We start from the raw sequence: 142810 nt of genomic DNA, 5'->3' as shown, positions 1-142810 counted from the left end.
GTTTTCATAAAAATTAAATTAGTTAATATAGGGAAAGGGCTTAGAAGAGTGCCTGGCACAGCACCAGCACTATGTAAATGGTCGGGAGACAGTGCAGGTTGCAGGGGGGAGGGGCAGTCTTGTGGGTCCTTAGTATCTAAATTTAGCCTGGTGTGGCCCGTGGTCATTTCTGGGAAAATGTCTACTGCGGTCACATGGATGCTGAACCTAGTCAGGCTGCAGAACGTGTGGGGTGGTGGCTCCCATCCTCTGTCTAGACTCCTGGATTGATCACCTTCTGGAACAGCCCTATTTGCAGGGACTTCTGGACCTTGGCAAGGCTCAACTGCAAGAAGGTTCCCTCTACCTGTGGTCCACACCTGGCAATGTTGAGGACTTTCCTCCAGAAGACTCACTTGAAATTGTGCGCTTCCTTCTGCCCATGCTGCTTCAGTTTTACTGGGCCAAGGATGAGCCGCGGGTTGTGTACATTTGAAATCAGAATCTCAGGTGGACAGAAAAATCTGGTAAAATTATGTGGTTTAAAGTCAGACAGATTGAAGGCCAGCTCTGCCACTTACAAGTCTTGAGACTTTGGACATGCCATTAAATCTTCCTGAACCTTAGTTTTTCATCTGTGAAATGGGTATGATGATAAGGCCTACCTCATAGGGTTTTGCGAGCATTATATAACACATGTAAGTTTTTAGCACATGTTTGGAGTAGATGGCAGTAAACTCCCAACATATAAGGACCATATCTTCTGGCCTGCCTAAGTGGGCACACCGCATGCTTTTCCCATACCAGCCCCCAGTGACATGGACTGACAAGCCTTCAGAGTCATCTGTTCCAGCTCTTCAGGGGACAGCCCTGTGGGAGGCTAGTGGTGACTGTTCCATAACAGGCCTGGTCCGAGGAGGCCAGGAGTAGGGCAGGATTGAAAAAATATCTCAGCCCCTAGATCTGGGAGGTTCAAAAGGCAGCAAGAGAGCAAGAAGAGGAAACAAAGGCCCAGTGGACCCTTGAATGTATCTGATGGTCCAAGGGTTTGGCCCTTGGGGATGGTGGAAACCTCTGGCATGGTGAAAGCGAAAGTGAGAAGCTTCCTGCCACCTGGGGATGTTTCTCAGGCTCTGCAGGAGGTGGCGTTGCTGGGGAGGGGGGTAGAGATCAGACACTCTAAAGGTTCTCTCTTCCACCAAATTGGGTCCAACAGAGTATGATAGCCACCATAGCTGAAACTGAAAAAGTCAGCGTTTGTGCTGCCTGTCGCCTACCAGAACCAATAAATAAAGAAAAGGATTGAATCTTTATGGGCGCTTTTTTCAGGTGGCAGAGATCTGAGAAGACGGCAGGTTATGTACCCTCAAAAACCATCTTAACATCTCATCTCAAGCAGACCTTTTTATAAGGAGAAGAAAGGGTAGATAAGGGGTTTAGGGGAAATGTTAATTGGATGAGAGTTGCAGTCCAGGGGCAGATTTTCCTAGTACTTCTTTATCTGTTGATCAACAATTCTTTATCTGTATCACAGGCATTCCCTCCCTGGAACAATGGCTCAGCTGCTCTCTCCAGGGCTTGCAGGTGCCCTGGGGCACAAATGTTGAATTGCTTGTTGACCTCCTGGAGTCTTGCATCCCAGTTTCTGGAATAATAGCTTTCCACATTCATTAATCACTTAAGCTTATCAGCTAAGGTTAAAATCTTTAACTCTTGAGTTCCCCTATGTAGCCACCATGAGGAAGTGTTCTCTGTGTGCGAGAAGATTGGTTACAGCGCTCAACAAAAATGATTTTAAATTGCTTTATCCGGCTGTTTGGGCAACAACAGGGTGCACAAGATGCCGGCCCGACCAGTCATCAAAGCTCAATCCCCTGGCCACACTGATTGGTCTAAGAGATGAGCACATGACTCATCAGTCCAATCAGAGTCTCCTCTTGGGTCTTTTGTACATTGGAGGGGGCTGTGGAGAAGTCCTCTCAGGTTTTTCAGTACAAAGTTGGAGTGATGCAAGCTTGCTGCAATCTGAGTGTAGTAAGCCTGTCTGTAGTAGGAGATGATATGAATATGTCTGGGACTGAATGCAACCTCAGGAGAGTGTGCTAGCAGCCCCCAGAGAGACACATGGGAGTGGGAGGTTGGGAACAAAGCTCTGGATCCTGTGAACATGTTGCATGGCCTGTGGAGGTTGGCTTAAGGATGCTGGATACCTTACCTGCCACCACTCCAATTCACTGAACACTACAGCGCCAAGTATGTGTGTCATGAACTGCATCCCCTAGAGATGAGCACATTCCAAGCAACCGCCTGTGGTAGCCCCCGATCACAGACGAGGAACTGAGGCTCAGAGGTGAAATGTCTTGATCGCATTATCACTGGAAAGGGACCGGGCCGGGAGTGAGTTGACACCTCTGTCCCACTGGTAGTGTGCGGTAGTGTGGGTTCTTGACTCCAGACAAGAAAGATTTCACAACATGAGTCCAGGGGATTTGGGGAATATGTTTATAAAAGCTCAGGACAGTGAAGCAAAGGAAGGACTTCGGGTAGAAGAAGCAACAGGTGAGCCTAGGTGGGGCTGCTTTGGCTCTTTAGAAGTGTTATATGAAAGAACTGAGCTCAGACGGGGCTACTGTCAGCTCACAAAATGTCAGAAAAAAGGGGGCCTTGGAGACAGGTTCAGGCCGTTAGCCCAGGATGAGCTGCTGCTGCTGTCCATTGCTTTCTAGTTGCAAGTCTCATGGGGACCCTTAGAGTTTAAGAGAGAAAAGTAAATGCAAGCCTGAGAGAGAAGAAATGTAGTTGTGCTCCAGAGGGAACCTGCTTTATTGGGTCTTTGTCTTGAGGGTTCTTACCTGTTTTCTAAAGACGGGAATTTTGGGGACGGTCTTAGGGGTGGCTCTCAATAAAATATTCATCAGCTTTATGCTGATGTGCCAAAATGAAATTTATTCCCCTTATGTCATTTGTTCTTGGGTGTAGTTGGCACAAATGGCACTAATTGGATTTCTGCCACCTATCTCCCTGAGTAGGGTGATTTAAGTTATTTACCCCCTGGTTGGGGAGGAAAAGTGTAAACCATTAAATCTTAAGTGTCCTTGGTTAGGGAAAATAGAATTTTGCGATTTACTAGGTGGCTGTAAACGGCTTGGCCATTTAACTCTCTGTCTCAGTTTCCTTAGTCTACTTGTCCCTGTTTACTAACGTGTCTCACAAGGTCCCACAGGCAAGGTCTCTAGGATCTGATGGCACCACACTGACCCCTAAGGCACTGCCCAGGCATGGGGGACGGGCGGCATTCTGCACGCCAACCGACTCGCCTGAGCCTGGGTCCTGCTACTCTGAGCAGCACTCCCATATCCAGGCAACTTCATGGGTCCCTGATTGGTCCAGCCTAGGAAGCCCTGGGCTTCTGTGAGTGAATTCATCCTACATTGAGGGATTGATGGGGGGCGCTCAAATGTTGAAAAAATTTTAGTTTCAGGTAATAGCTAATAAGCTTAGTAATCAATGTATATAAAAAGCTATTGTTTCAGGAACTGAAGGTGTGACCCACCTTGACCCCCGGAGACCACAGGCAGTTCCGCTTTTGTGTCTCAGGAAGGCAAGCAAGCTGGTATCCGAGCCATTGTGCCCCAGGGGGAGATGCCCACCTCCCTGGGGCACAGCAAAGACCACTGCCCAGGGCAAGGGTGCTGCTGTTTTTTAATCCAATTAACTTTTCCCTGAATTCCAAACCCTTTACCTACACTTTGTTCTTCTTATAAAAAGGGCCATTTTAAAATGGAATTTAAGATGGTCTGTTAGGGTACAAACCTGCCATCTTCTCAGATCGCCGGTCATCTGAATAAAGTGCCCAGGAAGATTCAGTCCCTGTCTCTGCTTATTGGGTCGGGTAGGTGACAGGCAAGCCGAACACCAGCTTTTCCAGTTTCAGGATTAGTATATGGGGAAGATTTTGTGACATCTGTGGCTTTTGTATGAACAGCAACATAGCCACTTCTTTTGGTAACAGGATCCCATGTGTGCTTTGGAGACCTACTTTCACCCATGGCATACAATCTTTGTGGGACAGTCCATCAAAACGTATTCCCTTCCCTGCTCAGGAAGTAGACGCATGGCTCTTGCTGTGCTTTTGGGGCCCAATTCTTTCTTGGGCCTAGTTCTTCAAATTTTCATTTAATTGTTTGTGCAGCTCTGGTAGCAGGCCCTGTTAGTGCCCCACCCATATCTCCTTGACACTCACCATTCCTGTGCATAACTGCACTTCCATCCACAACCCCTGAAGTCCTTTGGCTCAGAGCTTTCTCTGGATACCCAGGGACACCAGAGAGGCAAGCCAGCTGTGCAGGGAGTTAAGGACCTCCCTCCAGCAGTTCTATGAGTGACTGATGGGAGTTAGTGTGTGTATGTATGTATGTATGTGTGTATATATATATATACCCCAGCTCCCTCACCCCTCAGTGGGGATAACTGAGATGTGTTCCACAGTGTCCCAGCCATCCCTGGTAGGACTGGGGCCAGGCTTCCCACAATGGTAAAGTCAGTAGTACACACTATTGGTTCCCTTCCTTTCCCTGCTTTACTTATCTTCACTTCCCTACTGGTGCTTCCTGGGATCACCTCCCAGAAAATTACTTGGAATCTAATACATCAGGATCTCCTCCTGAGGGAGTTCGACCTAAAACAACCACATACTGGTCTGGAAAATCCGTATTCTACTTAAATGGGCAAGACTCTGTTTCTGTTGCTTGCAACCCACGGACTCCATCAGAATTAATAGTACTCGGGGATGGCGTCACATTGTACCTGGCCATAATATCCTATTGTCATTTTTCTAGACCATCAGAGCTCTGGAAGGGGGGAAAGAGTGTCTCATGAGCCTTTGTTCTAAGTTCTTTCATATATAAGTTCAGAGGACTTGAGCTCTGAGTTATGCCTCTGAATTGAACTGCTTGGATGACATGTGGCCCCAGAATACCAGATCTCTTGTGATCCCAGGTCACTCCTAGGGTGAGGAATGGCCAAAATATTCCTCCTAGTTTATGATGATCAAGCCAGGATTCCATGCACTGAGAGAGAAGTTAGGTACTAAAGCTGATATCTTTGAGCCCTACAGATAGGCTTGGGATGGATTTTGGACTGAAGCCTCACATCTAAGTCTTGGAGAAGGTGCTGAATTCTTGGGGGCCCAACCAGATGGGCCAAAAACTAGGAAAATGTGGTCTTTGAGATAAAGTACCACCTCTGTTCTTATATGGATACAGCATACATAGACTTATCAGTGACTGGACCTACTGGGCCAGCTGAAGCCCAGCCTGGCCCTCAAGTCCAGCTGACTGAGAATCTAAAGTTGGGTTTCTTTCTGTCTTAAATTTGTATTCAGTCCCAGATGTATTCCTATAGTCAACATATACAGGCCAAGTCCTTTGCAGAGCATTGGGGATATGAGGTGTATCAGATGTTCTCTCTCTCTCTCTCTCTCTAAGGAAGTGTGGGAGATATTCACATAAGCAAGAAAAAGTCACAGAGTATTACAGGTGCAGATAGGATAGATGTTTGTACAGATGAAAGGCTCAAAATGGGGAGAGTTCAGGTCCTGGGACAAGAACCCAAAGGAGGTGATAGAGGGGCATGCCAGGCTGAGGGTGCAGCATGAGCAAAGGCTGGGAGGCATAAAGGCCTGGTGGGTAGTTCTGTTTAATAGAGTGAAGAGTGAAGTGGCCAGAGGTGAAGTTAGAGAGGCCAGCAAAGGCAGTCACAGGAGAATGTGTCTGCCATGCCAAGGAGTTGGTTTTCATCCTTGAGTCAACAGAGACAGAATAATTTTAATTGAATTGACTAATACTATTAATAATTGAATAGTATTAAGCAGAGAGATCATGCAGTTATTTTTGCATTTCAGAAAGGTTGTTCTGGAAGTGGAATAGAGGATGAATTTGAGGTGGTGGGACCTTAGACAGGGAGACAATATGAATAAGGAAGAAGAGAGCTCATGGAGGTCCAACTAGAGCAATGTAGGAGGTGATGGGTATGAGAGATGGAGAGGAGGTGAAATCAGTAAGACCTGACTCCCTGAGTGTAGAAGTAAAGGAGAAGTTCAGGGTGAAGCCCAGGGCACCTGGATGATAGTGGTGCTGTCCACCCAGGTGGGGGAACAGGAGGTAGGGCATCATTGAGTGGGTAAGTTGAATTTTGGACATATTGAGTGAATATCCGTGAATGTTCATATATATCTCTATCACAATTTCTATCACTGCTCTAATGAGAGCATTTTATAAATACTTTTTCAAGTGTCCGTGTGTCCATTCCTCTTCCCCACCCACTATGAATTGCAAGCTCCTTGAGCCTAGGGATCTGTTTCTCACTCATCTCTATGGCCCCTGGACCTGGTACAATGACTGGTACCCAAAAGTAGGAGCTCAATAAGCATCCATTGAATAAGAGAATGGGTGTCTCCATGGAGGAATGACTTCAGTCATTCCCATCACTGAGTCCTCCTTGTAGTCAGATCTCAAATAAACAGATGATGCCTCCCTTTGAAAGAGTTGAGGGCGCCCCTTCTTCCCACTGCCATTGTGGGGCCCTGCAGTCTTGGACCAGGCAGAATGGGAACTGTCCAGAACTGGGACATGGATTGGGGTGGCTGAGGAGCCCAGGACAGGACAGGCTGTGGGACTAGTTATGCCCAGACCGGGTCTCCCTGGGGCAGGTACCCACACCTGGGCTGCTCATAGAAGGTAGCTGGGCAGGTGGAGGTATGTGTGGCTGGAGGAAGGGTGGCGCAGAAGGTGAGCTGAGGGGCCAGGGGATAGTCCAGGGGCAAGCTGACCACACCATCTGTGCCATCTGGCAGACCCAGGCCTGCTTGAGCCAAACAAGGCTACTGTTCCCTCCACCTAGGAGCAGGGCTTGTGACTCAGACCTAATGGATCCTGCATTGTCCTTATCAAGGAGGGGCTATATTTCTTGGAAGGGCTGGGCACCAGTCCAAGTCTTAGCAGGTAACATGAAAGCTACTGGGTGAGGCTGGGGAGCGTTGGCTCTGCCAGCTCACATGTCTCCTTCACTCTGACGTGGGGCCAGAGATAGAGGAATCACCTGCTCCCCTGCTCAAGCCCAGTTTTATGGCATCTCTGTTCTTACTGTATTGATCCTAGCACTTGTGTAGGGGCCCAGGGCTTTCTCGGTCTCTGCCCACTTCTAGGAATCCCCAGTCAAGACACTTCCTTGGCATCACAGTAGCTGCACACGTCTCACCTCACACCCTCCGCCCCCAGGCCCTCAGAGCTGCCCTGGGACTCAGGCTGGTGTGGGTATGTATCAGTGTGCTCACTTCTCAGATGGGAGCTTGTGTGCAGGCCCAAAGAAGGAAAGGATGCACCCAAGTTCACCCAAGCTGGCTGCTGGGCTGGGACCTGAGTGTGAGCTGGCCCTCACCTCCTGTTACTCAATTTCTTGTTCACTCTGCTCTAGCCGTAATGGACTCTTTGATATTTGCTTTCTGAGCATGTTAGGCTTGTTTCTATCCCAGGGCCTTTGCACTTGTAGTTTTTTGGTTAAGCAGGCTCTCCCTTCAGGTCCCTGCAGGACTTGCTCCTTCCTGGTCATGTGTCACTATCTAAAAGAGCTGCCTTCTTCCCTTTTGTCACTTTCTCCCCTTATACCACTTAATTTCCCTTCTATGTAACATATCATGTGTTTATTTTTCTAAACATGTTTAAAAGATATTATTTATTCTTTTTTATAGAGGGAAAGGGAGGGAGAAACAGAGAGAAACATTGATGTGTGAGAGATACACACCCCCAACTGGGGACTTGGCCTCCAACCCTGGGAATTGAACAGGTGACCTTTTGGTTCACAGGCCAGCACTCAATCCACTGAGCCACACCAGCCAAGGCTCGTGTATTTATTTTATGTATTTGTTGTCTGTCACTAGAATATAAGCTCCTTTAAAAAAAATTTTTTTTTAATTTATTTTTAGAGAAGGGAAAGGAGGGAGAAAGAGAGGGAAAGAAACATCAATGTGTGTTGCCTCTCATGTGCCCCCTACTAGAGACCTGGCCTGCACTGGTGACCCTTTGGTTTGCAGGCCGGTGCTCAATCCACTGAGCTACACCAGCTAGGTCTAGAATATAAGCTCCTTAAAGGCAGGTACTTACTCACAGCTGAATCTCTGGTGACTAGAACAGTGCAGAGAATAAAGTAGACACAGTGATATCTATTAAAGCAATGAACAACCCCAGATTGCCTCACTTCTGGTCAAGAACTCTCTCCCTGTATTTCTCTGTCCCCAGAGAAGCCAGAGCGGGGGAGAGTAAGGGAGGACTTGGCTCAGGCTAGAAAGAGGCAGCCTTGCTCCTTCGCCAGAGACACAGCAGGCACTCTGACCCAGGCCTGCCACCTGCGGTCTGGTGTGTGTCAGGGGCCTCTCTAGGGCTCTCACAGGATCCCGGAAGCATGGAATCTCAGGGAAGCCAATCTCTTGTGTGATGGAGGACTCTGCAAAACTATCTAACAATGAAACTGGTAGGAAGTGAGCTCCTCATCGCTGGAGGATGAATGACTTCCTGGTGGGGCTGCTACAGGAAGGCCTGAGTAAAAGACAGGAGACGGGCCTTGATAACCTTTAAAGTTCCCCTCCCTTTATCAGATAATGTTCTTGCTCTAGGACAGGGAATTATCATTAAATATTTGCTCTGCCTGCCTGAATAATGGAAGGATAGCTGCCACCTGCCTCAGAGGCATCTGATGGCCATGTAGGTTCCTGAGGGTCAGGAGGATCTCGAAGCTGAGTCATGGACCTCCGGCTGGGCTGGGCTGGGCTGGGCTGGGCTGCAGACCTGAGGCTTCTACTGGTCTGTAGGGGTGACTGTCTGCCTGCCTGGGACCCCCACAAATGGGTTATTCTTGAATGAGAATCCTTCCCACTGACTCATTTAACTATTCTCACAACTTATCTGCAAGCTTGAAATCTTTCTAAATAAAAAAGTTTTATTTTAACTTTTTATTGATTTTAGAGAGAGAGGAAGGGGAAAGAGAGAGAGGAAAAAAGAGAGAGAGACATAGATTTGTTGTTCCACTTATTCATACATTCACTGGTTGAATCTTGTATGTGTCCTGACGAGGGATTTAACTCACAATTTATATCAGGACGATGCTCTAACCAATAAAGCTCTAACCAATAAAAAGTTTAAAAAAAAAACACTGAAATTTTTATTCAAATATTTTTTAGGGAGGCCCTGATTCTGTAGTTTTAAATTTTTCCCTGGGAAGTCTAATCTGCAAATGGAGCCAATAACTACTGATCTAAATGAATTACAGAAATACATATGTAAAATCAAATTTTGTTACTCTTTTAATAAAATCAGAAATTCTTTGAAAGTAGACCACCAAATAGCTCATTCATATATATTGTACAAATATGGTGTAGTTTTAGATACTGATTTTTCTTGAAAAGAATCGCGTCAGCATTTAACCCATTAAAACGCAAATAGACAAAAAATATGAGCAAATTATGAGGGCATCTTATATTTTATTTTGCCCTTCCCCCACCCCCCGCCCCCATCAGTTGTGCCTTCATCAAGATGAAAGAGAGAAGAAAAAAGAAAAAGAAATAACAGGAAACGTTTCCGTTTCCCTTTATACTGGATTTCATGCTCTGCAAAATATTTTCCCATCTGCTATCACCACTCTCATCCTCCCAGCAGCCCTACGAGGCAGACAGAGCCAGAATCATCACCCCCATTTTGTGCATGGACACCCTGAGGCCCAGTTTAAAAAGGAGCTTTTCTGAGGTCACGACAGTGGTTGGTAGAGGCACATGGAAAGGAATAGATGACTCCAGCCCCTTTTCTCTGCCTACTGCCACCTTCCAGTTGCTTTTTTTTCCCTTTCTTCCTGATCTGCCTTCTCTCTCACCCGCAGCCCTGTCTTCTGACTGGGTTTCTCTGTTTTTCTTTTTCTACTTCAATTTCGGTCTCCCTCTTGTTCCAGGCCCCAGACTGGCATCAGCTTTGCAAATTGTTCAAACACTTCCTCACTTTGAAAATCTGCCAGCCCCACAGCCACGGTCCCAACCCACCACAACTCAGCCTCTCTGACCAGAGAAAGCTCTCACCAGATGTCATGGTGCAGAGATTAACTCTGGGTGACACTCCTCCCCATCTGGCCCCAGATAAGATAAGGGTAGGGATCAACTCTATAAATAGCCCCCCATTCTTGCCCCGGCCCAGGCTGCAGCTAGCTGAGCCCACGTCAGCCCCGGAACAACATGGCTCTCCGTCTGTGGGTGGTTGCCCTGGCCTTGGGTGCCCTTCTTGTTGTGGACAGGGGTGAGTTGGCAGAGCTTGGATTCTCTGTGGCTTGGTGAGCTGAGGGTAGGGGCAGAGGCTGGGCTTAGGGCACCCTGAGTTTTCAGTTTTCTGCATGTGAGTTTTTTTCTGCACCCCTCCACCATGGATGGGGAAAGCTGTGGACTAGGAGAAAGGAAATCTGGGTTTGATTCCTGACTTGGGCTAGAATTGCAAAAATCCTTTCTCCTCTTGGGCCTACATTTCTCCAGCTGTAAAGTAGGAGGTTGTTGTTTCAAAGCTGCACTGAGCAACTACTGGGCTAGAGATCAGGGAGGCAGAAGGGAGCAGGCCTATCACCAAGATGATATGAAAGTCTGCTGGCGGCAGCGGGGTGGATCCTGAAGGAAGCCTGGCCTGGGTCCTCAGAGCTTTCAACTACTCTGGCAGGCCAGTGCTGAGGGACTGAGGGCAGCCATGTGAGCACATGGGAGCCCTCTTCCTGGGAGCATTTGGCCTGGATTGAACACATGCAGCTGGAGTGGGGCCTCCTCAAGGCCTGGGGCGCCTCAGCAGTCCCACACCTGCTGTGCATCAGTCATGGTCCTGGGCCCTTCAGACATGTCAGTGAGCAAAACAAAGAAAGAACTTCCATGATGGAGCTTAAATCCAATGGGGTGGGGGGGGGGGGAATGGACAATAAACAAGATATATTAAACAGTATGTTAGAAGGAGATATAGGCTAAGGGAAAAACAAAAGTGGAGCAGGGTGATGGAGACTGGGAGGAGTTTGTAATGATAAATTAGCCGAGTTTTCCCTCAGAGGCTAATGTTTGAACAAACCTTGAAGGAAGTGAGGGAGCCTTGTCAATATCTGGAAGAAGGTTCCAGGCAGAGGGAACAGGCAGTGCAAAGGTCCTGGGATAGGAGCATTCCTGGAGGTCTGGCAAGGAGGCCAGTTGGAGGGGAGTGAGAGGCAGGGTTCAGTGTGATGGAAGGGGAGATAACAGAGGCAACCAGAAATTATAGTGGGTAAGGCCTTGAAGGCCAGTGTGAACTTGGCTTTTCCTCCGAGTAAAATGGGAGACACTGAAGGGTGTTAAGCAAAGTTATATGGTAGAAGGATCACTCTGGTTACTCTTGAGAACCGACTAAAGGGGGAAGCAGGGAGGCTGCTTAAGACCCTCCTGGACAAAGTGATGATGTTGCACGGCAAGTCCTGGCAGGACATCAAGGCCACTCACCTCATGGCCAGCCCCACACCCATTTCCCCAGCTGGGGGCATAGACTCACAGGCTGGGGCCTCAGAGAATGGGACTGGGACCTCTGGCTCCACACAGCCTGCTTACTCCCAGCCTGGCTCCTTTCCTGAGGACTTCTCCTGTTGGGAACACTGAGGAGGCCTGCCCTGGGGACCATTTCAGATTCCTGCCTTGGCTGAGTGAGGAGGAGATACCTTGGGCCAAGGTCAAGGGCAGCCTGGGGGTAAATACAACTTCTTCCCACATCTTTGAGGAAGAAATTCGACACCAGAGTTCTGAACTCTTCCCCACAATGTACTCCAGTGGTCAATTCCTGAACACTCACTGTGTGGGGGCATTGCCACATGGAGACAAAGACAAGGGAAGCCCCAAGAAGCTGAGGCCCATAGGATGGCAGGAGTGACCCAGTGGGACAGCATGCGGTGGCATGAAAGCAGCTGATATGGTCTGAATGTTTGTGCCCCCCACCACAAATTCATACACTGAAATCCTAACCCCCAAGGTGATGGTATTAGAAGTTAGGTCCTGAGGTCAGAGCCCTCATGAATGGGATTAGTACCCTTGTAAAATAAGAGACCCCAGGGAGCTCCCTAGACCATTCTACCACTGAGAACACAGTAAAAAGGCACAGGCTATGAACCAGGAACAGGGCCCTTGCCAGGCACCAAATCTGCTGATGTCATGATCTTGAACTTCTCGCCTCCAACACTGTGAGCAATTTTTTTTAATTGTTTACTTCTTTAAAGATTTTATTTTTTTTAGAGAGGGGAGGGGAGGGAGAAACAGAGGGAGAGAAACATTAATGTGGTTGCCTCTCGAGCACCCCCCATCCCCCGCCCCCAGGGAACATGGCCTGCAACCCAGGCTTGTGCCCTGACTAGAAATTGAACCAGCGACCCTTTGGATCACAGTCTGGCACTCAATCCACTGAGCCACACCGGCCAGGGTTAATTGTTTATTATTTTTTAAAATTATTAATAAGAGTTTATTTGAGCCAAACTGACAACATATGCTGGGGAGTAAGAGCTAAACGCCCCCCAAATGTTTGTTTTTTATAAGCCATGTAGTTTATGGTATTTTTGTTATAGCAGCCCAAACTAAAACAGAAGCTTAAATGCAGGCCTGCTCAGGAAACCCTGGGGGACATCAGGAATCTGAACCTTGAAAAAAGGGTACGAGTCAATAGAAGAAGGGGAATAAGGACATTTTGGAGAGAGGGCGCAGTACGAGCCAAAGCAGAGCCTTTCCTAGGAAGAGGAGACTGAGAATAGCTGGGGTGCGGGGCCAGGGAGAGGAGCACTACGAAGCGAGTCCAGGAAGAAGCCTGGCAGCAGCCCGCGCAGTGCCCCACAGTGCCCTAAACATAAAATGATGGAGCTTAGTGATAATGACAGGCAGCCATGGAAGTTTCATATTTTTTAATGCTTTTTTTTGCTCCTCTAACAGTTACCATGAAATACACAAATCTTATCACTCAATGAATTTTATTCAATGATTTTTGACACTGCATATAACTATGTAACACAGACCCCTGTTAATATATAGAACATTTCCATCTTTCCATGTCAAAAAAAAAAGTTTCCGTATCAATCCATCCCCACCCCCAGACAACCACTGCTCTTTATTCTACCATAGATTGGTTTGGCCTATTCTAGAATGTAACATAAAAAGTTTCCTTTACCCCCAGGCTGCTCTTGACCTTGGCACTAGGTGCCCCATCCACACAGTATGTACTTTTGTATCTGGCTTCTTTGGCTCAGCATGTTTTTTGGATTCAGCCATATTGTTGCATTATCAGTTGTTAGCTCATTTTTATTGCTAAATTGTACCCCACTGTATGTGTTTATCCATTCTCCTGCTGAAAGACATTTGGTAATTTCCAGTTTTGGGAATTATGATCTGGAAGGGTTTGGGGCCAGTGGGGAGACAAGGCTAGATTTGCATTTTGATGCCCCAACACCAGGCCAAAAGGGCATACCACAGGCCACTTAGTCTCAGTTCCCTTTCCCCTCTCTACCTTGAAATCTCTTGAAAAGCATTCACAAGAGAAGCTAAAACCACAGTGCCTTGTACATCTCTAGTCATGGAGAACTCTTCCCTTCTAGAGGCAGCCCCCTTCATTGAGGCATAGCTGTCATTGAGAGAACGTTCTGGAGCTCAAACCTACCTCCCTGAAGCCTCCTTGTACAGATCAACTCTCCCTTGGCCTCAAGAGGCCTTAGAGATTTTAGGAAGCATGCTGCTCTTCTCCAATTTACATAAACACCTTTCCTTCCACCTGTGATGTTAGACGTCTTGTTCCCTCATCCGCATCACAATTTACTCAGGTGAAAGCAATTCATCCAGACGTTGAGGGGCCATGAGGCACACCTGTGTGCATGGAAAGAGCCAGGTTGGGGAGGGACAGACCCATGTGCAAATCCCAGCTCTGCCCTTAACAAAATTGCATTGCTTTACCTCTGAACGTCCTTCACAGGTTAGTTGAGCTCCCCAAGAAACAAACTCAGATCTGCATGCAGTTTGTGAGGGAGTGCTCATGGGGTAACACCCATGAGGGAAGAGGGAAGTTGACTGCAATACAGTGCAACAGAGGCGTCACGCGGTCCTGCGGGGAGCTTTGGGGCTGGGGAGGCCCTTCAGCATTGTTCCGAACAGAGATGAGCGGTTCGGGCCATTGCACCTGGGTAGGGGATGTGACGTTGGGCGAGGTAACTCCATTGTCTGAGGGTAATTCCTAGGAAGGGACTCACTGTGAGTGGCCAATACTCTTGGCAGCTGAGGAAGTGATTGCCTCAGTCCTGTGGGTGGGATCTAGGAAGCAGACCACAGCATCCACTGCTGGCTCCTTTCCTCCATCACATAGGAGTGAGAGAGGTGGGAAGAGCAGTAAGATCATGTATTCTCCATGCTTGACACATACTAATGAAATGTTATTTTTATTATTACATGGGACATAATTCCAGTGGAATTTGACTAATAAGGAACAGACTGGACTGTTCCTAATTCTGGACTTTCTATCAGTTCACCTAACCCAAGGTCACATCAGCTTTCTGGGAACCCCACTGTCTGGTGACTTACTACCTTTCCTTGAAGAATTTGAGATTGGATAGTGGCTGGAACAGGTCCTCTGAAGAAGTGGTCCTCGGATGCTTAGATCTGGGGCCTAGAGTCAATGTCACCTAATTCTTGCTATTTTGCCTTTCAGAAGTGCCAGTGTCAGCAGAAGAGCTTGTTTTCTCAAGAATGGTAAGACAGCTGCTTGCAGTTCTGGCCCCGGGGCTGCTGTTCTGGCCTTCCCTCTGCAGAGGGAAGCCCCCCAACTAGCGTGTTTTTCCTTTACACCCCTGCTCAGATAACTCCCATGGCTCCACAGCGGCCACGGTGGCCTCCTTAGCCTGTATGTTCCCCAGGTCAGCCCTTCTAGGCTGAGCAGGCCCAGCCCTTTTGCCAAAGTCTCAAATTTGGCATCAAGGCACTCGAGATCTGCCCCAACCTGATCTCCAAGGCCCCTGCCAGCAGTGAGGTCCCCCTGCCCAGGCTCGGCAGGGTCAAGGGCGCTCTGCTTTGTATGGTGCAGACGGACAGGCCGTTAGGTTCAGGCCAGAGAGGTGACCCTGGCACACTGACTGGCCCTGTGGAGATGCCAGCCTTCCCCAAACCCGCCCCCCCATCATCCATCCCTTCGCTCTGATGCGTAGACACCAAGGTGTCCTTGAACTCTGACTCCACCTTGGCCATGAGCCTGATGTCCCAGTGATCCTGAGGCAGTGGGGCTGGCCTCCTTGAGACCCTCAACCCTCCCTTCACATAGATAATGAGAGGCTCAAAGTCACCTTCCCATCCAGCAGCTTCGGCATCTTCACTGTCAGCCCATCAGAATCTAGCCCCACTTGCTCTGTGCCAGATAAGGAGCCAAATACTCTACAAACATTATTTTAATTAACCCTATGTGAGAAGACAATAGTATTATTTAGAGTATTAGCAGATGAGGAAACTGAAGCTCAGAGAGTAGACAAAGCTCATCCAATTTCACACAGCTAATCGTGCATAACTCAGGTCTCCAGGGCCCGGGGCTCTCCCTGCTGCACCGCAGTGCTTCCCCAGCCCTATCCCGATCCCAGGCCTCGATCCCATCTGGACCAGCTCTGAGCCGACCTCAGGCCTAGCCTGGAACTCTTTCAGACTGAGCCTCAGTTAAGTCCTAAGCCCTGTCTTTTTCTCCAGCCTTCCCACATAAGGGACCAGATATGGCATGCAGGCCGAGGTGAGTTCAGGAGCCCCAGGGGAGGAGGGGCCTCCTGGGAGTGACCGGTGGTTCTCTCTCCTGGGGTCCTCAATGGGGCCAGCAGCAGAGGTTCCAGTTAGATCCTCTGAGGAGTAACGAACACATCCCTAGGAGCTTGGGAGCATGTACTCACTCCACACACTAAACACAGGCACGCACTTGGATGTCTGCATATTTGGGCTCAGCAGACACAGGTACACACTAATGTACACATAGCCACAGCCACACACAATTAAGCACACACATGCAAGCAAAGATGCCAAGGGATCCCGAGTGGTTGGTTTCCCGCTCACCGGACCCACTCTGGGGCCTTCTTGAATCTGGCTCCACCTACTGGCCCCTCTGGCTCCAAACAGAGCCCCTGGGTTCCTGCTCACTGCCTCTGAATCCCTATGCACCCCCTCCCGTCTTCTCTTTCACAGCCCGTCTGTGATCATATGAGGGAGTCTCCAAAATGTTCCCAGACATTCAACCTGGTCTGCGGCACTGATGGGGTCACATATGACAATGAATGCCAGCTTTGCTTAGCCCGGATGTAAGTCTACACCTCACTTCCTGTGTGTTTGCTTGCATGAGCCTCATCTCTTGTACATATAGGTCTGCAAAGAACAAGACTTGACCTGCCTCTTCCTTCACATACACTTGACCTGGGTAAAATCCTCCAACATCGCTGAGAGAATGAGCACAAGTGTAATTCATGCGCATGGTTTCAAGCAGAAAGCCATAGTTTGTGGGGGGTTGGGAGTGAGGGCAGAAACCCTGGGTTCTTTTCCTTGTTCTGGCCCAACTGACTAGGTGACCTCATTTGTTCATTTATTCATCAGCCAACAATTATTTATTGAGCACCTACTATGTGCTAAGCACTGGGGATACATAGTAAGCTAGACAGCATGACTGGCCTCCTGTGGCATGTGGTCAGTCTAAGAGGGGAGCCAAGCTGATGGTTAGCCAATTGCAGCATAGAACTCCAACATCTCAGAGGGGCGTGCACAGGGTTTTGTGGGTACATGACAAGGGCAGGGAAGACTTCCCAGCCCTGATGGATAAGTAGAAATCAGCTAGGAAAATGAAGAAACAAGGGAAGGGAATTCCAAGTGGAGAAATGAGTTTGAAAAGTTCTACAAGAGAAAGTTTGTATTTGAGGAAATACAAGTTGGATATGCTGGAGTGTAAAGTGTAAACGAGAACAGGGGAGAAGCAAGAAATGAGTCTAAGAGAGGTAGGCAGGGCCAAAACATGACCTTGGTATGTCTGATCACCCATTTGGTCTCATGTCTTCAGTAAAAAAGACCCTTGAGTCGGCCAGAGCCAACTGAAGTCATGTAAGAGAAGAAAGCCTTTGGAAGCTACAATGCTCTGGACAGATGTGCGGGAGAGCAGGGGGACAGTCCTAACTTAGAAAATGCTGGTTTCTAACTTGTGGGCTTGGGCAGTTCCACGTGCCAAGATGAGGAACCGGGGCGGGTGGGGTGCAGTGGGTTTGTGGGGTGGTGATGTCTGTGGACAGAAAAGCCTCTGGGACATCCCAGTGGAGATATGGCTACAGTTTAGGGGAAGTCTGGGCCAAAAATAGATCTGCAGCCATCAGCAGGCAAGGGTGGATGAAACCCCAGTAAGCTGAAGTCTCTAGGGGAGGGTTTGCATGAGAGAAATGCTGTAAAAAGATGTTCCCAGGCACCCCTGAGACCTGCCTTGCACCATACACTGAGTGGGTGGGTGGGACTCAGCAGGGTGTTTGGATGGACTGCACCGAGGTCCTTGAAGGGTATGTTACGGTTCCTGAGGAGGTGGCCTCATTCCTGTCTCCTATGATCCTAGAGAAACCAAAAAGGACATCCAGATCGTGAAGGACGGCAAATGCTGATCCCACAGGAACCTCATAAGCCAGGAAGCTTCAGGCTGGTGAACAGTGGTGGGAGTGGAATGGATGTGACATGAAATAAAAGATCAGCCCAACCCAGCCAAGTGGGCCAGTATCTGTGGGGGCCCTGGGGAGGTGGCTGTAGAGGTGGTATGGTGGGGTTGGCCCCATCCCCCTTACTCTGAATTAACATCCTCTCCATCACTTCAGTGCTCAACTGTCACATGTGCCCCTAGAGATCCCAGGTAGTTTTTTCCTTTCTGAGGGCTCTAACAGGCCAGCCCCTGGCTTAGAACTCTCTGCCCAGTGCTCTTGTGTGACTGCGGTCAACAACGTAAGCGAGATCCGTACCTTCTGCCACTGCCAGGGTACATGGCCCAGCTTCAGTGTCCTTTGAGAGGGTCCCACAACCCCTCATGGCTTTCTCTCTGGCTACCTCAGCACCCCAAGTTCTGTCTCTCTCACACACATACAACCACGGCTGATATCCAGGTAATGTACATGGTACAACTGCTCGTTAAAACCCTGAACTAGGTCTGTAACAGTTGACACAGGTACTGTCCGAAGCCCTTGCTGTCCCCCTCCTGCACCCTGGCCACCCACAGCAGGATGACTCCAGATCCTGCTTTCTTTTGGTCAACACCCACTCTGACTGGTTGTTAAATATGCTGACATTAGACACAACCCCAGGCACACACAGCACACATGCACTCACACAAGGGCCCACAGGAACACACGGCATTCAGAAATCTGACCACACAGGCCCCGGCCTATGGTACATGTCAAGTACTCACTTTAGGCCAAAGCCTATAGGAGCCTCTTGATAATGGTGGTGGGGGAAAGAGCGTGGGGAGGCCTGGCCAGGTGGGGGCACGTTCACCTGGACTCTGATTCCTGCTCTAGGGTGGGCAGATAAGGCAGAAAATTCTCTGTGGGAAAACACATGCCAAGGTTTGAAAGGAAAAGTGGGGTCAGGGAAGGCAGGAACCAACATTCCCTGAACCACAGAAATGGGAACCTAAGCAGGAATTGTAGATGGATTCGCCACCATTATAGGGACTGGGAGGTCATCTATAGGCCCCTCCACTACTATTCAGAATGGAATCTCCTGCTCTCCACCTGCATATGAATAAAGTAAGATTAATTTTGGCTCTGAGCGACTGAAAAGCTGAAATAACTGCGGCTTAAACAGAAGTTCATTTCTCTCATGTAGATGGACCTCATAAGCCAACTCCATGCTCCTTCTATATTGTTACTCTGCCTTCCTCATCAGTTTCTACCCAAGGCCCAAGACAGCTGCTCCAAATCCAGCCACCATGTCTACACTCCAGCACTCAGAAAGAAAGGGCAAGCTACTGCCTTTGAAAATGCTTCCCATAAGATGTACATATTAGTCCTGGTGGGATGGCTCAGTTGGTTGGAACATCATCTCATTCACCAAAGGCTGCAGGTTGGATCCCCAGTATGGCACATGTGGGAGGCAACCAATCCATGTTTCTCTCTTACATTGATATTTCTCTTTCTCTCTAAAATCAATAAACTGGGAAATACAGTTTTCAGCTGGTTGGTCACATGCTAAGCTGAAAATTAGGGGTTCACTTATTGTAGAAAGAGAGTGGATATTTGTGACATCTAAAAGTCTCCGCTCTAAGTGGAATGCCTGTCCTAAACTCAAGCGGCATAGCTTGGCCAAGCCTCTCAGTGACCACTCTCTCCCAGGCCTCCACTCACAAATGAGGAATCATAGATTCTGCTTGAGCAACATCCCACAGTGGAAAAAATGCCTAATTTCCTGCTTTACAGATGTGGAAACTGTGGCCTTGCCTCTGGAAACCACCCTGAAATATAGGTGTGGACCCCTACAGGCCCTATCTACAGCATGTAACTTTGCTGCTCCGGCCCTGGCTGATTTGGCCAAAAAATTCTTCAGGATTTTTCAAATTGTAAACAAGAAAACAGTTCCTCTCTGGCAGTGAAGCTGAAAGCTGTGCAAAGTAGGGACTGCTGGCAGCTATGTTTCCTACTTTGCAGGAGAAGCAGGATGGAGAATGATTCTGACATACCAAGACAGAGAGAGATTCCAGGCAGTGTTTGAGTTGCTGAAGCCCAGTTGTTCTTGAACTTCCCAAAGTTACATGGGATAACATGACATCCTGACAATAAATCTTCCATTTCAACAATGTCCTTGAAATTAAGTTTCTGGTTCTTTCAACTAAAAGAGGCCTAACTACTAGATGAAGAAGGGTTTCTCAGAGGAGGTAATCTTTAAGTTATGCCTTGAAGATAACTGGAAATCTAGGACTGAACAGTCTATGTGTGGAAGAAATCTTCCAGTTCTGTGAGGCTGAAGAAAATTTTGGGGGATCACAGAGCTCCATGTACTCCCCTGCGGTAGGGCTTATCATGTCCCAGGAAAGTGGGCACCTGAGAAGGGATGTTCTTTCCCTGTTCACAGGCTAAGATACCTTGTGGATGGGTGAGCTGTGTGGCCAAGCCCCAGTCACCACTCTGCACATCTGCCAGGGAGCCCATGCCTTAGGGCCTATTTTCTCAATCCTTAAATAAAACAATGGCTGCTGATGCTGTAAATTCCTGTGCTGACAGAGCTTCGGTGGCTGAGTGCAGCTGTGAGAATTTCACTGTTGGTATGTGTGTTCAACGATCATTCATTCATTCTCCAAATATTTATTAAGCATCTACTATGAACCAGACAATGTGTTTGAAATACACTGTTAACAATACAAAGAAGCTCCTTAACCCCAGGAACTTAGTCAAGTATAAAAGGCAAATATTAAATGAAACAATCCTATAAATAAATCATCACAGACTATGATACATGCTGTAGAAGAAAAGTTATGGCAAGCTATGAGAGGAGCCTTGATTTGTTCTCAGTCCATGGAAAAGGCATTGAGTTAAGTTTTGAAAGGTAAACAGAAGTTACCTAGGAAAGGGGCGGCAGTGGTGGAAGGGTGGCGTGGCGCTGTCCCAAGAGAGGAACAGCGTGTGCAAAGGCCCCTGGGGAAGGGGAGGGTACAGAGCATGTGAGGACCTGAGTGCTGACCACACAGAGCAAATAGGAGAGTGGCCCGAGATGAAATGGGAGAGGGCAGAGAGTAAGGACTTTGGCCTTTATTCTCAGAGAAATGGGAAGCCACTGGAGGTTTTTAAGCAGGGGACTGACATAAGATTTATACTTTATAATCATTCACAATGCTCTGTGGAGAATGAATGGGAGAGGACCAGAGAGGAAGTGGAAAGACCATCATGGGAGGTAAGGAGGGAGAGGAAGAGAAAATGAGAGAACATGCAACCGCGTCGGTGGGGAGGCGGTACAGTGGAGACTAAGAGCATGGGCTCAGGACCAACCTGCCCAGCTTGGTGTCCTGGCTTTGCCACTTACTCCATGACTTTAGCAAATTACCTCAGCCCTCTCAGTTTCCTCTTCTCTAACATGGGTTAGTATCTGGCTACCTCCTAGGTTGTTTGAGGATTAAACAACTAATACATCTAAAGTACTTAAAATAGTATCCGGCACACGGTAACTTTTCATTAATATTGTGACCCAAGGCGACACAGCTACTACATAAAAGTAGGTAAGTACTGAATTGCTCTGATTACAGCTGGCCGTGCACTGGGCCGGGCCCTGAGCCTCATCCACTTGTCCGCACCACCACCACCTTATCCTAGTCCGACCCACACAGTCCTAATTCCTGGGACTTCAATGATGCCCTCTCTGCCAAATAAGGTTAGCCTCAGAGTTGTCCATCAAGACCCTGTCACTGGGGCACTGTGCGAAAAAATGGGGTGGCTGCAGCTGCCCCGTTTACGAGTTCTAGCATGCAGGGCCACTTTCGATTTTATAAAATTACAGCTGGAACCACAGAGGCTTTTGCTTCTCATACCTCATTAAAAAAAAGTTTAAACACTCTTCTGCTTGCTGATGTGTATACAAACTGCTTAAAAATAAAATGGGCGGGGGGATGGGGAAGGCCACAAAACGAACAGGAAAGCCTTGAAGGAAATACAGACCTCAGGACAGTACAGTTGGCAGAAGTGCCTCTGAAGGAGCTCCTGAGAAGTTTACAGTTGTCCTCACCATCTGCCTGCTTCTTACTCATTCTGCTCCCCTCTCTGCCCTTCCTGAGCCACGATTCTCACCTGGTTTCAGGCAAAGGCTCAGTAATACTGGGTTTTAACCTTCTACAGGTTTGCTTGGGGACATTAACTACAGGCCCTGCCCCAGGAAGAGCCACCTGAGACCTCTTGGCTGTGGCTTTGCAGGGTCACTGGGAGGTGAGCACAGGGTCTGTGAACCAACGACCAAGCCAGCTGTTCCAGAATTAGGTCACAACGAGATACTTGGACTATTTAGTGCCCAGCACCTGTTTCAAGCCATTCCCAGCATTCCTGACTAGACTCAACCCCCGCTCCCCCGCCGCCCCAGTGCTTCTGATTTACATCTATGGCACTATGGGATCACAAGGGCAAAAAGGCCTCATGTATCTGAAGACAAAGGTGGACTATAAAAGCCCAAACTATCCAAGGACAAATGATAGCACCCAAGACCAAAAGGCTTGGAAAGACTGGCGCCCTCCCCAAGGTGGGCTGCTGGCCAGCACATCCACACAGAGACAGAAGGGGAAAACAGACAAGAGCTCTACTTAATATTGTAAAGACAATACTTGTTCTTTGAGAACAGGTATAGGAGAAGGAAAACTGGCAATTGGCCAGTTGTCCCCAGAAACCCTGGAGAAATCAGGTAACTTCTGTTCCAGATGGGGCAGAGCTGGTAGAACAGTTCTTCAGGGTGGCACAGCCTCTCCACCTCACCTCATTTGGCCAGGGCCAAGTTTGTGGACTGCAGCCGCTCCGTCTCCTGGCAGATGTTCTGCTCCACTGTGTCGCACTCGGCTAGGAACGCCTGAAAAGATCCATGCATGACAGTGAGGGTCCACTGAGAGCCAGCTAACCCCAAGGCTCTGTGCCCAGCCACTCTGGGGAGCCCACGGGTGACTGATTCATGCTGGGACGGGCTGTGCAGCGATGGCCGAGGCTTCGAAGGAAGGATAGGGAGGCAGAAGAAAGCACAGGACCAGGGTCTGACCATGCTCTAGGCCCATAATCCCCAAAAGGGTGGTGATGACAGAAAGCCTTGACACTACAACTGTACAGTTTCAGGGGACACTGTATATACGAATGTGTCCACCCCATCGACTCTCTAGTGACCTTCCTTCCCAATTAGTTTAAATTCAAATATAATTACAGGGACATGAAAAAAGAAATTCTCCTATGTTCTGGGTTCATGCTGAGTAACAACCAAAAAAAAAAAAAAGGCCACATATACTTCTATATCCTTCTTTGAAAAGATAAACACAGATACCAACATTTTACCCTTTGTAATGCTCCACCACACAGCTCACCTGAACCCTTTTCACCAAACCCTTCCTTTTCAGTCTACTGTCTTTGAAATTTTCTGGCAGAATCTATGGAAGAATAAGTTGACACACAAATAATTTTCAGTGAAAATTATGTAAGAACACAGCAGAATTACCCACAGTACACCAAATACAATAGGTCATGGGTCACCAATGTCAATGAGACATGAATTTTCAAGAATCATTCCTCTGAGTCTATATCCTCCAAGACCCCTCCATGGCTCTTAGCCTTATAAAAGCTCCCTTTGTTCTCCGTATCTGGACCATAGAAACTGATCTTTAACACAGACTTTGGTCTTTCACTGTTTCCTATGTATGGATACTACGTTGTAGCCATACCATGATCTCACTGTGGCAGGAAAAGCACCTTCTGCTTCTTTTTTATTCCCCCACCCCCAAATCCCAAACAGAGTAGTTCACCCTCAAGAATGAGGTATCAGGCTAGAAACATCATTATCATCATCTGTAAAAGGGAACATGGCATCAATGATTCCCAATAGCCTCACAAGGACTGGGTGTGATTGAATTCTACAGGTAATGAGCTCAATACCAGTAACATGAGTATCAGAAAGTGAAGCTTTGTTTCTCTGACCAAAAGACCATGGACCATTTGGATCCCAGCTTCTTAAGGAGTAGATGCTACTAGCATACATTAACAAAAATGACAGAAGCCCTGTGTTAGTGGGATGTGCCTAGAAATGAGGAATTCTCTTATCTTTCTGTGCTTCTACCCAGGACCTAGCCATGTCTGGCACATAGCAGGTGCTTAATATCCTCAAACAATAAGGCTGCATTAACTGAAAGAGTGAGACTGACTAAAATATAGTCAAAGGAAACTAGTTTTTCTCAGGTGAATATTTACTTACTAGTGTGTCAATCTCCTCCAAGATCTTCATAAACTGCTCGATTGTGGCTTTTACTCTTCTATCGAGTTTGCAGAGAGCTTCAGCTTGCAAATCCGTGGCCAGAAAGCCCTGTGGGGAAATAATGCATTCTTGCAAGGGTTCCTAGAGGCTAATGGAAAACTCCAAGCTGAGACACTGATGAAGCAGCCACACCAACTGAATCCACAACCCCCCCAGTAGGCTGGGCCAGACCTCAGACCTACAACTTCATCTCTTGGAAAAACTAGAAATGCTGGTCCTGGGCCAGGCCAAGCACTGTAATAGGCCACTCTATAATAACCCACTGGAGCTGCAGATGCCTCCTGAGCCCACGCTCTGGTGAAGCCAGAGTAAACCTACACAGAAGAGGCAGATGTCAAGAGCACGGGATTTAGAGTATGAAAGGCCTGGACTTGAATTCTGTTGCCATTTACGGGCTTGTGATCTTGAACAAGTTACTTAACCTATCTGTGCCTCAGTGTCTTCATTTTTAAAATGAATATTATGATACCCACACCCCATAGGGTTACTGTGAGGACAAAGGGGGAATACATGCAGACCATTAATATAATTCCTGACAGAGATATGTGCTAAGAAATAGCAGCACTTACATTAATTTTATTAAATTGTCTTGCTGTTTATTCACAATGCTTGGCCAAATGACCAGTAAGCTGATGACAACAGGGATCTCTGGGGATGTTTATCAAAGCCGGCAGTTACAGATGCAGATTTGACAACATGTAGTAAACATTAGCCAGCAATTCCACCTCAAACAATTTATTCTACCAAAAAATTAGAAATAATCAGAAAAGATTTATGTGTAAGCCTTTCAAAGAAGCATTACCAAAAATGGTAAAATAACATGTGATGAACAATACAGGATTGGTTAGATAATAAACCATGCTACCTTTACGGGTGATGAAATGTTATGCAGGTTTTGAAAAGTATGGTCATTTTTTTTAAAGATTTTATTTATTTTTAGAGAGACGGGAAGGGAAGGAGAAAGAGAGGGAGAGAAACAGATGTGCCAGAGATACAGCGATAGGTTGCCTCTTTCACGCCCCCAACTCAGGCATGTGTCCTGACTGGGAATCAAACTGGCAACCTTTTGGTTCGCAGCCCACAGCCAGGGTAAAAGTATGATCATTTTTAATGACCACAGAAAAATATTCAATTTTTTTATCCAATAAAAGAACAATTTACTGGGCTAAATGATGTTATACACACTTTGTAAATTGTTCTTTTACTGGACGATTTATTGGATGCCAGTTTGATTCCTAGTCAGGGTACATGCCTGAGTTGTGGGCCGGGTCCCCAGTTGGGGGCGTGCGAGAGGCAACCTATCGCTGTATCTCTCACACATCTATGTCTCTCTTCCTCTCTCTCTTTTTCCCTTCCCCTCTCTCTAAAAATAAATAAAATCTTTTAAAAAATCATACCAATTTTTTTAAAGACAGAAAAATAGATTCCTGGCTTCAGTAATGGCTGTCTTTGAGTTGGGGCCTTACAGATAATTTTTAGTTTCCACATTAATGCTCATACATTTACTTAAATGTTATATACAATCAGCATGTATTACTTTTGTAATTAAAACATAAGCATCATAAAATTAGGTCAAAAACAAATGATGTGGGGCTGTTTCTAATCCTTACTTGATTTCTGTACCCCCATCTCTAATACAAGAAATTGAATATGATGACCACCCCACTAAGATCTGGTCAAGTTAGACCTTCCCTGAATCAACAAAATGTTCTTTGCTTTGCTAAACACATTATATCAACCTAGTCCAGTGATTTTCAACCTTTTCCATTTCAGCACACATAATCTAATCACTAAAATCCTGGCCCTGATCAGTGTGGATCAGTTGGTTGGGCATTGCCGTGCAAGCAAAGGGTCGCCGGTTCAATTACCATTCAGGAAACATGCCTAGGTTGCAGGTTCAGTCCCTGGTTGGGGTGTGTGTGAGAGGCAACTGATCGATATTTCTTTCCCTCCCTTCCCCTCTGTCCAATGAGTGAATGAATGAATGAATAAGTATTAAAAATAAAATGAAATTCTGTGGCAAACCAAGAAATTTATTTTTTGCTGATCTGGCCAAAAAAAAAAAAGGTATAATTTTGATTCATTCACACCTAACAGCTATTGTTGTGTTGGCTGTTGCCATTTTTTAAAATTTGACAAGCTAAGGGAAAAGAGGTCAGTGCCCCCGATTAAACAGTCAAGTATTGCATGCTTTAAAAATTCTTGTGGCACACTGATTGAAAGTCACTGGACTAGACTGAGAGACGTTCCCTATCCTATTTCAGATAATACATGATCCTAAGATAGCAGGCGCTCTCCTAGAAGCACAAATTGATGCTGGCTGGGGTTTGAAAATAACAACTATAACACTTATAAAGCACTTAGCATGTCTCAGGCTTAAGCTACATTATTTAATCATCACAACAACCCTAAGAGGGAGATCTTACCATTTTCTTCCTTTTATAGATGAGGAACTTGAAACAAAGGTAGAAACAAACAGTAATAGAAAGGGTAGAGAGCCAGGATCTGAACCCAAGGAGACTGACTACAGAGCCTACCCTTGTAACATACATTTGTATCTCCACAAAGTTTTTAGAGAAGATACACAAAGTTCATGAACAGTTACCTGCTGGATTCCACTAAGTTCTTTATTCAACTCTTCCAGTTGGTTAGCTATCTTTTCCACAGACTTCTCCAAATCTTTCAACTTCTTCAGTTCAACTTCTTCCTCTGGGCTGTTCTAAAATGTTTAAGAATAAAACAAATGAACAAACACAAAAAACAGAGCCCTAATCAGTGTGGTTCAGTTTGTTGGGTATTGTCCCACAGGGCGAAAGGTTGCTGGTTGGATTCTGGTCAGGGCACATGCCTGGGCTGTGGGTTCAGTCCGCAGTTAGGGGGATGCAAAAGGCAACTGTTTCATGTTTCTCTCACACACTGATGTTTCCTTTTCCTCTTTAAAAATAAATAAATAAAATCTTAAAACAAATAGAATGTTTAAGAATAAAATGAAGCAAATCGTCACCAAGAACAGTATCCCCCATCTGGAAAAAAGAAAGTCTGACCACAACTGGTCTATACCACTCACCGAAAAAATAGTCTTAACTCTGTTGCTTCTTGGAAAGCAAGCCGCAGGATAGACATTAGGTTTTCCATCTACAAAAACTCCAGACTAGAGAAAGGGTATTAGGTAACCATTCTGGCAAGGCCCTGACAACTTGGATTCAGAGAATGGAGCCAGACTCAATCTCAGCTTGGGTCTGATCATCAACAGCCAGTCTGATCTCTGGAGAGTGAACAAATTACAGTGAACACCTATGAAGAGTCCAGAATGGCTAGATAGGTGAAATTGTACTATTCTTTTCAATAGATTTCCAAAATGTCACCCACCAGCATGACAATGATGAATACTTTTACTGAGCATTCATTTCCTCTATGCCAGGCACTATCCTAAGCACTTTACCAGTATTACTGTTTTAAGCCTTACCAAAACCTAATGAGATAAGTAGGTACTATTTTAGATGGTAAAATTATGTTATTATAACCTAAGGTCGCACAGCCAAAAAGAAGTAGAGCTGAGACTTGAATCAGATTTGGCACCACACACCCCAGGACAGCTCCAATCAGGGGTCTACAGTTTCTTCAACCTCAACCTTTGGGTTCTGCCATTACCCATCACTATTCCCCTTTACCCTTGAGCAAGAAATCTAGAATACTTTCCCTTTTCTCACCTAAACAATTGATAGCCGGAGCCAGCATCTTCCTGCTTTTATACTATCCCAAATTATTCACATTCTTCTTTTTGGCTGAATTCACAGTGCCAGTCCCCTAGCAGATCTAAGTCTGGACTAGATTTTCTTTACCTCTACTTTGCTAACTTCACCCTCTTTCCACACTGAGTCAGCCACCTCACTCAAAGTGAGGGAACTTCATGTGACCAACAATTCCACTGTGTCACAATACAGGATTGGCCAGGGCCCTCTCATCATCCAAGAGCCTACTGCCCTCACCTGTCACCAACTGGCTCTTTTTCTCCACAACTTTTTTTTAAAAGATTTACTTACTTATTTTTAGATCAGGGGAAGGGAGGGAGAGAGGGAGAGAAACATTTATCAGTTGCCTCTCACATGCCCTTACTGGGGACCTGGCCTGCAACCCAGGCACATGCCCTTACTGGGAATCGAACCACTGACCTTTTGGTTGTCAGGATGGCACTCAATCCACTGAGTCACACCAGCCAGGGCTCTCCCTCAATTCTTTAGTCTGAACCTTTCTTTCCAGCCAAAGAGGTTTTTCCCTTGTGGGAGACTTTAGGAAAAAAGAGAGTTAAAGGAAGAGAGCCTAAAACTTGTATTTACTTTTTAAATCTACAGGTTTATTTTAATGAAATGTTCTCTTGCAAATCCCCCTCCAACTGAGTAAAGTCTTAGGCACCTTTTAACCAGACTAAGACTCTACCACCAACACAAAAGCTATGTTATTGAGGCAGTACAGCAGCTCCTAACTTCAGAGCAAGAGCCCAAGCCAACAGAAGCCAGAGGGCATAAGAACAACAAAACTGGTGATCCCATCAAACAAATGGAGACTACATTTGTTGAGGCAGTGCTTCACCAATATAGAATCTGGGTTCCCAATTTTGCCTTCTACACAGAAATATGCATAGAAGACTTCAGTCATTTGATTTTATTGTATTCTGGTGGAAAAAGCAATTTACCTTTTTCCCAATTAACATGACACGGCAACCATTTTGTATTCCAAGAGCAGACAATGGCTTCTCCATTTCCTTCAAAGATTTTCCTGAAGAGAAGGAAGTTATGCCAAGCTGTAACAATTGTACAAAACTGAAAACAGATTTCAAGGAGATAGATGAGTGTTTTCACTAAGGAGAAGAGAATAAGTTAGTATAACCTTTTCAGAAGTGTCTTGACTCAGTAATTTCACTTTAGTTATTATCTTAAATAACTGGACATGTGCCTGCAAAATAACTGTTACACACTAACTGTCAGTGCAACCTTATTCTTAATAGTAAGAAACTGGAAAGAGCCAAAAATTCAGGACTAAGGGGTGGATAAATTATACATCAGTACAATAGAAGACTCTGTAGGCATTAAAGCTCATTTTTTCAGCAAACTTCAAGACCACAATAAACTTTGATAACCAAGTGTTTCCTGGAAAAAAAGTTGTAAAAACTGTATAATCAATATGATTCTAACTGTTTCAACTAAACACACACACACACACACACACATCCACATTGCCCTGACAGGTGTTGGTTAGAGCATCATCCCATAACCAAAAGGTCGCCAGTTCAATTCCCAGTAAGGGCACATGCCTCAGTTGCAGGCCAGGTCCCCAGCTGGGGGCGTGCCAGGAGCAACCGATTGATTGTCTCTCTCACACATTGATGTTTCTCTCCCTCTCTTTCTCCCTCTCTTCCCCTCTCTCTAAAAACAAATAAAATTTTAAAAAAGGCTGAAAACCTTCTCCCTAAGATTAAGAACAAGACAAGGATGTCTGCTTTAGGGAAAAAAAAAAAAAAGGGTGAAATTTCTGCCACCCTCATGTAACTTCAATTTTAATAACTGTCCAAGTGTTTGGAAGTGTCCAGTACATAGTAGATCCTCAATAAATATTTGCTGAAGAAATAAATAAATAAACAGCAAAGTGTCCAATTTTGAAAACTGAAAAGTTACCATTCTTTTAGCCATTAGGGCTCAAAGTTGGAAGAGAAATGCCTACCCTTAAATATGAGTTTCTGAAAAGGTAGTGGGACCCCTGTGGCCTCTTCAACAACCTGGGCCAGGTCTTGGACAGTTGGTTCACTACAGCCTTGCTGCGGGGTGACATGTAGGTCATGCTTCTCATTGCCTGGGGAGAGAGAAAAGTGTTCAATTAAAAAAAAAAACAAACTCTTCCACATAAACCAATGTAGGCTGATACTTTATTATATTTAAGTATAGAGCCTTCTTCAGCTTTCAAGGTCCATTTCCTATGCAACCTACTCCAAACAGCAACCCCCCCCTCCCCACCATCTGCCCAGCTTTCTTCTGGTGACCTGGTCAAGGATTTTTGTTTCCTTTATTATAACTAACAGCATTAGTGATATCAGCTAATATTTAAGCATTTAACAAGCACAAGGGGCTAACTAGGCTCATTTTATGCATTCTCTTATTCAATCCTCAGACCAACCCTATGAAGTAGGTACTACCTATTATTCCCCATTTCTCAGATAAGCAAATTAAGTTCAGTCAAGACCTGCCTATGGAGGCCTGACTGTGGAGTCAGAACTTGACCTCAAATCTGATTCCAAAGTCCATGCTCTTTATCACAAGCCATCTGCCTCCTGTGGCCTGGCTGCCCTCTATTCTGTACTGTACTGGCCTTTATCTTCTTTGCTGTAATGGGCAAGGGTTTGTTTTTTTCCTCCAGGTATCTCCCATTGGGCACATCTGGGCACATACATGGTTGGTACTTGATAAATAGACAAATGAGTGAATACAGTCAAAACAGTAGAAAATTTCTTTTTGGAGCAGAGGTGCCACTTCTTTTCCAGGTATGTAAGCAGTAAGGAGGTAGCCTGTTTATCATGCATTAGGCCAAGCCTTGAGCCTGCTCAACAGACATGAAGTCAATATGACAGGTGTTAACAACTCTAATTCACAGAGAACAAACCAGATGCCTAGAAAGGAGACATCCCAAGGTCACTTAAAACTGTAGGATCTAAAATCCTGGCCTCCAGATTCTGAGGCCCTGAGATCTCCCATGATTGGTCCTGAGGAAACCTAATGGACTCAGTCCTCCATTGAACTGTTTAGTTCTGTGTCAACTCCAACAGAAGGAAGACCCAAAGGGTACCCAGAGTGTATGCCTGGACTCACGGTTCACTCAAACGGTGTACTGAGTTCAGACTCAACATACACATAGGTGTCCAGACACAGAGCAGCCATACACATGGCCGGATACAAGCCTGACACAAAGACCCAGAGTAACCGTGCAGGCACAGGCTTATACGCACAACCAGGACTACGACGTGAAGCACGACATCGAAGAGCAAACAAACGACCTGAAATAAAATACTGCGGCCACAGAGAAAGGAGACCCGCATGAAAAACCAGTCCCACATACAAATAGAAACCTTCAATTCCGGACGCCAGGTCAAACATCTGGACACGCGCTTCCGGAGAACACGTGGCCAAATCCCCAGACCCTGCCCGACTTTGTAGTGCGGCACGGAACCCACCCGGCCACCCGTGCTCACTGTGGGTGACGGTCACGCTGATTCCAGCTGCCGCCATTTCCTCACTTTGGGCCACCTCTTCGCTTAAGGCCACCTCTTCGCTCTCGGTCACCTCTTCGCTCCGGGCCACTTCTTCGCTCGAGGCCGAGTGAAGCCGCAGTTTCTTCTTCACCCGCGGCCTGCGAGCGCCGGCGGCGGCGCCCCCGGTGGATCTGACATGCCCGCTGGCCGTACTCCGGACTGATGGCCGCTGATAGGGAGGCGGACCGCGCTCGGCCGGGGGCACCGACTGACGCGACTCCCGGCCCGGCCGAGGGGCGCGCCGCCGGGGGCCCAGCCGACCCCGGTCGCCTCTCGGTCTCCGCGCGCCACTGCGCTCCGCCAGACCCGCACTCGTTGCTCACCCGGCGGTGGGAGCCAAACACCGTCCCTCGCAACCCTGCCGGGAACTTCCCGGCCGCTCCAGGCGCCGGCCTACCCGCCACGCCCCTCGGAGAATACCCTGCCTCTAGCCCGCCCTATACCGGTGGAACCGCCCCTGGGTCCCACCCACTCAGATGAGGCCCCGCCTTGCTGATTTGAAGCCACGCCCCCACAGCGCCAAACGTAGCCACGCCCCATGTCGACTCTCTATCCAGCACCTCCAAGCTCATGGAGCTCTCCTTCCCCGGAAGGCCGAGCTGAAGATCCGGAGAAAGGATCAGGAAACTCCAATAGACACATTGCATTTGCGCACTGGGAGCCGGAAGTCGAGGCAGAGGCGGAGGCTCTCTACTTCCGTTTCTGGTCTTTGCTCCAGTGTTTGGGTTTTCTTCGCGGCCGGTCAAGATGAACCGAATCTTCGGGAAAGCGAAACCCAAGGCTCCGCCGCCCAGCCTGACTGACTGCATTGGCACGGTGGGCGCTTTGACCACATATGACTAGGCTCAGAGCCTCTGAAACTCACCCCACCTACCCCTCCGGCTCCCGACTCCTACTCCTCCACCCCACTCCTGGTCCTGGGCCCATTACACCTCGGCCCTTTTCACTCCACCTTCGTTTCTGCCATTCAGGTCACTCCTGACGCCACAAACCAGGGACCCCTGACCCATCACTGTCTTTCCTAATTGGCACCCGACCTAATTGGCCACTGCCGCGCCCACTCGCTCTTTTATTTATTCCTTCAAACTAACTATCCGTAGGCCCGTACACCCTTCCCACCTCGTCCAGCCCGACCCCTTGCCTCTCTTTCGTCCTTCATCCCTGTCCCACTTTAGGACCCATAGCTTGATATTCTAGGTCAACAAACCTGTGTCCGGATCCTGAATCTCAAAATTTAGAACCCTGGTCCTGCACATAAAGCCACCAGCATTTAATCTACAGCCCTAGCCAGGGTCCACTGGACACCCCCTCATTTCACATACCTACTGGTTGAGTCCCCAGCCTGACTAGATTCTGATTCTAGAGAAATTGCAGCTTAGCCTAGTGAGGCTCAAATTATTTTTCTGCCCCAAACGCACTTGAAGGAGACCCTGGAATATGAGAATCTGGGAGGTGGAGTATAGGTTATGAAAGTCCCCCATTGTTTCTGTGGGAACCCCACCCCGCTTTGGAAACCACGGTTTTCCACCCTTCACCTTATGATTGTCTTTTTTTTTTTCTTCCTCCATAGTTTTTCCTTTCCTGCCCCTTATGTAAGTATATAGCTACAGCTTCCTTTTATTTTTTTTCTCTTCAAGGTGGACAGCAGAGCAGAATCCATTGACAAGAAGATTTCTCGACTGGATGCTGAACTAGTGAAGTATAAGGATCAGATCAAGAAGATGAGAGAGGGTCCTGCAAAGGTAAGTAGTCAGCAGCTGCTGTGACAGCCTAACTTCAGCACCTGTGGGAGGAGGGGTTGGTGAGAGATACAGAAGGCACGCTGACTGTCTGGTAAGGAGAAAACCTATGTGAGGGTGTATTTTTCAGGGAAGAGAGTTTGCAACCAGATATGAGAGGGAGACTGCAGTTTGACCTTTTGGAGGGAATACACTGCTCACACGTCCAAAATTGGGAATTAGCATATTCTACTGAGAAAGTGGCGATCTGGAGAGAAGGAGTGGGCCATGTTGAGGAATAATGAGTTGCCAGGCTGGTCATGTTAGGTAGGTACAATAGACTGATTAAGGAGATGCATCCTGGGAAAAAGTGCTGAATTAGGCATCTGGAGACCAGTGTTGTGTTATATTTATTTATAATTAATTTTTGTTAGAAACATCGATTTGTTGTTCTATTTATTTATGCATTCATTAGTTGATCCTTGTATGTACTCTGACCAGGGATTGAACTCAAAACCTTGGCATTTCGAGATGACACTCTAACCAACTGAACTACCTAGCTAGGGCCTAGAGACCAGTGTTCTACTAACACCTCTACTAACTACCTACTAGCTATAGCCTTGATAAAGTCATTTAATTTCTTATTTTCCTCATCTGTTGAGTAGGAACATAGAGTATGTATTAAAGTTCATGGACTGTGGATATGAAACTATCTTCTTTGCTTCCGTCTTTATAACTTACTAACCATTTGAGCCAGGGAAGTAACTTAGCATCACTGAACCTCAGTTTTCCTGTCTGTAAAATGGGGATGATACCTGCTTTCCCTTCTTCAGTGGAGGAGACAAATACAATGATTTATGAAACAGTATAGAAAGGGAAGTGACAAAGGGCTTTTCTCAGCCATCTTAGTTGATGACATGGAATGAAGAGTGACCAGAGGCAGGAACGCTCATCTAGACTTGAGGAGATGAAAGCCTTAAACCATGATGGTAGTCGTGAGAGTGACATGAATCAATTTGAAAGTGAGTTCTGAAAATCAGTAACAAGATGATTGGTCATGAAGAGACAACAGCGAGAGGAAAGGTAAGGATGATGTAAAGGTGTTCAACTTAGAGAAGTGAGAGACTGGTGAGACTGTTGCTAGTAATTTCTAAGGAGAGGGCAGGTTGAGGAGTTTGTGCATGTTGAGTTTAAATGGATAACAGGATGGCCAAGTTGGGAATCTCCTAAGGCAAATGGATATTAAAAAATCAGCACTGTTAGAGCTGGGGGTGGAACTAATATGCACTAGGAAGGAGGCATGCAGTCTACACGTGGAGATGTGGGATGCAAAGGCAGAGACGAGCTGAGGCTTAAAGACTGTGCTTGGGAGGTGAAGAACAATCCAGGAGCTACTATATCTGCTACGTTGAAGAAGAGAGCACATAAATATGTCCATTTTGGGATATGAGAGATTTCTTTTACCGTATGTATGTTTTCTAATTCTTTTCATTAAAATTTGTTTTTCTCCTCAGAATATGGTCAAGCAGAAAGCCTTGCGGGTATTAAAGCAAAAGCGGATGTAAGTTATGGGCACAATTTTTCTTTCGCAGGTTTGACCAAAAGAGAAATGATCTTCCATTTCTTCAGGTTTTTATGCCATTTTATAAGTATTTTTCATTTAATTACAAATTTTATTTACATATATAGTTAACTGAGTTTTCCCCCCCGTGTATTCCGCAACATCTGTTGTAGCACCATCTGTTTAAACAGCTGTCCAGTTCAGTAGCTCTTATCCATGGATTGCTGCTGAGCACTTGAACTGTGGCTGGTATGACTAGGAATTAAAGCTTTAATTCTATTTAGTTTTAACAATTTAAGTTTAATCATATGTGGCTGGTGGCTTCTGTATTGGACTGCCTCAATCTATATGGTTTGGTTTTCCCATTATTTATTTACTTAGAGTGCCTTTTTAATTTTTGTTTGTCTGTAAAATTAGGAATCTTATATATGTGTCCCTCCCACCAGAAGATTTAAGGGTCCTTAATTTGTTTTAGGTGACTATACCCCAGTGTTTGAACAGAAGCCAGATATTACCTTTGTTGCTTACCCTTGTGGGCTTCCAGCTGAAGAGACTTTCTGCAGGACTGTAGAGGTCAGATGTAATCAGCTACTAAGGAACCAGAAAGATTGTTGATGTCTCTTTCCTTATTTATAAAATTACTTTTGTAAGATATCAGATACCATCTTACTTCTCCTAGATTAGACAAAATTGTAAAAAGAAATGGTAATGCCTCACATGGTGATACTGTTGTCTCATTAATCCGTAGCATTAGAGGTTTTAATATAGCCCTGACCAGGATGGCCCAGTTGGTTGAGCAAAGTGAAAGATCACCGATTTTTTTTCCTGTCAGGGCACATGCCTGGGTTGCAGGCCAGTCCCCAGTTGCATGTGCGAGAGGCACCCAATTGATGTTTCTCTCACACGTCAACGTTTATCTCCATCTCTCTCTCCCTTTCCCCTCTCTAAAAATAAATAAAATCTTAAAAATAAAGATATATGTTCATTGTAGAAACTTGAAAAATACATAAACATGAGTTTGAAGAATATTTACCTAGATTCTTACTATCAGAAGTAACCACCTTTAAAATGCTGATTTCTTACCGTTTCTTTTCTATGCTTGAGCATACATGATATATAGGCACATAATTTTTTAGAAGAAAACAAATGGTGTATGATAGGTATCCATTTCCATTAATGTTACGTCATGAACATTTCTTTGTCCTTTTAAATATTCTTTGGGGACATTATACTTTTCAGTATTCTACTACCATTTGCCTGCATCATGAATTGACCATTTTCCTCCTGGTTGGATTGTCAGATGGTTTCCAAATATTGTATAAAGAATATAATGACAGCCCTGGCCTGGATGGCTGAGTTGCCCGGAGTGTCATCCCCGTTAACCAAAAGGTTGCCATCAGGGCACATACCTAGGTTGTGGATTCAGTCCTGGGTCTGGGCATATATGGGAGGCAACCAATTGATGTTGCTCTCTCTCCCTTCCTCTGTCTCTCTAAAAAGCAATGAAAAATTGTATTTGGGTGAGAATTAAAAAAAAAAAAAAAGAATATTAATGACTTAAGTCTTTGAAGTAGTGTTACACTTCAATATAAATCTTCATTTTGTTTAAAAACATTTTGAGTGTCAGGCATTATATTAGATCAGATTGGTTATCTAATTATGGATACAAGATTAATAAAATACCTGTCTTCAAGGAGTTCAGTCTACTGGAAAAATAGTTTCACTTTATATAGGAAGAGCCATAGAAATAGTCTTACCCTTTGCCCCAGAATTAATATAGTAAATAATGTAAAACATCATAAAGACATGCATATTAAGACTTTGTAGCAATAAATGTTATAATCTTAAATGGAAAATAGTGTTGTAACTGAACTACATACAAAAAAAAAAAAAACCCTGAAATACATCAAATGGTATTTGGTTGGAGCAGTGATTTTCTACCAGTGTGCCACAAGAATTTTTTTTTATCCTCATGGAGGGACATGCTTCCTGATTTTGGAGGAAGGGAAAGAGGGAGAGAAACACTGACGTGAGAGGGAAACATCTATCAGTTGCCTCTCTCACTCGTCTTGACCAGGGATTGAACCCACAGCCCAGGCATGTGCCCTGACCAGGAATGGAACCTGCGACCTTGTGGTTTATAGGACAACACTCCAACCAACAGAGCCACACTAGCCAGGGCAAGAATTTTTTAAAACATGGAATACCTGACTGTTTAGTCAGGGGCACTGACCTCTTTTCCCTTAGGTTGTCAAATTTAAAAAAATGATAACAGCCAACAGAACAATAGCTGTTTGATGTGAATGAATCAAATTGTACCTATTTTTTTGTCAGATCAGCAAAAATTGTATTTTTTTGGTATGCCATAAGATTTTACTAATTAGCCTATGTGTGCCATGAGGTGAAAAAGGTTGGAAATCAGTGGGTTAGTGATTGTTTTGGCCAATTTTCCTCTATACTTTAAAAACTTTTTTTTTTTAAAGAAAATTCTCGTTTAGTATTAGAGATACTTTCTTCTTGAAGATCCCAATCTGGCTCACGTTTGCCATTCTTAATTCACTCTAAAAAGGTACGAACAGCAGCGGGACAATCTTGCCCAACAGTCATTTAACATGGAACAAGCCAATTACACCATCCAGTCATTGAAGGACACCAAGACCACGGTATTTGCATAGCACCTTTTCCCAAGATTTTATTTTATTTTTGTACTCTTGTGCTCTTTTTCCATGGTTTTTAAACAGAGAGTTTAACCATCATGGCTTCTTCAGACATCGTGTTTTCTCTTAACCTTTTTTTAGGTTGATGCTATGAAACTGGGAGTAAAGGAAATGAAGAAAGCATACAAGCAAGTGAAAATTGACCAGATTGAGGTGAGACATATAATGGTTTCTGCAAGAATACACTGGTTTCAGAAAGAATCCAAATGAATGTGTATGTGATGGGAAGGGCACAGAAGAGGAATTGAATCTTGGGCCTGCTATTTACTAATAAGCAACTTTGGGACACGGTGCCAGAGGTATTGCTTTCCATGTTGCAGGGCTCCTAATACCATACATATATATTTATTATGAAGATGAAATAAATGAGCTGGTGTATCTACATACATAATGCCTGGCACATAATTAGCACTGATAAATAATCTCCCAGTTTCTTGTTACTTCTAACTCAATGATTTTGAGTCTGTTTCCTCAATTGTAAGTAATGATGTTGCTGCCCATCTCCTAGGATTGTCATGAGTGTTGAGTGAGCCTATATATGTAGCACACTTAAAGCAGTTCCTTTCTAGTGATGAGCAAACTGAGCCTCTAAGAAGTTGACTGAAGGGAAAAAAACGCAGTTCCTGGTGTGAGGTTGGCTTCCTTTTCTAGTAATTCTCTAAATTTTTAATAATGTCATTAGGTCCTTAAAATTAGCATTTCTCTTGAGATTGTGTTTTGGTTGGGAGATAAGCCCTAAGAGCTTGGCTCCTCTCATCTCTCATGTGAACAGCCCAGATGGCAAGCAGAGAGAGCAGAGGTAGGGAGTGGTATCTGGCCAGAGTTGAAGAGATTTTTCTGAAAATACAATGGTGCTCTTTATGTGTACTACCTGAGTAGGATGTCTCTTTATATGAGTGCAGGGACTTGATTTTGTTCACTGTTATATCCCCAATACCTTGAACGATGCCTGGCCATAGTAGTTAACACTCAGAAAGGATTTGATGGTTCATGAACAAATGAATGAGGGGCTATTAAAGGACATAGAGTAGTTCTGCCCCATTCAAGAAGTGTTGGTTGAGTATTTACTATGTATTCAGCATTTTACTGTCTTCTGCAGAGCTATTCTCTGGGAGTGCAGGTCTTTTAGTCTTTTGTAAGAGTAAGGGACAGCGTTCTTCCTTCTTGCTTCTTTTGAGCATTCCTCCTTAGGCTGACTGTAGCCATCTGTCTAATTCTTAACCAGTCTCTGCTTACAAGGAATTAAGCTTAGTGATATCTTCCAGGAGATTTATTGAGAAAAATGTTATTTGTATGCTTATCGTATTTGTATAATGCTATTTGATAATTAAATGTAATGAAATTGAATTTTATTTTCTGCTTTTAGGGTCTCTTGTATTTTAATTAGAACTATGTAATAAAATAGAAACTTTGGTCTTCCTGGGGTTTTTTTGTGTGTCTCTCCATCTTTTACCTGTGGTTGTCTATTTCCCTGCCTACTTATCCTTTACTTGTCCCGTAATAGATATGCCCATGTGACAGGTGGAGAGCTTCTTTCTCTCTCACTCTTTTGGGTGGGGGAGAGTGTATCTTTGGTTGGGTTATATACAGGGTCCGGCAGAAGTAACGCCTGCTTGAGTGTGGTTGGTCGGGTAATATGGGTGTAATAATTTATAGTTTTAATTTGAACAGTTCACCTAAAATGTCATATGGTGTACTTGAATGTGATATTGTTATGTTACAGAATTATATGCTTATGATTTTGTAATAAGAGACTTTGTAATAAAATGGGGACATTATTTGTGCTGGACCCTGTATTTTGAATTTCATTTGTTTTCCTAAAAATACTGTAAAGTATTTTTATTGTATAACTCTCATTTTTAAAAAAACTTATGGGTTGATTTTTCTTAGGGCGGGGGAGAGAAACATTGATTTGTTGTTTCACTTCTTTCTTCATTCATTGGTTGATTCTTATACGTGCCCTGACCAGGGATCAAATTTGCAACCTCGGTGTATCAGGACAACAACCTTGACGAACTGAGCTACCCAGCCGGGCCTGTAGCTCTCATTTTTAAATCTTGCCTCTCTGTGTGTGTTATGTGTATAGCTCTGTTTCCATCTTTTTTAATTTTTCAGTTTCTGTACATCAAGTCTAATGCTTGCACTTGTTTATATTTCTTTTGTTTATCCAGTACTGAATCTGTCAGTTCTTTGTGTGATGATTTTTTTTCTGTGTCTATCCTAGAGTGTTGCTAGGAAGCCTATTCATAGATGATTTGGGGGAGAATGTCTTATCTTGGTGTGTAATAGCATAGTATTAGCTTGACTTGATTAGTTTACATTATTTTTGCTCTTAATTATTGTTCCAGCCAGTGTTTCTCTTCATAGCAAAATGTTACATGTACAGTGTGGTAGTTCAACACTTGGAAATGCAAGAAAGCGAGGTCTTTTCTTTTAATATTTTTAATGTTTTTTTCTATTTTACTTTCTACCCTTTATTTGGAATAACAAACCTCTGATTTGGGGGCCAGAAAGGAGTTTTCAGATGTTTTTTGTTGCTCTAGTAATTCTGAAGGATAAGTGATGTGATTTGGGCCTTCTGCAATATCAACATTACCCCGTTATGTAGAATTTTCAGTATGTGGAGCGTATATTGTTGTTCTGTACATCCTTAACATAGTAGAAGATATATAGTAGTAAGAGCTTAGTGTTTGACATTATTTATTGCAATGAATCTTTATATAAGCCTATGAGAAATGGCTACTAATAAACCCATTTTACAGATGAAATGAAGGCTTAGAGACATTATTTTTCATGGAGTAATGACAAAATTTTAGCTTGGATATGTTTGATTACTAACTGTCCTTTATTATGCTATCCCACTTCTCAGATTCATCTCAAATATCAAGTCTGTCCTGAAACCATTTTGTGTTTCCCCAACCATTACAGGCCCAGTATAACTTTTCATACAACCCAGTTGTTCCTGCTACTGCCTCCTTTCCTACGAAGTGTTGGCAGTCTTTGGCTAACTCAAGAAGAGTGATTTACTTGTCTCAATTACCTTTTTCTCCATTAGTTAGAAAAATGTTGATAGTGTAACCATTGCTTGATGTAATGTTTCAGGTAAACTTTCTGTAATGATAGAGGAATAATGAACATCTATTCTTGCAATAAGACTTTGGGTTTCCATGAGGCACCTTAAATTCAAATACAAGAACACCAGTTTTGTTCCTCTTTATTGTTAAGTTTATATTTTTATAACGAAAAAACAGGAGGAGAATTATATGGGTCAGTGACATTTATAGTTATTGTTAGAGAAATTCTTCAAACTTGTGATTTTTAAATAATTCTTTAACCTCACTTTATTATATTTTTAATTAGAAGGGACATTTAGGAATTACTTGAACCTGTCCATTAGAGGAGCCCCTGCTTAGCTATTGACTGAAAATAGTCGCTAGCCAAGAACTGGGGTAAAAGAGGGGAACTAACAGTTGTTAAGAACTTGTTATGTATTCTGCATTTTTAAAAAAGATTTTATTTATTTATTTTCAGAGAGAGGGGAAGAGAGGGAGAGAAACATAGATGTGAGAGAGAAACATCAGTTGGCTGCCTCTTGCACACCCCCAACCAGGGACCTGGCCTGTAACCCAGGCATGTGCCCTGACTGGGAATCAAACCAGCGACTTTTTGGTTCACAGGCCAGCACTCAATCCACTGAGCCACACCAGCCAGGGCTGCATTTTTTTTTCCATTATCTTTTTAAGAATTACTCCTTTCTAAGATTGAAAGGAGAGTATGGGCAAAAGTTAGAGAACAGTAGAAATTTTAAAAAATCTGTCTTATGTTCCTATAGGATTTGCAAGACCAGCTAGAAGATATGATGGAAGATGCAAATGAAATCCAAGAAGCACTGAGTCGTAGTTATGGCACCCCAGAGATAGATGAAGATGACCTAGAAGCAGGTAAGTTATGGGTAAAGCAGTGCATATGTAGCGTTAGAGTCTGAAAGGAGCAGCTGCGTAGGACCTTTTCCCAAATACTGGAGAAAATTCCTGTGAGGCTTCCTTGAGAGGTAGTTAATGGTACAGTCTTTGGGAAGAGATCTTGTGTTGCAGCCATATTCAACTTGCATACTCCACCTGCAGCTCTGGGAGGGGCAAGTTCTGAAGGAAGGTCCACTCAAAGGCCTCTGCTGACCCAGTGCTTGGTATCTAAACACTGCCCTCCCTTGCTGTTTTCCTTTTGATTTTTTCCCCTATTTTGTCACTTGGAGTCCTTTCCTTCAGAACAGCAGTGCAGATCAAGAAACAGTAGTTGGCAAATACTTATTGTGCATCTGCTATATACCAGACACTGTTAGGTGCTGGGGATTCAGCATTGGAGAAAACAAATATAACCCCTGCATTCATGAAGCTTCTTGAGCAGGGTAACAAACTGTTTTTTGAAATAGTTAATTACGAGAGCACAAAATGGTTGGAGAAGTATGGGGTACTAATGAGGCACATAGCTGGGGAATCTAACATACGAGGTCTGTCTGGAAAAAGTCCAGCCATTGTTACTGTAATGAGAATGGTTTGCGAGACATTAATGTAACCTGGCAGCCAAGGAGAGTGGACCGAAATGTGCATGCATGAACAATGATGACTTCACTGTACTAGTCAATGAGGGCTGTAGATGCCATTGAGTGAGCATGTGTACTGTGTGACTGTCACATTCAAAATGACTGAGCAAGTAGAGCGACGAATCTGCATCAGATTTTGCGTTAAGCTTGAACATTCCTCTGTAGAACCTATTCAAATGATTCAGAAGGCCTCAGCTATGGGCAGCTGGTGATTGGCAGCTTCGTCACGACAATGCACCCACTCATGCATCATGTCTTGAACAGAGTTTTTTGGTGAATCATCTAATCACCCAAATGACTCAGCCCTCTTACAGCCCAGATTTGGCGCCCAGAGACTTCTGGCTTTTCCCAAATCTAAAATCACCTTTGAAAGGGAAGAGATTTCAGGCCATCGATGAGATTCAGGAAAATAAGAAGGGGCAGCTGATGGCAGTTAGGAGAATTGTGTGAGGTCCCAAGGTGCTTACTTTGAAGGGGACTGAGGCATCATTGTCCTATGTGCATTGTTTTTGTATCTTGTATCTTCTTTAGTAAATGCCTCTATTTTTCATATTACATGGCTGGATGCCTTGTATTTGGGAGTGAGGAACAGGCATGGGACTTGAGGGATGAGTAGGATTTAGTAGGAAAAAATGAGAAGGGTTGTTGGGTGGCCTCAGGGAGAGTTATTTAGAAAATATTCCTGCAATCTGTTAAAGAGATGATAATGTCTGAGACTAAGGTTGTGGTAGCAGAAACAGAGATAAGTGAACAGAAAGAAGACATTTTGCCCTGGTTTATGTGGCTCAGCTGATTGGATTGTCATCTTGTAAACTGAAAGGTTGCAGGTTCAGTTCCCGGTCAGGGGACAGGCCTGGGTTGTGGGTTTGTTCCCCACTTGGTGCATGAATGAGAGGCAACCAATTGATGTTTCTCTCTCTGTCTTCCTCCCTCCCTCCCCCTCTCCCTAAAATCAATAAGTATATCCTTGGGTAAGGTTTTTTAAAAAAGGATAAAGACATTTTAGGAAGCTGAATGGACAGACTTATAATTGATTGGATATAATCAGACTTAATAATTGAATAGAGGGAGAGGGAGGTATCAAGGATGTCTTGTCAATTTCTAGCATGACTAACCCAGTAGATGGCGGAGCCACTACACTAGATTTTCTGTTACATGATACTTCTGTAACATTACTATTGCTTCTCTCCCTCCTTCTCCTTCTTCATTTTCTGTTTTTGCCTAGAACATCCCTCCCACTCGTGTCTTTATTTTTTTTATTTCCCATCTAGAATTTCTCCTAATGAGTCTCTGCCTGCTCTTGTCTTTCATCCTGATCACTTTCTGCTCATTTTACCATAGACTTTTTTTAAAAGGCCCGACTTTAGCCCTGGCTGATGTGGCTCAGTGGATTGAGTGCCGGCCTGCGAACCGAAGGGTCGCTGGTTCAATTCCCAGTTAGGGCATGTGCACATTGATGATTCTCTCCTTGTCTTTCTCCCTCCCTTCTGCTCTCCATAAAAATAAATAAAATTTTTTAAAAAAGCCTGACTTCATGTAGTGATCATTCTGTGTACAACAATTTCTGCATAGTCCATTGTCTTTCAAGTTTATCAATAAATGAGAAAGAATTTTTACATTTGTTGTCAGGATTTTCTAATTTGAATTGGCCATCTGATAACTCCAGAGTCTTCTCGTGAAGACCGGGGCCTTATAAACCCATAGGGAATGATTGTTTTGTTCGTTTGTTTTATTTTGATTTTGGTTTTTCATATATTCCACCACATTAGTTCCCTTGAAAATTTCTTACAATGCTAAGCTTTTATTTTGAAAATAGAAATTAATAATTCGTTACCCTTTGTTTTTAAATGTTCATCTTATAAATAATTGGGCTTTCTTAACATGAGTTCCTAGTCTTTTTGTCTACATATTTTTGAAATGTTGACTATTTCAATTTCAGAGTTGGATGCACTGGGTGATGAGCTTCTAGCTGATGAAGACAGTTCTTATTTGGATGAAGCAGCATCTGCACCTGCAATTCCAGAAGGTGTTCCCACTGACACAAAGAATAAGGTGAAAGCTTTTTCTGTTTATATTTTCTGTGCACGTTATAAAGGTTTATGCTTGATCACCAGTCTGGGAGTCTAAAGGTACTCTTAAGTTAGAACAACGAAAGACTGTCTTTATCATTATTTTGAGTACCCTTGAAAGCCCAGTTTTTCTGCATTGGATTATGGACAGGCTATGTAAATAGTGTCATGGACATCCAGGAATGTTTTTATACAATGACAATTTGTATAATACTACAGATTTTCCCTGTTGTGAATTTGCACTGAGTGCCACCTACAGGTTTTAGACATTTCCTGGAAAACCATCAGCAACACGTATGGGAACCATGCTAGGCAGCAGTGTAAAATGAAGTTCTACTATCCAAGCACACTGGTTAATTATAGGGTGCATGTTTTTAAACTAAGGATTACTATTTTAAATATAAAACTTAATGTAGAGCCCTGGCTGATGTGGCTCAGTGGATTGAGTGCAGGCCTGCAAACCAAAGAGTTGCCAGTTCAACTCCCAGTCAGAGCATATGCCTGGATTGCAGGCCATGTCCCCAGTAGGGGGCATGCAAGAGGCAGCCACACAAGAAATAGATGTTTCTTTCCCTCTCTTTCCCCCTCCCTTACCCTCTCTAAGAATAAATAAAATCTTTATTTTAAAAAAAGAACAAACAACTTGATGTAGAAAGATTCTAATTAAATATAGGGAAAAAAGGCAAGATAGTGAAAGAAGCTGAATACCTGGGTTTAAGTTTCTGCCACTGACTGAGACCTTGGCAAACCACTTAGCTGTTTTGAACTTTTCTGTTCCTTGCATCTGTAAAATAACAGGTGTGATCTCACATAATTGTTAAGTAGATCAAATTAGATCTTGTATGTAAAAGGGCTTTGCGAACTTAAAACCCTGTCCAAAACAACATGGTTATCATTATTATGAATAGATAAAATTTTGCTGCATATGAAATTTTGTTCACTCCATCTTATTTCCTGGTGTAGTGTGTCATTTTTTTGTTGCCAACTGGACATTTACGGTCTTGGTGTTTGCCTTCTCCCCCAACATGCTCATTGAGTATGCATAATGTAGTTGACAGAATCCTTGAGTGGGAGCCAGTCTCAACTCTGCCTTTATTCAATGTGTGACTTTGAGCAAATTAGCAATTCGTGTCTTCTCTCTGAATCTCATCAGTGCTTTTTAACCTTTAAAATGTGGGCAGCAAAAAGTGGTGAGTAGGTAATTTGTCAGGTCTTTTATAGCTGATTTCTATGAATGTTTGTCTTCCTGTACTCTACCCCTCCTGTCTGCTCCACACCACCCCCACACCTCCGGCCTCTTCAGGGTTCCAGGTGCATAGTTGCTTTTTGTCAGCACATGTGAAATAATTTTTATTAATAGTAACATAGCCCACCTTTTTAATTCCCTGGAGCATGTACGTTATGTCCACTTCTTGACGGTCACAGGTTCCTGAGCTAAAGTGCTGTTGGGATATGGTTTCTTAATTGATAGTGGTATCACTTCCTATAAGTTTGTAATACAGTATGATATAGCAGTAACTGCCTGTTCTAGAGCACTGCTCCTTTAAGGATATAGGAGGCTATAAGAGTTAATTGTTCATTTTGGGGATCAGTGAAAATGGAAATCTTAGGCAAGGACTAACTCTTCCAGCCTCATTTTCCCCTTTCTAGATTTACATTTAAGTTTCTCTTTCTCTCTTATATTTCCTTTATCTTGCAAAATCACACCTCTTGATCTCTTCCAGTTCTTTTCCAGGTTCATCACTTCCATCTTTACCTTTCATAAAAAAATCTCATTCTCATCTTCTGAGTGGATTTTGATTTTCATTTATTAAACACTTTGAGATGAATTTTAACTACTAAATATTTGTACTCATTTTTTTTAATCAGTTGAAAAATATTGGCACTAAACATTGCTCCCTTTTTACAGGATGGAGTCCTGGTGGATGAATTTGGATTGCCACAGATCCCTGCTTCATAGACTTGCATCATTCAAGTACATCGTGGAAAACACACACTTATTCTGGGACTAGGAAATATTTATCTTTCCAAATTTACCATAACAGAATAAGGTGTCTTTCCTTTCTATAAAGGAAAAATTAATTACATTGCTCCTTTTTTTCCCCATTAAGAGACTCAACGTTTGGGGGATGCTTTCTTTGTACTAAATTTTTATTCCTTTTCTCTTATGAAAGACTAACTTACTTAAAAGTATTAGTAGGTATATATGATTTCATTCCTTAATAATAATTTGAAATGAAACCAAGGAAATGGGACTCTTTAGATTTTATGATAGATTTTAACTCCACAATCTCAAATTGACCTGATAAATTGGTAAAGCAGATAGATTACTGGGACTGTTCATATTATGATTCAAAGTCATTTTCTATTGTGGTGTTATAGGTTGGTTAAAGTGATGGTCTTTTTTGATGAGCTTTGTTGTGTCTTGTGAGTAATCATTACTGTGTCCAGTATGGGATTGGAATTATCACTATGTCAGGAGTGGGTGTTTTAAGTCTGTGGTTCCCTCAGTATTACAGCCTGACTTGTAATCAATAATGAATATTTCTTGATATTTAATGTATAAGACATTTATTTATATTCAATAAATATTTTTCAAAAGGATTTATTTTTAATCATACCACTTTGGCCTAAAACCTCCACTTCAGAAACCAAATTTAATGTAATTTTAATGTCGATGCAGCATAAAAACTCCACGAAAGAAATGAACTTACCTGGTGGCATTGCGCTATAGAAGAAAGAGCGAGGAATAACTCAGGCTTGGGCCCTGAGTCTGTCATTTCATAACTACTAAGTAGTCTCACTTCTCTAAATCTCTGTTTCCTTATTAGCAAAATTATGCAGGGGCTTCAGTCTTTTGGGGGGAGTACTACAGCAAGTCCCAATTCCTGCCTGATTTTCAGGGTCTTTAATAATCCGTCCTCTTTTCCTCACTCAACCTCACTGGTGCTTCACAATGGCACATGCACTAGCTTTGCATGTGTCAGTAGGTCAATCCAATAAACATTTATTGAACACCAGCTCTATAGGGTATATCATCCCAGGGGATATCCAGAGCTGCAGTTCCTCTCTCCAAAACTTCACTGTTCATAGGTGGGGTGAGACACATATAACCCTCTCCCACTTCCACTAACCTCACCCAAGGAGCCTTCCAGTGGGAGCGAACATTATACTGTTCATCATTAACTTCTTGAAACCTTGCTTGACTTTACTACAAGTTCTCATTCAGTCCTTTAAATATTTCTTTTTTTATACCTCCAGTCTTGGACTTTTCACCCTTAATACTCTCCTTGAGGTATCTTACACCCATGATTTTAACAATTACCAATGCTCTAATGACTCAAAATAACTCACTAGCGTAGACCTCTTATTTTTTTCAATTCTGGGCATTCCCAATGAAATGTTCCTATTTATTACCTAAAATATAACATCTGTCAGCAAATACTCCTTTATTTTTATCTTGCCAGTATTACTAGTGACCCATGTATTGCCAATTTTAATGGATGATAGTCCTCCAGCTAGAGCTTTTTAATGCATTGGATGCTGTTACCGGCATTGGGGTTCTTGGGTTCCCCACGATAGGAAAGAGGAAATCCCAGAGAAATTTTCTATATGGACTTCATTAAGCTTATGCTCCAGCACAGGGGAGGCACACAGTGGAAAGGAAGATTCTCTGACCTGGCTCTGGGGTTGGCTCTGTTTTTATAAGCCTTCATAAAGCAGGTGGGCTTTTTGAAAAAGGCAGTCTTGTGGAATTTTCCATTTCATGATCAGGTAACTTCTTTTTCCAGCTTTGGTACCTGGTAACTATGTTCATGCCTGCACGATGGAGGCAGTATGGTGAACTCATTACCCCCATCCTAGGAAAATCGTATAGCAGTCAAACCTTGGTCGACTGTGCATGTAGGTCAGTAGTTTAAGCAGGCAGTTAGAAGGGAGATAAAATGTGCTCTGCCTCTTGTGTTTTTTGAGTAGGGAGTGGTGACATTTTTGCGGTCAATTTACCCTGTGTTCCTTATGATCACCTGATCTGAATTTGGCTTCCTAGCTACCCAGTGTTTTCTACCCCTGGGTCCAAGTCCCTATACTGTCTCAGTCACTCTACCACAATATCCACTCTCTTGGCTCCTGTGGTTCTCCTGTTCTCTGACTATGCCCTTTAAGACTCCTTTCTGAAATCTACATCATCTCTCCAACCTTGTATTATTACTGTTCCTCAGGTTTGTAACCTTTATCCACCATACTTCTCTCTGTTCACTTATATTTAGTGATTTCAGCTATTTTCATGACTTTACATATTGACCTCTAAACCTATACTTCTATCCCTGATCTTGTCCCTGAGTTTCCGAATCCTAGTTATATGCAGCTGTTTGCCTAACAAGGATATGGATGTTCCAGAAGCCCACAAACATTCCGTATTCAAATGGCCAAGACAACCATTACCTTTCCCTTAGACCTGAATCTCCTCCTGTTTTCCCTGTTTCATCTAATGGAATCATTATCCTCCACCATTCAAAACAGAAAGCTCATGAGTTGTCTTTGATCCTACATTTAGCCTCACCCTACACATTCAATTAATCCTTAAACCTTGCTTTTAATCCCTTAATGTTTCTCAACTCCAACCCCTCCTTTCCTCTCTCATCTCTCCTTGATCTAGACAGCATTCAGATAATCTTTTGGAAAAAATTACTTGTTTTCTTGCATGGTTTCACTTCCTTGAGTCCATTCATCATATACAGCTATATTTGCCTTTCTAGAGTATCAGTCTGACCATGTTATTCCAGTAGGGCATAAAAAGCTGCCTATGACTTGGCCCTTGCCTCTTAGTAGTAGTTTATTGCTTAGTCTTTCAGAACAGAATTCTCTTTTAGAGAACTGGTGACTCCCCCATTTTAACTGTGATTATTGGAAAAAATACCAATTTGAGTAGCCTTGTCCTTAGTCTTCTGAGGTATGGGAGTGGGCCTGAGACTAAGCTGTGCCCATTGAAGTTTGTCCCTCAAATTTTCTACATGGAAACTAGGGGAACTGCTTTTTTATTTATTTTTTAAACTCGGTCAGTACAAGAACCCTGAGATACTGGGACCAGAGAGGAGCCAAGATACAAGGCAGAATGAGAGAATCCTCATGGCACTTAGCCCTGACTGCCAATCCTTGATATTCCCAGAGTGCTTCAAGTCCATACAACTTTTCCTTTAATTCTGTGAGCTGAGAATTCTGCCAATAAATCCTTTTTTTGCTTAAGCTAGTTGGAGTTAGGTTCCTGTTATAAGAATCCTGAAAAGTTTCTCTTCAGCCTCTCCATGCTATGTCCTATGTTTCAATTTTATGCTCTAATAATTGCTTCTAGTTCCTTCACATCCCTCTTACAGTCATGATCCCTGACCTGTGCTTCTGTAGTTTACCCTTCCTGGAACTTCTTAACACCTTTGTCATTCTCCTAAGTCTTGCTGTACTGAGAAAAAAACAAAAGCCAAGCTCTGGTCTGTCAATCTCAGTGAAACTAAGGAAAATGGAGAGGATGACTCCCATGGCAGAGAGTTCTGAGCGCCACATAACTTCTGATGATCACTCCTGTAGCTTCCACCAGACAGCATCTCTGGTAGGTCACCTGCTAACCGTTATAGAGAAGCAGAATTGAGTGCAGGTAGTCTCGTTAGGTTGTCATTTATCAGCCCTGGGAGTTCAGCAAGGGTAGAGGGGACTGGAATGATCCAATGGAGTGAAGTTTGGCACTTCTATTATCCATATCCCTTAGCTTTCCTATTTTCTTAGTAATATCCCCTAGAAAACTGTGTGTGTGTTTATGCCTGGGACTTACCCCCATCAGTGTAGACACTTGAAGTTTTAAAAGCTCCCCAGGTAGTTCTTACGTGTAGCCAAAGTTATGAACTGCCTTAGGGTGCCTAACCAGTCTGAATCTGTTTTCATGGACAAGCAGTTTGGGAAGTTGCCATCAGTAGCTGCAATGAAGATACAGGCAATAATTGCCCCAAGGCAGAGTTTTCATCCAGAGAATTATTTGAGAAGTATTCCCTGCTCTATTTTTTTTGAAAGAGTTTGTGAAGGATTGATATCAATTCTTCGACTGTTTGGTAAAATTCACCAGTGAAGCCAGCTGGACTGGGCTTTGTAGGAAGCTTTTTACCTCTAATTCAATCTCTTTAGTACTTGTTATAGTTCTATTCAGAATTTCTGTTTATTCTTGAGTCCACTTTAGTTTGTGTATCTCTAGGAATATGTCCACTTCATGTAGGTGATCTAATTTATTAGTATACAGTTGTTCATGGTATTGCCTTATGATCTTTTCTATTTCTGTAAGGTCGGTAGTAATGTTCCTTCCTTAATTCCTAATTTTAAAAAACTTTATTTATTGACTTTTAAAAATTTATTTTCAAAGAGAGGGAGATAGAGGGAGAATAACATCAATGTGGGAAAGAAACATCGATTGGTTGCCTCTCACATGCTCCCAACTGGGGACCTGGCTTGCAACCCAGGCATATGCCCTGCCTGGGAATCAAACAGGTGATCTTTCGCTTTGCAGGACAATGACCAATCCACTGAACCACAGTTAATTTCTGCTGTAACATTTATTATTTTCTTCTATTTGTTTTGCCTTAATTTGCTGTTATTTTTCTAGTAGAATATTAAGCTATTGATTTGAGATCTTTTTTAAATTTATAAACTTTATTTTTTAGAGTAGTTTTAGGTTCACAACAAAATTGAGCATAAAATACAGAGTTCCTATATACTCCCTATTCCCACACATGCACAACCTCCCCTACCCAGCCCGCACAATATGGACATTCTGCACCAGAATGGTACATTGGTTACAAGCCACAAACCTATATTGATACATCATTATCACTCAAAGTCTATAGTTTACTTTTGGTGTTGCACATTCTATGGGTTTTGACTATTTATCTGCCATGTAGTACCATAGAGAATAGTTTGGCTGTCCTAAAAAATCTGTGCTCTGCCTATTTATCTCCTTCCCACCTAAGCCCTGGCAACCACTGATCTTTTTACTGTCTCCAGTTTCACCTTTTCCAGAATGTCACATAGTTGGAATCATACAGTATGTAGCCTTTTCAGACTGGCTTTTTAAAAAAATTTATTGTGTTTTTTCCATTACCACTTAACCCCTTTATACTCTCTTTGCCTCTGGCAATCACCACACTGTCGTCCATGGCCGTGAGTCTTTCATTTTACTTGATCCCTCCACCTCCTAACCTCCTCCCTCCACAATAGCTGTCATTGTGCGGAGTCTGTCTCTGTTTTGTCTATTCATTCAGTTTGTTCATTAGATTCCATGTGTGAGTGAAATCATATGGTATTTGTTTTCTCCAGCTGGCTTATTTCACTTAGCATAATGTTCTCCAGGTCCATCCATGCTGTCACAAAGGGTAAACTTTTCTTTTTTACAGCCAAGTAGTATTCCATTGTGTAAATGTCCCATAGTGGTTTTATCCACTCATCTACTGATGGACACTGGGCTACTTCCATATCTTGGCAATTGTAAATAAAGCTGCAATGATCATGGAGTGATTATGTTCTTTCAAATTAGTGTTTTGGGTTTCTTTACCTATATTCCCAGAAGTGAGATCGCTGAGTCAAAAGGCAGATCCATTTCTAATTTTCTGAGGTATCTCCATACTGCTTTCCACATGGTTGCACCAGTCTGCACTCCTACCTACAATGCAAAAGGGTTTCCTTTTCTCCATCTCCTCACCTGCACTTGTTTATTGATTTATTGATGGTAACCATTCTGACAGGTGTGAAGTGGTATCTTATTGTGGTTTTAATTTGTATTTCTCTGATGATTAGTGATGTTGAGCATCTTTTCATATGTCTATTGGCCATCTATATGCTTTGGAGAAGTGCCTATTCAGGTCCTTTGCCCATTTTCTAATTGGATTGTTTGGGGAGGCGGGGGTTGGTGTTGAATTTTGTGAAGTTCTTTATAAATTTTGGATATTAACTCCTTATCAGATGTATTTGTGAATATGTTCTCCCATTCCATGGGTTGTCTTATTATTTTGTTGATGGTATCCTTTGCTGTGCAAAAACTTTTTAGTCTGACATAGTACCATTTGTTTATTTTTTTTGTTTCCCGGATTGGCTTCTTTCACTTAGTAATATGCATCTAAGTTTCCTCCATGTGTCATGTTTCATGGCTTGATAGCTAATTTCTTTTTAGTGCTGAATAATGCTCCATTGTCTGGACTTTTTTAATGTAATTATTTGTAGCTGTAAATTTCTATCTGAGCACTGCTTTCATTGCTAAGCATAAGTTTTGGTATGTTGTGTGAAGTACTGTTTGTATAGAAAAGGCAGGATAAATGCTTGGTTACTTCCATTTACTTTACAATTTTTGAAAATAATGAATAGGTTCCCTAGTGTGCCAGTAATAAATCATTTCCCTTCAGTTTCAAATTTACCCTTTTAGTCTGCTCTGTGAAATGGATTTGGGCTCTATTTCTCCTTTCCCAGCTCACAGGTATTAAGCTTTGTCAGCAGAGTGCATGAGAGAAATATTGAAGGAAAATAGGGTTTATTTCCTGTTTCTAGAGTTCTGGTTGGGCTGGCTTCTGTGCTCTGGGCAGCTTCTCCAATTTTTGGCTCCTGCAACACACATGGCTTCTTCAGCAGCTGGCTTTTTCAGTGTATGGTGGTCAGCAGCCAGAAACTTCTGGCATCCCCCCTCCAGTGATCTGTAGTAGAATGCTTCTTGCGAGACACCTCTCTGTAAATGACTTTCCCCAGCAACCTTCAAGGTAGATTTTCGGCAGCTTCTGCCTGTGCAGCACAATGGCTTCCCTGCCATCTAGTAAGCCTCAGGCACATCTTCTCTAACAGGATCTTTATTGGACACTTTATCTCAATCAAACTTACAGGTAATGGCTATTCATTATATCACTAATCCTGTATTCTTTTAGAATTCTCTTTTGATTCTTTACTAGCCAATCCTTATTACTCCAATCCCGTTATAGTTAATATGTCTTTAAATAAAACATTCCCCGTTTGAATTACTGTGTGGTTCCTCTTTCCTGAATAGACCCAGACTTATACATTTGGTAATTTCTGAAGATGACAACAAAGTTTGTTTGATGAACTGATCTGTTAAAAGTCAGGATTTATGTTCAGAAAAAGGACAAAATTAACAGACTTAATGGAAGATGAAAATTGAAATGCCTAAAACTGACAAGGAATTGATATCTATAATATACAAGAAACCATCAGTAAGAAAAATAGTGCAAGCCCTATAGGAAAATTGCAATGGATATGAACAAGCAATTTAAAAAGAGGAAACTCAAAAGGTTACTAAGAAATGTCAGACTCATTGGTAATCAGAAACACAAAATAACAATGACAGCACAAAAAAGCAATCACACCAATTGTTTTGGGAAAAGTTTGGAAGGTGTATAGTGGTTATATCTCAAATATACTTCAGATCTGTCCTCTTTTCCCCACATTTACTGTCACTCTTAACAAGGCCACCATCATATTCTGCATTAGCATAATACAAAAATGTAACGTCTGCCCAGTTCTAGTCTTGCTCCCCGACAATTCACTCTTCTAGGAGCAAGAGAAATCCTTAAATGTAAATCACATTCCACTTCTTTGCTTAGAATCTTTCAATAACTTCCTGTTGCTCTTGGAATAAAACCCATTACCACAATGCAGGTGACCTGCGTGATCTCCTTTCACAACTCTTCAATTTCATACTGTGCCACTCGCCTTTCTCATTTTTCTCCCGCAAATATTTCAATACCTTGAACATTTCAAGCTCTTTTTTTATAACACCAGCATAATTTGAAATTATTAGTTTCTAAATAAAAATTAGTTTTTTAAAAAGACTTTATTTTTAGAGACAGACCCCCAACCAGGGACCTGGCCTTCAATCCAGGCATGTACCCTGACCAGAAATCAAACCAGCAAACTTTTGGTTCACAGGGGGAACGCCGAATCCACTAAGCAACACCAGCCAGGGCTAAATTACTTAGTTTTTCTCTCCTCTACTAGATAATGCACTTCATGAGGACAGGGCCCAGTTTGGTTTTTCACTACTTATTTTAGCACTTACAGAAATGCCTGAGACAGTATGCATTAAGACGTGTGTGAATAAGCCCTGGTGGCTCAGTGGACTGAATGCTGGCCTGCAAAACCACTGGTTCAATTCCCAGTCAGGGCACATGTCTGGGTTGCAGGCCAGGTCCCCAGCTGAGGGGACGTGAGAGGCCACCGGTTGATGTATCTTTCACACATTATTGTTTCTCTCCCTCTTATTCTCCTTCCCTTCCCCTCTCTAAAAATAAATAAATAAAATCTTTTAAAAAGGACTGAAAAGCGAGAACAATGATTAAGCCATCCCCGCGCGCCCGATCCACGCCCGCGTTTCCAGCAACCTAGGGCTACTTGTGTCTTCTTTGCTGCATGGCGCCAGGTGCGACTATCTGACGTCATGAGAGCGCAGCACAGTTTGACTCAGGCCGCGCAAACTCTGTGGCCGTCTACTGGGCGCGCTGATGAGAATATTCCCCGGGCGCCGGAAGTACAGGGCACGTGACCGGGTGACAGCGCTTGCAGGACTGCAAGGCTCGGTTTAGGTGTTGCTGCCCACACGGGATGGCGGAGGCACCTCCTGTCTCAGGTACTGTTCTTGCCTGCGTTGGAGTGGGCTCCTTTCGAGTTGCGGAAGCTTGGTTACTGACGAGTCCTACGGCTTCGGCCGTTCATATCGCGAGAGTGGCGCGTACTAAGGTTGGGGATAGTGGCTCGGAAGGGCCAAGCCACGCGCGTTGTTTTCACGGAGACCTAGACTATCCTTGACTAGGTCGTGAAACCTGGTAGCTGGGTTTCCAAGGAAAGCGGGTTTTTCCTGGCGCCCAGCGAGTTTAAATGGATGTCCCGGCCTTCCCGGGGCAGCTTCCTCAAGGATCACCGACAAGCTCTCGACGTGTAGTGGCTTTGCGCGCTGTGCTTAAGGGTGTATTCGCGCGTCCTGGTGCAGTGGCGCGGGCGCGAGTCGAACACCTGTGGTTTCCAATCCCAGCCTGCCACGAACCCGCAGTGTGACCGAGTCATTTTCTTCATTTGTCATTTGGGGATGATCAGTTCCTGTAAAAGCTCCCGCCCTGTACTCTACCTGTTCCATAATTGTTAGCTCACTTCCTCTCCCGGTGTTGCCTCTATGTATAGAGACAACCTGATTTGGTTGTTAATAAAACATCCATTTCCCTTTCCTTCAGTGTACCTTAGATCTTTGTTTTGAAAACTTTTGGACAGCGGCCGAAAAGGAACGTTTTACTTCTAACCTCAGTGCACACGTAGTAAATGTAAATATAAAACGTTTCAGGAAGCAGTGGTTTTCCTTGCTATCTCAGTACACTCCACATTTCTTTTGAAAAAATGATTGCCTCAACCCACTACATTAATTCGATTTCAGGACCCACTCTTTTTGAAAAATGGCAGCAATTTGCAGCATGAGATTTGTAAACAGTCACGGATTTGAATCTTAGTTCTGCCTCCTACCTGCTGTTGTGGTACTAAGAGTATATATGTATTTATGTCCTGGGTGGCAGGTAAAATGTATTTATTACTGTAGATCTTGGACAGAAAGTTGGAAAACACACAGCATTGGTGTACTCCAGTCCTGATTTAGGTATTAAGTCATCTTGGCAGGTGGGAACCTTTTTAGGCTGGTGTTTTGTTATTTTCCCACCCATTCTTTTTCCATCTCCCCTAAATTGGATCCATTTAGGCCTGGCGGGGTAGCTCAGTTGCTTAGAGCATTGTCCCAATACGCGAAGGTTGTAGGTTCAATCGTCAGTCAGGGCACATGCAAGAAACAACCAATGAATGCATAAATAAAACAAACCAATGTTTCTCTCTTCTTCCACTCTCTCTCTAAAATCAATAAATAAAAAATTCTAAAAAATAAAGTGGATCCATTTATCTTCCCTCCCTCAGGCTTCAGGCCTATTTCTACACCCTTCTGTGTTTGAAGAAGAATTGGGCGGAACTAGTTGTGAGTCATAGTTTTGGCCAACAGTGTTGTGCCTCTCCTTACAACCTCCTGCTCCCCATCTACTGAGATAAAGTCCACTACTCCAAAGATCACCCCACTCCTTCTCATGTGTCTGAATTTGCTTTTGCCTTAGTTTCTATTCCATGTTCTTAATTCACCATCATCTCTAACCCACACCTCCATCCCCACCCCAGATTTAGTTCTCTTGCCTGCCTCTTTCCTCAAATAGTAGCTCAGTCCTGGGGGCTATCTTTGTGCCCATGGGAAGACTCCAATGCCAGTTTTGTCTCTGGACTTTATAATCTACAGTTTACTCTGCTCCACCCCCCAGTTGGACACCTACCAGGCTGCAATGTAATCTAGGGTCTAAGGTACCATGTGGTATGAGACATCCCATTTACTGAATAACTTCCAGCCACTTAAATAGTGGAGGAAAAGATGTATTTCAGATCTTTTTGTCTCAGGTCCAGTTTCTTGATTCATGTGCCCTTTTCCTTTTACTCACGTCTTTTAAGGGTCTTTCTGAGGGCTTTGCCTACTACCTTGTCTAGTGGAACAGACACTGTGTATGAATAGGTGCAGCCCTGTCTAGAATCTCTAGTTGTATCAGTTCCTTACTGCATAACATGCAACACCCTTTTCCCATCCTTTATCAGTCTATTTACTGTTTTGGGGGTTTTTTTCTGTCCCTCTCTCCAACCTTGCTTCTCAAGCAGGAAAGAACTACATGACACCTACTCAGTCTAATCTATCCATTCCCACCTTTAACTTACCTGTTAGGTTTCCAGAGCAGCTTTTCTACTACTTTCTGAATTTGTCTAATTCTCTTGCTATTTTGTAAGGCCCTCCACCCCATCACCAGAATTCTGCCTGTGTGAAAGCTTTCAGAACAAGTCCTGGATTGAGTGAGAGGTTACCTTATGACTTTTATAATCTTGTTCACTTCTTTCTTTTTTTTTTTTTTAATTTAAGAAAGTCAGCCCTGTCTGGTGTGGCTCAGTGGATTGAGTGCTGGCCTGCAAACCAAAGGGTCGCTGGTTTGAATCCCAGTCAGGGCACATGCCTGGGTTACAGGCCAGGTCCCCAGTTGAGGATGTACAAGAGGCAACCACACATTGATGTTTCTATCTCTCACTCTCTCCCTCCTTTCCCCTCTCTCTAAAAATGAATAAATAAAATTAAAAAAAAAAGAAAGTCAAGTTTTCTGTTATTAATCCTCACCAGAGGATATATTTATTGATGAGAGAGAGAGAGAAAGAAACATTGATGTGAGAAAAACATTGATTGGTTGCCTCTCAAATGTGCCCCAGCCAGGCACTGAACCCGCAACCTAGGTATGTGCCCTGACCGAGAATCAAACCCCATGACCTTTCAGTTTACTGGATGACGCTCCAGCCAACTAAGCCACACATTCAGAGTTTATTCAGTTTTTTAGTGTATGTTTCTATGGTATCAGCTGCCCAACCTCTGACAGTGTAGCGTAATGATAGTGAAAGACTGTGGTCTCTAGAACCACGCAGCCTGGGACGAAATCTGAATCTGCTTTAGAGTACCCCCGTGGCCTTGAGCACATTACTTACTCTTTCTGTGTTTTGTTTTCTCAACAGGGATGTAAGGATTAAATGAGTTAACATGTGCAAAGTGCTTAAAATAGTGCCTGGCACATGTTAAGTACCTAATAAGTACGTTAAGTACCTCACAGGCTTATTATCAAACTGAACCCCCCAGGCTGTGAACTGCACCTATCCATCAGTGGTTGGGCCTATGTGTTTCAAATAGCCTGTAATCCTAACAGCAACAATAAAGCATCATTTTAACGGCCTTATATGTGTTACTAACTCGCTTTACTCTTCATAGCAACTCTTTGATGCAGGAATTATTGCTCTCTCTATTACATATAAGAAAATTGGGGTTAAGTAACTTGCATAAAGATACAATAAATAATAAGCAGGGACTTAAACCTATATCTCTTGGCTCTATCAATTCTTGGTGTATTCTATATACTACCTATGAGTATAGTTCTGACTTTGCTGTTAACTAGTTTTGTATTTTTAGGCAAATCATTTAGTTGAGGAACTGATTGACTACACAAGCATCTTGTAGGAATAAATGATTGGGTTGAACAGGCATATGCTTAATTTTTGAGACTCTGGGATTCTGGATTATATTATAGAGGTTATGTATGGAAAACCTAAAATATTGAGTTGGCCAAAAGTTTTTTGGTTTTTTTCCCTACAATGGCTCTAGTACCACTTAGTTGTCTTTAACTTCATTCAAAACAATTTTGTTAGATTGTATTGTGACAGCTGTCGCATTGACATGCATTAAAAAAAAATTTATCAAAACTGATGAATTTTTGTGTAGCCATTTTAATATTGAGGATGGAAGAATATATGCAACATTTTTGGCACATTATGCTTTATTATTTCAAGAAAGGTAAAAACACAACTGAAACGCCAAAAAAAAAAATTGTGCAGTAGTGGAGAAGGTGCTGTGACTGATCAAATGTGTGAAAAATGGTTTGTGAAGTTTTGTGCTGGAGAATGCTTCACAGTCAGTTAGACCAGTTGAAGTTGATAGAGATCAAATTGAGATGTTGATTGAGAACAGTCAGTGTTATACCATGCTGGAGATAGCCAGTATACTCAAAATACCCAAATCAGTAAAGTTATTGGTAAAAATGAAAAATGTGTCTTTTATTTTATGGAAGAAACTATATGAACTTTTTGGCCAACTTAATGTATTCTTGGGAGGAGGAGACGGGAACTGACATACTCATTAGGCTAAGTACTATCTGTAGTATTATCATCTTTCATCATAGATGGGGACACTAGGCTAACAGCAATCAAGTGATATCCTTCACTCATAGCATAAGTTGGAGGGCCAGACTTTGAACTGATTTTGGCTGATTCCTAAGCCTGTTCACTTGATAATACACAATGCTACATTAGAATTTCGAAAGACCATTGAACCTGCTGACCAATTTCTCAACTCTGAACTATTTGCTGACCTTGAATTTTTTGATAAAACCAGTGCTTGTATAAATAATGCCTGATGGCCCAGGTGAGCAGTTTTACGTGACAACTCTCAGCAGTGGCCATTGGTGAGGCAGCTGTACATGGGATGATCAGTCTTCCACAAGCACCTTGATCCCTTCGCCTTCATAGGAAACGTCGGTCTTACTAAGAGCCTGTTTCATACAAAGTCCTTAGGAAAATAACTTTTAGATACAGCTCATAGTCTTATGGGCTTCATGGTTGAGCGATTCATTTCTTTACTGGCATGTTTGTTTCTTTTTTCCTAGGTACTTTTAAATTCAATACGGATGCTTCTGAGTTCATTCCTCAGGAGAGAAAAAATTCTGGTCTAAATTGTGGGAGTCAGAGAAGACTAGATTCTAATAGGATTGGTAGGAGAAATTACAATTCACCACCTCCATGTCACCTCTCCAGGCAAGTCCCTTATGATGAGATTTCTGCTGTTCATCAGCACAGTTATTCTTCAGGAAGCAAGCCTAAGAGTCAACAGACTTCTTTCCAATCATCTGCTTCTAATAAATCACTAAAGAGCCTTCAGAATCAACCTGGACAGAAATTGAGGAGTGAAAAGCAGCATATCAGAGTAAAGAGAGTACAGAGTCTCACTGACCAGATCTCAGATGCAGCTGCCTTAGAAAGTGTGGCCAGATCAGAGAGTGGGACAAAGCCCAGAGAGTATAGCCCTGCTGAAAGTGAGAAGGAAATTGTTGGCGCAGATCCCAGGGGAGCAAAACCCAAAAAAGCAACCCAGTTTGTATACAGCTATGGCAGAGGACCAAAAGTCAAGGGGAAACTCAAATGTGAGTGGGGTAACAGAATGACTCCCAAACCGGAGGATGCCGGACCTGAAAATTCCAAGCCTGTGGGGGTTATCCAACCTGACTCCTCAGATGTACCCTTTAGAAAAGGAGTACTGGATGGGTCTGGGGCCCGACGCAACGAGCAGAGAAGACACCCACAGAAAAGGCCTCCCTGGGAAGTGGAGGGGGCCAGGCCACGCCCAGGCAGGAATCCACCAAAACAGGAAGGCCAACGGCATGCAAATGCAGGACCCAGAAACAACATGGCACCTATTCCAAAGGATAATCTTAATGAAAGACCAGCAAAATCGGTCTGTGACAATGGGAACTTGGCTGTCGTCAACAAGTCTTCCAGAAGGGTTAACCTGGAGAAATGTGCTGTAAGGAGGCAGGATTCTCCAGTAGCATCTTTCCACCGAGGCAAACAGAACCCCGTGCTAAAGAATGTGGAGACACACACAGGTAAATCTACTAGATGGGTGGAGATATTTTGTTTCTCTGATATTAAGTTTTTGAATCGGTAATATAGTCACACAATTTAGAAACCAGGAAGTATAAAAAGGTACACAGCGAAAAGTCTTTTCCTGTCCTTGTTCATCATCTGCCTGGGTTCTGCCACCACCCTCTCCCCTCCCCAAGTAGGTGACCTTTTACTTAGTTTTCATATCATAAGCAAATACAAATAAGGGATTTTTTTTTCTTAACAAATATGGAATTTTGTAAGGACTTTGAAAAAAATGCATATATAGGAGGTATAGATGTTTGGTAGCAAGATTTTTTTTGAATGGTGACAAAGCGCAAATAGGGGATGGTAACATCTCCACTGGCTTTCCTGGTTCCAGCCTGCATCATCCTTTGTCGGCTCATCTGCAAGGGTTCCTGACTAGTCTCACCATTTCCATTCTCTCTCAGTTCATCACTTACACCAGTATCAGCCAGCGATCTTTCTAAAAAACATTGAATTATGTCACCCCACACTGCCACCCCCCGCTTAATTTTGTTCACTTTTTCTCATCACCCGTAGATTCAGGCTTCTGCCCTGCCTAACAGCCCCATCTTCCACTGCATCAGTCCCCACCAAATTTAATTCCCCGGACTGTATACCATTTTACCTTTCTATGCTGTTGCGTATGTGCTCCCTCTGTCTAGAATGTCTACCACTCAGCTCACTGGTGAATTTCTACACATTTTTCAAAAGCTAGTTTAGTCACTTCCCAGGAAACCTTTTCTCACCTCTACAGATAGAATTACACTTTCCAGTCCTGTCATATGTCTTTCCCTTACTTATACTCTTACATGCTTCTATTATAACAGTTATGCTGGAAGCCATCATTTGTTTATGTGTCAGTGCCCTCCACTAATGTATAAGCTCCTTGAAAGCAGAGACTGTATCTTTATTCTCATTTTTATATCCCTATTGTCTAACGCAGCTCTTAAAATATAGTAGGTACCTGATTCTGACTGTTAAAAGCTCTTCCCTACGTTGAACTGAAAACTTCCTTCCTATAAATGCTTTCTATCCTCTGGTTCAAGATTTGGCCTCTAGAGCCACATAGCAACTAGTCTCTCTCCTCAGTTTCCCTCCCCCTCATTGCAGATCAGCTTCTTGTGATATTTGAAGTCACTTCTCATTTTTCCCTGAGGATATATTTCATCTAGGCTAAATAACTTAATTCTGTTAGCTCTTCCTCATGGACCCTCACATTCTGGTTTCCTTCCAGATTAATGTGACATATAGCGTAACACATAAAGCTACCACCTGCCCATACCTGTTTTTACACTGCCCTATAGTTCTTCTAGTTCTTATATACTTCACCAGGCAGTACTTCTTGGGAGTTCAGCTTGTGTGTGGACCTAAGCAGTATTGTTATACCAGAGTTGTTTATGAAATCTTAAGACTGGGTAATGGTTTCCTATCGCTTCATAATGAATTACCACAAATGTAGTGGCTTAAGGTAACACGAGTTTATCATGTCACAGCTTCTATGGATCAGGAGTCTGGATACATTTTAGCTGAATTCTCCACTCGGGGTCTCACAGGACTGAAATTGGCCAGGAATGCAGTTTCATCTGAGGTATTGGACCCTCATTCATGCTCACTGGTTGTTGGTAGAATATAGTTCCATATTTTTGTACGACTGAGGACCCCATTTTCTTCCTGGCTATTGCTTGGGGGTCACTTTCAGTTCCTAGAGGCCACCCACAATTCCTACTGCCTGGGCCATCTTCACAATTTGGTAGTTTGCTTCCTTATGGCCTGTAGGAAAGCACCTGCCATAGATTCTTCAAACCTGTCTGACCTCTGTCTCTGATCTCTAGACCCCCTTAAAGGGGTTCACCTGATTAGATTAGCCCACCTATACTCAAAGGGAGGAGATTATACAGGACGTGCATACACTGGGGGTGGGACTCTCGGAGGCCATCTTAGAGTTCTGCCTAACTCTAGATCACATCTCTCTTGGCCTCACATCCCCACATATTCTTGCGAAGACTTTATTCATACATACTGAGTACATGCTATGTATCAAGCACTGGTCTAGGTACTAGGAATACAATGCTGATGGGGTTTACATTCTGGTAGGGAAGACAGGCAGAAAGTACTCACGTTTTTAGTATGTTAAGTGGGTAATAAGCTAAAAAAATATAAAGCAGGTTAAGAGGACTGAGTAATGGGGGCACTAGTTTGTATAGGTTGGTTGGTCTATTTGATGAGGAGACATTTGAAGAGACCAGAGGGAAGGGCAGGAGTGCACCCGGTGGCTCTCTGGAGAAGAGCATTCTAGGCAGAGGGAGAAACAGGCTTAGACTCAAGTGGAAGGTCAGCATTGTGAGCAATGAATGGGGTGGGTGGGAGAGAAGGTCAGAGATCACATGGGCTGGATTATGTGAGGCTCTTAGATTTGGTTCTAAGTAAGAAGGTGAGAAGCAGCTGGTTTGGGAAGAGGAGTGGCATGATCTTATTAGCATTCTAAAATGAGCATTCATCCTACTATGTGGAGAATAGGCTATAAGGAAGTAAGGGGACAAGTTAGGAGGCTGTTGCAATAATTCAGGTAGTTGATGATGAAGACTTGGACTAGGGTAGTAGTGGTGGAAGAGGTAAGAAACCTTTTCTAAATCACTCTTATATCTTTGTTTCAAAATCCTTGTTTCATTGAACCTAATGCCACATCACCTTTTAGCTACATCACCTGCCATATCTTATCATTTATTAGTCTCCAGATCTCCCAGCCCTCATTTATTAATGTGTGTAGCCTATAGCTTTTCTCTACCACAGTAGTTCTCACAGTGTAATTCCAGACCAGCGTCTATCAGTAACACTTGGGAACTTGTTAGAAAAGCATGTTCTTGGGCCTTCCCTCAGATTTATTAAATTCTGGGAATGGGGCCCAGCAGTCTTGGCTTTTAATAGGCCTCCACCTCCAGGTGACTCTAATGCATGCTTAAATTTGAGAACTGATTTACCATAAATCCTGCTGTTATTCTGGGTGACTTGATTGATCATATGCATTGTGCCATCTTCAAGTTTTTTGATCTTATTAACCACAGGACTTTCGCCTTCATTCCATCTCCATACCCACTACCAGGGAAATAACTCTGGGCATGCCCCTTCCCTGAATCTTAAAGTCCACTTTCTGACCATAAATTCCTGTCCTTTTGGCTCCCTCAGTTTCTTCCATGCGCTACCAGTTTTGCCAGCCTCCTACCCATCTTCTCTAAGGCAGGCTTTATTGTACGTCATTTGAAGGATCATCCTACTGGCAAGCCGTTTGGCAGAATCCCATCCCTGGTGCAATTTACCTTTTCTCCTCCAAATCTGGGTAACAGAATGCTGTTCCAGGTAATCATGTAATAGTTCAGATTTGGTGCTGCTGCAATTCATTTGCCTTCTTACAGAAGCCTTCCTGATCACCTTGTGTAAAACATTCCTTCACTGTTAGCATTCCCTATCCTCCTTTTCTGGTTTATTTTTCTCCATAGCACTTATCACTATTTGATGATGCTACATGTTTTCATAATTTATTTGTTTATTGTTTACCTTCCCCCACTAGATAATAAGCTTCATAGGGCAGAAGATTTTTGTCTGTTTTGTTCGCTAAATGTCTAAAGAGTGCCTGGCACATAGTAAGTTTTTAGCAAATATTTTTGAATAGTGGTCTCCAGTCTCAATTGGCTTTCAGTACTGCCCATTTTCTCTTTTATGACCTTGGTCAGGGGTCCTTCCATTTTCATTTAAGACTTCTCCAAAGTTTCTCCACAGTTAAACCTTTCCTTCCTTCCTCCCTTCCTTCCTCCCTCCCTGCCTCTCTTCCTCCCTTCCTTCTTTCCTTTCTTCCTTCCTTTGTTTTAAAATTTATTTATCCATAGAGAGAGGGGAGAGGGAGAGAGAGAAAGAAACATCAATGTGCAAGAGAGACAGTTGTCTCTGGCATGCTCCTAAGTGGGGACCTGGCCTGCAATGCAGGCATGTGCCATTACTGGGAATCAAGCTGGCGACTTTTTGGTTCTCAGGCTAGTGTTCAATCCACTGACCACATAAGCCAGGGCCACTCTTAAACCTTTTTAACATTCATATCCCGCAATCCTTTACCATTCACCTCCCTCGGTCTCAGTAGACTTCATGCCGACGACCTCACTGAGAAAGGGGGGATCATCAGATACAGTTTTCTCAACTTTTTGCTCCCTTTACTTATGCCCATCCTTCCTTTTCTTTTATTCTGAGATCTCCTATTTTTCCTTCTGTCAGTCTTTTCACATTTACTATTCCAAGTTCTCAGGCTGAAGATTTTCCCAGGGGTATTCTACCCTCTGCAAGAAAAACTTATCCTGTTCCATGACCTCCTGGTAATGTTGCCTTTCTTTTCATTCCAGTCAAATCAAGAGTTTTTGCTTTTTTTTTCCTTTTCCCTGTTTCAATTCACTTCCCAGTCCTCTGCCATCATCGCCACCTAACTAGGAGAGCTACTGGTAAGGTCATGAATGGCTTCCTATTTGCCACATCCAGTGAAAAGATGTATTTCATTCCTTATTATCCTGGACTTCCCTTTGAGTTTGATGCAAAGATGAACTATTTTTTAAAATGTAACTTCCTTGATTCATTTATTCCTTTATTTAGTCATTTGACAAATATTTATTGAGCACTTAGTATATGTGGAAATACTACAGTGAGCAAGACAGAGAAAAAAACCCTGTCCCTGTGTCACAGAGCATACCGTCTTGGGGTGTTCGTATATTTTTTTTTTTGTCATTAAATTGGACAAGGTAATCTTAGGAGAGCTAATATGACCAAAGGGTTAAAATGTGAGCTTTTGAGTCATATAGCAGTGAATTTGAATTTTGGCTTTTTAATTTCTAGTAGCTTTGTGATCTTGGATAAATAAGTTTTAGTGTCTTCATCTATAAAATGGTACCCAGTGAAGAGAATTACACAATACGTGTAAAGTGCTTTAGCGCAGCACTGGGCTGGGTGTGTTTAAGATTATTTATTTTATTCTTATAACCTATTTGGATCTGAAAACAAAGAAAATAATATGTTGAAGTAAATGCTAAAAGTATGGACTCAAAAAATTAAAAAAAAATACACACACACACACACACACATATTCAGCTTTGAGAGCATCTGACTATACTTGGGACAGAATGTCTTTGCTGAGATTACATTTGAGGAAAAAGTCCAGAAGTGGGTGAAGGTATTGAGGAATAAATCTGGGCGGATTCTTCTTTTTCTTTTTTTTTAAAAAATTTTATTTATTACTAGAAAGAGGGAAAGGGAGGGAGAAAGAGAGGGAGGGAAACATTGATGTGTGAGAGATATATCAACCAGTTACGTCTCACACACACCCCCAGCTGGGGACCTGGCCCTCAACCCAGGCTGGGGATTGAACTAGCAGCCTTTTGGTTTGTAGGCTAATGCTCATTCCACCGAGCCACGCCAGCCAGAGCTAAATCTGGGAGGATTCTTAAGATGCTATACACTGTTCTCTCTCACCAGATGACATGCTTATGGAGCCAGAGACTGTTCCTCCTTCAGTCTAGTAATCCTACTATGAGACTTGTGGTAGGCACTAAGCATATCTTTATTGAGTGAATCAACTAAAGACTTTCAGGGCAACTACTAGAACCGTCTCACCACCATGGGTTGTTAGAACCTGTCTAGGCTTTGGTTTCTTGCAGCTAACCATTCAGGAGCCCTTCCTTAGCCTGAATCCATGGATCTGGTAGATCCAGACCTTCCCAGATTGAGGAGAACAAGGCAAGGCCCTGCAGCGCTCTGCTTCTGTGATGCACAAGCTGTATGATGAGGAGCGTTTGGCTATTTTAGTCTGTTTTCTGGGCAGCTTCTTAGGAATGTTTCATCAATTGTGAGAATTTCCACCTGAATGTCTATTTCCTAAGTCCTCTACCTCAGCATATTCCTGCCTTTTCTTGGCCTTAATCTCTGAACAAACACCTTACTCAGAATCAGACATCCTTTAAAATCTCTGTGTTTGGGTTCACATGCCCTGCTGATCCTTGTTTGACTACAGTAAGGATTGTTTTCCTCTGTATTAATTTATCTGGTTTGTTTTTTAAACAGGTTCTCTAGTTGAACAGCTAACTACAGAAAAATATGAGTGCATGGTGTGCTGTGAATTGGTTCGTGTCACGGCTCCAGTCTGGAGTTGCCAGAGCTGTTACCATGTGTTTCATTTGAACTGCATAAAAAAGTGGGCAAGGTCTCCAGCCTCTCAAGCAGGTCAGTCGTTTCTCTCTTCTGAGTGGTTATTCTCACCCATGTGATATGTTCAGCTTTTGAAACGCTATTTAATTCTTCTTCAATATTTTATCTGCAGGGAGTGTATGTTGTCTCAATCACATATTTCTGATGGCCAGTATTAAGCTATAGATCTCAAACCAGCTATATAACAATAATTATAATATAACAATATTAAAATATATTTAAGGTAGAATAAAATCAGTCATGTTTACTGAAAGTGGTAATTTTATCTAAGTAACAACTATAGAAAACATTTCTTGTATAGTTTGCTTTGGAAAATTTATAGAAAGTTACTTGGAATGTTGACATTTGTTTTGCCTTTAATAAATCTTCTCCATAGTATTTTGTGGTCTTTCTCAAAAGACATTAATATTTATGGATAATGCAAATGTTGATAATATGCTTTTGGAACTGTGTCTCTTCCAATTTAAGATATCTGGGTTTTCTTGCATGTACTCAAATATTTTATCCTTTTCTTTTTTTTTCTCAAGCCAGATTCAGATAATGTTTACCTTGACATTAGAAATACTGTATAGGCCCTGGCCAGATAGGTCACTTGGTTGGAGTGTTGTCCCAATACGCCAAGGTTGTGGGTTCAATCTCCGGTCACATACAAGAAACAACCAAAGAATGCATAAATAAGTGGAACAGCAAATCAATGTTTCTCTCTAAAATTGATTTTTAAAAATTAAAAATACTGTAATAGAACATTGTGACTACAAAATGAACTGAAAATTATGGGACGGAGGTGTTAGCTAACACTATTGTGATCATATTGTATTATGTAAATGCATCAAAGCAACATGTTGTGCACCTTAAACTCACATAATGTTATGTGTCATTTATATATCAATTTTAAAACAAAATGGATACCCATTTGATTCATTGTATCTAAAGTTCTTATCAGTGTACTGTAAATGCAATATTTAAGCAAAGCATTCAGTATTGTGAATTTGTTTCTTTAATGTCTATATCCTTAGCATGGAAATTACCACCACTGTGTCAATGTTATGGCTTTCTATAGGTTTAAATTTTGTTTAATTACGTGTGTTTTTCAAAGGGAATTACTTTGGTTTTCTCCCCTTTTTTTTGGCAGATGGCCAGAGTGGTTGGAGGTGCCCTGCCTGTCAGAATGTTTCTGCGCATGTTCCTAATACCTACACTTGTTTCTGCGGTAAGTTTTGTTTTGTTTTGTTTTGTTTTGTTTCGTTTTGTTTTTTGCATACATTGGAGTTTTTCTACTTCATGCATTGTACTTCAGTTCCCAGTCCAGGAGAAGTGGTCTGCTGGGCATGTTTTAGAAGTTACTAACAAGACTTCAAAGTTACAAGGGACTACAAGACATCATATGCATGTGTCCATCACACAGCTAGAGTCGCTGGCCTTTGTGCTCTTGGCTGGCTGCTCTGGAGAAGAGCCTTTGCATCATGCCTGCCAGGCTTACGCTACTTCCGAGCTGTGGTGCTGGTCTCCTTGGTGTTCACTTTTAGACCAGAGCTGATCAGATGGCAAAGCCAGGTGTAGACATGGGCTTCTTCTCACTTTTAGCTGTATTGTAACAGCTTTGATATTCTAGATTTGAGCAGCATAAGGAAAGAGCAGTATTAAAGTATATTTTATTTTAACTGAAGCAATCAGTCGTTGATGTTTATAATAGAGATTTTCTACACTTAATGTTACTAACTGTATCCTTGTGCCTTCCCTCTTTATGGAATACTTCTCCTTGTTTTTAAATATCTCAGTTCCCCTGTGTGTTAGGAAAAAACTTTCTATGATCAAGATGCTCATTCCAGCTGCTAGCCTATTTTTCACATGTCTTCTGTCCCCCACTTTGCTACCTATCTTTTAACAACTAGCCTTTACCTTGTGGTTGTTGATTTTTCAAATTTTGTTTCTTAAGCATGTCTGCCTTCTTGAACTGTTGCATTTTTGTTTCTGTCCTTGTTCCCTTCACTGAAACTGTATTCAGAAGTCATCAAATGACCCCTTCCTGAACAAATTCAGGGCTGATTTGTAAGTTCTTAATCTTTCTGGCAGCACAACAGCCCTTGACACTTTTGACTATGCCTTCTTGAAATGACTAGCTCTTCCTGTTCCTCTCTGCAAACTCTCCTTATTTTTCTAACTAATTGGTTCATATTTTTCCTTTCCTATTACCTAACTAGCAGCTTTCACTAAGACAGTCATTGGCCATCAGCTCTTTAACTTCTAGAGTCAGTCTCTTGATGAATTTATCAACTATCTAAAATGCTCTTCCCCTTCTTTTCTTTAACTTTTCTTTTCATCAACTATATCATTCAAGATCTGATCCCAAACATTCTCTTCCAAAGAAAGCTTCCTTTTATTTCTTTTTTTTTAAAAAAAAACTTTTATTTATTGATTTTCAGAGAGAGAGAGAGAGGAAGGAGGGGGAGAGAAAAAGAAACATCCATTTGTTGTTCTACTTATTTATGCATTCATTTGTTGATTCTTGTATGTGCCCTGACCAGGGATCAAACCCCCAACCTTGGTGTGTTGGGCAATGCTCTAATCAACTGAGCTACCTGGCCAGGATGGAAGCTTCCTTTTCTTATTCTCTCCCCAACTTTAGCTACTCTTTTATTCAGAATCTACTGGTCTTACATGTTTTATTGCCAAAACCTGAGCTCTATTAGATACCAAATTAGTATTAACTGAAGGATTGAATATTCTAGAATGTACTTCTAGAAAGGCAGCATTAAACTGGAAGCAAGAGAGCAATGGAAAATTGGACAAACAGGACCAATACTAAGGCTTGATTACCTTACAGGACTTTTTTTTTTTATCCTCACCTGGGGACATCTTTTCATTGCTCTTAAAGAGAAAGGTAGAAAAATATCAGTGTGATAGAGGAGCATCAATCGACCATGTCCTGCACAAGCCCATACCAGGGATCATACATGCCCAGACTGGGGATCAAACCTGCAACCCAGTCACGTGCCCTAGCTGTGAACCGAACCCACAACCCTTTGGTTACAGGATGATGCTCCAACCAACTGAGCCACACCAGCAGGGCTTAAAGGACTTTTAAACATAAAGTACCATAATGGAATTAAAGTTCTTATTGAAGCTCTCACTGATAAAATTAGACATGAGACCTATGAAGGTAGAAGAAAGCAGGTGAAGGTCAAGATGATCGGAGTAGGGTAAAATGCTATGGGAATGCAAATAATGCCCTTATTTTACATTCTGCCCCACTCTTCTTCCAGAAGGCCATTAATTTAATGTACTTTATCGAGAACTTACTAATGTACCAGGCACCATGAAGAAACAGGAATTAAGACTATTCAAGGTTACAGTCTAAGAGTTAAGACAAATTTAACTTGATATTCTACTAGAAGTATAAAGTTAGGGGAGATCTTTGAGGTGAACTATGACTTCTAAACTAGGTAAAATGTTGGCAAAATGGAATATTTGTTGAAGATTTGTTGAAGAGCACAAGTAGAAGTTAAAAACCAGGAAGGCTTAGAATCTACTGGGATAAGAGACAGTCATCTCATTATGGAGCCCAGGATCTATGATGGTGGAGGAGAGGGAGGTGACTGGAAAGGTGGGGTGGACTTTTTGATGCCAGGCTTAGATGTTGGGACCTCATTTGGCTGGCTGTGGGAAGCCACTGGGGGCGTCAGTGTGATTCTTTATTAAGCTTAGTCTCATGGCAGTGGCTGGAGCATTTTGGGACCTAAATAGTTTGGAGTCTTGCACTAACCCAGGTGAAGAATAATAAAAGTCTGTAATTGGTGTTAGAGTGGGACAGAAAGGGCAGAGTATGAGATCTCAAAGGTAAACAGGAATTAATAGCAGTTACAAAGGGAGGAACCTAAATGTGGTTCCAAAGTTTCATGCTTTTGGAAATGTGGTACCAAGAACAAAAAAGGACAGGTCAGGAAAACCAGCTTTGGTGGGGATGGTGAGTTCAGTTTAGAGATGTTGGAAGAGTAAGACATTCAGTGAGAGGTGTTCAACGAGCAGTTAGGAGTATTTGAAGAGAGTTCAAGACTTAGTATTGATAGTCGTTGCAGTTGAGAGTAGTAGATGAGACCTGAGTGGGGAAGGAGTAGGAAAAGCGAGGGAAAAAACCCTATCATTTAGAGTCAGGAAAAAGAGTTGGAGCCATTGAAACATGGCTGGGTAAAATCAGGTCACCGTGTTGGAGCAAGAAAACACAGAGGCAAGGAAGCTTTTCCAACAGTCTGGAGATTCCAGCCAGTGGAGAGGCTAGAGCAGGGTTAGAGGGAAAGACGAGGTGACATAACTCAGGTAGGACAATTAACAAGATTTGGTGATAAAGTAGAACATCCAAAGGAAAAGGGAGGATGACTAATCGTCGTGTGACAGTGATGGCGTTGCAGACAGAAATAGGGAGCATTTAAGAGGGGGAGGGGTGTAAGAGGGAAGATGCTAACTTTGGCCCTAGATGTAGGCAGTTTGAGGAGACTGAAACCCCAAGCACAGATGTTCACAGACAGTTGAACAAGTAAGATTGAAACAGGATTCAGGGCAATGCAGAAAATTGGCCTTTAGGTGTACTAAACCTCACAACATGAAAAAGATGTTCTTCTTTAAAGATTTTATTTACTTATTTTTAGAGAGAGGGAATGGGAAGGAGAAAAAGGGAGGGAAATATGACGTGTGAGAGAAACATCAATTGGATGCCTCTTGTGCACCCCCCAACCAGGGACCTGGCCCACAACCCAGGCATGTGCCCTGACAGGGAATCAAACAAGTGACCTTTTTGCTTGGTGGGATGACTCCCAACCCACTGAGCCACACCAGTCAGGGCATGAATAAGAGTTTTGAAAGAGACAGGTTAGAGAGAAAAGCAGAGCCCAAGGACTGGGGGCAGACTCTCACTTGGTGTATAAATTGTCAAAGTAAAAAAGAATTCCTCTAGGGCAAGGAGGAGTCCTGTGCCTCAGTTTTACTCTTCCTGCCTGTAGGCTAAGTTGATGGAAGATGCTTACTAAGGATTTACAGAGTGACATTGATTATAAAAATACAGCCCTTTCATGCCTGCTTTATAGTGTTAGAAGAGGTGAGTTCTTACTATACATGGGACTTAGGTCCTTTCCATCTCTTACTGCTTCTTTTTCCCCCCATTCCTCTCTTCCCTTATTTCCTCTTTCTGATCCTTACAGCAGATATTCCCGTGTCAATTCAAGGGCCCATCTACAGAGGCTTATTTTGTAGGTTTTTTTCTTGGATTAAATGTGTCTGTTAGTCAAAGTGGCATTTTTATAAGTACAAACAGCTTTTTATCTATCTTTTCCAGGTAATTCATAATTTTAGATGTATCATATTCAGTGAAGCTTTTGATGAATAGCATTACATTCAACTTTTTATTTTAGGATATGGAATAATGTGTTTGTTGAACTAATGAAAATCACACTGTTGTTCCATGCTGTCTAGCTATATTGTATTATTGTATTAAAGTCTAGGATGCATTTGAAGTTTGTACCATTGACTGTTTGATCTGATATGTTTTAGGCAAGGTAAAGAATCCTGAATGGAGCAGAAATGAAATTCCACATAGTTGTGGAGAGGTTTGTAGAAAGAAACAGCCTGGACAGGACTGCCCACATTCCTGTAACCTGTAAGTTGGAATGCTAGATCCCTGCGGAATTCCTGACGGACTCCCTTTGCTCATGGCTTTGAGTACACATCTGGTTAGCATGTAACAGGACAGGATAAAAGGCAATGTGGTATCGTTTACTGAGAACTTACTCTGTAGAAGTTAATTTACCTAGTCCTTAAAACAGCCCACTGATGTATAGATATTTGTCATCTCCATTTTACAGATGAGGCTCAGAAGGGCCAAATGTCTTGCCTAAGGTCATGGTGCTAGGACATGGTGAAGCTGGGATTTTTCAAAGCCAGTGCTCCTCTCACTATATTACGCTGCTGGCTTCTAAAACAAAATGTCTCCCGCTAATACTCAGATCCAAGAGAGTGTATAGGACTTCTTTTTGGGGAAAGACAGTTGTGTAGGGCCCTGTTGAGGAGTGTTTTTAGGGTGTGAATCCCTTCCCTACAATAAGTAGTGAGCTTTAGAATGTATCCAATCAGCTTCTAAATTATAAGATAAATGCACAATAATAAACAGTTGACCAGTTACAGATAAATTTCTACAAGATTTGACCTCAGAGCAAGGTTTAATTTCTGGATTTGAGTCACTTAACAGTTATGTGATGTTGGACAAGTTACTTAATTTCTCTGAGCCTGTAATATAATCATGATATGAGTGACTTATAATAGAGTTCTATGATTATTAAATGAATTGATACTCCTAAGAGGCTTGTACAGAGCTTGGCACATGGTAAGTGGTAAAAAAAAAAAAAGGTAATTCTTGCTTTTATTACCCAAATCTAAGAGTAAAACAGACATCAGTCTTATCTCAGTACTTCTCCATGCGGGGAGGTGGGGGGTAAATATTGGACCAAAGGTCTTGGTGATTAAGCTGTGGGATGGTGCTGGGGCGTTGTCAGTAGGGGGAAAGCTATTCAGACTGAACTAAACCGCACGGCCTGCCACCTTCTGGGCCATCAGCCCCTCCCCTTCCTTTGACTGCTTTCATGGGTCCTTCCTCAAAACCCAGGGACTCATCTATTTAAACTATTCCTCCCCCTCAGCTGGCATTTTAAGTAAACTCAGTAATAAGAAATTTATCCTTTGTATGGACTATTTTTCCAAAGCCTTCAGTAGGAATGGGCCCAGTTGTGACCATCAGAGAACATCAAATGCGATGTAGATCAGGTGATCAATGCCATGTCTGAAGGGGAAGGAGGCCATAAAGTTGGCTTTTTCGTGGTTCTGGAAATTCTACTCTTGATTTGGGAACTGACCTTTAACTCCTGTCAGGACCCTAGAGATTGCCATACCCCAGCAGCACCTTCCTTTTGAAAGAAAGCTTTGCATTTCTGTAATTTATACTTATCAGGACTGAAGACACACTTGCCCCTTCTTCTCTCCATCTTGGGTTCTTCTCATAGATTATAAAATTCTCCAGAGCAGTTTTCTCAACCCTGGCTACCCATTAGACTCATTTAGGGAGCATTTTTAAACACCAGTACCCAGACTCTACCTCAGAGCAATTGAATCAGAATTTCTGGGGGTTGGTCTGAGCATCTGTAGTGTTTAAAGCTGTCCGGGTGATTCTAAAATGTAGCCACTGTTGTGAACCACTGTGACGGTTTTAAAAACTTGAATTAAGTGCATGCTTCATGGATATTTGAAATAACCTGGAGTCATCCGCTCCTCACCAACAGTTTATCTATCAGTCTAAAGTTATTTAAATGTGCAGCCATGAAAACGGTTTCACCTGAAAGGTTTGAGGCATATCATGTGAAACACAATTATTGAATAATGATACTCATTTATAAAGACGCATGCTTACACTTATGTTTTCTGTGGGTTCTGTCAGAATGGGGCACATTAGAAGACTAGGCACTTGTTCCTTGGTTGATTTCAGTGTTTAAAGCTCATTGAAGAATTATCTGAACTAATTGAGAAGTCACATAAAAAAATCCAAGCAGGCTTTATAGGCACACCTGGTTGTTGTTGTTGTTGTTGTTTTAAGTTCTTACCCAAGGATATGTTTATTGATTTGAGAGAAAGAAAAAAGCATCAGTGTGAAAGAGAAACATCTGTTGGTCGTCTCCCATATCCACCCTGACCAGTGACTGAACCCACAACCTTCTGGTGTGCGGGAAGACCCTCCAACTGAGCCACCCAGCCAGGGCAGGCACACCTGGTTTTTATACCAAATTCAATTAACCTACTTGGTCAGTTAGACTTGGCTTGATTGACTTTTAATTCCCAAAGGACTGTTATTTTGCCATAATTCAGAAAGCCCCCAACCTCAAAAAAAAAGTGCTATTATAGAGCAGTTCCCACAGTGTTTTAAGTAGTGGTATTTCTGAACAGGTGTGTAATTTACTAGGGTGTCTCCTTTGAAGAAGGTGGTGTTTATTTGCATATGTAACTCCATTTTGTAATTCTTTTCCTTTGAGATATATATATAGAGAGATATATATATCTCTCTATATATATATCCCATAAAGAATATTCTGCTCAGAGATCTGATTCTGACTGTAGCATGTTGCTAAGCCGAGTCTTTCTGTAAGTCCTTCTCCCCTTTGTTCTCTCCCTGTTTTACCAGTTTGCCTCCCCTCACGTCAACCTTCTTTTCACTGTTCCCATCATTAGCCCATTGTTAGGTTATTATTTCACTAGCGAATGAGAAAATGTCTATACTTCTCATGGACATAGTAGATTTGAGCTCTATTATTTTGCTCAGGTTCTAAAGGACTATACTGGCCATCCTGCCGTTCACCTGAGTGGCAAGCAGTTTTTATACCCATGCACTGCACTGAGTGGGCCAAGGCCTTATTTGGAAATGTCTTCTCTATCGGACCCAAATAAAACCAGTATTTTGACTTGGGCTTTACTTTTTTGGTTAAACATTCTAATATGATAATGCTGTCAATTTTTTCTATATAAATACATTGTTATCTTTGTTTAAATAGTTTAATCAACTTTAGACGAACACTAAAGCATTTCAAAGTCAGTTCATTTGTTGCCATATTACAATGGGAGTCAGTTGGGGCAGCTTTGTTTGGGTTTGGTTTATAGGTATGATTTATTCATTCAAGTTTTTCTTTTTTAGTCTCTGCCATCCTGGACCTTGCCCACCCTGTCCTGCCTTTATGACTAAAACATGTGAATGTGGACGGACCAGGTAAAGTTAAAATTGCACTCTAAAGAAGACTTATTTTCCACATTGATGATTTATGTGTGCATTTCTGAAATAAAAGATTAGGTAAATAATCTGTCAGTGGTAATTTGCTACGCTGCCGCAATCCTGTTTTGCAATCTTGTAAGTCATTAAGAAGTTGTATGCACAGTGAGATTACTTATTGAGTAATAAGTAATCCCACAACCTTCTTAGGGATTTTTTTCTTACTCTCTCTCCTGGATGAATGAACCAGAAATTGAACCCAGGCCTTTTTAGGTCTGGAAGACAGGAACCATTTCCTTGTGGCTAGCACAGCATCTGGCGTCTAGGCGGTTTTCAGTGAATGTTGTTGAATGGAATAACAAGTGACCCCAGAGACTGCCCTCTTTATAATATAAGTTCTCCTGCATCACCAGTACAGGGATCAGTGATAACTGCGGAGTGTCTCTGAGGCCCAGTAAGAACACAAGAGGAGATGGGATCATGCAGATTTTCAGTAATATGCATTCGTTTAATGTTTATTGAACTTATGAGGGTAACAGTGTGGCCTGAGAGTCACATGCAATGACTCTGGGTCAGAAAGACCAGGTCAGATCTGGGCTCTGCCACTAAGTGTTGACTGGTTAAGTTGTTTGGTCTCATCGAGCCTTGTTCACTTATCGTAAAGTAGAAGTGATAGTGTTTTCCTCACAGGTTGATGTTAGCCATGATGCTGAGCACTGGAAGCTGATCATCTTAAGTACATAACAGTGACTTTTTTTAATTGATTTTTTTCTTTTTTAGAGAAGGGAGAGAAATACTGATGTGTTGTTCCACTTATTTATACATTTATTAGATTTTTTCTGTATGTGCCTTGTCCAGGGATTTAATCCACAACTTTGGTGTATTGGGACAATGCTCTAACCAACTGAGCTATCTGGCCAGGGCACATAACAGTGTGTGTGTTTGTTTTTTTTTAAAGATTTTATTTATTTATTTTTAGAAAAAGGGGAAGGAAGGGAGAAAGAGAGGAAGAGAAACATAGATGCACAAGAGAAACAGATTAGTTGCCTCTTGCACACCCCCAACTGGAGACCTGGCCCGCAACTCAGGCATGTGCCCTAGCTGGGAATTGAACTGGAAACTCTTTGCATTGCAGGCTGGTGCCCAGTGCACTGAGCCACACCAGCCAGGGCAACAGTGGCTTTTTAAAACAAAATATGTAGCTGATGTGGGAGTAGGGGATAGAATAAAATTATTCATGTGGGAGAGTAGACTCCAAGCTCTAAACCATTAACCTGGAAAGAGACCTGAAGACAATTATCTGAAAGCCCTAGGCTTGTATCCTTCTCTAGCTAATAACTCAGCAGAATCAAGATGTTTATTAGAACAAAGCTAGAATGATTTCCCCATCCTGAATCAAAGTCATGTACAGTGTGTTCTTAAGTATTATAGCTGGATAAAATGCCAGAGTGCCAGGTCCCTGGTGAATGCCATTGTGTTCATTCTGAGAATCTACATTATAACTGTACCTCCCCAACTTTCCTACTTCCATCTATAAGTTATCGTGGGAACTACAGGTACTTTCCTCGACTGCATGCTGCTTCATGGGAACACAGAGAAGAAATTGCATGTAAAAGAAACTTAGGGCCCTGGCTGGTGTGGCTCAGTGGATTCAGCACTGGCCTGCAAAGCAAAGGGTCACTGGTTCGATTCCTAGTCACGGCACATGCCTGGGTTGCAGGCCAGGTCCCCAGTGGGGGGCACATGAGAAGCAACCACACACTAATGTTTCTCTCCCTCTCTTCCCCTCTAAAAATAAATAAATAAAATCTTAAAAAAAACCCCAAACAAATAGCCTCTATTTTCTTTTTATATATATATTTTATTTATTATGCTGTTACAGTTGTTCCATTTTTTCCTCCCCTTTATTCCCCTCCACCCTGCACCCCCCTCCTACCAGGATGCCCTCTACCTCAGTTCATGTCTATTGGTCTTACATATAAGTTCTTTGGCTTCTCCATTTCCTATACTATTCTTAACCTCCCCCTGTCTGTTTTGTACCTACCATTAATGCTGCTTATTCCCTGTATCTTTTTCCTCATTCTCTCTCCTCCCCTCTGATAACCCTCCATGTGATCTCCATTTCTGTGATTCTTTTCCTGTTCTAATTGTCTGCTTAGTCTGTTTTTGCTTTTATTTTTTAGGTTCAGTTGTTGATAGTTATGTTTGTTGTCATTTTTACTGTCCATAGTTCTTAATCTTGCCTTTTTCTTAGATAAATTCCTTTAACATTTAATATAATAAGGGCTTGGTGATGATGAACTCCTTTAATTTTACTTTATCTGGGAAGCAGTTTTTCTGCCCTTCCATTCTATAGGATAGCTTTGCTGGATAGAGTAATCTTGAATGTAGGTCCTTGCCTTTCATGACTTGGAATACTTCCTACTAGCCCCTTCTTGCCTGCAAGGTTTCTTTTGAGAAATCATCTGATAGTCTTATGGGAACCCTTTTGTAGGTAACTTTCTCCTTTTCTTTTGTTACTTTTAAGATTCTCTCCTTATCTTTAATCTTGGGTAATGTAATTAGGATGAGCCTTGGTGTATGCTTCCTTGGGTCCAACTTCTTTGGGACTCTCTGAGCTTCCTAGAGCTCCTGAAAGTCTTGTTTCCTTTGCCAGATCGGGAAGTCTCCTTTCATTATTTTTTCAAATAAATTTTCAATTTCTTGCTTTTCCTCTTCTCCTTCTGGCACCCCTATGATTCGGATGTTGGAACATTTAAAGTCGTCCCAGGTTCCTAAGCCTCTCTTCATTTTTTTTGAATTCTTATTTCTTCATTCTGTTCTGCTTGAATGTTTATCTCTTCCTTCTGCTCCATTTTGTTGATTTGAGTCCTGGTTTTCTTCCCTTTACTGTTGGTTTCCTGTATATTTTTCTTCATTTCATTTGGCATGGCCTTCATTTTTTCCTCCATTTTGCGACCATTTTTGTGAGCATCCTGATTACCAGTGTTTTGAACTGTGCATCTGATTGGCTATCTCTTCATTGATTAGTTCTATTTTTGGAGCTTTGATCTGTTCTTTCATTTGGGCCATATTTCTTTGTCTCAGCACATCTCTTACATTGGAAGGGGTGGAGCCTGAGGTATTTGCCAGAGCAGGGGCAACCCAGGTCACTGTGTTGTGACGCTGTATGTGGTGGAGGGGTCAGAGAGGGAACAATGCTGTTTGCTCAGCTCTTGCCCCACTTCAGTTATTTCCCTCACTACCCAGAGCAAATTGGGCCCTTTTGGTGCTGATTCCTGGGTGGGTGAGTTTGTTTATGTTCTAGGACCCCATGGGTCTCTCCAGCGGACACTCCTGTGAAGCTGGGAGTTTCCCCCACTGCTGCATCCCCCCCATAGATTTTTACAGCCAGAGATTTTGAGGCTTTCTTTTCCTGCACTGGAACCCTAGGTTGCGCAGTCTGTCTTGCTTCCCAGCTGTTCCTCCCTGTTTATCTGCATATAAATGTGGGACCAGCCACCGCCTCTCCCACCAGTCCTCCAGCCACTGCCTTGTCACATGTCCTCTTTGCCCCAGCTGCCTGTCTCCACCCCTCCTACCGGTCTGGATGAATGTTTCTTCTTTAACTCCTTAGTTGTCAGACTTCTGTACAGTTTGATTTTCTGGCAGTTCTGGTTATTTTTTGTTTTTAAATTTGTTGTCCTTTTTTTTGGTTGTGCAAGGAGACAAAGTGTATCTATCTATGGCTCCATCTTGGCTGGAAGTCCTAGGAATAGCCTTTAGTTCCTCACTGGCCAGAAGATAGGGGACAGAGAAAGGCAGAATGGGAAATAAGGAAAGCAAAGGAGGAACAAGAAAAAAGTGGAGAAGGGGAGAGTAATTGAGGAAATAGGGATTGGAGGAGGGAAACAAAGAAAAAGTCATGGAAACAGGGCCAAGAGAAACGTTTAGTAGGCTTTGGGGCAGGGCTTGTGCTCTCGTAGTAGTTTAGCTAATTACAAACAGGAACTTAATGTCCAACATTAGACTAATGCTGTCTTTACATCTACTGTCTTTACAGGCACACAGTTCGCTGTGGTCAGGCTGTTTCAGTCCACTGTTCTAACCCATGTGAGAATGTTTTGAACTGTGGTCAGCACCACTGTGCTGAGCTGTGCCATGGGGGTCAGTGCCAGCCTTGTCGGATCATATTGAACCAAGGTAAGTGGTGAACACACCATCCAGCAAAACTTGTGTACTTTTCTGGAACCTTATTTATAGTTATCTTGATGACATGGATTCATCTCAAACCTGTAGTCATAAAGACTATTAGCTTTTGTACCTTGGGTAGAAAGAACTGGAGGTATATTAATGCTTAGATGGTTTTCATTATTTTTTTTTGCATAATACCAGTGTAGGTCATTGTTTTATAAAATTTGGACAATAGATTTTATTAATTTATTTATTTGAGGGAGGGAGGGAAGGAGGAAGGGAGAGGTAGAAACATTGATTTGTTGTTCCACTTATTTGTGCATTCATTGGTTGATGCTTGTATGTGCCTTGACCAGGGATCAAACCTGCAACTTTGGCATATTGGGACTATGCTCTTAACAACAGTGCTACATGGCCAGGGCTAGACAATAGATTTTAAAATGTCATTTAAAAGGAACTTCTTAGACAACTTTTAAAAGCAATTACTTGAAAAGGATCGAGAAAGTTCAAAATAATCTTGAAAAAATGTATGAAATTGACAGTTAAACTCCCTGATTCCAAAACTTACAAAGTTACAGTAATTATGACTGCAATTTTTGATGTAAAGAGAGACTACTAGGTCAATGGAGGAAAATAGAGTACAGAAATAGACCCACATACATACATTCAGTTGAATTTCAACCAGACTGTTAAGATAATTCAATGGTAAAAGGAGAGTCTTTTTATAAACGTTGCTAGAACAATGAACCTGAACCCCTATCTCACTCTACACAAAAATTAATTCAGTCAATACATGGATCATGGACTTAAATGTAAAGTCCAAAAACATAAAGCTTCCAGAAGAAACTATAAGAGAATATTTTCATGATTTTGGGTTCAGACAAAGATAGCTCAGACAGAGCAATAAAAATACTAATCATAAAAGAAAAAAATTGTATTTTATCAAACCTAAACATTTCTACTCATCAAAAGGAGCCGTTAAGGAAATAGATAAATCATAGATTGTATTTAAAGTACTCCTACAAATCCACACAAAAAAAAGATCAACTACTTAAACAGTGAGAAAAAACCTGAACAGATACTTCACAAAAGAAATATATATAAATGGCCCTGGCTGGGTAGCTCGGTTGGAGCATCATCCTGGTACACCAAGGTTGCCAGTTCGATCCCCATACAGGGCACATACAAGAAACAACCAGTGAATGCATAAATAAGTGGAACAATAAATTGATGTTCCTCTCTCTCTCTCTCTCTCTCTCTCTCTCTCTCTCAAATTAATTTTATATATGTACATGGCTAATAAACACATGGAAAGTGCTTAATACCTTTAAACACTAGGGAAAGGTAATTTAAAAGCATAATAACAGTAAAATAGTATAACCACTTTAGAAAACAGCCTTTGATGCCTTAAAAGGTTAAACGTAGAATTACCCTGGGACCCAGCAATTTCACTTATAAACATATATCCAAAAGAGATGAAATTATGTTTATGTCTATGCAAAACGTGAATAGATGTTTATAGCAGCATTATTCATAGTAGTGAAAATGTGGAAACGATCCAAATGTTTATCAACTGATGAATGGAGAAACAAAATGTGGTGTGTTCATAAAATGGAAAACAGATGCTCCTCGACTTGTGATGAGGTTACATCCCAATAACATCTTAGCCTAGCCTCGTCGATTTTCTGACGATTCTGGGCATTTGTTTTGTAGTCTAGTTAAAATTTTTGCTGTGGTTGTGCAAGGAGGCAAGCTGTGTTTACCTATGCCTCCATCTTGACCAGAAGTCTCCTTTTAAATCTTCATTCCTGGGTTGATAAAAATGCTTGAACAAGTTAAGGCTGGCAGTAGAGAGCTGCTTCCAGGCTGTCTTTGGTTCCTTAATATTCTTCAACCAGCTCCACCCAGCTCTTCTGTCACCAGCTCACACTTCTGTCTGTTGTTCCTAAGCATAGCAGAGCATTTTTGTATTGTGCTCAGATTGTTTCCTGGTGATTAGGGGCTCCATTTTGTTTCTGTTGTTACTGTTTTCTGACCCTTGATTACTTTTGTTCAGAGGTGTCTACTCATACCTCTGAAAAAAGCCTCTTAGCAAAGAAAAGCCTCCTTACAGAAGCTCCCATTTGCTAAGTTTTATCAATTCATTGATCCCAAAAATGCTGATTGAATTTTTTGGTCATCTATATAATTAATCCAATAATACTGAATGAATGAGTGAATGGATGGATAAATGAATGAATGAATGTATGAATGAGTTTTAGAGCAGGATGAAACTAAACATGTACTTACTGAAGATGAAATATATTTTTTTCTTTTTTTTTTTAAACAAAATACCTCTTACTATTTTTTTTTATTGACTTTATTGGGGTAACATTGGTTAATAAAATTATATGTTTCAGGTGTGCAATTCTATAAAAATCATCTGTATATTGCATTGTGTGTTCACCACCCCAAATCAAGTCTCCGTCCATCACCATTTATCCCTTTTATAAATTGCCTTTTATTATTATACAAAATAAAAACTCCAAACAAGTACTGCATATAAGATCCACTGACATAATATTTTAAAATAACACTATATAAATAGTTCTCTTTAAATCTCAATTAGTATAATATCATTTATCTTTACTAAGACCCAAAAATCCACGCTAATACTTAATAGAATTTTGATGTCTGATAATCCCTGCATATTGGACAGCATCTAGTTAAAATATCAAAGAATATTATTCATCAAAGAAAATATTTTTCTCAATTCCCAAAACAAATTTGAGGAGTTATATTGGTTTTGAATTGAAGAAGAAGGCCCACTCATAATACAGAAACTAAGTTTTCATTTGATGGAAGCTGAAATCAGAGATCTGTCCCGCATGGCTTTTCTCAACTTTTAAAAAGGCTACCAAGCCAAACCTTTAGCTGCCTTCACTGCTTTTGCTTCGATTTTCCCTTTCCCTTGCTTTTGCTTTTCCTTCAGCCTTCTTCTTTGCCTCTGGTTCATTCATATAGGGTACTGTCCATGCTGGTCTAGAAGACTTTCTCTTAAAATCAGTCTCCATTTTCACATCATCTTTTTCATCTTTTACCACATACTGGGTTTTCTCTTCAGAATGTTTGCAGACCACCGCAGTTATCCTCTCTTGAACATCTTTCATTAAAACATCAGTATTTACTTTCAGAATACTTTTAAGTCTGCTAAGGTCCTTTGAGGCATTCTTTTTTTCTCTTTTCAGCAAACATTTCCCTTTTTCACTTACTACAGAAGCTTTTAGCCATATTTTCTCTAGAAAGGTTAAAAAACTCACAGTCCACACACTTACAACAACCAGAAGTCCCCTTATATATTTTTTTAATTGATGTAATATAGGTTAATAAAATTTATATAAGTTCGGGTGTACACCATTATAATTTGGTATCTGTATACACTGTAGTGTGCTTACCACCAGTAGTCTAGTTTATATCCATCATCGTACATTTTGACCCCCTTTACCCATTTTGTTCTCTCCCACTCCCCTTCCCCTCTGATAACCACCAATCCGTTGTCTGTATCTACATTTGTTTTTGTTTGGTTTGGTTTTTGTTTTATATTTCATATGGGTGAAATGAGAGTTTTCAGCCTTTTCCATGTGACTTATTTCACTTAGCATAATGTTCCCAAGGTCCATCCGTGTTGTCACAAAGGGCAAGTTTCTTTTTTTTTTAAGATTTTATTTATTTATTCTTAGAGAGAGGGGATGGGAGGGAGAAAGAGAGGGAGAGAAGCATCAGTGTGTGAGAGAAATATTGATTGGTTGCTTCTTACATGAACCCTGACTGGGGACTAAACCCATAACCCAGGTATGTGCCCTGAATGGGGATCCAACTGGTGACCCCAGCCAACTGAGCCACATCCGTCAGGGCTCATTTTTTTTATGGCTGAGTAATGTTCTGTTGTATATATACACCACATCTTCTTCATCCATTTACCTGTCAGTGGTTTAGGTGTTTCCCTATCTTGGCTGTTGTAAATAATGCTGTAATAAACATACGGGGTGCATATATCTTTTTTGAATTAGTGTTTTTTTTATTCTTCAAATAAATAACCAGCAGCAGAATAGCTGGATCATATGGTTGTTTCATTCTTAACTTTTTGAGGAACCTTTATACTATTTTCTATAGTGGCTGCACCAATTTATAATCCCCCCAACAGTGTATGTAGGCTTCCTTTTCGCCACATCCTCTCCAACACTTGATACTAGCTATGGAATGTATCTTTTTTAACACTCAGAGTATGTCTTTATTGATTTGAGGCTTTCCTCCATTCCATGTCTCAGTAAAAGTTTTTGGTCTGTTCAGGACAATATTTTATACCAATGTCACACCAATAAATTCAATTTAAAATATCCAACATTTATAAGCATTATTTCTGATGTTCTGTTAGAAGCATTCTATTTTATTTTTTTACCAGGTATGTGATTTTAAGATTTGGTATGATTATATAATGTTATATTTATTCTGATGGTTTTCTGTGCAAGTAGATATATAAGTACACTGAGAAAGAAGAAAAGTGCCGTTAGAGCTGCAGAATTTCAATTTAGTTTTACTCCTCTGGTCTGCATTTATGTTGGACTCAGTATATTTGCACAGACTGATTTTAATGAGATAAATTTTCATTATATATTGAAAAGTAAAGTGACAGAAAAATTAAACTGATGAAAATTCTTATCCGGCTTTGTTACATAATAATACATCAGAAACGTAACTCCTTAAACATAACACATTTATTGCTGACCCCAAGAGATAAAAGAATACGTTTTTTCTTGAATCCACAGGAAAATCTATGTTAGGCTAGATTCTCAATCTAGCAAATAAAAGTCTCAAATTATTTGAAACTTTTTACTCAGTGTGAATATTTGAACATGATTACTTCAGATTGAACTCACAATCTTGGTTTTCAGTCATGACCTTATGCACTAGATATTAGTCTCTTAATTTAGAGGGTTGGTTTACTCTAATGCTGCTTTCAGGATATGCTACAGAGGCACCATGAGCTACTGACAGAGTTTAAAAAGGATTCTTTTATTTCTTCCTATGATGAAACTCTTAAATGGGACTTAGAGCTGCTATATAAGCCACATTCACTTCTGCATCAGTTCTGATCAACACTAATAGAAGTATTTTGTGTTTCCCTATAGATTGTTTGGAATATTTTAAGAACCCATACAGGTTACTAATCTCTTGTTTTTGAAATTGTGTCCTCAAGTATGCTACTGTGGCAGCACCTCCCGAGACGTGTTATGTGGAACAGACATAGGAAAGTCTGATGGATTTGGGGATTTTGGCTGTTTGAAGATATGCGGCAAGTAAGGTTTTATGTTTTTCTCAGTTAGAATAAAGCTGTATTTTTGCAACAATTATCTAATAATCCGTTGTTGTTGCTGAACAGGGTTTTGAAATGTGGGAACCACATGTGCTCCCAGGTGTGCCACCCTCAGCCCTGCCAACCGTGCCCTCGGCTCCCCCATCTGGTGCGCTGTTGCCCTTGTGGGCAAACTCCTCTCAGCCAATTGCTAGACCTTGGAAGTAGTGGTCGGAAAACGTGCATGGATCCTGTCCCTACATGTGGAAAAGTGTGCGGCAAGCCTCTGCCTTGTGGTTCCTTAGGTAACTAGTTGGCATACAAATGTAAATGTTTAGCAGCAATGACTACTTGAGCAAAATAGTTTTAAATTCCAATTACAATATCAGAGGTTTTTCTAAATATTAGGATCAAATTTATGCAGGCATATTTTCTTTCCTCCTCAGAATATACTTATGAAAACCCACATTTGCTGAAGTAATTTCTAATTGGGTGTTTTATTGCTAACTCAGGTCAGTTGTGGTGAGATAGTGCTCCTTGGGGAATGTGGGGTCCGGTATCATTTCTCTTAGTAGCCTACAGTAGTATGAATGCCATATATTCTTTTTACTAACCCAGGGTTCAGTTAAGTGCTTAAAAGTATTTTCATATAATAGGAACATCTTCACTAAAATTGTAAGTACATTAAAACTAGCCATTTGGACCACTCAAGAAATGTCATTGTTTTATAGCTAAGTTTCCCATCTGGCTGAGGATAATACCTCCTGAGCATAATTTTAGATAGACATTTTTCTTAAAATCTCTTCTTTTGTTAAACAAAGGTAACTGAAGATAATGTCTTTCCCTTTACTGACTCAGAGTCATCGTTTTTTTCAGTCTCAGTTATTGTATTATGCTGAATACAGTGATGGCCTCAGGGACTGCTGAGGTTTCTCAGGCAATTTGCCCATACCTATGTGCAGTTTGTATTGTTTTTTCTACTTACTAAAGTTTTCCGTTGTCTATTTTCTTGTCAATGCTTGTCCTACCTATAGTGGCTCTCCCTTTCTTCTGACTTGTGGATTCTGATTACTTGGATGTAGAAACCAGAAAAGGTTTGGTGGAATTAGCTATAAAGTAATAGTCTGAGTTATGACTGAGACTTTCCGAGGCAGTCCTTGGGAAAACCCAAGGGCTCAGAAAATGTGTACAGTTTTGCAATGACCTGGCAACTTCTCTCCTAAGTGAGTGTTCCAAGGCCATGTGCTTAGAAAAATGAAAGTGGGCAACAAAGTCTGAATAAAAGAGATGTTCCTATAACTAACTGTGGTAAAGCTAAAATCTTCAGGTTGGGTTTGCACTTTTATCAAAAAAGGAGAGTTCACATTTCTTCCAGGTACCAGCAGGAACCAGTAGGAGCATCCTACCTAATTCTTTTTTTCAGTCTGACTTTAAAATCATGTACAGAAGAGAAATGCTCTCTTCTCATATTTTAATACATGTTCTAAACACATTAAGAAAATCAGTCGTCTGTTGGTTCTGCTGTGAAAATGTATCTTTATACAAGCCCTGTGAAACAGAAGACAAATGGCTTCAAAATCAAGAAGGATGGTAAAGATCTTCCCTTTTCAGAAAGCACATAAGTCAGTTTTCTAAGAATTTCATATATGATCACCGAAAATTCTATTCTGAGGCTAAGAAATATTGCTGGCAATGATAGAAAAAAATGTAAAATGGGTAGTGCAAGGGACTTGAGCAAAAGAAGGATGGTAATTATCAGTATGTACTGACATAGGCGTGAGGTAAGATCAGGTCAAGGATTTTAATCATGGCAGACCTTTAAGTAACTAGGCTGAGTTGGATTGAGAAGCTCAAAGGCAAGTCCATCATTGGTGGTAACAGTGACTCACAAATTTATTCAGATCTGGCATATCTGTATAAAGCTTGTTTAGGTCTTTTAATATTTCTCCCAATAGGAAATTTCCATTCTAGACATACAGCTTTAGTATAAGAGACTAGGTGGAGTTCTGCTTTCAGAATGGTAGCATGAGCAGCTACTTGGACCCATTCCCCAGCAAAACAAGGAAAGCTAGCTAGTGACACTTTTTTTTTTTTTTTTTAAACAACCATTTAAAGTCTCTGGAAATTGTCCTACAGACATACATCATGAAGAAATAGTTATTGAAGAAAATCGACTGAAATTCAGAAAGAACAGCAAGAGTCTGTGTCATCTGAGTTATGACTCACTTCTTCCTCCCCGCCCCCCCCCCCCCCCCCCCAGCTTAACAAAAGGTCCTTTCAGGATGGGTGTGCCCAAGAAGACAGGGCTTCCTCTGCCCTCAGCTTCTAGTCAAGAGTTTTCCACTAGGTGGAGCAGACTACCAGCATTTCTCTAACTCTAACTCTAACTCTAAGTCAAAGAGGCTAAATTTCTGGTAAACACGACTGAGAGGTCAGGGGCCCTCTTCCTTTTGTCAGAGGCTCTACCCCAATCACAATAGGTGAGAATACTGGGGCCCCCATCACCCTCACCCTGGCTCACTTGTAGGGCAGAGGTTTCACACTGGGAAAATTAAGCCAAGAAGATTGGAGGCTACTGTCCCATCCAGAACCCAGAGTTATGGCTGAGATTTCCCAGGAGGTGAGGCAGTCCGTAGGAAAACAAGCTCCAAAGTGTTCCCCAAAGGAACTGACTTTAATTTGAAACAGTGTAGGGGAAAGTTCAGGGTTAAGGCCCTTTAGATAACAGTAACTCCTCTTAATGAAGAGCAGTAAGCCTAACCAGAGGCCAACTAGCTCACCAGAAAGAGCCAGGGAAAGAGATGGCTAAGTGGAGCCTTCCTGGGGTCAGAACAAGCCTCGCAGACTTGCCTCAAAGACTACCCCTGCCCATACTTCCTTCGATCAAACTGCTGAGTGATTTATGCTTTAAGGCATTGTTGAAAACAGGAGAGCAACAAACCAGCAATTAGTGGAGCCTCAGAATTGAGAGTAATGTGAGGCAGACAGCTTAACAGAGAGATCAGGGAAAGAGAGAGTTGGAGAGAGCTCTGCTAAAACCATTGTCATCCCAGAGTGACTACACACCTCAAGACTCTGCCTTCCAAAGAGTGACACCAAAGGCTTCATACCACAGGGGAAATAGACTTCACTAAAGCAGCCTAGAAAAGCCACAAAACAAATAAACAAGCGAACAACAAAAAATCTGTGGAGAGCAGTATCCAGAGTTGCTACAAACTTTATATTACCAAAAATGTCTGGTTTCCAGCAAAAGTTATGAAGTATGCAAAGAAATGGGGAAAAACACAGGCAATAGAAATTTTCTCTTTTCTGTGACAGTGACCTTTGTCAGACTTAACAAAAACTTCAAGGTAGCATGTTTAAAGAACTAAAGGAAACCATGCTTAAAGAGGTAAAGGAAGGTCTAAAGACATTGTCTCATCAAACAGAGAATATGAATAGAGATAGAAATTATAAAAAAGAACAAAATGGGAAATCTGGAGTTGGAAAGTTCAATAATTAAGATGAAAAATTCATTAAATGGGCTCAACAGTAGATTTGAGCTGGAAGAAGAAAGGATGAAAGAATATGAAGGTACAACTGATAGAGATTATCTAATGCAAGAACAGAGAGACAATAGAATGAAAAGTGAACAGTGCCTCAGAGAAATGAGGGACACCTTTAAGCACATAAGCCTATGTATATAATGAGAATACCAGGAGAGGAGAAATGAGCAGAAAATTAGTCAAAGGAATAATGGTTTGAAAACTTTCCAAGTTTATTTAAAAAAACATTATCTAAGAAGTCTAGAAAACTCAAATGGGGTAAATTCAAAGAGCTCCACATCTAGACAAATAGTAAAGATGCTGAAAGCCCAAGATAAGGAGAAAATCTTTAAAAGTAGCAAGAGAAAATGACTCAAGGGAATCCCTATGAGATTAACAGCAGACTTCTCATCAGAAAAGATGGATAATACTGCATCATAACCAGAAAGCAGTGAGATGACCTATTCAAAGTGCTGAAAGAAAAAGACCTGCCAATCAAGAATCTTCTATCCAGCAAGACTGTCTTTCAAAAATGAAAATAGAATGGAAAATTTGGTGCTACTTTACAATAAATAATATTAAAGGAAGTTCTTCAGGCTATAAGCAAGTAAACCCGGAGGTAAATTCAAATCCATACAAGAAAAACAGAGTAAAGGTATCACATAATTAGATAGTATAAATGCATATTCTTTCCTCAACTGATTTTAAAAAGCACTTGTATAAAATAATATGTTTATAATTGGATTGTTTGGCCTATAATATATAGAAGTATATCTGATAATAATAGCACAAAGGAGGTGAGTGGGATCAATGTTGTACTGGAGTAAGGAAATGATACCAGATGGTAACTCAGGGTCACAGAAACAAATGAAGGAAATCATTATATACTGTAAGTATATAATGTTCTCTTTTCTCAGCCTCTGTAATAGACCATAACATTATATAAAGTAATAATTATATTATTGGGTTTGTAATATATATGTCATATCTATAACAATAGCACAAAAGAGAAGAGGGAATATAGCTACATACTAGTAAGGCTTTTATATCACTGGAATTAGGTAGTTAATTAAATCTGAAGTAGATTCTGGTAAGGTGCATATGGTAAACCCCTTAGAGTAACCATTAAGAAAATAACTTTTAAAATATAGTAAAAAAATACCATTAAAGGAAAAAAATGTTACACTTAATATTCACTTAATGTGAAAGAAAGCACTAAAGGGAGATTAGATTTAACAATAAAGGCAGGAAACCTGTAAAAAACCAAGTGAAATGGCACACGTAAATCCATTTATCAGTTATAACAATGTGGGTAGATTAAACAATTAAACAAAAAACAGAGATTGTCAAACCAAATTTAGAAAATAAAAAACAAGATCCAACTATGTGCTATCTTTAGGAAATAGATTTTAGAGTCAAAGATACCATTAAGCTAAAGAGGCTATCGGTGTTCCCTGAGGGGTCCTTGAAATGAGACTTGTCCTAAACCTAGTTTAGCAGAAAGAATGGCAGGCCACCTATCAGCAAATGTTCACAGAGCTTTAGTCAGTGACACTATAGATCATGGTGTGTGATTATTTTTGATCCCCAGGTGATTTTCAGTCAAGAACATATCAGTAAAATCAGTTATGGCTACAATTTTGAGGAGATCTAAGTATAACCTGGAGACTTGGGGCCTAAATAAGGAAAAATAAAGAAAGAGACAGATCTGTTCTTTAACATAGGCAGAGCACCATGCAGTCCAAAGTATATTCTAGTGACTGAAGCTGGGTCCTGTCTTTGCTGGAAAAGGCCCAGCCACTGCATGAAGGGAAGACATGGGAAAGGGCATTGATGATATCCTTTCCTCAGTTCTGATTCCGGACTTGCAGGGAACAGGTAGAAGACCCATGTGGCTAGTGAATTTGGGAGTCTGAAGTGAGTAGCTGCAAGTTTCATTCCTAGCTCTCTTTATTTTTATTAAAGATTTCATTCATACCTGTGAAAAACTTTGCCATGAAGGAGACTGTGGACCATGCTCTCGCACATCAGTTATTTCCTGCAGATGCACTTTCAGAACAAAGGTAAATCCTCAAAAATGCTAGAGTTGTTACCACCAATGCCTTTTAAATTCGTGATTAAGGAAGGGGAGGGATCAAAATAACCTCAGTTTTATTCCTGCCGTACTACTTATGATTCATTCAATCCTGCCAGTATGTACTGACACCTACTATGGACCAGTTAATAGGATAGATATCTAGGGAGGAGAAGGGATCCGGCACTCAAGGCTCAGGGTCCAATCACGAGCTAAAGGCAAGTATACAGACAGCTCTAACAAATGCAAGTGTGATTATGCTAGATGCTAGGAGGGAAAAACAATAGCATTGTTGCAAAGAGTAAACTAATAGAACATAGTCCACAAGATTGCCCTCACTTCTGATACCCACTGCAAGGTTTTAGACAACTGCTGAATTACATTGAACAGTCTACATGACTACCCTCACTTCTGATACCAGCTACAAGTTCAGTGGTCCCCAACACAACCCTCAAGTTTTGATAATTCAGTAGAAGGGCTCACAGAATTCAGCGAAATTTGTTACATTCATGGTTACAGTATATGACAGGGAAAGGATACAGATTAAAATCAGCCAAAGGAAGAAGCACATAGGACAGAGTTCAAGAAAGTACCAAATTGGGAAGCTTCTAGTTGTCCTCTCCCCATGGAGGTGGAGCAGTGTTACTTTTTCAGCATCAGTGTGTGACAGTACCGTGGAGCATTGCCAACCAGGGATGCTCACCCAGTTTTTATTGGGGCTCCATCGTGTAGGCATGATTGACTGCTTATGTAGCTGATCTCAGTCTCTAGTCCTTCCAGAGGTTTACTGATACTGTGTGACTCAAAGCCCCCACCCTAAATCACATCATTGGTCTTTCTGATGTGGTCAGCCCCCACCCTAAGGCTACCCAGTGTGGCCAGCCTGTACCCTAAATCATATTATTAGACTGTATGACCCAATTTCCTTGCGACCCAAGACCCTAGACATGCAATGACACCCCACTCAGGCATGATACTCCAAGGGCTTAGATATTATCTTCCAAAAGCCAATGACAAAAGTCAGATCTCTATGTAACAATTATTCACTATATGAGTGTTGTTTTGTTTGGGTTTTTTTTAGTTGATAAGTATAGCCGGTTTGTCTGCTTTCTGCCCTGGGCAGTTTTGATTAGACTTTGTGTTTATAAAAGGGATGTCTTAAATTTTGAAATTAGGCCATAGTGCCCATTCCTGTGTATGTAGCCGGAAGAGGCAGGGAGCCTTCCTGTGGAAGTCTTTGAGTAATCAACTTGAGCCAACTGAGTGTTGATCTGTCCTGCTCCCTGACCTACTGCCAGTCATTTCCGTGCATATCAGCTCCTGTCCCAGCAGAGCACAGGCCAGTGGAGACAGAATTCTGAGTAGTTGGTCCTGTTTTTTAAATACAGCCCAAGGTCTTGGTATCAGCTGACTTGCAAATGATTCTGAGGCTCTAATCCATAAGTTGAAAGCTACATTTATAGTTAAGTTTCAGAATAAAAGAAAGAAATGTAAAAGCACAGTTTACATGCAAAAGTTATATGAGCATTATGGGGTTTTTTTTCTGTTTTGTTTTTTCTGAAAGAAACCACAGAATACATAGGGCAGAAAGGTCACTGAATGTCAGGTACAGGGTCACTTTATACTTGTAAATATGAGTTTGAAGATTGAGATGCTGTGATTTAGTAATCACAAATTTAATAATGTTCAGAGGTGCTCTTTGTGACGAAAAATCACAAGCAAGGTTTGGCCATGTGAACTTGAAAGGGCTGCTGTCACTTTGCTTCTTTCTCCCTAACAATCCCTTTCTTGCTCAGCTTTTTTTGCTTTTCATTTACTCTCTGTCCTCACTTCCTCTAATAGTGGACCCCGTGGCAGTGAGTGTATTCTTATAAAGCTATGTGTAAATTGAATTTTTGCAAATAAAAGTCTTATAAAATTGCTATACGAGTTCACTGTCAACATGAATTCTGTTAAACCCTTGGACAAAGTGAAAAACCTCTTTGAAATGCTGATAATCATCATCTCATTATTGAGCCAGATTTTCATGAATATGGATTTTTCATGAAATATCTTTTGTAATGGAATGGGATTTTTCCATAGAAACAAGTTTTCTAGGTACATAAAACTTATTAAAGTTTCCAGGGTTGTTTCCTTTTAATCCCTTTTGTGGGAGTCTTTGAGAAATGTATGGTATATCTTACTGCCTCCTTATAAAGAATACTGTATTTAAGTTTTTATTGCTAATTCATATTTATTATAGAGATTTATCAGAGCTCTGTCTTTCCCTACAGTTATAGATACCACTCCAACATGTCATTTCCTTTGTAGAATCCAGTGTTTGCATTAACTAGTAAACTCACTCCAGCAATTTCATGAGTCGCCTTTGCTTTATATCTCTAGAGAGCACATGGGGAAATTTTTCATATCGTCAAAACCAGCCAATTCATTCATTTATCTAAAACATCTTCTAGCCAAAGCACTTCAGTTTCTTAGACTTTCATTTCTGCTGCCAACTCTGGTAGCTGCCCCCTTTTTTCTCAGGTCATCTTCATGACGAAGAAATGTTTTTATCATTTTGCTGATTGCTGAGTACAGTGCAACCTATAAATAGCATCAAAGCCAAAGACAAATGTAGTTGCTGGACAGCCAGCCATGCTCACTCTACCCAAAGTGACTGACTTGCTCTGCATGTACCAGCCTCACCACACATGTATTCAGGATCTTACCTCAGCAAAATTACATGTGATAGACCTTTGGGTCTATTCACACATAATGAAAGCCACAGTAATAAAACTTTGAATGCCAAAGATATACTGTAATTCCACTTGCTGTAGTCCAGCTAGGTTGTCAGGATTGCTCTTGAATGTGTACAGCTGTTTGCCCCTACATTGAATAGCATCAAGTTGTTACATATTTTTTGATTTTTACACCTGTTCTTTTTTTGCTTTTTCTGTCTCTACGTACCCAGGCAGTTATTTCTCTTTCCTTTTCCTACCTTTAGCAGCCCTTCTTTGCATTCAGACTTTATAATACCTAATTTGTTATGCATTTGAAGGCCAGGCCACAAAGACTGCTACAATTATATTTACATGAAAAGTTAGTAAACCTGGGGTCCTGTTGTGAGTAAGGCATATCAATATAGGGACTAGGCTGACCTTGGTCCAGACAGGTGATGTTGATGAATAAATTGACTGCCAGGGAAATATGGCGTGTTTGGGATATGCGTGCTACATTTAGCATTATACTACAGTTGTTTTGTTTCATTTATTCTTAAAAGTACTTACTGTTTCTTTTTCTTTTTCCATAGGAGCTTCCATGCACCAGTCTCAAAAGTGAAGGTATGAATGGGAAGGGGCATGAGGGAATTTTCTGAGGTAAAGGTAATGTTCTATAGGATTATGTATTTGTCAAAATTCAGTGAAGGGACACAACGTTTGTGCATTTCATTATATATAACTTTTACCTCATAAGAAAAGGATAAATAATCATAAGTTGAATTCTAGTTAATGAAGTGCTGAAAACTTTAGGGGAAGTATATTCATGCCTCCAGCTTACTTTAAAATACATTTAAAAAAAGATAAATTGATGGGTGGGTAGAAAATAGATAATCTGAAAAAAATAACTAATGGTAGAACCTAGGTAGTGGACATATGAGTGTTTACGGTAAAATTGTTTTATTTTGTTTATATGTCTGAAAATTTTCATAATAAAATATTGGTGGGGAGAAGTGAGGTAAATATCTAGTGAAGCAAACTTTTTACACACAGACTCCAATGCTTGCTTTGAGCCTTGATAGGTTGTCGGATACCAGGAACAGAGGCTCAGCCAGCAACTTTCTTAACCTTTAATATTGTTTCTTCCTTTGTCCATGATTCTGATGACCCATTCTATTATAGCTCTGTTTCTGTTTTGCCAACCATCACATAACCTTTTGTTTAAGCCCCCTTGAAACCTTTTTTGAAAAGTGATAGAAGATAAATGTATACAAAATAAAAACTCTTATTCTGGTCAGGAAGAAAGCTGATTGGTTAGGATCCTTCTGGCTGCAGGTATTGGAAAACCCAAGGAAAAGTGACTTTAGCAATAAAGGACCTTACTCTCATAACAGAAAGTCTGGTAGCAGAACAGGTCCAAGATTGGTTCATTCTAAGCTTAGTAATTCCAAGATCCAGTTTAGCATATCTGTGACTTTTTTGGCTTTTCCCTCATGGGTATAAAGTTAGCTGTAATTCCATACACTGGGTTCTCACCCAACAACATAGGGGAAAGAAGGGAGATTCTTAAACTTCTCTTCCTTCATAGAGCAAGAAAGAGTCCTAAAAGGCTCTCAATATACTTTGTATCACATGCTTCTGCCTAAACCCTTCACTAACAAGGGGAATGGCACTACCGTGACAGGTAGGCTCATACATCTTTCGAATTGAGCACATGGGTGCCCAATTTCTGAACAAAATTAAGGATTTGTTAGCCTGAAGAAGGTGGTCAGTGGCTGTATGGACGCAAATGAGAAATACCTGCCTCAAAACCTCAGTCAAAATTTTGGATATTAAAAACATAATTAGAAAAAATTACATTAATGCACTTCTATTGTTTTAAAAGATTTTATTTAATTTTAGAGGGGAAGGGAGGGGGAAAGAGGGAGAGAAACAGAGATGTGCAAGAGAAACATCAATTGGCTGCCTCCTACACATCTCCCGCTGGGGACCTGGTCTGCAGTCCAGGCACCTGCACCAGCAACCCCTCGTTTGCGGGACCATGCCCGACCCACTGAGCCACGCTAGTCAGGGCTGTTTTTTTTTTCTATTTGACAACCTGACAAGAGAAAAGTGGTATGTTATTTTAACATGTATTTTCACAATAACATTTTTAGCACTTATTTACATTGTTACATCTTTATTTCTTCAGCCTGTCATCACTCAGATATTTGTTGAATGAATGTTAATATCCTTTGCTTTGTTTTCCTTTTTAATTGGCCACAACAGATGCTACATTTATGTGCGACAAGCGGTGTAACAAGAAACGGTTGTGTGGACGGCATAAATGTAATGAGATATGCTGTGTGGTAAGTGGGCCTATCATTAGGCACAGTCAGATTGCCTCAGCCATCTGGAATGTAGCCTAGATTTAGAAATTACTGGAAGGAGCCCTGTGAGCAGGGGTCAGAGCTGCCCAGATCAAGCTGATCTCAGGTTAAAAAATCAGCCAGTGGTAACATGGAGGAAGAGAAAGAAGAAAGACAGAGGCCTCAGGTCCCAGAGCCCAAGACTACTAGATGAACATACAGTCCTCTACAGGAGATTGTGTGCTATTTCTGACCATAGCAGCTGGAGCTTCGGGTTTCATATACTCCTTGGGTAGGCAAATGAGTGTGGCATTTTTGAAAGGAGCAAGTTTTAGTTGTCTGAAATATTCCCTTTTGTGGAACTAAATAAAGAAGGGTCTTCCTGGCAGTCAGCACTGCATTTTCTTGTCGTGTGTGTGTACAAAATAACATAGTACCAGTAGTGAAATAGTGCATATATACACACGTACATATATGTGTATATGTATGTATAAAAATACGTAATTGTTATTACTTTTAAAATTTATTGACGTGGTGAAGAGTTGAAAGTTTACAGTATATCAAAACTTATTTATAATCCAGTGTTCGAAGGCTTAAAGACTTCCTGTTGTTATTGAAAATTTTTAACATACAATAGCAGATGAGACTAGTATGAGTCTTTTTTACCCAGTGTCCAACTTTAGTAGTGATCAGCTCATCACTAATCTTGATTCATCCACGCCTCCACTAACTCTACCTCCCCTGATTATTCTGAAGCTAATCTCAGACATCGTTTCATCCATAAATGTGGAGTTTTTTTATTATTAATCTTGTTGTTTATGGATAACAAAATAGACATGATTTTGTAAACAAATATAAATCTCTTCCTAGGATAAGGAGCACAAGTGTCCTTTGATTTGCGGGAGGAAACTACGTTGTGGCCTTCATAGATGTGAAGAACCTTGTCATCGCGGAAACTGCCAGACATGCTGGCAAGCTAGTGAGTATCTTTACTGTACACTTTATTGTAAGAATTTAATAGAAATTTAGGCATAATATGTTCTAAGAGAATGATTTGCTTAGACTGGTATGAACTACTCTACTAATAAGCCTTAGTATTTCAGGTATATCGAGTTTTTTTAAAAGATATTCCTAGTGCTGTATTGTCATTCCTGAATGTACGAAACTTGGGATGTAGGCAATGACCCTAAGATGGAGCCCAGTTCATTAATAAATACCTTGTTTTCTACCTGCCTCTTAAATATTATAGGCCCAAGTTTTGTCCTCAGCAATTCTTCTTTCTCTAAATCATCTATTTTCAACCTTTTTCTTCTCATGGCGCACATAAACTACTTACTAAAATTATGCAGCGCATCAAAAAACATATTTTTTGCCAGCCTGACAAAAAAATAGGTATAATTTTGATTTATAAAAAATATAATAAGAATTACCAACACTTTGTAATCCAAAGTGGCTTTTTAAAAAATCAGGTGCTTATACTTGTATATAAGGATTTCTGGTACCAAAAGTTAACCAACCAGAAGCAAATTTATTATGCAACATGACCAATAAGATGCAACTCTATTATATGACCTGCGTATTTATGGTTCAAGATAGGCCATTCACACTGGATGGCTATTGTGTTGGCTATTGTCATTATTTATTTGACAGTCTCAGGGGAAAAAAGTCAGTGCCCCAACTAAATAGGTGTTGCATGTTTTAAAAATTCAAGATTTTTTTTAACTGCTTCATCAAGGACTTTCTTAAGTAAAATGGCATTTTTTACTTACTTTTAAGTGCCCGGCAGTGAAAAATACAATGATTATAATTTGATGCTGCTACCTTGATTTGTGTTATGGCCTGGGCAGTTTTGTTTGTTTTTGCACCAATAGTGCAAATGTGAACATAGTGGAAAAAGTAAATAATATCTTAATATTATTATGAAAACAATTTTGACCTTGTGGATTTACTGAAAGCCTCTCCGGGACCCCTAGGATCAACAAAGCACACTTTCAGAACTGCTGCATTAAAAGATTGGCCCAAATCAGGGTTTACCAAAATGTCTTCTCTAGAATGTTAGGCTTGCTTCATTTCAAAAAGGAATTAAGTCAGTGCTTTGGAGTTCTATAGTAAAACATAAATGGTGCCCTGGCTGGGTGGCTCAGTTGGCTGAAGCACCACCTCATACACCAAAAAGTTGTGGGTTCAGTTCCAATCAGGACGCATACCTAGGTTGCAGGTTCATTCCCTGGTCGGGGCATGTACAGGAGGCATCTGACCAATGTTGCTCTCTCGCATTGATATTTTTCTCCCCCCACCCCAACTTTCTTCCTCTCTCTCTAAAAATCAATGAACATTTCCATGGATAAGGATAAAAAACAAAACAAAAACCTGGCCCCTTACCCTTGACCTAGCTATTTCACATATATTAGCTCATCCTCACAATAAGCTTCTTGAGTGGATAGATCAAAGCTTGGTATCTCCATATAATGAAAAGAAAGCTCAGAGGGACTTGCCCACAGTCCCTGAGCAAGGAAGTAGTGGGTCTAGAACTGGAAGCCTAAGTCTCCTGACTATTTACAGGGCTCTTTCTACCACATTGTGTAGCCTTTAAAGCAGTTGCTGGAGAGTGTCGACTGGAAAAGAACAGTGTGTGGAGGGGATCCTAGAGGGCCCTGGGTTTCTTCACTCTGATGCCCTAGTTGAGAACCACGGCCAAGGACCTGGCCTCTACCATGGCCCAGAGGTGGAAAACTGGCTTCCCTTAGGATCTGAGGGTTAGGAGAGCTCTTGACAAAGTGGGCTGCTTGTTAGAGCTGACCCATGTGAGCTCTCTTTTTGATTTGGCTTATGAACTGTGCCTAACGAACTCAGGTGTAGTATTGTGCTTCATTTCAACATTTTATTTCAAGCATCATAGATGTTGATTGTACCTATAAGAATTTTTCTGAATGGCTTCAGTTGCTCTCTGGGGTTTATATTCAAATACATATGTTTGTTAATTACCTGTAGCTCTCATAATCTCTATACATATTCCTAACCAAAAGAGCTATACCTTTAGTGGAAGTGTCCTTGTTCTCTCAAAAAGGGATGGCCTATAGGTCTTTTGTTAATAAAATACATATAAAACTGTCTTGGGTTCACGGTCTTAGAGTTCAGTGTAGGTAAAAATGAAACACATCATATCTATCTGCTTTGTCATCAGCTCAACTTCTACAAAATAAAAACTTAAAAAAAAAAAAAGTAGCCAATTCTCTGGAAATACAAGCCAAAAAAAAAGAAAATGTATATGTGTAAAATACGTGTGTGTTCATCCCAAGCTGATGAAGGGTTATTTTGTTTCACCCGCTCCTCCACCAGGTTTTGATGAACTAACCTGCCACTGTGGTGCGTCAGTGATCTACCCTCCAGTTCCCTGTGGTACCAGGCCCCCTGAGTGTACCCAGACCTGTGCCAGAATCCATGAGTGTGACCATCCAGGTAGGTCCTGTCTCCTCGCCTCCACACCTTACAGCCTGCTCACACCATGTCATTGAGGATGTTGCGTGATGGTCTTCGCTGCTCTGAGGCTCTCCTCTGAGGACGGGCTGCTCAGGGGCTGCTTTTGTGATCGGGGCCACAGCTGGGAATTGCAGTGCCCTCCATTGCTTTATTCTGTGGGTGTCAAACACACCTGAAAGGCCAGGGGTAGCCCTCGCTGAATTTGTCTGTGAGGGATGTTTTTTTCCTTTTTTGTGGTCTCTACCTTTGGTGCATATTTCAAAGTTGAGCCTCTTTTTACAAAAATAGAAGTAATTTGGGTTTCATTGTTGTTGAAGCAATATATATTTATTTTACAAAAAGAAAAATAGAGATAAAGTTGAAAGATGGAAATATCGTTTATGTCATTTTTTAAAAAATAAAATCCTTGGCTCAGATTTTTTAAAAGATTTTATTTTTAGAAAGGAGAGAATGGAAGGAGAAAAAGAGAGAGAGAAACATCAATGTGTGAGAGATACATTGACTGGTTACTTCTCACATGGCCCCCAGCCAGGGACCTGGCCCACAACCCAGGCCTGTGCCCTGACCAGGAATCAAACTGGCAGCGCTTTTGGTTCTCAGGCCGGCCCTCAATCCACTGAGCCACACCAGCCAGGGCAAAAGTGAATTTTTTTTTTCTTTTAAGATTTTTTTTATTTTTACTTTTAGAGAGAGGGGAAAGGAGGGAAACAGTGAGGGAGAGAAACACCAATGTGTGAGACGATCAGTTTCCTCTCACATACCCCCAGCTGGGGACCTGGCCCACAAGCCAGGCATGGGCCTGACTGGGAATCGAACCTGCAACCTTTTAGCTCGCAGACCATCGCTCAATCCACTGAGGCACACCAGCCAGGGCTCATTTATGTCTTCTTTTAGGAATTAAACTTAGTGTGTGTTTTGGGGGACCTTTTTTCATGAACAAAATATACCTTTACCTTTTTTCCCCCCCTAAAATAAAGGTGGAAGTCTACTGAATTTCCTTTTTAACTAGCATTTTTCTTTCTTACTATAATTTAAGCTTCTTTCCTGATCAATGAATTTTTATTACAAATAGATTTTTCTGTGGCAATAGAGAATTCTGTTGCATAGATGGATCATAACCCACACATGTGCCCTGACTGGGAATCGAACAGGCGACCCTCTGATTCGCAGGCAAACTCTCAATCCACTGAGCCACACCAGCTAGAGCAAGTAAATTCTTTATGAATTGAAAAATTCCTTCTCTGGGGACCTTAGGATGGCACTCCAAGCTTAGTCTACAAGCCCCTGTTGTGATGCTCACAGCGGCATGAAGTAAATGCCCAAGCCAATATTCACCCCCTCCTTCCCTCACACTCATTTGCATATGTTACAGATGGAGTCCAAATCCTACTGGTTAATGTCCATAACACGAACTTAAAACCATTTGTGAGTTTTTATTTTTTTTAGCCTTTTTGCCCAGCATTCATTTAACTTTTCTTGAGTATTTGTTTTATATCCAGCATCGTGTCAGGCACAGGAAGGTTCAGATAAAGAAAAAAGAGCCCATGACCTTGAGGTTCTTATGTTCTCCTTGAGAGGAAAAGGATGATAATTAAGTACACATGGCACAACCAAGCATTACATGAAGATGGGCCAGATAGCATGGCAACAAGCCATCTGCGTAAGAAGACAGACATCGGGGAGAGAGCTCAGGCAGGGTGTGGTCAGCTAAGGAAGGCTTTGTTGTAGGACACAAGTTTGGATGAACTACCTCGTACAGGCAGCAAGGAAATTGAAAGGAGTCAGCGGAAGCATATTAGATGGATGAGTAACAAAGATGTCTGAGCAGAAGTGAGTAGTTGCTGCGTAAGGTAGGGCCAAAAGAATGACTGAGTAGAGTGGACAGACATTGGGGCTGTGCCGCAGGAAATGGGCTAAGAAAACTGCCTCCCTCTCTGCTTCTGGGTGTGGCATGTCTGTCCCCCTCAGCTGGGTTTCTTTTGCTCACTCATGCTTATCCTTCAACACTTTGACATAAAGCCAGCGACTTTTTACTTTCCTATGACCATTTTTTAAAGTACTCTTAAGTTTAAAATTTCCTTGTCATATGCCATTATGACATGTATAATAGTTTATGTAGCTTTATTTAAACATTATTCCTAATTTTACCTCTCTCTTTTTACAGTATATCATTCTTGTCATAGCGAAGAGAAGTGTCCCCCTTGTACTTTCCTAACTCAGAAATGGTGCATGGGCAAACATGAGGTACGTTTCCTCTCTTGCGTTCATTATTCAATCCAGGGATTTATTTTTATTGACTTATTTTGAGTTGTTAGTCTCATTGTTTCTCAGAGTTAATACTCCCAAAAAGCACAGGTTTGCTATTGCCTTTTTTTTAAAATTAAGGTATAATTTACATAAAGTAAAATTTGCCCTTTTATTATACAGGTCTGTGAGTTTTGACAAAAGTATTCACCCATTCATGTAACCACTACCACAATCTAAATGTAGGACAGTTTAATCACCCGACAGCAACATTCCTTTGTGTCCCTCTCTAGTTATTCTTCCCCTTACCTCTAAGCCCTGACAACCAATGACCTGTTGTTTGCCCTATTAGTTTGGCCTTTTCCAGAATGTCATATAAATGGAGTCATACAGTCAGTAGCATTTTGATTACAGTAAGTAAAATTTTGCCAGTTGGCCTTGAGAACATGGGCTGTTTTCTGACACAACTTCTAGGTTAACCAGCATGGGAAGAGGCTACTAGCCTGGGAAAAAGGGTTACTGAGAGAGCATCCCAGCAGTGGAGGTGGGCTCGCCACCAGCAGCCACTGTTTCTCCTCTATACGCCCTACGCAGCTTCCCATCCTGACTGCTGGGCCCAAATGCCTTCCTCCGGGCTCACCTCCCCCTCCACATTGTCACAACCATGAAAGACATTCTTCCTTGTTCTTAGCCTCTAAGCTATGGTTGGAACTGTTGACTATAGACCCTTTGAACACGTTAAAAATGTATATTTTTAAAAATGCATATTCATGGTAGAGTTCTGATACCCAGAAGGAAATAGTCTTAACATTCTGGTGTATAGATTACCAGTCATGTGTGATACATGCTTTCTCCTACTCTGTTAAGATTACACTGTTTTGTAACCTGTTTTTATTTCATAACACCTTGGCCAACATTTCTTGAAATTCTTGACATTTATGACAACATGCTTTCAGTATTCTTATCTTGATAGACATATTTTTCTTCACTTATTTCCTGTGAGTGGTTGTCTAGTCATAGTCTTTAGTATTTATTCTTCTTTTATAAATCTTTTTTTAAAGATTTTATTTATTTTCAGAAAGAGAGGGGAAGGAAGAGAGAAAGAGGGAGAGAAACATCAGTTAGTTGCCTCCTGCACACCCCCTGGCCCACAACCCAGGCATGTGCTCTGACTGAGAATGAAACTGGTGACCCTTTGGTTCATAGGCCAGTGCTCAATCCACTGAGCCACACCAGCCAGGGCTTCTTTTATAAATCTTACTTTCTCTGAGAGTAACCACTCTTAAGACATTCATGTCTTATCATCTTTGTATTCCTTATTCAAAGTTCATTCAACAAATATTTATTGTATGCCTACTATGTGCTGGGTAAAGACTAGGTTCAGGTGATTCAGAAATGAACAAAACAGTTGTGTTCCCTGCCCTTGTGGAGTATAAGCACAAAGTCCTGAAGTGGGTAGAAGGATCCTCTACCCATGGAAGGTATTTCTAGAGGAAGTAACATCCCAAAGGGTGGTAAAAATACAGCCAGCTCATGTGGGGAGGGGACAAGAGAGGGCACAGCATGTGCAAAAATTACCCCCAGTGCCGTGGTAGTAGAGTAGGTGTTTAATGGTTGGGAAGTACAATCTACTAAAATTCTGATTTCAGAGCATTACAAGCGTGTACATCCTAGACTTTGGAGGTCTCTTCAAGAGTAAAAGTTATGTGTCACTAGAGTCAAAGTATATTTCTCATTTTGAGGATTCTTGAAAGAATTTGAGTGATTATATAAAAGTAACCTTGGGTTCCACAGGAATTAAATTCCAGCATCTTTTTCCTGGAGTGAGGAATCCTGGAAGGAGGCAATTTCTAAGAAAAAATGAGTTGGGGGTTACGTGGCCTATTGACTCTTAATTTTTTAAATGACAGCTGTCTAAAGCTGTGGAGACCATGAGCTAGGAGATATGAGGAGAGCTGAATATTTAATTACATAAAACAGTCATGTAAGCAGTCTCGAAACCATGGGCCATTGGTGCCCCCACCCTCGGGTTTGACTGTCGGTTCTGCCCTAGCTGTTTGCAAAGGATGGAAAATATTATCTGAGGATTTTAAAATTTATTTTTAGAGAGAAGGGAAGTAGGGGAGAACGAGAGGGAGAGAAACATCCATTGGTTGCCTCTTTCACTGCCCCAGCTGGGGCCCTGCTCCGTAACCCAGGCACATGCCCTGACCAGGATTCTAACCAATGACCTTTTGGTTCACAGGCTAGTGCTCAATCCACACCAGCCCAGGTGGACATTGCTTTTTTTTTTTAAATGTTTGCTATTTATTTATTTATTTATAGAGAGGGGGGAAGGGAAGGAGAAAGAGAGGGAGAGAAACAGGATTGCGTGGTTGCCTCGGACGCACCCCTTACTGGGTGCCTGGCCTGCAACCCAGGCATGCGTCCTAACTGGGATTTGAACCAGCAACCCCTTGTTTCACAGGCAGGCTCTCAATCTACTGAGCCACACCAGCCAGGTCTGGACGTAGCCTTTCTAAATACTCCCTAGTTAGGACATTTCGTATGCTTATTACCTGCCTTGGGAAGTTTATGTCCCAAGTCACACTTGACTGTTACTGCAAATCTTTTTGGGTCCTAACAAGCATTAAATAAGGTTCAGATTTGTTGTCTTTTCAAACTAATCTTTCAGACTTTGAAAACCAGCGTAGTTTTTTTTCAGATAAAAATAACTTTTATAAAATGTTCTTTTTGAAATCTTAGAGATGTTTAGGTAGGAAGTTAAAACTCATCCCAAAGCCCACATGGAGAAGAGAATCTGACTACTTCTGTCTCTCCTAGTTACGAAGCAACATCCCATGTCACCTGGTTGACATCTCTTGCGGATTACCCTGCAATGCTGCACTACCATGTGGGATGCACAAGTGTCAGAGACTCTGTCACAAAGGGGAGTGTCTTGTGGATGAGGCCTGCAAGCAGCCCTGCACCACTCCCAGAGCTGACTGCGGCCACCCATGTATGGCACCCTGCCACTTCAGCTCACCCTGCCCTGTGACTGCCTGCAAAGCCAATGTGCGTATTCCCGGCTCCAGGTGGGGCATTGACTCTGGTTCTGGGGCTGCTGATGAGTTCAGAACTGCCTGCGGCAACACCTGGGCATACATCCTAATCAGAGGTCTTTGGTTGCAAGGAATTGCAAATTAAGTTGACAAGAGCAAAGTGGAATAAATTGTATAGATTTCTGTTGGCCCAGCTTGAGATGGCCTTTTAAATATATGAGGGTCTGTTCTGTGCAAGATGTTGTGCTTGATGCTGGGGCTTCACCGGAGTACAGGAGACACGTGGTCCCTTCAGGTAGATGGGATAGATACTCACTCATTAATTACTCAGATAATTTTGACTATGGTGTCATGAAGGAGTATCACATCCTCGTAGAGGGAGCTGCAAGAGTATGTGAGAAGAGGACTCACATGGCCAGAGGCATTAAGTAAGGCCCCCTGAGGCGGGGAAAGCAGTGGGATGAGGTGGGGTTGGTTAGGCCTTGCTGGTCCTGGGTAAAATGTGTACCTCTGGTTCAGTGGTAAAAACTCCATTCTAGGCCTGTGCTCTCCAGTGAGATTAAGGACAGAAGTAGTTCCCAGAAGGGGGCATGTCAGCTACTAGGTAGTCAGTTTGCACGTGTGATTAACTTCATCCTGGAGGGCAGCCACTCACTGTCTGTGTTCTCCGCTACAGTTTCATTTGAGAGAAGCTTTAAAAGTGAAAGCTGCCTATTCACATGGTTTCCATGTGCTAAAAGTCACTCCATGTTCATCTTATTTCAGATTGAGCTGCAGTGTGAATGTGGACGAAGAAAAGAAATCATGATTTGCTCTGAAGCATCCAGTACTTATCAAAGGTTAGTGCTACCTAAATGTTAATAACAGTTGGTGGATCTAGGTAAAGGGTATATATGTGTTTATTGTAGTATTCTTGAAAGTTTTGTGTAAGTTGGAAGTTCTTTAAATAAATTTTCTTGAATTTAGTTTTTCTGGTTCAAAGAAAAGGTACTGCTTTATGTACATTTCCTTTCTGAACTTTAATTTGTAAGGTAACCTCTTTACTTCTCCTACTCCTTCCTCTCTCTCTCTCTCTCCCTGTTGGTCTCATTACACCATACGATCACAGGGAAGATGTCCTGACGTTGCATGACTTGCTGAAATGCCCTACCACTTGTGGTGGCACAGCTAGGTGTGCTTCCCCCGTGGGGTGGGGGTTTCTGACTGCCTTTGCAGCCTCCTGAAATCTTGGAACCTGTGTGTTCACACATGAATCTGAGTTACAGAGGTTGGAGGTGTTAGGTTGTGTGTATCTGATTGGATGTAAGATGTGCCATGCAGATACAACTTTAAGAGTATGCAGACATCAGAGTGGCTGTGTTTGAATACCCAGAGTGCTAGGCATTGGCCTGGATATTCAAGGGGTACTGAGGAGTGGATTACCTCATCTTTTCCTGTGGAGCTGGCTGTTTAGGATCTAATTGAGGAGATATGACATAAACATGTAAACAGTTTACAATACATGGGCTTTCAAAGCCACACAAATTGTTGAATGGTAGATATGCTTTTAAAGAAGTTCTGCATGCCTAGTATAAAGAGGTTCTTGTGAAACTGCAATGCCTTTTCTTCTTTTTTTTTTTTTTTTTTAAATACTTTAGAAGAGCTGCTATTTCCATGGCCTCTAAAATAACAGACATGCATCTTGGAGATTCAGTGGAGATCAGCAAGTTAATTACTAAAAAGGAAATTCACCAAGCCAGGTATTTTTTAAATATGTGATTATTCCTTCTTTCTTCTGTTAGGCTTGATTTCCAAAGGACAGGAACAATTCATTTATTTCAATCCCCCACTGTAAAGCCATGTACACACAGTAGGTGTTAAACAGATATTTGATACCAAGTCACACCCAGTCCAATCCAATGAATCCTACTCAGGGTATAGCTGAAACTAGAAGAGACTTTTCCAGGCCTCACTCCAGCCAGTAGCCAGAGGAGGCAGAGGCATAGATGTGTCCAGCCCAATCCACTGGAAAACAAAAAACCAGAGTGGCAGCTATGTCAGGATGGGGAGGTGGGGCTGTCAGAGGAACACTGGGAGCATTATGGGGGTTGAGCAGGCATGGGATACTTTGAGGCCCTTCTGAGGATTCCTAGACTTTGACAACCCAGAGGCCTGCCCATCTGTCCTTGAGAGGGACCTCATCCAGCCATCCTCTGGCCTAAAGTCTGCTCTGTTTCCAGGTGACTACCTAGAAACTTACTGCTGGGTAGAAACTCTGAAACCTGTGCCCTGACTTTATTTTTTTCATTTGCTTCTCAAGGCTGGAGTGTGATGAGGAGTGTTCAGCCTTGGAAAGGAAAAAGTAAGTAGTGTCTGCCATTGTTTATCTAATTATCCTTGAGCTCTGTGAAACTAGTGGAAGGGAGCAACCTTTTAAGTGTTCACTCAGCGTCTGCTCTGAATCTTTTGCTGCAATTGACAAGCAAGAGAAATTTGATCATTAAGAACTGAAGTATCTAAGGATTAATCATTTAACATGATTTCAGCATACTTCCAAAACATGAGCTTATGTGGTTTGGGCATGGTGCAGACGTCACATGCCACAGCATACTTATTCATGACTAAGACTTCCTGATTCCACTGGAGATAAGAGGCTTAAAATTTTTTAATGGCTTTTATGTTGAAGTGTAACATACATATAGATCAGAAGTAAAACAACCAGTGAATCATCACAAACTAAATACAGTGTTGTTATAATCAGTACCAGGTCAAGAAATGGAAAATTACCAGAACCCTCCTGTACTCTACAAAGATATAACCTCTATCCTGACTTCTCACACTTTAGATTAGTATTGTCTGTTTTTAAACTTTATATAACTGATTAAATCATACAGTTTGTATTAGTTTCGTCTGGTTTTTTCATTACCTTTGTGACATTCATTCCTGTTTTTGCATATACTTTGTTCATTTTCATTCCTGCATATTTAATTATATTAATATATCATATTCTATTTCTCTTTTCTACAATTAATAGATGTATGTGTTGTTACCAGTATTGGGCTATTACAAATAATGCTCTATAAGAACATTCTTACACTTGCTTTGCTGTATATATTCATTTCCATTGGATATAAACTCAGGAGTAAAATTACTTATTGAAAGGATATGTATATGTTCAACTTTTGTCAGTTCTACAAACTGTGTCCAAAATGGTTGCACCAAATTACACTCTCACCAGCAGGATCGTCGTTCTCATTATTCTGCATTTTTGTCAGCACCTGGAATCATCAACCTTTTTAATTTTAATCCATTTTCATATGGATAAAATTAATCAGATGTTAGTGGGCTTTTAACTTATATTTACCTGATGACCAATGAAGTTGAGCACCTTTTTGTATGTTTAATGGCTATTTGGATATCATCTTTTGGGAAATGCCTATTCAAGTCTTTTGCATATTTTTAAATTGTGTTGTCTATTTATTTCATACTGATTAGTAGGAGTTCCTTATATATTTTGGATATGAGTCCTTTGTTAGTTTTATATATTGTATTTTCTCATACTTTGTGCCTTAACCTTTCACGCTCTTCATGGTGTCTTTTGATAAACAGAAATTTCTAATTTTAAGGTAGTACAGTTTATTAGTCTTTTCCTTAGTGAGTAGTGTTTTTTATGTCCTGTTTAAGGAATATTTGTCTATCTGAGGTCATGATGACATTCCACATTATTGCCTAGAAGCTGAATTATTTTACCTTTCACATGTAGATCTACAGTTTACCTGGACTGAATTTTTTGAGCATAGGATAAGGATAGAGGTTATATCTTTGTAGAGTACGAGAGGGTTCGTGATTCAGTGTTTTTCCATATGAATGTGCATTTGACCAGTACCATTTATCAAGACGTCCTATTATCACTGCTCTGTAGTGCCACCTATGTGCGGGTCTATTTCTGAGCTCATTGTGTTCCATTGCACTAATATTACACCATCTTAATTATTTTACAGTTATAACAAGTCTTTATATCTGCTAAGTATATCTCTTCAAACATGGTGCTTCAGGATTGTCTTGGCTATTCTTGGCCTTTTGCATTTCCACTTAAATTTTAGAATTAGCTTAACAATATCAACCCCCAGAAAAATCTGCTGGGATTTTGACTGAGATGGTATTTAATTTATAGATCACTTTGAAGTATAGTTAATGTTTATTGCCCTGTATTCACAACCTTGCTAAATTTACTCCTTCCTTCCTTCCTTCCTTCCTTCCTTTCACCTTTGAATGAGGTTTGTTTGTTACGATTTAGGGACAGTCTTTATGTGCTGATTTGACTCACACATCACCTGTGAGTTGGATAAGCTCACATTTGATATTAAGGCTGGTGTCATCAGTTGTGAGCCCATCCTTCTTGGGGACTCTGCACATGCCACCATGGTGTCCAGGTCCCCAGAGCTCTGCCTTTGCTTAGAAGTCATTAAGGTGTCAGTGTGCGGGCCCAGGGACAACAGAATATCAGTTCCCGGCCAAGCTTCCACATGCACCTCAGCAGCAGGCGTGGTACTCACATCCAGAGCTGGTTGTCGGGCCGCCCCTGCCTCAGACATGGGGGACGCCATCATGCCTGTGGCATTGTGGAAGGCCAGCTCACTGACAGGGCCCAAGCTCACTGGGCCCAGGGGCTGCCAGATCACTGGGGGAGGGTTAGGGTGGTACAGCTAGAGCCTTAGGGAGCCTCCAAGATTGGGAGTGTACAGCCCAGGGGACCCATAGATTTACTTATTTCTAATAGTTTATAACTTCTTTTAGATTTTGCATGTATACAGTCATGTCCTCTTCTAATAATAGAAGTTTTATTACAATTATTATACTTTTATTTCTTTCCAATTTTTAACTTTTTTTCCTTGCCTTATTGCACTGGCTAGGGCCTCCAGTAAAATATTGAATGGAAGGTGATGATAATAGATATTCCTGAATTATTCCCAGTCTCGTAGAGAAAGCTTTAAATATTTTACCAGTAAATATGATGTTTGCTGGATGCTACTTATAAGATTAAGTAGGATTTATTCATTGACTAGCAAATTTTCTGGTTCCAACAAAGATTGGTTAAAAGGTATAGCCCTGTAAAAATGTTAATAATTGGGGTATTTAGATGAAGGTTATTTAGGAATTTATTATAATACTCTTGTAACTTGTCTTTGAAAATTTTTCAAGATGGAAAATTAAACAGAAACAGACATTCAGACAGAGTATAGTCCTGTTTTACGTTGAAGTTGAACTTTCAACAGTTAAACAATACTTGTTTAAGTGGTTATGTGTGTAGAAGATAATATGATGGTTAATAGCATTGCCCAAATTTCCCTTGGTTTGACCCCTATAGTAACTCTATGATAACTGCTGTTCAAAACTCTTGTCCTTTTAAGAACCATCAGTCACAGTGTTCTGGCTGCAAAATGTGAACTAAGAGTCTTGAGTATTCAGAAATGCTATAGTGAAAACACAGAAGGCCTCCAAAAGCATGGAAATGACCTTCATGTAGTTGAGAGACATGGTATAGAAGATAGACCCTCAGAGCTCGAGTCAGGTTGCCTGGATTTGAATTCTCATTTCACAAGTCTTATACCTGTGTGAACTTGGACTAGTCACATATCCTCTCTAAGTTTTGATATTCTTTAAAAACTGTGAGGCCTGGCTGAGCAGCTCAGTTGGTGACCCAGTATGCTAAGGTTGTAGGTTTGATCCCAGTAAGGGCACATACAAGAAGCAACCAATAAAGGGATAAATAAGTGGAACAACAAGTCAATATTTCTCTTTTCCTCCCACCCTCCCTTCCTCTCACCCCACCTCTCCCCCTCCGAAAGATTTAAAAAAACAAAAACTGTAGAATGGTAAGAATAATAGTATCTACCTCCCAGAGTTGCGAGAATTAAAATATTAAAACTAAGGATGAAACATAAAGCTCTTGGCACAAGCGTAGCACACAGTAGGTGCCCAGTACCTGTCACTTATTGGTTAAAACCGGCTGTCTATTTCTGAAAGCCTTTTGATTTTCTCCTCAATCTTAGAGTAATGACATAATGACTCTCACAATATGTTCTTTCTTAAATACCCATGACCTAAGAGGAAAAAAAGAAATACACATTTAAAAGAGAAAATGCCATCTGAAGTTACAAATATTTACTTCATTGCAGAAATTAAAAACTGGCAGGCCAGGTTTTCTCACAGACATGTTTTATTGGTGTTTAAATTTGAATTAGTGGCTGACTAATCAAAAAATCTCCTCTTTAGGAATTCTCTTGAAAATTTGAAAATTAAGCTTTTCTTGAAAAATTAGAAAGCCTAGCAATAGTAAACCAGATTGGTATGTGCATTAAGCTTGCAAGAGACCCCTGTCTCCGTGTAAATGAAAATTGTACTAAGTGCTAAGCTGAATTTTATCTATCTTTTTTAAAGATAGATAAAGAAAATTAAGACATTAACTGGGTGTTGGTACAATGCTGTAAAACTCATACACTGTCAGTCAAAACACAAATGGGCAATGGTGGCAGCCATTTAGACCGTGATAACCAAGGATCTGAGGTCCATACCTTTTAAATGAGTAACCCCATACCCGGAAACATTCTCCAGAGAAATAATCTTAAAAGCTTTTTGCTCAAAGGTATTAATTGTGTCACATAATAGTGAGAAACTGGAGAACTATTGAAGAAACCTAAGTGAGGAATGTTTAAGTAAATTGTGGTATGTACATAATTAGAGGATTATGCAGCTATTAAAACAGTATATTTGAAAACCAAATAGTAATATAAAAAATGCTAATCGCTAATCATACAATAACAGAGGAGAAGAAGATGTAAAGTTTTATATACACTGATTACAGTGTATTTAAAGAGGGAAAAATCTGAAAGGCAATGTACTAAAATGCACTGCTTAATGTTGTTCATGAAATTCTTTTCCAGACTTTCTATAATGTGACATAATTTTTTTGTATTTATTCATTTTTAATTCTTACCTGAGGATATGTTTATTAATTTGAGAGAGAGAGCGAGAGGGAGAGAATCATCAACGTGAGAGAGAAACATTAATCTGTTGCCTCTTGCATGCACCCCACCCAGGGATCAGACCCACAACCTAGGTATACACCCTGACTGGAGATCGAACCCGCAACCCTTTTGGTGTATGGGACAACACTCCAACCAACTGAGCCACCCAGCAAGGGCATGATACTAATTTTAATATTTATAGGTCTACTTTATTTATCTGATGTTTGGGTGAAACCTCAGAGAATGTCACTCCTCATTGACCTTTTCCCAGTGCTCTCAATCCCTCAGCCTGCTCTGCACGAAAAAATCCAAGTCCCCAGTGCCAGGCTGTGGCCTGCTCAGACCCACATAGACCTGTCTTGTTCATTTTCTTCTATGAAGACAATACCATATCTTGTCCCAAGTTGTTGTTATTCTTTCCTTAATAACTGGAGTACTGAATCAGGTTTACTGAAATGAGATTATTAATTTATAAATAACTTAGGACATGCCCTGTCAAAATGTTTGTCAAAGGTTATGGGTTCAATTCCCAGTCAGGGCACATACCTAGGTTGCAGTTTCAGGTCCCAGTTGGGGTGCTTATGGGAGGCAACCAATTGATCTCTCTCTCTCTCTCTCTCTCTCTCAACATATCCTCAGGTAAAGATTCAAAAAAAATAAAAAAGAACTTAGGATATGGTGAGCCCTCTCTATTACTATAAGATAGTTTTCCTCCCTCTTTTCCTTTTATATACATACCTCTCTCTCTTACTTTCAGGCGGTTAGCAGAGGCATTTCATATCAGCGATGATTCTGATCCTTTCAATGTACGTTCTTCAGCATCAAAATTCAGTGATAGTTTGAAAGAAGATGCCAGGTATGTAACTTGTCATCTACTTTATTAATTGTAGCTTTCAAGAGTGTTTGCTCTTTTCAGGTGTAATTAATAAGTACTCTATGATTTAACCCAATTAAAATTCATATATCTATTACAAGAGATTGTATGATGTTTAATAAAAAAAATCCTTCTCCCAGTTTCTCAGAACTATTACCATGAGGAATTGAACTTGGGAGGGTGGATGTGGCCCCGGTGGTAGGAGTTAGGGCATCTCTAGGGCTGGATTAGCCTAAATTCTCTGGCCGAATCCTACCTCTGTCCATCCGGGTCTGTCACATGGGTCCTCACTTGGGCAGTAACACCCCTTTCTGTCCACCTGTCTCCTCCAGTGGCTATTTCTCCTTCCATCTTCTCCTTTTTGATGTTTTCTCTTTCTTTGTTCAGTCATGGTCAGTATTCTGTTATCTGACAGTTCCTGACATCTGCCGTTTTTCTGCCCACATTGTCTATTGTCTGCACTTTACAGGCAGGGAGGGTGGGCAGGAGGGATTTTCAAAGACCAGGAACAGAGGAAGTTAACTGTAGTGATTTCTCATTTCAGGAAGGACTTGAAGTTTGTCAGTGATGTTGAGAAGGAAATGGAAGCCCTTGTGGAAGCCGTGAATAAGGTTGAAGTCAAAACATCCCATTGGACATGTCTCTAAGGCCAGCTTAATGAAAAATCAATTCCCAAAAATACTGTTGGTATTGAGTAGTTGTAGAAAAAAGCTTCCTTTTGAGGATCCTTGTATTTCCCAAAAGCCCAGCCACAGTAATATCCATAGAATCCCTGTCCTGGTTTAGGAAAGATTTCTGCAGTCAAATTACATGTAAATAAAAATCCTAGCTCAGTGCCTCAGAATGGGTGAAGAAACCCGGATGAGGAGTTTCAACAGCGATAGTTGAATGAATGTGTGAAATAATTAGGGAGACATGCTGGGACCTGAGATCTCTGAAGGGCTGTTATACAATAGGACAACACTGCCCTTGGGTAAAGTTTAAAAGGTGAACAACTGGAACTGAAGAGTAATGGCATAGACTCCCTCAACATATGAGAGTGGGGCCTCTGTCCTGGAGGCAGCCAGGTATGTTGAGGAGGCAGCTATAAGCAAAAAAAAAGCCTTTTAGTCAGAATCAGCCAGCCGCACAGTGGCTCCCTCTTCATTCAGCGGGGACTCTGAGTGAGGGTGAGATGCTGCTTCAGTTTCCTACCTAATGAAGGATTTCCTTCCCACCATCTGTCTTGCCCTCTTCCCTTCCTTTGTTCCCACTTCCCTGCAGGGGACTAACACAAAGGAAGAAACAGAATCATTGTTTCTCTCCTAATTAGGAAACCTGAGCAAATGTATTTTCCTGCTTGTATGTCTGTATCTGCACCCTCATTTTTAGTGCAGAACCTACTTTTATAGGAAGTGAGACTTTCTTGTTTTGTAAGTGTTAAATTTAGTCATTTGGTGAGACTCTCACCCACTCCCCACTCACAGGCCTCAGGAGGAACCCTTCACTGTCTGTGTAAGTCTTAGTTCATTTACCCTTTGTCGCTAACCCTGGACAGCTGTCACTGTGTGGCTCCCAAGTAGATGAAGTGCATCAGCCCTCACCCTCCCAAAGCACTCCGCTTGCTTGGCAGCCAGTGACATGCTGTACACTGCAGGCCTCTAACACTTAGTCGACCCTTTATTGACCCAGGCTGTTCCGATTGGGGGAAGGACCTTTGTAAGCATATTCTGTTTTCAAGGTGATTTTATCAGTCATTCTCTTTTTTCCTTAATACAGGGAAAGAATAGTAAGAAGAGCCACTTCTTCCCTCCCATGAACAGAGACCACCGCCGGATCATCCACGAACTGGCCCAAGTGTATGGCCTGGAGAGCGTGAGCTATGACAGTGAACCGAAGCGCAATGTCGTGGTCACTGCAGTCAGGTGGGTTGATCTTGCCAACAGAGGAGGAACTGCTTGGTGGGGCAGACTGGACCCGGGAAGCAGAGTCTGTCAATATTTCCTCTCCGTACTTCCTCTCCTGGAAGAGTAGTGGGAAGCTCTGCGTCTGGGACAGCCATTCTGAGATGATCAAAAGATCCAAACCAGATTGCACAGCTTCACGTCGGTCACTGGGTGCAGCATTCCTGGGGCTGAGGGAACAGACCCTGAGGGCCTGGGTTGGGAGCCTGCCTGTCGGGTTTGTCCTTTTTCCCTTCTGTCTGGGCATAATGGAAACAGAAAGGATGCTGCACTGTGACTGAAGCCATTCCCTAAAAAGTGTTGCTGTCGGAGGAAACTGGGACGGTAATTTGTGAGACAGGAGGGGCAGGGAAGACCTAGAATCATTGTCAGAACCTGAGAGAATAGCAAGAACTTCTCAACGAAGAAAACACACGTGTGAGATCAGAAAAAGCAGGTAACAGGCCCAGCAAAGGTGGATGAAAGGGACGAGGGTTAAATGAAGGTGACCATGCCCGAGCAGAGACAAGTTATTTCAAGAGAATGCTCCGTAGCATCACAGTGCTAAAGGCACAGACCAGGCACAGATAGCTATCTGTCTGTCTCCACAAACAGTCCTCACTTTTCAATATTTGTGTTCTGCCTTCTACCAGAGGGAAGTCCGTTTGTCCTCCTATGATGCTGACAGGTGTGCTGGAAAAGGAAATGCAGTCTCGGCCTCCGCCACCTATTCCTCATCACAGACAACAGTCAGACAAGTAAGGACTCGCCTGCTCTTTCCAAAGGACCCTGTCTGTTCAGAGGAGCTGGCAGGGCCGAACAATTGGGCTGCCCCAGCCGTTGGTGGCCTTCTCAGGCCTGGCCTTGGGGTACCATGTTCAAATATATAAGGTTTGACTGGATGTCAGACACATCTGTCATGCCAGTCGGGCCCCAAGTTAATGTTCTCACCCACTTCCCCTCAAGGGAGAGCAGTCCCTGGCCGTAATTTCCATGGTGTAGATGGAGACCCCGGGGAGTGGATTCAGCCGGTCACACCAGATGATTTAAGAACCTCATGTGGTTCACAACCATTGCTCTGGAGGAAAGTGGGATTGGAGGTGGGGAGTTGGCTGTAAAGAGGGGGACTTTCATGTTTTGCTTTACTTCCATATGATTTGAGTCATTTCACAACAAAAACATGTATTCAGAATTTAAAGAAAAGAAAAAACATTGGCAAGCAGCAGGACATCTTCCAGGTGCTTTCTCAGACGGGGCAGGGAAGGAGCACCGTCCCCCCTTCCCCTCCTCTCCCTTACCAGGCGCGCAGCTGGCTGCCCTGCTGTGATGAAGCAGCATTGCCGAAAGTTGCCGTGAAATGATAGGGCCCCCTGCTCCTGCTCTGGCCCTCCACACAGAAGCGCTGACCATTCACAAGATCACCACGAGGGTCATAGCAGTTGGTGTTCCTCTGGGATAGATAGAGCAGCTAGGCGTTGCCCGTTGGGCACAGCTCCAGCAGGAGCACCTGGGGCCGTGTAGCTGCCCGGTGTCAGCCCCGATCATGCCTGGGAAGCAGGCGGCCTAGATTCCAGTCAGTGCAGATTGCCCATCTACATGGGCAGTGGTCTTCGCAACAGGTGGAGCATCCAGTACCGTCTGGACCGAACCATGTGTAGTCATTGGCCTGTTTATGCTATGCTGTCTTTTTTTTCCTTTGCTTGCTTCATTTTTGTATAAAACTGTATAGGGGGAAATTTTTAGACTAGAGAAAATAGTATTAATACAGTGAACCCCTGTGTGCCCATCACCAAAATTTCAGCAGTTCTTAGCTTATGCAGACCCCACTATCTTATCAAAACCTCATAAATGATAAGTCAACCAATCCCTAACTTTCTGAAGACCTGAATTTGTTTCCCACAGAAAGAAAAGACGGATCATTCTTTCTTTGCTTTTCAGGAATCCTGGGAGCAATAACTTACAGAAAATAACCAAGGAGCCGGTAATTGACTACTTTGATGTCCAGGACTGAGAAGCTCAAGATGCACTTAGATGAAAGAATGATTAGGTGGGATGGAGACTCATTTGCCAGCAGATAAATCATGCTTGTTCCCAACTTCCTGGTGGACTCACAGCCTCACATGCTGTCTTGTATCGATCTATCCAAAGCATGAGTGTGTCAGAAATCCCTTGTCCTCTAGTCCCTCTCTATATGAAGCGTCCCTGTGCAGCCAGATGCTGACTGCGTGGTCACTCATAATTCAGTCATGTATTTGCAGAGGCTCCCCACACTTTCACTGTGATTGCTCGGAGGCTTAGGGGAACATTGGACTTGGTTTGGACAAGCCAGAATTTTAGCCTGAAACTGGCTTTATGGCACTTAGTCATAACCTCAGTTGTCCCAGTTATCCATCCTCCTCCCGAAAATGCCTGCAACATCAGATGCACCCCCCTTTCTTAATCCAGACTGATCATAGTCTGTGAAAAGACACAAGCAAACTTCTCGGTCCGAAATACCAAACACTGAATTGGTACGCCGTATCTGGAATCACGTGTTGTGTTAAACTTGGCTATCTTACCTGAGTCTTTTGCCAAAAACTCTCATAGACCTATGTAGCTGAACTCATTTTAGGGGATCTCAGTACCATTAGATCTAAACCTAGCAAAGGATTTCGGTGGCTTTACAGAATTCCATTCTCTCAAGTCCATGAGCGCCTCATACCGCATCACTGAGCCTGTCGGATGACAGTCACTTTAGCTGTCCGCCGTGGTGGGAGAGGACATAGAGCAAGCTCCACCTGCCAGGTTCACACTGTGGCCTCTCTGTATGACCAGTGTGGCCCCAACACCTCTCTGGTTAAGGAAGAGTCTCAGGTAAACTGAGTGCTACCCTGTGTTGCTCTCTGCCAGGCCTGCAGCAGCTGTATTAGCTGCTCCTGTCTCTGAGTGCTGGGCTTCTGTTTGAATAGTCAAAAAAGCATGGGGACAGTCCGGTGCTTATCTCCGCAGCCCAGTGGAGGCATTCTTCAGGCTCCTGTAAGGGCCTCTGCATGGGCGCCCCTCCAGCACAGGGGCCACACTTCCAGAAACTTCCTTCTGCTGCAAAACAAGCCACGAGCCCCAGAGCAACAAGAGATGTGAGAAACAACTTCACAAAACCCGCACTTAATTATCATAGAGCAGGGCCACCCTTCGGTTCTGGCCCAGACAATCTGCCTTGAGAGGTATCAGGTACAGCAGTGGGAGTAGACAACTGAAGGGAAGAGATGAGCTACAAAGTCACCTATCTGGGCCCATTCAGCACAGGGGCGTTGGCTAAAAAGCCCACAAGCATCTGTTAAATCTTTCAGTGTGGGTTTAGTGTGTAAACTGTGCACTGAGAGCATCTCAGAATCAGCTGGAGGCAGGAAACCTGATTTCAGATCCCAGCTCTGCCACATAACAACTTGCCACTTGGTGGAATGGAGGTATCAAACCACCTCACCAAAGTGGCTGTGATGATTAAATGGGATAACATGTAGAGGTGCCTGATCTATCATAGGTGTTCAAAATTTATGAAAATTTACTTGATATCTAGAAAATATGTAAGCATCTTTTTTTTTTTCCGTAATACTAGCCAAGTAAAAGGTTAGAATGCTAAGAAGTCCTCTTGAGGTGAATGCTTGTGTGCCTTCTTAGCACCAGCCTTGTTCTAGGGCTGTGGGGAACAGATGTGGCCTGTGTTTTAGTTAGTATTCAGGTAGGGGTCACGTATCTGAGTATATATAATGGAATTGGTTGGTCTGGCACAAACAGGTCATTAGTCTTAGTAAAAGCTGAAGAGGGGCACGAGGACTGGGTTAGCTGGTGCTTGAGGGAAGGAACCCTGATGGGGAAGGGAAGCAGGAGGGAGCATTTGAGCTGAGTCTGGAGCTGGCCGACTGCTGTTTAGAGGAGGCAGGCGTGCCACATGAAGGTGGAGGGCAGGAGACAAGGCTGGGCGTGCGGTTTGTGGTGGGCTTGAGGAAGGAAGGGATCTTCCAGAGTGGGCAGACAGCCGGAAGGACAGGTCAGGAAGCTGAAGAGGTGGATGCGTCAGCTTGAGAGCCACGGAGAGCCCCCGAAGGATCCTAAGCAGAGAGTGGCTGGCCTGGATCTATGATCTAGAGCGGGAGCCTGCAAACTTTCCTGTAAAGAGCCAGGTAGTAACTATTTCAGGCTTTGTGGATTTCTGTTGCCACTACCCGACTCTGCCATTGTGTGTGAAAGCAGCCACAGACAATGCACAAGTGAGTGAGCACGACTCTGTTCTAATAATAATTTTATAGTCACTGAAGTCAGAATTTCATGTAATTTTTACATCACAAAATACTATTTTTATTTTCCCGATCCTTTTAAAAAAGTGAAAACTATTTTTAGCTTATGGGCTGTACAAAAACAGAAGCAGGCTGCGCGTGGCCATGGACCTGAGTTTGCCCAGGGATTAGAGGACTAACAGGTAAGAGGCCCAGCCAAGGGCTGGGAGTGACCCAGGATGAGGTAGTGGGAATTGGTGCTACAAAGGGGTAAGAGATTTCAGAGAATCAGGAGGTAGGATAGGAAGCCAGGGATCAGCAGGGAGCTAACTGTCCCCTCATCACCAAAAGGACCTCAGGCCCCCCTCTGGAAAAGGAAGCTGCTCCTCATTCTCCAGTGAGCAGTGGCCTTGATCAAGCCTCCACATGAATGTTGACTGAAGGAAGAGATACCCCTGCCCCTCTCCCCCATACATGGAGGGACCCTGTGGGCATCAGGACTCCAATTTGTTGCCCCCCTCAAGCATCAGGCAGTACCTTCTCTCCCCCCTCCAGCCCCTCAGTTTTCAGCAGGAGTGTGTTTATGGAGCCAGGGCTTTCCAGAGACCGAGTTTTTATCTCTGGAATTCCCTCTGGCAGGACTGACTCAACAGTGGTGGCCAGCCTGGCGTGCAGTGAAGAGGTGTGTGTGGGACTGGAAATGCAGCCCTCCAGACTGCAGGTCTGTGTGAAGCAGCTCTGGATGGTGCCCTGGACAGGGCCCGGCCAGGCCAGAGGCAGGCGTGGGGTCGGCGGCGAGTAGGGGGGCCTCAGTCTCTGGGGGAGGCGCAAAGCCTCAAACAGAAGGTGTTAAGATTTAGGTGTGGGGGTCTTTCCCTCCAGGTGCCAGTCTTCATGCTTCGTGCCTGAAAGCCTAGAGACCTGTTCTCTAGGGAGAGTCTACCATGATGCCACCTCTTCCAAAATCGGGGAGGAAGTGCCAGGCCAGGCTAGAGCCTCACCACAGACCTGCCTTCCTCTGTCACGGCCATCAGGCAAATTCTCCCAAACTCCCCACGTGGCCTCAGCACAAATGTCCCATGCCACCTCCTGTGGCTGTAAGAGCTCACAGGAGAGAATTAGAGAATTCCCTGGGGCATTCTCTCAGCCAGTCCAACCCTAGCCTACAAAGGGCCAGATGGAAGGAGCAAGGCTCCACGGAGTCACACTCATGTGTGCCAAGCCGGGAGTGGCATTCAGACCTTGGGTTTCCCAACCTAGAGCTACCCGAGGTTCAGGCGGGCCTGCATCCTCAGGATAAGGTGCACTGTCTTCCCCAAAGAGAATTGCTTGGGTGTCCATCCCAGTGACCCAGGCTGCATGCTGTACACACGGCCTCTGGGGAGACCTGGGTGCAGAGAACCCCACTGAACTGCTAGGATGCCCAGTGCTGCCTCAGCTCTCTGTGACTCTGGGCAGTTGGCTTCCGGTGTCTGGGCATTGGTCTCCCCATCTGTTAATGGGTAATAGTTTCTGCTCATGCACTGCCCCAGACCATTGGAAGGGTAACACGGTCAAGCCTCTGGAGCCTGTCCCGGAACTCTCCCAGGGACCGCTCAGGGGGAAGGAACAGAACAGTCTCAAAGTTGCTTTGATAGGGGCCGGGGCTTTCAGTCATCACCCACGTACTCCACCCTCACCCACCCCAAGTCTGACATGTGGGGTGAAGGATTCAGAAGTCCCCAGGTACCCATTCTTTCCCAAGTATCTCTTCTGAGCTCTTAATATGTGCCAGGCACTGTGCTCATCTTTTCGTCCTCAAAGCCTCATGGAGTCGTTATTCTTACTACTCCCATTTCACTAGTGGGGAAACTGGTGGTTGGAAGTTAGGTCACTAACCCAAGATCACTCAGTTAACAACTGGGAATCTGCTAGTCCTACGAGGTGTCGCACAAACCCTGTGTTCTCTCCACTACACAGAGCAGTGGCAGCTCACGGAGCTCACACCGGAGTCCCTGGGACTGCATGGCCCATGAAGTAGGACAAGTAGGAAAGTTTATGCTCTACAAATGCAGAGAACCCCAGCAGCCCCCAAAGATGGAGGGGTGTCCTATGATAGCCACAGGGGGCAGTATGTATCAAACCTGGAGCCTAGGGATGGGGTGGGGGATGCGGGAGTGTTTATACTTTGCCTCAGGAAAGCTCTTTTATGTAAAACTGTAGAAGTGTTTATAACCATTATCTTAAATGTATCACCTTTTCACTCTCTTTAGCACTCTCTGTATCCGGTAGTTGATTCAATGTAGGCACAGGGAGGGAAAGCATAAACCATGCAGATGATCGGAAGGAAGAACACCCCAGGCAGAGGGAACGGCCTTGGCAAAGGGTCAGTGGTGGAAACGTGCCATACACCCTGACAGAACAGCAAAGCCATCAGGCTGCAGGAGAGTGAAGAAGGGAGAGAGCAGCAGGGCCCTTGAGGCTGTAGGAAGCCGTCAGGCAGAGGAGTGACTGATAAGTGGTAGCTCATTTTTTCAAAGGATCACTCCAGCTGCTGTAAAGGTGATTCACAGCAAGGGGAGAGGCTGGGAGGCCAGTCAGAAAACCACTGCTACAATCCAAGAGAGAGGTGACAGTGACTCAAACCCAGGGCGGTGAGAAGTGGTTGGATTCCAGATGCATCTTGCAGATAACACCTACCGGATCTGCTGATGGCGGCACTGTGGCGTGTGAGAGAGAGAGGAGTCAGGGATGACTTCAAAGTTTTTGGCCTGAGCAATGGGAAGATGAATTTGCCATTTACTGAGACAGGAAAGAGTGTGGGAAGAGCACGCTTGGGAAGATGAAAATCTGTCCAGGCGGTTGTACGTGGAAATCTAAAGTATGGAAACAGAGTTGGGATGGAAATCTAATTTGGGGAGCTGTTGGGCCGAGGGCTGGTGAAAGAGAAAAGATCCAAGGACTGCGCCCTGGTCACTCTCTCATCGAGAGGGCAGGGAGCTGAGGACAGGGCCAGAGTCAGAGGTTTCTAGAACTAGAGCCGGGGGCGGAGGCTGCGGGGAATCCTGTAGGGCAAGAGTCCCTAGTTTCCTAGTGAGTGTGGGCTTCTCTTGCCCTGACCCATCTGAACTTTCTGAGGCCCCGGAATATTCAGGCTCCAGGGCCAGAGGAGATTATGGAGATTGGCTGCCTCCCCCCCTCCAGCTATGTCTCAAACATGGGTGCTCTGTCGTCTCTCCCTGAGCCACCTCATCCATCTGCAAGCCTTCAAATGCCACCCTGGGCTTAAGAGCTCTGTAGCCAGGCCCACGTCTTTCCCTGAATATCCCCCAAGTACCTACGATTCAGCATGTCCCACCTCCAGTCTGTTTCCTCATGTGCCCACCACCTGTCCAGCTTCCCCGGTCCTGGCACTGGGCCTCCCTTAGTTCATCTTCTCTCTAATGCCCCTTTACCTGGGGCCAGAAGCCAGGACACAGGGGAACGAGAGACCAGGGGAGGGCAGGGACACAGTCTTGCTGTTCTTGGCAGGGCTGTTCTAGGGACCTGCTGTGACACCCATCTGAGGAATCCTCCTTATCAGTCAGTAGGGGTGTGGTTGGGTCCCTGGAGGACTCAAAGGTGCAACCCTAGATTTATTGGTCTCATCTGTGTGCTTGAGTATACCTGGCTCTGAGCTGTGCGTCTTCTCTCTCGGCCTCTGAGCCTCCAGCTCCTCCCCTCCCCCCTTCCCTCCTTTCTTCCTTCCTTCCTGCAGTGAGACCTGCCTCTCTCCCCCAGACACCCCCCACCCTCTGCCCCAAGCCCTGGTCTCACCTCTCCCCTGCACCTGGCCCCAGTTCACCTACCCCTCATTTCTCTGACCTCCTCTTCTCCCACTCTCCCCTCCCTACTTCCATTCCAGCAATGGCCCCTCTGTGTTCCCACCTTAGGACCTTAGCACTGGCTGTTTCCTCAGCCTGGCACGCTTTTCCCCAGCCATCCACATGGCTCACTCCCTCACCCCCTTCAGGGGTCTACTCCAAGTCACCTTCTCAGTGAGGCCTCCGTCTCCACACCCCACACACTTACTATCCCTCTTTCCTGCTTTTCCTCCATAGCATGCATCACTGGCACAGCACATGTTTTGTACAGAACATCAGCTCCATGAGAACAAGGACTTTTGTATACCCTCTCTGTGTCTGTATCCTCGGCACTGGAATGGTGTTTGGTGTGTTGTAGGCTGTCACCCACCGTCTGCGAAGAGAATGGAAGGGGTCTGTGCTCTGTGAACAGAAGTGCTCTGGGGCCGGCGTCGGGGCTCACACAGCCTGCAGGAAGTTACGGGCAGTGGGCCTCGCGCAGGTCTGTGACAGGGCAGTGCACTGCACGCAGGGGTTCTGCATGGACGCACTGGCTGCCTTGGCGCCAAGGCCGCCTGCCAGAGACACGGGGATGCCAGAGGAGGAAGCAGTCAGTGAGGACAGAGGGGCGTAGCATCCAGAGCCCTGGAGCCCTCATCTACCTCTCCCACCTGTGACTGAGGCCTGTGGTAACACTGTTCTGAAACACCAGGAATTAGAAAGGCCACCCTCTGTGTTCACAGAGCCACTGGGGCTGAGAAAGAGGAAGGGAGGGGCTTTTCCAGGGTCACGGAGGAAAGCAGCTGGCTGGGACCTCCCGCTGTGGGCCCTTCCTTGGTCACTCGCAGGCCTGGTGTCCGGGCTAAGCCCCTCCCACCGTGGACGGTCAGACATTCTCAAACCTCTCCCCTTTCTGCACGGACCCCCTGTAATCTCAGCAGGCTCCAACCCTCCTTCTTCCCACCACCTATTCTCGTGCTGTAGCGATTTCTTCTTCATCTTTTTAAACATGATACCTACAAATATATATCACAGTTATATGTTATAAAGCACAATCATATAACACCCATAAATTTTTCCCCAGCTCCAAAACCAGAAAATTATTAATAGATTACACTGTCCCATGCTCCCCCCGATCTCATCTCCCATTTCTACAACCTTATATCGCTGGAAGAATCACCCTTTTTTTTTAAACAGGTAATCATGTTCATATTACCACTTCCACAAACACTAATAAAATAAGGTTTATAAATCATAAATACAGTGGTCACATTCACACATATCTGATACGCTTTCACAAAAGCATTCGGTAAACAACAATAAATATAATTTCCCCTCTTCAAAACAAAAAGTACTTTTTTTTGAGAGTATGTTTATTAAAGCTGGGGACAGTGAAACAAGGAGGGGCCCAGGACAGAAGCAGCGACAGGAGAGACATTAGGCAGGGCTGCTGCCAGCTCCCTGGGGAGTCAGAGAAAAGGGGGCCTTGGAGACAGGCTCGGGGCGAGCCCAGGACGAGCTGCAGCCACCCATTGCTCCCAAGTCTCAGGTCTCCTATCACTGAGGGGGGTCGGGGGGAGACGAGGGGCGGGGAGCCGGCGCAGGTGTGCTCCCAGGAGGGGGAGTGCACCCTTTTTTTCCCCCCTTAGTTTTATCACATGTGTTTGCCTAAAGAATATATTACTTTTTTGCTTATTTGTCAACAGCATACCTGGTGTCATACTGTATACAGTCTACTGCATTGCTTTTTATGCCTCCAAACTTTCCATATTTGGCAGGGAGCTGTTGTGCCTTAGTTTTTACTGATGTAGCAAATCTTTTGTATGTGACTGTACTGAAATGTAAGTATTTATTCCCATGTTGATGGACATTTGGATTGTTTCCAGTGCCCCCGGACCATCCACTTTGGGCCCCCTCCTCAGCCAAACCTCTTGGGGTGCCTATTCCATGCCTCATAGCCACCCCCCAGCTTGCTCCCAAGAGCCTGCTCATGGGCCCTCTTTTTCACTGTTTCATGGCCCCAGCTATAGCCACACAACCACAGCTTTTTCAGTCTCTGTCTTCAGCTCTTTTCTGAACTGCAGACTATCAAAAAGAATAATTGTTTATTGAACACTTATCTGTGCCAAGCACTATTCTCAGCAATGTATATGTTTTATTTCATTGAATATTCACAGCAACACAAACGGTAGGAAATAGTGTTAGACTCATTTTACAAATGAGAAAAACAAGACCCAGAGAGGCTGAGTAACTTGCCCAAGACCACACACCTCTTGCCCTTCATGTCCGATAGACAACTCAAGCTCAATATGTCCATGATATAACTTGTCATCTTCCTTTCCAAACCAGTTCCTTTCCCATGCTCTGCTCTCCATGGGGACATCTCCAGTGTCCCAGGCCCAAGCCAGAAACTGAAAGTCAGACCTGGCTCCTATCATGTGACCACCTACTCCTTCATTCAATCCCAGCCCAAATCCTACAGCTTTTACCCACCAGGACTGACCTGTTAGGTGCCCTGCTGCTTCTCCAGGATCACTGCCTCTCACCACACTCCCTTGCAGGCCCCAATCTCCCCCTTTTCCACCAACGTGCACGCAGCAGCCAGGTGGGCTTTCTAAGTCTCCTCTCACCGTGCACCCACCTCCGGGAGAACGCCCAGTCTCCTCTGCCTCCTGCCCCCTCAAACTGCTCAAACTGTAAAATGCAGCGCCCAGCCCCAGAAAGCATATCTCCTGACCCCAACTCTTCTCTGTCTCCCCTAGGAAACCATCCTTGGCCTTGGCTTCAAGGTATGAGCCCCACAGCCTCCATGCAGCCCCCGCTCCACCACTTACCTTTTTCCTCCTATCCCCATTAAACTGCGTTCCTGCCCTGCCTGATATAGCTCAGTGGATTGAGTGCCAGCCTGTAAACCAAAGGGTCGCTTGTTCGATTCCCAGTCAGGGCACAGGCCTAGGTTGTGGACTAGGCCCCCAGTAGGGGGCGTGCAAGGGGCAACCGCACATTGATGTTTCTCTCCCTTTCTTTCTCCTTCTCTTCTCTCTAAAAATAAATAAATACAATCTTTAAAAAAATTTAAAAAATTAAAAACTGCCTTCCTCGAAGGCAGAGACCCAGCCTCATCCACTGCAGCAGCTCCTGGCCCAGACAAGGCCTCCACACAGGAGGTGCTCAATAATTGCTGAAAGGATAAACACAAAAGCAGTGAAGGGGGAAATTAAAAAGATCTTACTATTTTTGTATAAAGCACAGATATATATAAAGTACATATACAGATATACAGTAATATCTGTGGTGTTAAAATATCATGTGATTAAGAAAAAAATATCTAAAAGTCTTCTGAGGTGGGGCAATAATGAAAAGAAAAAAAAACAACCCTTCTTATCTACACACTTGGGCCTGGTCTTATCTGGTACAAAGATTAGCCAGAACTGAGGGAGATTCTCAAGTCCTCTCCCAGGGCAGCTCAGGGTATCCCCAGAGCTGAACCCTCACCAGCTAGCTGTTGTGCTTTTCCCAAACCATCCCTTTCCTGCCCTATGCCTGCAAGTCCACTATTCTGTGCCTGGCATCTTTTCAATGTCCTCTTCTTCCTGTTGGCCCTGCCCTATGCTCCCCCAGGGGGTGCCCCAGCTCCTAGGACTGGTGGGGGTGGAGGCCTCTTGGCTTCATGCTCCAGCTTTGGGCTACAGTGTTCCTGGAAGAATCCAGAAGGGAAGCCCAATCATAGGAGGCACCCAGGAAGCAAGGGTGCCACTGCGGGACAAGGCTTTCTTTATTGGGTGGGAATGGAGGCACAAATAATCTTACTTAGAATTGCTGTATTTGGATAGAGTCACTTAAGGGTGGGACGGACCGGTTTAAAGATCTGCTGGGGGGAGACACAGAGACAGAGGTAAGGGAAGAGATATCTGTTTGGTGACGCATGGTCTTGGGCAACACAGGTATTCTGTGGTCTTCATTCGCCTTGGAGTTGTCCGGTCTCTGGGGCTCCGGTGGAACAATGGAGCCAATGAAGACCAAGTAGATGACGCCACCTAAGTAGGCACCCAGGGGCGGTGCCACCACTGGCACCCACCACCAGCCCTTGGCCCTGCAGACAAAAGGCAGAGGCCTGGTAAGGGGGCCAATGTCCAGGATAGCACCTGTGTCCACCTCGTGCCCAGACAGGGGGTAGGGCCTGAGAGGAAATAAGTGACCCGCATCCTAGCCCCAGAGTCACCCCTGAGCCTGGAGCCCCATGAGCTTCATCCTGATTCAGGGACAGGGCGGATCCGGGCAGGGTTTACCTTCAGTCCAGGAGCAGGATCAGTGCTGGTCACAGGGAAGGTCGGGACACACTCCTGCCTCCCCAGGCCACCTGGCAGCTCTGCAGGACTCTCCGGTGAGGCTCCTCACTTTACCCGCCCCCTCCGCATGGAGGGGACACATAGACAATTTGAAGGAATGGGCTGGGCAGGGCAGTACCTGAAGACCTGTGTGCCCCAGCCGGCAAGAAAGGTGAAGAAACGGGGAGGCAGGTCGCGGGACGGGTTGATGGCATATCCTGAGTTCATGCCCAGGGACACGCCAATGATGACCACGAGGATGCCGATCACCAGGGCCTGTGTCCCTTGCAGTGCTGGGTGGTTCCCATTGTCCGTGATGGCGAAGAGACACAGCTGGAGCATCCCCGTAACTATCACCTGGGGAGCAGATGCTGTGGCAGCCACCCAGGGGCCCTGGCCAAGCCACAGGGACTTGGCAGTGCCCCCCATCCAAACCCACTGGCAGAGATGTGTCTTGGTACAGTTCCCGTCAGAGTTCTTATCCTCTCTGTGGGGAGGGGTTGCCTGCTGGCCCCTTTCTGAGGTGGGGAAGGCAAGAGGAGGGGCAACGACCCTGAACCACTGACCTCATCCAGGAAGCCCCTCCATAACGGCATGTAGTCAGGCAGATAGGTGGCAAAAATGTTAGCGGTGGCTATCGGGCCAGTCACTGTCAGATGTCCACCTGTGTGTTCGATAATGGCTGCTGTGGAGACATAGATTGAGTGTCAGCCTGCCCCGAGCTCAACCCCATGGGATTCCCAGAAATAAGGCTGTAGGATGGAGGGGTGAGGAGCCTCTCCAGGGCTTTACTCTCCCAGACATTTTCATGGGCCAGGACACTGAGATTGGATCGTCCCACACTTCTGAGGAGGAGGCTGAGGCCAGACGTGGACAACCCGGGCAGGGCACTCACCGTAGAAGAGGCAGTAGATGGTGGCAGCAGCGAGGAAGGAACCCACGAACTGACCCAGTACATACACAGGAAACTTCTTCCAGGACATGCGGCCTAGTGCACAGCTGGTGAAGGTCACGGCCGCATTCATGTGGGCCCCTGCGGGGAGAGCAAGGATGTCACGAGAGTGAGAGCAGAAACCAACAACAACAAATAATATTGAGAGCAGCAACAATAATAACGAGGCAAGCATTTATGCATTGCCCTCTCATTTAGTTCTCACAAGGACCCACTGAGGTGGGGACCACCATCTCCATTTGACCATTAAGGAAAGTGAGAAGTAGAGAAAGTCAAATAGCCTAAGTTAACCCACCTAGTAAAAATGGTGGGTCAAGGGGGCTCATGAAGAGTCTGGGCAAGACAGAGGAAAGGGGTTTATTTAGGGTGTTCTCCCCTCCAGGTGGCCAGCGAGGGCGAGGTGCCGGCTGACTAGGGAAGGGGCTGGCCGGAGATGGGCAGGAAGAACCCGCAGGGGAGTCCTAGCCTTGCTGGTCAGGAAGGGCCCAGGCTCACTCACCAGAGATTTTCCCTGCCATGTGCACTCCCATGGTGACTCCGAAGCCGAATCCCAAGTTGACACCGAGGTAGCTCCCAAAATTGTCTCCTAGAACCATATGGGCCACGGCACCAAGGCCAAACACCTGCAAGGGAGGGCCTCTGAGGGGACTGCCTGCCCGGGGCCCCAACCTCAGAAGAGGCTCAGAGCTCAGTTCGGGCTCCTCACCCTCACACCCTGGGCCTCCCCAAGTTGCCCTTGGAGACCGTCTGCCATGCCTCTTCCTCCAGAAACTTCCCTCCTCATGGCCTGTCCCCCTTGCCCCTGTCAAAGCCTCTTAAGACCTGCCCAATGAGAGCTGGGCGGGGGTGCAGAAGGAGCCAGGGGAGGGGGCATGGCTGCTGTGGGGGGAACCCTTCAGAGCATCTCACACTGCAGGCTACCCTGAGGAAAGTCCCCTCAAGGGATCGCCAAACCTCACACCGGGGCTCTGCCATGGCCCCCATCCGCAGCCCACCACCCCCATACTCATCATCCCTGAAGCCAGTGAGGCTCTAATGCTCTTGCCCTCAGCAACACTTCCATTGCTCTCAGGCGTCATTCTAGCTCCTGCCCATCCCTAACTGCTGAATCTCCTCAGGTGACGCCCTTACCGACACCCTTCGCAGGGAGATTAGAGGAGCGAGGCTGGGCCCTCACTCAGCCTCCTGCAGTCACCCACCTGAGTCTATGTCAGCCTGTCCCTTCAGCTCTGGTACCCGCACCCAGCCTCTCCTGGCCTCTGCAGAGGCCTCCCTCTTGCCCTATCTTCCACCCTCCCCTTGACTGGCTCCCACAGACTCAGGTCTCTTCCTTCCTAAAAGTAAAGCTTCCCACTTCAGCCCAGCCTCCCATCCACCTGTGGAGTCCGGGACGCCTCCTCCACATCAGTCAGGTTCCAGGAAAGAACCCACTTGCTGGCTCTTTTACCCCTCCCTCGCTCTCCCTCCTCAACCTGGCTTCTGCTTCCACATCTCACCAACACCGAAGCTCTCTCCCCGGGCTCAGCCTGCTGATTGCCCAGAAGTCCCTTCACACATTGTCTTACTTGGCTTCACCGACTTTGACCCTCTTAACCTCTCTGTGCTCCTAGAAAGTCCCTCCTCTTGGCCTCCATAACATCTCTCTCTCCTGGTTTCCTCTTACCTCCACAGCCTCTCCCTCTCTACAGTTCCTTCCCACGTCTTTTTCCTTCATCTGTCTCATAAATATGGATGATCCCAGGGCTCCATCCCTGGCCCCTGTCACATCTCACCCCAGTCACTCCTCCTGGGTCTTCTTACCAGGTCTATGGCTTCAGGTACACCTACTGCACCGAAATTCCCAGAGCCTCCACCTGGGAGCCAGGTCCCTATTTCCAGAACTAACGGGAAGTCCGGGTGTTCAACGGGCATCTCAGGCTCTATGTTGAAAGGTCACCATCTTAGAAAATGCGATCCTCATCCTGTGTTCCCATTTCAGTTGGCCGAACCAGAAACTTGGATATTACAAATGAGAGCTTTCTCTCCCTCCACCCCCACACCCAATCAGTTCTTCTTACATTCTCCGCAGATCTTACTCAGCCTCCTCCTTGAAGCAAGAGTGACCTTTCTAACACAGAGGTCTGATCATGTCTATCCCTCATTCAAACCCTCACTGGCTCCCCTTCATTTCTAGGATAAAGCCCAAACTCAGGAGGCTGCCATTCAAAACCCTGTATTATTTCTCCTTCCCGGTTCCATATCTGCTCCAATGTTGTCTATATTCAGCAATAGTATTATTTCTAAATAATAGTAGCAACTTATTGAGAACTTACTATGTGGTAGGCACTGGTGAATGTTAACATCTATCACTTCCTTTAATTCTCATGCCAACATATGCATTAAGTATTATTAATCTCCCCATCTGGCAGATTCATAATCCAAGGCTTAGAAGAGTTGAGTGGCTTGTTCAAAGTACACAACCTGCATGTAGTAAGCTAGAATATGAATCCAGGCAGTCACCTATGCCAGACAGCCTCAAACCAAACAACCACACTACTCCCTGCGTGCCCTGTTTTTTCATGCATCTGTGTATTCCCTGTCTAGAATACCTGATCCTAGATCCTGAAAATGTGATGCTCTCCTTTAAGGCCACGCTTAAATGGCACTTCTTTGAGAAGTCCGTGTGTTTTGAACATGTCAACTCTGAGGGGCCCCTAGGTCTCCAGAGTGCTGGAAATTAGAATCTAGATTTGTATCATCCAATATGATGGCTACTAGCCACATGTGGCTACTATGTACTTGGAATATGGCTAGTCCTAAATAAGATCTGCTTTTTTTTTTTTAAATCGTCATCTGAGGACATGCTCACTGATTTTTTTAGAGAGAGGATAAGGGAGAGAGAGAAACTTCTATTGGCTACCTCTTGAATGCACCCTGACCAGGGACCTAACCTGCAACCTAGGCATGTGCCCTGACTAGGAACCAAATCCACCACCTTTTTGTCAGTTTACAGGACAACACTCTAATCAACTAAGCTACACCAGCCAGGGCAAGATCTGTTTTAAGTGTAAGGACAAACCAGATTTCAGAGACTTAATAGGGCCCTGGCCAGGTAGCTCAGTTGGTTAGAGCGTCATCCCAAAATGCCAAGGTTGTGGGTTCATTCCCCAGTCAGGGCACATAAAAGAATCAACCAATAAATCATAAGTAAGAGGAACAACAAATCGATGTTTCTCTCTCTCTCTTCCTCTCTCTCAAAAATCAATTAAAAAAAAAGACAGTAGAAAAAGGAGAATGTAGAATCTTATTAATAATTGTATATTTATTGCATGTTGAACTGATAGTATTTTGGCTCTATGGGTTAAACATAATAATTATTCAAATTAACTTCATGCCCTGGCCGGTGTGGCTCAGTGGATTGAGTATCGGCCTTGGAACTAAAGGGTCGCCTAAATAAATAAAAGTTTTTAAAAAAATATTAGCTTCACCTATCACTTTTTACCTTTTCAATGTGGCTACTAGAATATTTTAAATTATATATGTAGCTCATTGTTTTTCCCTTGGACAGTGCTTATCTGGAGTTTTTGAAAAAGAAAACCTGGAGAATTGTGAAATGAGGGCCACCTCTAAAGCCATCATGGAGGAAAAAAGCAGATGAGAGGATGCAGGGTAAGAAAGCACCTGAGGGCTGAACCTAGAGCCACACATCAGCCCTCACAGGTGGGTGTTAGAAACCCCAGCTGGAGCAGGTGTTGAAATGAGAGAACAAGAGAGAATGTGTCCTGGCCACCAGGGAGAAGCGGAGTTTCCCAAGGAAGGTGGGATCCACAGAGTCATGTGCAGCCTTTGGGTCAAGTGCATGAAGGCCTAGAAAGCATCCCTTTGGATGTGACAATCCAGCCGTCATTAGTATGTGGCGAGCACTGTGTCATCAGGCCACGGGGACAGAGAACCCAGGTCCTAGAGACTGAGAGGTGAGAGGCAGTGAGGAAGAGTTGAAGGGTTCCACTGTAGACCTCCCTTTGTGAACCTGCCTGAGGAGGGAGGGAGCAAGAATGTGATAAATGAAGGGGCTCATGGGATGAAAGGATGGGCATTTTGTTCTGTGTTGTGTTGTTTTAAGTAGAGAGACTTTGATAAGTTAAGACTGAGAGTGTGCCCTGGCCTAGTGGCTCAGTTGGTCGGAGCATTGCCCTGTGCACCAAAGGGCTGAGGGTTCGATCCCCAGTCAGGGCACATATGTAGATTGCATGTTTGATCCCTGGTCTGGGCACACACGGGAGGCAACCAATTCACATTTGTCTCTCACATTGATGTTCTTTTCTTCCTCTCTCTCTCCCTCTCTCTCTCAAATCAATAAACAGCACTGACTGGTACGGGGTTGGGCATCGTCCTGTGAACCAAGAGGTCACTGGTTCAATTCCCAGTCAGGTCACATGCCTGGTTTATGGTCCCCGTCTGGAGGCATATATCTCTCACATCAATGTTTCTCTCCCTCTCTCTCTCTCCCCCTTCTCTCTCTCCCTCCCTTCCCCTCTCTCTAAAAATAAATAAACAAACAAACAACAAACATATCCCCAGGTGAGGATTTAAAAAAAAGATTGAGAGAGGGAGAAGCTGGAGAGAGAGAAAAGGACAGAGCAAAGTACCTCCGTAGAGTGAGGGGTGGGACGGGCATAGGAGCCGAGGGCCCTCCGGGAAGGAGGGGCCCTGCCCCGACATGTGCATGCACCAGTAGGTGTGTTCAGGTGGTAAGAAGGCCAACGGGTGAGGAGCCAGTCAGCCAGACACACAAAGCCCACCTGGTGGTTTTCTCTGTCAAACTGACAAGCAAGTCATCTGCTGATTAAAGGGCAGGCAGACTACAGAGCAGCTTCGGGGAAGTCTGAGGAAAAGTGAAACAGCCTGGATGGAGTAGGGGAGACTGAATGAGCAGGGCCCGCCAGGTTCCTCAAGAGCCCAGGACAGGTGCAGAGGTGCCCAGAGGCAGGCCAGCTTAGGGTCAACGGTAGGATGAGGGAGGAGAGGACAGGAACAGATGGGGTGTGGGAGGGGGGAGTGAGGCCAGGAACAGCTGACAGGTTTGGGGGGGTCCCTGGGGTTTTGGGGAGTGAAGCCAGCATGGAGGGTCTAAAGACTAAGGGCCCTTACTTCCAAGTAGAAGCTCAGAACCATTTGCTAAAGATAATGAATGAGTGGATGAACCCTACATGATCTGTGTCATGGTTGCCATGGTTGCCAACTGGCAGCCCACGGGCCTAATCCATCCAGCACACAATTTGTTTGGATAACTTAGTTTTGTTTTTTTAGATTTTTAAAATTTACTTTTAAAGAGAGGGGAAGGGAGAGAGAAAGAAAGGGAGGGAAACATCAACGTGAGAGAGAAACATCCATCAGTTGCTCTCACACACCCCCAACCGGGAACCTGGCCCCGCAACGCGGGCACACACCCTGACTGGGAATCGAACCAGCCACCTTTTGATTCACAGACTGGCACTCAATCCACTGAGCCACAACAGTATAGCTTAGTTTTGGCAATCAGTTTCAGCTTCTCTTAAGAAATCGGAAGCCCAGGTAATGCTGGCTTGCATGGCAACAATCAGCTAGAGGAGCGGCAGCGCCATCCTTGCACAGGCTGGCAGTTAGCCACAGGCCTCACCACTCTGGGTTGCTCTCTCTGGCCTCTGGAGCGTGTGAGTTTGCAACCCCTGCCCTATCATTTTGCTCACGTCTACAGCTGATTTTTCAGGGCCCTAATGGCCCAGCTCCCCGCCTTCTTGGTCAGTAAATGTGGCCCAGACTGTCCAAGTCCCTGCAAGAGCCACAAGGCCAGCCTCAAGGAAAATACTCCCAGAGATTGCAGAGGGGAATTGAGTAGATCAGTCCATTTCCCTCACCCTGGTTGCAGTAAAGAGAACCCAAGGTCACACTTGCTTTTCTAGTAAAACCTTTGCCCTGATGACTCACTGAGTGTCCTTCCTAATCAATTTGGCACAGGCCCAACAACTAGAAATAAAAATACAATATCCTATATGAGCTTAAACCTCCCAAAGTTCTTTTACATGTGTTACTTTTTTTTTTAAGAAAGAGAGAAATATTGTTCCACCTATTCATGCATTCATTGGTTGATGCTTATATGTACCCTGACCAGAGATTGAACGCGCAAACTTCGCGTGTCAGGACAATGCTCTAGCCAACTGAGCTACCCGGCCCGTACCATGTGTTACTTCTTTTTCATTCTCACAGCAAATCCGAATGGCAAATGTTTGTGCTCTCACTCTATAGATGGGGAAAACAAGGCCCAGAGTGACGTCTTGGGCTACCAAAAGCCTGAAAATAAGGGTGTTACCTCAGCTAGGGGAGAGTAACAAGCCAAGGTGTTAGAAATCCTGCCACAGCTAAGCTAAGGGACAGAGCACTGAGATTAAGGGTCAAGACTGTGATATTAGACTGGACTGGATTTAATCTTAACTTAAAATGTGACCTTGAGCAATTGACAGTTTCATGGGGCCTTGGTCTCCCATCTGAGAAATAGGGATAATAATAGGCCCCCACAGGACTGTTGTGAGGATTTGGGAAGATGCTGCATGTAAGGGGCTTGGTTTAGCATCAATGCCTGGTATGCAAAAGGTGCTCAATAATAATCTTGATAAAAGGAAGAGAAACGCAGACATGGGCAGGCATCAATGGATGTGGGTGGTACCTGTTTTCCCTAAGAGCTCTCCAAGGAGGCACCCTCCTACATCCTTGGTTCCAAGGTTTAACAGCCCTCACTGGACTGGAATGTAATAAATGAATTACTTTGCCCTGGATTAAGACAAGGCAGGATCTTGTGCTGTCTTCACAGCTCAGAAGCCAAGCAGGAGAGTGAGTAATAGGGGTGGGAGAAAGAGGGGAGGTGGGGAGGGAGAGCAGCTGAGAGCGCTTGTCATGATGACCAGAGACCAACACACGTGTCCTACTTGTGAACTGAGTGTCGGTCTCTTGGCCTCCCTCCCACAAGTCTGTCAGCTCCATGTTAGTGTCATGTTTACTAATGAGGAAGCTGAAGTTCTGAACAGTTAAGACACTTATGGGAGATCACACAGGTAGATGATAGCAGAGCCAGAATTCAAATCCAGCTTCAAAGCCCACGAAGGCCCCAATTAACACATTTTATAACTGAGAAGTTAGACCCCCAGCCATGGAGAGATCTGCTGAGCGACTCAGTGACAGGGTCAGGATAAGAAGCCACGTATCCAGAGTCCCCTGGGCTCCCGAAGTCCCACCGTCTCCTACCCTGTGGCTCAACACACACACAACCAGTTACATTCATACTCATGTGCTCACACAACCACGCACACTGCCTCTGTCTCCCCCGCTCCGTCTGGCATGCTCCTGGCTGCCTTTGCTTCTCATCCCAGAGGCTGCTCCTTTTTTTCTCAGACCTGGATCCTCCATAAGGTGCAAACAAGCACAGCTACAGCTTAGGGGCGAAGGCTGGCTGAGGAAGGTGGCAGGGCTGAAGCAGTGAAGAGAGGGAGTTTCTAAGAAACCTCATCTCCTGCCTGCAATCTTATTTCTGTCCCATCATCCACTGAAAGTGCTCCTGACAAGGTCCCCAACAACTTCCATTTCGCCAATCCTTATGGTCCCTTGTCACTTCTCGCCTTTTCTGGCTGGCCGTAGCCTCCCATGCCTCTGACCACTCCCTCCTGTGAACCCCCTGCCACACACACATCTGTAACCTGGTCTCTGCCCACCTTCTCCTCCCACCTCGCTGGCCAACAGTTCTCAGGCCACTTTGTGTGCCTCTCTTCACTCTCCAGGGCTCTGTCCTCAACTTATTTTCTCTTCCTATACACTCCCACTGAACAGTTTTTATAACCACCATCCATATTCTGATGAACTCTATACTTCTGGCCCAACCCACTGCCCTGAGCTCCAGACCTCCGTATCAAACCGCCTCCTAGATTTCTCCCCTGGCACTTCACCTGACCACGTCCAAACTCACCTCTCGTCCTGCTCTGGAGCTGGGCTCAGAATGGCTCCCTTGGCACCTACCCCACATCCATAACTTATAAAATCCTTATTCCATCTTCTACAACTGCCTCAGACATGTGCTTTCTTTTCCCTCCCTGGACCATTTGCCACCCTCTCACTATCCTAGGTTTTTGCAACAGTCCCTTAACGGGTTCCCCTCCCTCCAGCCTTGCCCATTCTGGTGAGACTCCACACTACACTCAGAAATTCCTTCTAAAATCTACATCTGACCACATCATTCCTCTGCTTGAAAACCTTCCATGTCTCCCCAATGACACTGAGCAGCATTAATCCCCAAAACCTGACACTAAACATTCTCTCCAGTCTCTTTCCTCTTGGTTTCCCGTCTCCCCATTTCCAGCCATGCCCTCTGACATCCCTTCCCAGCCCACAATTTTGTTCTGTTCCCATGTATTATGAGCCCTTTATGCCCCCAGAAGACTTGGTGAGACAGACAGAGCTCTCTCCTTACTTTCCTATGCTTTACCCTCAGTCTCCCAGCTCAGAGACTGGGGAATGGACGATATGACCCAGGGGCCAGCAGTGGGAGGCGGTGATGGATTGACCTTTCTGAGCCTCACCCTTTTGAAGTCCTGGGGTTCATGCCCCTTCCTCAGAGCCCACCCCCCACCCCCCGCCCCATGCTACCTACTCACCATCATGACATATGTGCTCATGAGCTCAGCCAGGAACTCTCGCACCATCTCCTTCTGCATTATTTTTTGCACTTTTATCATGGGCGACTGGATCATCTTGGATCTGTGGGTGGACCTGAAGCAGCAGCCGGAGCCCATGGGCAGCAGTGAGACTCAAGTGCTCTTGCTACCCGTCAGCCCTTCAGCTCACTGCTGAGTTAATGTGTAACCCAGTGGCCTGTCTACACACACCTCCTGTTGCCCCGGGGTTCTGGGACAGCTGAGATCAGAGACAACTGAGTGTTACAGGGACGTGGAGAGGGACTGGTGGGGGGAGATAGCCAGGTCATGCCCCTTCTTCCTTCTGGTAGGGACTAGACCACTGGGAAGGACACACCGAAAAGGTCACTTTGCAGAGCAGGCATTTGGGGATCTGATGAATGCCATCTGTGGTGCCAATGAGCCTTGGGGGAGAAGCAAGTGGGACAGAGCCCGCAGGAAGGTGGAGCCCAGCTATCTGTCTACCTCTCTGCCTGATTCCCTGCAGGAACCAGATCTCTGAGGACACAGACAAGACATCAGGCAAGACCTGACAACTGCAAGGCGCTCTGGAAACAGATCAGGGTGGGGCAAAGTCTGCTCCCAGTCTCTATAAACAGCACTGAGGCCTGAAATATGCACCAAGTTCTGCCAAAGATAAAGGGGTCTGCCAAGTGCAACGGGCTCTGTAACCAGGTCAACACAAGCAGAGGTTTATGAGTGAGCAAGTGAGTGAAATAATAAATGAATGAATGAACAAATGAGAGAGAAGGAGAGAGGAAAGGAGGGGCTGGATTTTTCTCCCTGGTGTATTCTCAGTGCCTAGCACAGTGCCAGACGTATAGTAGGTGTTCAATATATATTGTAGGATGAATGAAAATTAGAGAATTCACCTGTCTTACTTTCCACTAGCTGCCCAGAACCTTCTACACATTATTGGTGCTTGATAAATATTTATTTAATAAACTCATGATTGGATGGGTAAAGGAAAAAGTGAGTTATAGGCTCCACAATCTGCTGAGGGGTGGGGTGGGATAGAGCCTGAGTTTGGAGGAGATGGGGTGTGGAGGCTAAAGAGGAGATGGAGGGGTAGAGAGACTGCTAACTCTAAGTGTGGCCTCTAGCACTTGTTAAGACTGGTCATCCCCCCTTGTTGACAGCCTGAAGCCGACATCAGGCACCCACTACCTTGCCCCACTTGGGATAGCAACCCCACCCCCCACCCTTCCCCAGTCTTCCTAAATTTCCCCAGCCTTACAGCAGCAAAGAGTAAACAGAGGGAGTGAGAAACATAAGCAAAGCATGGATAAAACACCTTTCACTTCTCTGGCTGAACCCCATGTTCATAGGTCATGCACTCCAGTCCTTGCTCTGTCCTTACCCCGGGGAAACAAACATAGGGCTGCACATATGGAGGGACGTAGAGTTGCTTGAATGATCCTGTGGCTCCCATTCGACTCCAGCTCCCATGCATCACCATGTAGGATCCCCTTGTCCCCATGACTGGCCTCCTCAGCCCCGAAGAAGAGCCTTTAAGCAGACTGAGGCAGGCAGGAACCCAAGAACAGTCCTGGGATGGTGCCGTAGAGGCAGAGGAAAGGTGGACAGAGCAGGAAGTCAAGGACACCAGGAGAGTCTGGAACCCTGGCCCCTTCCTCCTCACCACACAGCGGGCAGGATACAGTAAGCAACAAATAACCACCAACCAGCTCCTGAACCAAGATTTGTTCAATTCCTATTATGCCTACTATTGTTTGTCATGACCTCTGCTCTTAATAAGAAAAACAAACAATTAAGCCACTACTCTAAAGTGTGAGGAGTGTTGCCACAGGTGAAGTGTGAGCACTGAGATTACAGGGAGGAAGCAAATGACCTAGAGGAGGCGGTAGGAGGCTTTCCCAGAAGACGGAAAATTTAGGTCAAGAATAGAAGGTTGGCCAAGTGAAGGAGCATCAGGGGAGGCGAGACAAGTTCTGGGCATTGGAGTGGCATGCGCAAAGGCTTGCAGCTGAGACGATGTGTGACGTGTTGTGGGATTCTGCAAGGCTGGGCTGGCCAGAGAGAGGAGTGAAAGTAGCATGAGATTGGCAGAGAGGAGCACAGGGCCAGATGGCAGAAGACCTCATGGTCCGTGTCAGGGAATCTGAACTGAACCCAGAGAGCCATGGGGCCAGAAGAAGGGTGTAAGCAGGAGGGCAGCCTCCCGTATGGAGGCTGGGGTGAGGGAGCAGGCGCGGAGCCATGGTGGGCTCTCAGGGAGCGTCTGCCACAGACAGGCTGAGAGGCGATGGCAGCCTAAGCCAAGGCGATACAAAAATGGCTAGGAAACAGTCACACTGAAAGACCAGCGTTGATCAGAGAGGAGAATGGAGACAGCCAAGTCGGGGATGACCCCAGGCTCTGCCCAGAGCAGCAGAATGGCAGGTGAGGCACAGGAGAGAAGCTGCAGGCCTAGGCAGGAGAATGAGGTGTCCTCTTCTGGGTGCGTAGAGCCTGAGGAGCCCTCTAGACACGTAGGCGGAGATGATCAGTAAAGGGGCAGCTGGTCATGTGGTCTCCTTTAGAGATATGCATTTGGAGGTCACCAAATCACAGGTGGTCATTTGACCCATGGGCCTATATGAAATAGCTCAAGAGAGGGTATAGAATAAGAGAAATGACATCTAAGCAAACTAGCCTACAAACAAATTATAAACCAACCAAATAATTACCTATGTAATATGTGCTCACCAAGGAACTAAATAGCTGACAACTCACCTACCAACCCTTCAGCTAATTAATCAATTTGGCAACTTAACCAACTGACTCTCCTATTAACTACTTCACTTAATTATCTAATCAACCAATCAACAGTAAACTATTCAACTCACCTCAAGCCAACTATTGAACCTACTAACCAACATTTATTCATTCAACAAATATTTATTGAGTATCTATTTATGAGTCAGACACCAGAGATACAAAGTAAAAACTCAGTCTCCATCCTTGGAATGCTCTCTCTAGTGAGCAAGATAGACAATGGCAGCACCAGCAGGGGTGAGAAGGCGCAGCCTGAGGAGCCTTTTGAAGAAGTGGCACGATTGGATAAAGAGGATGTGGTACGTACGTACAAAGGAATACTCACTCGGCCATAAGAAAAGAGGAAATACTGCCATCTACAACAACATGGATGAATCTTAAGAATTTTACGCTAAGTGTCATAAGTCAGACAGGAAAAGAACCATATGATTTCACTCATATGTGGGATATAAAACTAAAGGCAACAAATGAGAAACAAGAAAAACAAAAACTCATAGACACAGACAACAGTTTGCGGTGGTTACCAGAGGGAAGGGGGAATAAGGGTAGTGAAGAGTAAAGAGGGTCAAATGTATGGTGATGGAAGATTTGACTTTGGGTGGTGGGCACACAGCACAAAATACAGAACATGTACCACAGAAATGTACACTTGAGACCTATATAATCTTATTAACCTATGTCACCTCAATAAATTTAACTTTTAAAAAAATAGGCAGAGGATGGCCTAAAGTGACCATGGGGGAATAGGATGGTGGTAGAAAGAATGGTGGCGGTGGGCACATTTTACATATTTTAGGAAATTGGTGACTAGATGTGAGACATGGAGGAGACGGAAGCATCAAAGACAAAGTCTTGATTTCTGGCTTGAGCAAGAAAGGAGAAGGGGACCTTAGACTGAGCTGAGACCACAGGAAGAGGAGTGGGCTTGCGGGGAGTGGAGGAAGCTCTTTTCAACTGGGACTGAGCTGCCTGTGGGACACCTGTGGGTCTTTGGAAACAGTCTAAAAGCCCAGGAGAGAGTCCTGGGCTGCAGATGGCAACGTCATCAGCACAGAGGGGCAACCGTTCTTTCTCTCTAAACAAGAGCACGTGTGTGTGTGTGCGTGCGCACACACATCTCTGCCCACATGCAGCTGACTGGCAGCGACGAAATGTAATAAGCAAGTACATTTGTATGTTAGAAGATAGTATGTCCTACAGGGAAAGACAGAGCAAGGAAAAGGAGGTGGGGTGTGATTTTAAATAGGACTGTCAGGGTAAGCCTCGTCGAGAATGTGGCACTTGAGCAAAGACATGAAGGAGGCGAGGGAGTGAGCTGTGTGATTAACTGCGGGAAGAGTGTTTCGAACAGAAGGAACAGTCGCTGAAGGCCTCTGAGCATGTTTGACGGTAAAGAAGGGAGGTCAGTGTGACTGGAGTGGGGAGAGTGGACGTTGGGGTAGGTAGAGCCTCAGCCATAGCAAGGATGTCGGTTTTTATTTTACCCCAAAGAAATCTGAGCCTGAGAGGATGAGAGGTGGTGAGTTCAGCTCAACTGAAAACCACCTACGTAGGGATAGTGGGAGCCCACCGACCAACCCCTTGTCCCTTAACCAAGTCTCCCTGAGCCTCCCCTCACCCCAGAGCCCAGCTGGTGCCTGGCTATGGGTGCCGGTGGGAGGGGCCCTTCTGGGCCCCATGAACCACCGAGGGCATCAGCTGACTGAGGGAGAGGCTGAGAGTGGGGCAGAGATGGCACTGGGTGGGCCCCGTGGGAGATGGGAGGCTGGCGTCGGGGAATGAGTGGGAGCTTACCGCCTCTTCTTGTCTGCTTGAGTCATATTCTGTCAGAGATGTTTAGATGCTGTGGAACCAAAGAGAGGTCACTAGGGCTGGGGGGCACAGGATCTGGCCCCACACTCTCATCAGACCTCAGGTTCCAAGAGCAGAAACCACAGTGCAGGCTGCTGCCAGTTCCAACTCCTCAACCCAGCCAACCTGGCAGGGAGGAGAGGTGGGCTGGATATGCTTCAGCCAATGGGAAGAGGCCCTGGAGTCCCACCCCCTCTGCGCATGCTGGCTCTAGGACCCCTGACCTCTGGACCAGGCCCTTCAGAGCTCCTTCTGACCTTCCCGTATCTGAAACCCCACCTTGTGGAGTGGAGATGCCCACAGACTCCCCTCAGTGGCTCCACCCTCACATATGCAGCTACTATTGCCTTTAGTCTAATCTCAAGCTCTCTTGCTGCTGAATTAAACTGTGACATTCCAGGGCCTCTTCCCCCCACGCATGCGCGTGCACACACACAGATGAGGTCTTAAAAATTCATTTAGTCCATACCCCCACTTCAGAGCAAAGTTTATCCTTCTCACTATTCCTGGAAATTCCCTGTATTCCCATTTTCTTTGCAATGGCAGCACAAACATAATCCTTGAGTTCCCTCATCCTGTATGTCCCCATTGTTCTCTAGCCCAATTTCCTTTAGTTGCAGCACAGATCACAACCCTGGCCCCGATTGCAGAAAACATGAGCTCCAGCCCCAGCCCCAGCCTTTCAAGAGGGGACTCCAGGGGGAGGGGCCACTCCACAAAGCCAGCAATCAAACCAACTCCCTGATCTTCAGTCCATGTCTCCAGTCTCTCCTGGTCCCACCCCGCACCCTGCTGACAGCCCAGTGCAACACAGCCTCCCCATCTCGGCTCCACCGCTGATCCTCCCAGTGTTCAATGTACAGGTGAGGGAACGGAAGCCAGAGAGAGTGTCATGCGGCAACTCAGGACTAAACCAGAAGAGACACCCAGGCTTTCACCTCCCCGCTGGGGTGACTTCCCCAGACAATCTCATGGTCACCTCCCCACAGAGTCCCAGGGAGAGGCATTCCAAGGCCTGGGCCCCCGGGGAGGCTGTCCCAGCCCTGCCTAGAGCCAGACTCACTCTGCTGAAGTGCCTTATGTTTCTCAGTGTCCACCTTGGGGGCTTCTCAGTTACAGCCAGTCTTGGTCTTGCTTCCCCATGACTGTCCCAGGCTCTGGCTGCTCCCCGAGCTGGGGCTCTGCTGTCCCTGTGTCCCCAGTCTAGGACCCGCCCCTCAGCCCTCCTTGGGGTGGCTCCAAATGCTGCTCTGCTCTGCTCTGCTCCTCCAGGGGAGAGGTCAGTGGGGCAGGGGTTTGGCCCGTGCCACTTGAGCCAAGTCCAGATGAACTGCCCAAAATAGCATCCCTTCTCCTGCCAGCGGCGCCACGGAAACCGGGTTCTGAGACAATGCTTATGGGGTCAGAGGTGGTGTTCCGGGTGGGTGCTCAGCCTCATGGTCCCAGAGGAAGGGCCTCTCCTCTAAGCCAAGGGTGCAGCTCAGAGCCAGAGGAAGCCCTCCCAGGCCCCAGACCCGCGGGAGGCTCCACAGGCTCCTGAGTGTCTGGCTGTGGGGAGAGCTGTGCAGAATGTGGGCTGGAAAGTCCTAGAAATCAACAGCCACGTGGAAGGGTTGGGGAGGAGAACCTGGGTCAGTTCTCAGGCAGCCCCCATTCTGAAGGAGCAAGGGGACATTCAGGCCTGGACTCCCCAGTCTGAGGGGAAGGAGGACACATAGCCATATTTCCAGGGAAACCCCAGTCTGAGAAGGGAGGTAGAAGGCCAAGCCTGATCCTCTGGGGGTCCCTAGTCTGGGGTCTGGGAGAAGAAGCCTGGGTCTCATTCCCTGGAAGCCCCCATCTGAGCAGAGAAGGGGGAAACCTAGGCTCCGTCCTCGAAAACGCTTCCTTTGGGAATGGCAAGTGAGGCCCCTGTGAAGGAACCAAAGCCAACCAGAGGATGAGGCTCCGACCCAGGGCTGCAGGAGCTCAGTGACTAAGGTGGGGTCAGGAGCAAGCCAGGGGACCTGCTGCCTTCTGAGAGGACATCTGGAGCT

General features: G+C 43.6%; 5 protein-coding genes and 1 pseudogene across 6 annotated transcripts; 3 read left to right on the top strand and 3 right to left on the bottom strand.

Annotated features, from left to right (window-relative positions):
* The first annotated feature begins 10249 nt into the window (after positions 1 to 10249).
* SPINK4 (serine peptidase inhibitor Kazal type 4) lies at positions 10250 to 17679 on the top strand. The gene is made up of 4 exons (XM_054582920.1): positions 10250 to 10310; positions 14736 to 14776; positions 16238 to 16350; positions 17634 to 17679. Exons 1-4 carry the CDS (start codon positions 10250 to 10252, stop codon positions 17677 to 17679), a joined length of 261 nt encoding a protein of 86 aa, XP_054438895.1.
* On the bottom strand, positions 15218 to 31874 carry BAG1 (BAG cochaperone 1). Its single transcript, XM_054583299.1, has 8 exons — positions 31778 to 31874; positions 31275 to 31652; positions 29756 to 29884; positions 28731 to 28813; positions 26643 to 26756; positions 23978 to 24085; positions 23097 to 23159; positions 15218 to 22597 (listed from the first exon to the last, which is right to left on the bottom strand). The coding sequence occupies exons 1-8, from the start codon at positions 31872 to 31874 to the stop codon at positions 22508 to 22510; spliced, it is 1062 nt and encodes a 353-aa protein (XP_054439274.1). The 3' UTR covers positions 15218 to 22507.
* A 128-nt stretch (positions 31875 to 32002) lies between these two features.
* Positions 32003 to 46754, top strand: CHMP5 (charged multivesicular body protein 5). The gene is made up of 8 exons (XM_054582919.1): positions 32003 to 32150; positions 32972 to 33076; positions 34567 to 34613; positions 37183 to 37276; positions 37412 to 37483; positions 41163 to 41271; positions 43870 to 43982; positions 45909 to 46754. The coding sequence occupies exons 1-8, from the start codon at positions 32082 to 32084 to the stop codon at positions 45957 to 45959; spliced, it is 660 nt and encodes a 219-aa protein (XP_054438894.1). The 5' UTR covers positions 32003 to 32081; the 3' UTR covers positions 45960 to 46754.
* A 7808-nt stretch (positions 46755 to 54562) lies between these two features.
* Positions 54563 to 118363, top strand: NFX1 (nuclear transcription factor, X-box binding 1). The gene is made up of 24 exons (XM_054582918.1): positions 54563 to 54653; positions 59335 to 60330; positions 66446 to 66604; positions 67722 to 67799; positions 72131 to 72236; positions 75309 to 75380; positions 79423 to 79562; positions 84790 to 84889; positions 84973 to 85190; positions 90375 to 90472; positions 93773 to 93803; positions 95448 to 95527; positions 96398 to 96506; positions 98867 to 98986; positions 101172 to 101251; positions 104075 to 104305; positions 105058 to 105131; positions 105930 to 106031; positions 106592 to 106633; positions 112057 to 112155; positions 112718 to 112784; positions 113932 to 114077; positions 114749 to 114853; positions 116034 to 118363. The coding sequence occupies exons 1-24, from the start codon at positions 54629 to 54631 to the stop codon at positions 116104 to 116106; spliced, it is 3351 nt and encodes a 1116-aa protein (XP_054438893.1). The 5' UTR covers positions 54563 to 54628; the 3' UTR covers positions 116107 to 118363.
* Positions 82420 to 82823, bottom strand: LOC129078210 (protein LLP homolog; annotated as a pseudogene).
* A 5161-nt stretch (positions 118364 to 123524) lies between the features above and the next one.
* AQP7 (aquaporin 7) lies at positions 123525 to 142058 on the bottom strand. Of its 2 annotated transcripts, none has more exons than XM_054582916.1 (8): positions 141838 to 142058; positions 140718 to 140766; positions 136107 to 136221; positions 127949 to 128072; positions 127393 to 127530; positions 127064 to 127182; positions 126637 to 126854; positions 123525 to 126262 (listed from the first exon to the last, which is right to left on the bottom strand). In XM_054582916.1, exons 2-8 carry the CDS (start codon positions 140741 to 140743, stop codon positions 125980 to 125982), a joined length of 1023 nt encoding a protein of 340 aa, XP_054438891.1. In that variant the 5' UTR covers positions 140744 to 140766; positions 141838 to 142058; the 3' UTR covers positions 123525 to 125979. The 2 variants fall into 2 exon arrangements, with proteins under 2 accessions (XP_054438891.1, XP_054438892.1); XM_054582917.1 differs by having other exon boundaries at positions 127064 to 127179.
* Positions 142059 to 142810: the final 752 nt, after the last annotated feature.

Source organism: Pteronotus mesoamericanus, unplaced genomic scaffold (assembly GCF_021234165.1).
Source record: "Pteronotus mesoamericanus isolate MK-2021 breed Mesoamerican mustached bat unplaced genomic scaffold, CSHL_Meso_final contig_73, whole genome shotgun sequence".
Lineage (NCBI taxonomy): Eukaryota > Metazoa > Chordata > Mammalia > Chiroptera > Mormoopidae > Pteronotus > Pteronotus mesoamericanus.
Note: the sequence above shows the minus strand (reverse complement) of the source record. Positions and strands in the feature narration are given on the sequence as shown.

Excerpts from the sequence above, each read along its gene's own strand:
- NFX1 (XM_054582918.1), top strand. The coding sequence starts at position 54,629 with ATGGCGGAGGCACCTCCTGTCTCAG. Across the intron at positions 84,890-84,972 it reads TGTTTGAAGATATGCGGCAA|GGTTTTGAAATGTGGGAACC; the intron begins GTAAGGTTTTAT and ends GTTGCTGAACAG. Across the intron at positions 105,132-105,929 it reads GCATCCAGTACTTATCAAAG|AAGAGCTGCTATTTCCATGG; the intron begins GTTAGTGCTACC and ends TAAATACTTTAG.
- CHMP5 (XM_054582919.1), top strand. The coding sequence starts at position 32,082 with ATGAACCGAATCTTCGGGAAAGCGAAACCCAAGGCTCCGCCGCCCAGC. Across the intron at positions 37,484-41,162 it reads TGAAAATTGACCAGATTGAG|GATTTGCAAGACCAGCTAGA; the intron begins GTGAGACATATA and ends ATGTTCCTATAG. Across the intron at positions 43,983-45,908 it reads CCACTGACACAAAGAATAAG|GATGGAGTCCTGGTGGATGA; the intron begins GTGAAAGCTTTT and ends CCCTTTTTACAG.
- SPINK4 (XM_054582920.1), top strand. The coding sequence starts at position 10,250 with ATGGCTCTCCGTCTGTGGGTGGTTGCCCTGGCCTTGGGTGCCCTTCTT. Across the intron at positions 10,311-14,735 it reads CCTTCTTGTTGTGGACAGGG|AAGTGCCAGTGTCAGCAGAA; the intron begins GTGAGTTGGCAG and ends TTTGCCTTTCAG. Across the intron at positions 14,777-16,237 it reads AGCTTGTTTTCTCAAGAATG|CCCGTCTGTGATCATATGAG; the intron begins GTAAGACAGCTG and ends TCTCTTTCACAG.
- BAG1 (XM_054583299.1), bottom strand. The coding sequence starts at position 31,874 with ATGGGGCGTGGCTACGTTTGGCGCTGTGGGGGCGTGGCTTCAAATCAG. Across the intron at positions 28,814-29,755 it reads TCAGAAACTCATATTTAAGG|GAAAATCTTTGAAGGAAATG; the intron begins GTAGGCATTTCT and ends CCTTCTCTTCAG. Across the intron at positions 22,598-23,096 it reads GTTTGGTGAAAAGGGTTCAG|GCGTTCCTAGCCGAGTGCGA; the intron begins GTGAGCTGTGTG and ends GGATCTTTTCAG.
- AQP7 (XM_054582916.1), bottom strand. The coding sequence starts at position 140,743 with ATGACTCAAGCAGACAAGAAGAGGCG. Across the intron at positions 128,073-136,106 it reads TGAGCACATATGTCATGATG|GTGTTTGGCCTTGGTGCCGT; the intron begins GTGAGTAGGTAG and ends CCTCCCTTGCAG. Across the intron at positions 126,263-126,636 it reads TGGGGCACACAGGTCTTCAG|GGCCAAGGGCTGGTGGTGGG; the intron begins GTACTGCCCTGC and ends TTTTGTCTGCAG.